Genomic DNA, 132,372 nt, shown 5'->3' with positions numbered 1-132,372 from the left:
TTTTATTGAAAGACTGATATGGATATATGCGAAACATCCCGAGGAAAATTGGAGTGTCGAGTGAAGTTCTTTTATTGCAAGCTAATTAATTTTGCTTTTAAATAAAAATATAACTGTCCTACAATACATTGCATTGTAATGCTTGATGTACTGTCTAATTAAAACATACTTGGTCAATTTTTATTATTAGGCAAAACAGTGAAAAAAATATAAACTTTCCTGTTTGACTGATGAGTGAATATTTTGAGACTCAAACAAAGCGCCGATGACTTTATAGAACAATCAAAGACGCTTTTCAATACAGCTTAGCAGTACTTGTTTAGTGAGATAAGCTCACACTTAGTCCTTTACACGCGACGTTACCCGTAACGGTTATTTACTCTGACTTTAACACATGGTCATTTGTGAATGTCTCTCTAACGTCTTATATATAGTATACAAGCCTGTTACTTGTTAGCGTTGCTTAAACATTTACATAATATAAAGCAGAAATCAATGATCGTTTTGTCTACGCTGTTCAAAGGGACATAATTTGAGTTATCGAACTTTGAAACAAAACTTACATTATGCAAATTTCCAAATAAACATTCAATCATAAGGAAAAATTGTATATAAAAGCTGTTTTTGGAGGGTGGATGGTGGGGAATATTTCTAATACATTGACTAGTAATGTAATTGTGCTTGTTTAAATACAAGTAGAATTGCACCATCCTGCACTCTGCTGCAATACAATACAAGTAGAATTGCACCATCCTGCACTCTGCTGCAATACAATGCGATACATTGTGATGCCTGCCAAATTGTCCAATCAAAATTAACTTAGTCAATTTTTTTTCTTAGTTGAATTTAAAAACTGATTGAATACACACACTTTTTCATTTTATGCTCTTTTTTGTCGATTTTTTTTTTTAATCGAATGACTAGTTTGAGTATGCGCAAAAGATCCAACAGAAATGAACACTTCTTTTTGACTGAGGAGTCGATTTTTCTGTTTGCAAGAGAATTTATACTGTTTACCATAATAAGAATTTAACTGCACATTATTGCACTGCACTACAATGCAATGTCAATCAATAAAATGAAGGTCATTTTTGTTTTACCTAATGGTAATGAAAATAAGGTGTAAATTAACATATTTTCTAATATATTTTTATTTTTAAAAAAGTTTTGAAAAATAGACTGGATGGAGTATTTTCATTCACATTTTCTTATATGATTGTTCTCTTTCATACGAATCTAAATTAACAATGCAGTAATAATGTCGGATTATTTTTCGACAATTTTCTCATTGCTGTTTATTATCTTATGCAACGCCTAGTTTGGGTATATGAAAGATTGAAAAAGAGAGAAATCTCGTGTTTGACTGATGAGTGTAAATTTTGAAAATGATGCAGATAAGCACCAGGAAGGATAAACAGAATATATTCTGATAACAGTACTTAGAGCTAAGTTCTCATCAAAGAACAGTTACTTTTGCTGTTTTTTTTTTTTATTATTGAAAGACTGATAAGGATATATGCGAAACATCCCGAGGAAAATTGGAGTGTCGAGTGAAGTTCTTTTATTGCAAGCTAATTAATTTTGCTTTTAAATAAAAATATAACTGTCCTACAATACAATGCATTGTAATGCTTGATGTACTGTCTAATTAAAACATACTTGGTCAATTTTTATTATTAGGCAAAACAGTGAAAAAAATATAAACTTTCCTGTTTGACTGATGAGTGAATATTTTGAGATTCAAACAAAGCGCCGATGACTTTATAGAACAATCAAAGACGTTTTTCAATACAGCTTAGCAGTACTTGTTTAGTGAGATAAGCTCACACTAAGTCCTTTACACGCGACGTTACCCGTAACGGTTATTTACTCTGACTTTAACACATGGTCATTTGTGAATGTCTCTCTAACGTCTTATATATAGTATTCAAGCCTGTTACTCGTTAGCATTGCTTAAACATTTACATAATATAAAGCAGAAATCAATGATCGTTTTGTCTATGCTATTCAAAGGGACATAATTTGAGTTATCGAACTTTGAAACAAAACTTACATTATGCAAATTTCCAAATAAACATTCAATCATAAGGACAAAATGTATATTAAAGCTGCTTTTGGAAGGTGGATGGTGGGGAATATTTCTAATACATTTATTAGTGAAATAATTGTGCTTGTTTAAAAATAGGTAGAATTGCACCATCCTGCACTCTGCTGCGATACATTGTGATGCCTGCCAAATTGTCCAATCAAAATTAACTTAAGTCAATTTTTTTTCTTAGTTAAATTTAAAAACTGATTGAATACACACACTTTTTTTTCATTTTATGCTTTGAAATAAAGGTTTCAAAAACAGACTAGAGAGCATTTCTCTTATTCCCATATTCTTAAACATTTGTTTTCTTTGATATGAATCAGAATTAACAATCAGTAATTAAGCCGAAGGACTTTTGCAAAGTTACGTGTAAATGGTCTCTCTTTTTTTTTTTATCGAATGACTAGTTTGAGTATGCGCAAAAGATCCAAAAGAAATGAACACTTCTTTTTGACTGATTAGTTGATTTTTCTGTTTACAAGAGAATTTATACTGTTTACCATAATAAGAATTTAACTGCACATTATTGCACTGCACTACAATGCAATGTCAATCAATAAAATGAAGTCCATTTTTGTTTTACAGTATGGTATTGAAAATAAGGTGTAAATTGACATATTTTCTAATATATTTTTATTTTTAAAAAAGTTTTGAAAAATAGACTGGATGGAGTATTTTCATTCACATTTTCTTATATGATTGTTCTCTTTCATACGAATCTAAATTAACAATGCAGTAATAATGTCGGATTATTTTTCGACAATTTTCTCATTGCTGTTTATTATCTTATGCAACGCCTAGTTTGGGTATATGAAAGATTGAAAAAGAGAGAAATCTCGTGTTTGAAACAGAATATATTCTGATAACAGTACTTAGAGCTAAGTTCTCATCAAAGAACAGTTACTTTTGCTGTTTTTTTTTTATTGAAAGACTGATATGGATATATGCGAAACATCCCGAGGAAAATTGGAGTGTCGAGTGAAGTTCTTTTATTGCAAGCTAATTAATTTTGCTTTTAAATAAAAATATAACTGTCCTACAATACATTGCATTGTAATGCTTGATGTACTGTCTAATTAAAACATACTTGGTCAATTTTTATTATTAGGCAAAACAGTGAAAAAAATATAAACTTTCCTGTTTGACTGATGAGTGAATATTTTGAGACTCAAACAAAGCGCCGATGACTTTATAGAACAATCAAAGACGTTTTTCAATACAGCTTAGCAGTACTTGTTTAGTGAGATAAGCTCACACTTAGTCCTTTACACGCGACGTTACCCGTAACGGTTATTTACTCTGACTTTAACACATGGTCATTTGTGAATGTCTCTCTAACGTCTTATATATAGTATACAAGCCTGTTACTTGTTAGCGTTGCTTAAACATTTACATAATATAAAGCAGAAATCAATGATCGTTTTGTCTACGCTGTTCAAAGGGACATAATTTGAGTTATCGAACTTTGAAACAAAACTTACATTATGCAAATTTCCAAATAAACATTCAATCATAGGGAAAAATTGTATATAAAAGCTGTTTTTGGAGGGTGGATGGTGGGGAATATTTCTAATACATTGACTAGTAATGTAATTGTGCTTGTTTAAATACAAGTAGAATTGCACCATCCTGCACTCTGCTGCAATACAATGCGATACATTGTGATGCCTGCCAAATTGTCCAATCAAAATTAACTTAGTCAATTTTTTTTCTTGGTTGAATTTAAAAACTGATTGAATACACACACTTTTTCATTTTATGCTCTTTTTTGTGGATTTTTTTTTTTTTAATCGAATGACTAGTTTGAGTATGCGCAAAAGATCCAACAGAAATGAACACTTCTTTTTGACTGAGGAGTCGATTTTTCTGTTTGCAAGAGAATTTATACTGTTTACCATAATAAGAATTTAACTGCACATTATTGCACTGCACTACAATGCAATGTCAATCAATAAAATGAAGTCCATTTTTGTTTTACAGTATGGTATTGAAAATAAGGTGTAAATTAACATATTTTCTAATATATTTTTATTTTTAAAAAAGTTTTGAAAAATAGACTGGATGGAGTATTTTCATTCACATTTTCTTATATGATTGTTCTCTTTCATACGAATCTAAATTAACAATGCAGTAATAATGTCGGATTATTTTTCGACAATTTTCTCATTGCTGTTTATTATCTTATGCAACGCCTAGTTTGGGTATATGAAAGATTGAAAAAGAGAGAAATCTCGTGTTTGACTGATGAGTGTAAATTTTGAAAATGATGCAGATAAGCACCAGGAAGGATAAACAGAATATATTCTGATAACAGTACTTAGAGCTAAGTTCTCATCAAAGAACAGTTACTTTTGCTGTTTTTTTTTTATTGAAAGACTGATATGGATATATGCGAAACATCCCGAGGAAAATTGGAGTGTCGAGTGAAGTTCTTTTATTGCAAGCTAATTAATTTTGCTTTTAAATAAAAATATAACTGTCCTACAATACAATGCATTGTAATGCTTGATGTACTGTCTAATTAAAACATACTTGGTCAATTTTTATTATTAGGCAAAACAGTGAAAAAAATATAAACTTTCCTGTTTGACTGATGAGTGAATATTTTGAGATTCAAACAAAGCGCCGATGACTTTATAGAACAATCAAAGACGCTTTTCAATACAGCTTAGCAGTACTTGTTTAGTGAGATAAGCTCACACTAAGTCCTTTACACGCGACGTTACCCGTAACGGTTATTTACTCTGACTTTAACACATGGTCATTTGTGAATGTCTCTCTAACGTCTTATATATAGTATACAAGCCTGTTACTCGTTAGCGTTGCTTAAACATTTACATAATATAAAGCAGAAATCAATGATCGTTTTGTCTATGCTATTCAAAGGGACATAATTTGAGTTATCGAACTTTGAAACAAAACTTACATTATGCAAATTTCCAAATAAACATTCAATCATAAGGACAAATTGTATATTAAAGCTGCTTTTGGAGGGTGGATGGTGGGGAATATTTCTAATACATTTATTAGTGAAATAATTGTGCTTGTTTAAATATAGGTAGAATTGCACCATCCTGCACTCTGCTGCAATACATTGTGATGCCTGCCAAATTGTCCAATCAAAATTAACTTAGTCAATTTTTTTCTTAGTTAAATTTAAAAACTGATTGAATACACACACTTTTTTTTTCATTTTATGCTTTGAAATAAAGGTTTCAAAAACAGACTAGAGAGCATTTCTCTTATTCCCATATTCTTAAACATTTGTTTTCTTTGATATGAATCAGAATTAACAATCAGTAATTAACCCGAAGGACTTTTGCAAAGTTACGTGTAAATGGTCTCTCTTTTTTTTTTATCGAATGACTAGTTTGAGTATGCGCAAAAGATCCAAAAGAAATGAACACTTCTTTTTGACTGAGGAGTCGATTTTTCTGTTTGCAAGAGAATTTATACTGTTTACCATAATAAGAATTTAACTGCACATTATTTTTTTTTTTTTTTTTTTTTTTTTTTTTTTAATCAGTATTTTATTATGTAAAGTCAGTTTACATAATTGGATTGGACATCAGGCATGGCCTATATAAGTCCTCTCCAAGAAGGTCAAGGTTACAAATGTTAAGAATTGACAATAATTTACAATCATGATGAAATAAGTCATAATAAGTTACATTAATTTCTTCTTTTTTTTTTTTTTTTTACCAGAAATGGGAAAAAGAGAGAGATAGATTAATAAATTCACAAGAGTTATTACTTAGCATGTATACTCACTATACAATATAATGAAAAAATAAAAGAGTGCAAAGAATAAGTAAACAAATGAAGTGCAAAAGACAAATATACAACTGCACATTATTGCACTGCACTACAATGCAATGTCAATCAATAAAATGAAGTCCATTTTTGTTTTACAGTATGGTATTGAAAATAAGGTGTAAATTAACATATTTTCTAATATATTTTTATTTTTAAAAAAGTTTTGAAAAATAGACTGGATGGAGTATTTTCATTCACATTTTCTTATATGATTGTTCTCTTTCATACGAATCTAAATTAACAATGCAGTAATAATGTCGGATTATTTTTCGACAATTTTCTCATTGCTGTTTATTATCTTATGCAACGCCTAGTTTGGGTATATGAAAGATTGAAAAAAGAGAGAAATCTCGTGTTTGAAACAGAATATATTCTGATAACAGTACTTAGAGCTAAGTTCTCATCAAAGAACAGTTACTTTTGCTGTTTTTTTTTTTTTTTTTATTGAAAGACTGATATGGATATATGCGAAACATCCCGAGGAAAATTGGAGTGTCGAGTGAAGTTCTTTAATTGCGAGCTAATTAATTTTGCTTTTAAATAAAAATATAACTGTCCTACAATACAATGCATTGTAATGCTTGATGTACTGTCTAATTAAAACATACTTGGTCAATTTTTATTATTAGGCAAAACAGTGAAAAAAATATAAACTTTCCTGTTTGACTGATGAGTGAATATTTTGAGATTCAAACAAAGCGCCGATGACTTTATAGAACAATCAAAGACGCTTTTCAATACTGCTTAGCAGTACTTGTTTAGTGAGATAAGCTCACACTAAGTCCTTTACACGCGACGTTACCCGTAACGGTTATTTACTCTGACTTTAACACATGGTCATTTGTGAATGTCTCTCTAACGTCTTATATATAGTATACAAGCCTGTTACTCGTTAGCGTTGCTTAAACATTTACATAATATAAAGCAGAAATCAATGATCGTTTTGTCTATGCTATTCAAAGGGACATAATTTGAGTTATCGAACTTTGAAACAAAACTTACATTATGCAAATTTCCAAATAAACATTCAATCATAAGGACAAATTGTATATTAAAGCTGCTTTTGGAGGGTGGATGGTGGGGAATATTTCTAATACATTTATTAGTGAAATAATTGTGCTTGTTTAAATATAGGTAGAATTGCACCATCCTGCACTCTGCTGCAATACATTGTGATGCCTGCCAAATTGTCCAATCAAAATTAACTTAGTCAATTTTTTTCTTAGTTAAATTTAAAAACTGATTGAATACACACACTTTTTTTTCATTTTATGCTTTGAAATAAAGGTTTCAAAAACAGACTAGAGAGCATTTCTCTTATTCCCATATTCTTAAACATTTGTTTTCTTTGATATGAATCAGAATTAACAATCAGTAATTAAGCCGAAGGACTTTTGCAAAGTTACGTGTAAATGGTCTCTCTTTTTTTTTTATCGAATGACTAGTTTGAGTATGCGCAAAAGATCCAAAAGAAATGAACACTTCTTTTTGACTGAGGAGTCGATTTTTCTGTTTGCAAGAGAATTTATACTGTTTACCATAATAAGAATTTAACTGCACATTATTGCACTGCACTACAATGCAATGTCAATCAATAAAATGAAGTCCATTTTTGTTTTACAGTATGGTATTGAAAATAAGGTGTAAATTAACATATTTTCTAATATATTTTTATTTTTAAAAAAGTTTTGAAAAATAGACTGGATGGAGTATTTTCATTCACATTTTCTTATATGATTGTTCTCTTTCATACGAATCTAAATTAACAATGCAGTAATAATGTCGGATTATTTTTCGACAATTTTCTCATTGCTGTTTATTATCTTATGCAACGCCTAGTTTGGGTATATGAAAGATTGAAAAAGAGAGAAATCTCGTGTTTGAAACAGAATATATTCTGATAACAGTACTTAGAGCTAAGTTCTCATCAAAGAACAGTTACTTTTGCTGTTTTTTTTTTTTTATTGAAAGACTGATATGGATATATGCGAAACATCCCGAGGAAAATTGGAGTGTCGAGTGAAGTTCTTTAATTGCAAGCTAATTAATTTTGCTTTTAAATAAAAATATAACTGTCCTACAATACAATGCATTGTAATGCTTGATGTACTGTCTAATTAAAACATACTTGGTCAATTTTTATTATTAGGCAAAACAGTGAAAAAAATATAAACTTTCCTGTTTGACTGATGAGTGAATATTTTGAGATTCAAACAAAGCGCCGATGACTTTATAGAACAATCAAAGACGCTTTTCAATACTGCTTAGCAGTACTTGTTTAGTGAGATAAGCTCACACTAAGTCTTTACACGCGACATTACCCGTAACAGTTATTTACTCTGACTTTAACACATGGTCATTTGTGAATGTCTCTCTAACGTCTTATATATAGTATACAAGCCTGTTACTCGTTAGCATTGATTAAACATTTACATAATATAAAGCAGAAGTCAATGATCGTTTTGTCTACGCTGTTCAAAGGGATATAATTTGAGTTATCGAACTTTGAAACAAAACTTACATTATGCAAATTTCCAAATAAACATTCAATCACAAGGACAAATTGTATATAAAAGCTGTTTTTGGAGGGTGGATGGTGGGGAATATTTCTAATACATTGACTAGTAATGTAATTGTGCTTGTTTAAATACAAGTAGAATTGCACCATCCTGCACTCTGCTGCAATACAATGCGATACATTGTGATGCCTGCAAAATTGTCCAATCAAAATTAATTGAGTCATTTTTTTTTCTTAGTTGAATTTAAAAACTTTAGATCCGTTCTAAGATGTTATCAATTGTGCTTTTAAAGAAGGACATTTGTCCGAATCTCAAAAACTATCTTATATCACTTTAATTTGTAATGTCCAGGAACATTCCGAAAATGTTAAAAATTATAGACCTATTTCATTGTTAAATTACGATTATAAATTACTATCTAAAGTTATTACAAACAGAGTTAAAAAAGTATTAGAGTATATTATACATCCTGATCAGACCTGCGCCGTGCGTGGGCGCACCATTTTTGATAATTTACATTTAATGAGGAACATTATTGACTATTGTGAGCAAAAACAAGCCCCGGTGGCTTTTATTTCTTTAGATCAAGAGAAGGCCTTTGATCGCGTCAATTATGATTTTCTGTTTCAAGCTCTTTCGGCCTATAATTTTGGGCCTTCTCTCATTTGGTGGATTAAATCTTTATATACTGATGTATGTTCCTCAGTTATTGTTAATAATCACATTTCGGAACCCGTTTCTTTACATAGGGGGGTGCGCCAAGGGTGCAGCCTGAGCCCATTGTTATATGTTTTAGTTTTAGAACCATTCGCCATTAAAATTCGGGAAGACGAACAAATTTCAGGCATTAAACTACCAGGTACTTCTAAATCCAGTTACTGTATTGGTGCTCGCTGTATGGGCGCGCCTCGGGTGCAAAACTTAACCTACAAAAGACAAAAGGCATTTGGCTTGGTCAATGGAAAAATAGATCAGATCATCCCTTTGGCATATCTTGGGTTGAAAATTGTGAACTTTTAGGGGTTAAATTTGGTAATAATCTTACTTCTGATGACATTTGGCAACCTGTTCTTACGAAATTTATTAAAACTTTAAATTTATGGAAACAAAGATATTTGTCTTTTGTAGAAAAATCCATTGTCGTAAAGGTTCTAGCATGTTCTAAATTATGGTATGTAGGATCTGTCTGTGTTTTACCTAAACATTATTTAAAACAATTTGAAAAAAGCTATTTTTAAATTTTTGTGGCCTAGTACAACTGAACCACTCAAAAGAACTGTTTGATATAATTACGAGAAAAATGGAGGTTTAGATATTGTTAATATTTATGTTAAATTACAGTCTTTGAGACTGAAACATTTACAAAATATTATATATAAGGACTCTTCAAAATACTCTTTTTTATCTGTGTATTGGGTCGGTTTAAGTCTCAGATATTTTGAGCCTGAGTTTGCTAATAATAACAGGCCACATTCAGAATTTATTCCTATTTTTATCAAGAATGTTTAAAAGATCTAAAGGTTTTTCTAAATATAGGGAACAATACATATAAAAATTCCTTTGGTAGTACGACTACAAAACAACTGTATACTATTTTGTTAGAAGAAATTATTACTACACCAAGAGTTTTTAACATTTTTCCAAGCATAGATTTCAAACAAGTTTTTCATCGATTGCATAATCATTTCATAGACAAAAATGTTCGAGATATTATGAATAGAATTATCCATGATATATTACCTGTATCTTATTACATGCATCATATTGGTGTTTATAAAAGTAACAAATGTGCATTATGTCAAACCCATATTGAAACTATATGTCATTTGTTTTATGAACGTAGCTTTGTTAAACCTTTAGTTCATTTAGTCAAAAACTGGTTAAATGTAATTTCTCACGACCAATTTTTACCTTTCAATATTTCACATATTCGTTTCCACACTTTTCCGTTTACCATATTAAGCATGGAAGTTGAATCTTTGTGTCTATATTTAATTTCTTTAATGTGCTCTGTTATTTGGCAAGTTCGATGTATTGTTAAATTTGAAAAGAAAAATATAAACTCCAATAGAATGATTTTAATGTATATAAACAAATTAGTTCAAAGAATACAGGTTGATTTTTATCGATTCAATGTATATAAATTTCACAAATACTGGGCCTCCACTCACCTGTTTTGCTCTATTGATAACGGTGACCTTCGTCTACATGTTGGCATTTAAATTCCTTTCATTGTTCATTTCATTCATGTTTGTTTCATTCACGTAAAACTAGTTTTTTGTTACTACGTTGTTTATATAGGTCACCCGGTGTTATACAGTTGTTTTTACAGATTTTTACCTTTTTATTCTACTTTGTTACAAAGTAATATTGTTACGCTTCTGTTTGTTATAATATTTACATAACTTGTAATTATGTATTTGACTGAATAAATATTTTATTCCAAAAAAAAAAATAAATAAATAAATAAATAAAAAAATAAAAATAATTGTGCTTGTTTAAATACAAGTAGAATTGCACCATCCTGCACTCTGCTGCAATACAATGCGATACATTGTGATGCCTGCCAAATTGTCCAATCAAAATTAACTTAGTCAATTTTTTTTCTTAGTTGAATTTAAAAACTGATTGAATACACAGACTTTTTTTCATTTTATGCTTTGAAAAAAAGTTTCAAAAACAGACTAGATAGCATTTTTTTTATTCTCTTATTCTTAAATATTTGTTTTCTTTGATATGAATCAAAATTTACAATCAGTAATGAAAGAAAAAGTGAGCAAGCTTACCCCCCAAAACTCGACAATGCAACACGTAATGAATGGCACAGTGCATTTTAAATACACAGTATAATTCAAAAATGGGCATTACTTGCAAAAAAGTCATTATATCAAAACTTCTTGCATATAAGGACATTCATATCTTTGTATGTTACAAATTTAATTGGGCTGAAGTTTCTAGATAAATAATGGAATCAAAATTTCATGGTAATATACAAATCTACACATTATGTCTGAAATACCTACAAAGTTTCAGGAAATTCAATGCAGGAGTTATGCTGACAAACTGTTATTTAAATTTTTCAGTGATTTCAATTTGTTAATGAGTGTAAGTCCATATCCAACACATGACAATTTACACATTTTAATAATTGATGGAAACAAAATTATGACGTATTCATATGGATTTGTTTATATACTGTACTTATAAAATTAAGGCAAAGCACCAATTTGAAGGGGGGGGGGGTTGAGAACTATCCAAGATTTTGTGTGTGTGAGAGAGAGGGTGTGTGTGTGTGTGTTAAATCATTAATATTTTGATCTCAAAATCAATAGGGGTCTTTTAAGGTCATAACATATTTCGCATAAAATTTCATTACAAAAGCTGATTCCAGTGGATTTCCTTATTACCAAGCTGGAAAGTTTCTTCAATAATAGGCAAAACTCTTAGGGCAAAATAATGGAATCGGAATTTCTGGTAATATGCTAATCTACACATTGTTGCCTAAATATCTGCAAAGTTTGACGAAATTCTGTGCAGCAGTTTAAGAGGAGTTGCGCTGACAAAAAAAAAAAAAAAAAAAAAAAAGGACTGACGGACTGACTGACGGACGGGTCAAAAACATTATACCCCCCGCAACTTGTTGCGTGGGGTATAATTAAGTCGAAAGACTTTCGTAAAGTTACGTGTTGCTGGTTTTTTTTTTTATCGAATGACTAGTTTGGGTATGCGCAAAGGATCCAAAAGAAATGAACACTCCTTTTTGACTGATGAGTGGATTTTTTTTTGTTTGCAAGAGAATTAAATTTATACTGTTTATCATAATAAGACTTTAACTGCATTTTATTGCACTGCACTACAATGCAATGTTAATCAATAAAATACTCACTTGAGTTATGGCCCTTCTTGATCTTCATCACGAATTCTTTTTCCTATATATTCGCAAGCAAAACTTGATCACCTTTGTAGCCCAACCCTATCCTCTGGGGTGGGGTCATGATTTGAATAAACTTGAATCTACAATACCTGTAAGAATGCTTTTTTTTTTTTTTTTTTTTTTTTTTTTTTTTTTAAATATGATCATGGCTTTTGTGTTCCTGGGAAAAAGATTTTTAGAATTGTTCCAAGTATTTCTATGTAAAACTTTGATCTCCCACTAGGCTTCACCCCACTCCAAAGGGTCATGATTTGAACAAATTATAATCTTCACTATCTGAAAATGCTTCTATATAAATATGACTGATCATGACTTTGTTGTTTTTGAGATTTTTCTAGTAATACCCCTGTAAAACTTTGACTGCCCATAGTGGCTCAACCTACACCTGGGGGTCATAATTTAAACAATTTGAATCTACACTACCTATGGATGCTTTTATACAGGAGACCTAAGGGCTTTAATGGTAACCTGAGTAAAATACATTAATTTAGAGGATCCATAGAGTATAAAATAAACTGAAAGATGAAGCTTTGTTGCCCAAAAGCAAGAGAAATGGGATGATCAATGAAATAATAAATCTAGTATTCAGTAACAACTCATAAATTAAGTTCTATTCCATCCCCCATTTATCACTAATCACCATGCAGACTTAATTTTAACAAACTATTGGTGCTTCTGTACTATTTTTAACCCTGCATCACAACCTCTCACATTGGGCTCTCTTGGTCTTTGAAGATACTAGTAAGTTATTTTATACCATTTTTATTCATCTATTATTTACAAGTCTACCTGATCATTAAAATGTAAATCTACACTATGACAGGAAGCTTTCTTTTCTGGCCAAGTGGTTATCGAGAAGGTTTTTAAATGACCCCATCCAATTTTCACTTTTTTAAAATTACATGTATCCCTGTTTAGAAGAGGGTGTGGCCCATCATTTGAACAAACTTGAATATCCTTTACCCAAGAATACTCTATGCCAAGTTTGGTTGAAATTGGCCTTGTAGTTCTGAAGAAGATGAAAATTTGAAACGTTTACTACGGCGACAGACAATGGACAAATTTCGATCAGAGAAGCTCACTTGAGCCTCCGGCTCAGGTGAGCTAAAAAGTACCGGTAAAAGAATAAATTTGATTATGACAAAATTTTCTTTCATATTTCATTTATCATTAACATACACTTTATGTTAAATCTCCACAATTTGCAACAATCTCACAAAGATTTAAATTATTTGTCTGTGAAATGCATACACACTCCAGAGGTAAAAAGTGATCATTTATTTATACTTTTTCCAAATGAGTAAGTCTTTGCTCCATTTTTATGCTCCCGTATCGAAGATTCGGGGGTATATAGTTTTTGCCCTGTCCGTCCATCTGTCTGTCTGTAAATCTGTTTGTCCACAAAAGCTTTGACCTTGCCCATAACTTTTGATTGGTTGGAGCTATGACTTTCATATTTGACGTGTAGTCCTTGTGACAAGACTTTTTTTGGTACCATCATATTTGATCTTTTGACCTTGACCTTAAGGTTTGACCCACTTTTGCAATTTTTTATGAGACTTTAACCTTGGCCATAAGTTTTGAACAGTTGGTGCTTGGGGTTACAAACTTCACATGTGTATTCCTTGTGACAATACCTTCATTTGGATACCAGCCACTTTGACCTTGACCTAGGAGTTTAACCTACTTTTGAAAAACTTTAACTTTGGCCATAATTTTTGAATGGTTGGTGCTACGGCTTTCATACTTCACATATGTAATCCTTGTGACAAGACCTTCCTTTGGATACCAACCACTTTGACCCTTTGAACTTGACCTAGAACTTTGACCTACTTTCAAAAAAACTTTAACCTTGGCCATAACTTTTTAATGGTTGGTGCTAGGGCTTTCATACTTCACATGTGTAATCCTTGTGACAAGACTTTCCTTTGGATACCAACAACTTTGACCCTTTGACCTTGGAGTTTGACCTACTTTTGAAAATCTTTAATCTTTGCCATACCCTTTAAACATTTGGTGCTACGGCTTTCATACTTCACATGTGCATTCCTTGGGACAAGACTTTCTTTTGGATACCAACAATTTTGGCATTGACCTTGACCTTGGAGTTTGACCTACTTTTAAAAAATTTTAACCTTGGCCATAACATGTGAACGTTCGGTTCTAGGGCTTTCACATTTCACGAACATGTGTATCACTTTTGACAAGACCTTCCCTTGGGGCCTCATTTGACCTTTTATTTTCTTTTAAAAAACTTTAACCTTCACCATAACTTTTGAACAGTTTTTGAACAGACCTTTCTTTTGATACCAACAATTTTGATCTTTTGACCTGGAATTAGACATGCATTTGAGAAACTTTAACCTTTGCCATAAGCTGCCATACGGGGGCATCAGTGTTTCACAAACACATCTTGTTTTTTTAAAATTATACTCAAAGCATAAAAATGTTCTATTTTGGGGTAACAAAAACATGGAGCATAGAACCAATTTATCCTAAAAACACACCTTTTTTTAACACAATTAACATTTGTATCGTTCTCAGGATTTTATTGCTTGGGTTTGAACCCCACAAATAATACTTTTTTTTTTTATCTTCAAATTAGAAAAATTTTCTCCAAAATAATTTTCAGCTGAAAAGTTCTTAATAAGAACTTCACTCAAAATACTGAATTCACAAGTTGAATATAACTTTCATGCATTTGAAGTTATAGGCATTTTGCATGCCTTGTTCGCCCATCTCCTTTAAAGAGTATCACATCCTTTCCGTTTCCTACTCGCTACAGAGGTGATGTGACTCAAGGAAGTAGCTTCTTGATTCCAGAATCAACACAGGAAAGTTAATGACAACAATACATATAGTTGTCTACTCAATTATGGACACAATTTCATATATAGAATATCAATGACTTTTCAGTTTCATACTTCCTACACTGTGGTACCCTGGGGGAAAACACTATAAATACCAGGGTTAAATCATCAAAGGCTAAGGACGGTGAATGTTATTCATCAATTATGTCGGAAGCTGTTTACTGAATGGAATATTGGTGTCTGAGGATGTTCCATTTGCTCTCTCTTCCCCCATTGTACTCAAAAAAACAATAAAGATTTATGGTTGTTTTATTAGAAAAGAATAGAAAATACAATTTTATATGAACTTTTAACATGGCAGCAACAATATACATAGATAGTATCTTTACCCTGCAGTATATATAACTTTTTCTGAGTATGCATGATGTAACAAAAATATAATCTATAATGAAAGGTAAAGAAATCTGATGAATTGATATGTACAAAATTGTTAAAGCTAAGTTTCAATTTGCATCAACAAGTATTAAGTAAAAAAAAAGAAAAGAAAATATGTTGTAAAATTAACTCATGAAACACTGATTTCAATGCAAGTAAATTGATTATACATGAACAAAAGAACTAAAACGGATATGTTAGATATATTTATCACAGTGGAGTAGCAGAGGCACCCTCATTTTCAAAAGCAGCATTATCTTGGAATTTTCCAAATGTACTAAGGGGTGGATCTTTAGTAGGTGGATCCTCTACTATAGGACCAGCATTATATACATTCTGTTTGGTGTAGGGTGTAAAACCTACATTATCAAAGTCTTTTGGGTCTTCAATACTACTAGATCCTGAAGATTTTCCATTACTACTCTTTGAAGACCTGCAAGTAGAGAAAGTCCCTTGACAATCTGAGCAATTCAAGACAAGTTCCTGATAAAAGTTTGATCTGAATTTGCTCTTAGCACCTTAATTTATTTACTGGATGGTATTCTTTTCTTTTTTACATTCTAAATGTTCAGCCAAATTCAATTATTGTACTGTAATACTGTTAGTTGGGAAGTCAAAAGGCATCAAGTTCCTTGTAAAGAAGTTTTCAGAGCTGCCAACATCATGAAGTGGAAAATCATAAGGTTGGGGTCCAGAGGCTGCCTAGGCCCCCTGGACACTGATTTTGATTTTTCCACCCATTTTGTCTACTTTCAAATGATTTAGATTGCAAGTTACCACAGAAACAGACAATGACAATACAATCAAGGGAAAGGACTAGGACTTTTTAAATTTTAAAACAGTGAAAACTGAGGGTGGACAACTATGAAAATTCTGATATCTCACATTTTTGATGAAGAAAAATGGAAATTGGAAGCAAAAAACTGAGAAATTGTGAGGCATACTTTAGACACTGAAAATGTAAGCCTTATGCCAAAATTGTAAGGTTTGGCAGCTCTGAGTTTTTCACCTTAAATTTATGACTTAAAATTTTATGAAATGAGATGCAAATTTTAATAAATACAATACAAACAAAAAGTGATATCACCACATATATTTGTAATACCGAGGAATCATCATTGGTCATGAATAAGCAATGTTCTTGGACTTAGTGGGTTACCCTTGACAAAAAATTTACATTCCCATGAAAGATTTGTCAACTATAAGTTTGTTGAATCTTCTGTATATACATGTACAAGATACCCCTTAACTACATGTATTCCCAACAAACAAGATTTTGAACTCCACAAACATTGACCCCCATGATTTAAAATGATTCCACAGTACATATTTTTTAATAAAAATAGCATGTATATCTTACTTCATATATTTACAAAACCCAAGTCCACAATTTCTATGTTATGTGCATGACTACACAGAGTTATCCATTTTACCATAATAAGTGTGACTAAAGTATTACTTTCTATATGTTAGTGTTCTTCTTTAATTTTCAACTCCTTCTACATCAGGATATAGACTGGTTGGGTCGCTTCCTTTAGCTTTGGGTTCAGTTTTAGTAGCAACAGCTCCATAAACAAAGGAACTCTTTGGGTCAACAACCACTTCCTTAATATTGTCATTGTATGTTTCATTGACAAAAGCCGAGGTATTTTTCTCTTCTATGGAGGATGCTGAATTTGAACTCAGCTTGGACTCTTTGTCATCTGACATGAGAGATTTGTGTTTTGTTCCCCTGCAAGGTCAGTATTCAGTATAATACATAACACACAACTACCCAAATTGTTAAGAGAATATTTCTAAAGGAAAAAATAGAGTATTTATACAACTTATTTTGTGATCATAATTTCTGGAATTTTATTTATTTATTTTTTTTTTAATTCATTTTCATTTTTTTGCATTTATATTAACATGACTGATCCAAAATGAAAATTCCATCAAAGACAGCTACTGAGAATAAGGAAAAAGAGCTAGTGGAAGTGCACAGAATAGAAACACACTCTTTTTAAGTGCTATATCTTTCTACTGAACTTGAATTTTACATAAAAAACAAAAAAAAATTAGCAGCAGAAACTAAGGGAAAGTTAAGTGAGCAGAGGAAGCTATTAACAATTGGGTAGTGTTCTCTCATCCCCAAATTTCCTTCAGATTTCCAGCAAACTAAAGCACACAGATCCTTGAAAGTTCAAAGAAGCCTAAAGTTTAAGAAATTCTTTCATCTTCTTTGTATTTCAGTCAGACTTCCACACATTAAATAGGAAGATTTTTACAATTCCAGATGTGTTTTTTAAGAAAATTTATCATCTCATCTGAGTTTTCTTAAGACTCCCAGCACATTAAAGCATGAAGATTCTCAAGAAAGTCTAACTATCATTCATCTGATTTCCTTCAGATTTCCATTACAAAGAAGCACAAAATCTTGAAAGTCCAGATAAGTGTTTAAGAAAATCTCTCATCTCTGAATTTCTTTTTGAATACCAGCACACTAGAGTGCAGATTCTTGGAGTCTAGATTACAAGCATAGGATTTAAGAAAACCTATCTAGAGATCTACAAGGTCAAATTAAAACAGATAGATAGTATTCCATTTCCTTTGTCAGGTGGCATGATCTACTAGGGAAGATGTATGTATTCTTGTGTCCATCTGGAATCATTGATGTCTTCATCCTTATCGAAAAACCTTTCCTGTAATCCATACACATTATTCCATTTTCATCTCATAGTCACTTCTTCCATCAAAACCACTGTACAACTTTAGAGGATCCAATCATTTGTCTTGGATGGGAAATGCCATGTTTCAAATTTTCTTCAATTGTGGAGCTGAGGTAGGCATGGTCAAGAGAAAATGGGTTTCAATCCAAAAAGAAAGAAATGTACATGTAGGCACCTGTTATTCTGTAAAGTGCATTTTACAAGCAGTGCTTTGGAAACTTGGTAAAAATATGCAGTGTAATAAATAAACATGTTCATTATACTTGGAAAAAAAAGCTATTAAGGAGTTACTTGGTTAAAAAACTGGTGTTAGTAATGCAATTACTACTTATCACAGGTTACTAGATCTTACATGCAATCTTACAGTCATCTACTGTTGTTATTGAGAAATTAATCACAGAGAGTTTAATGATATATTTCTTGTTAATGATTCTTAAACATGTTTTCATAATTCAAACTGTTTTTTATATGGACACTACAGTATAGTCAATGATACACTTCTCGCCAAAATTCCATTTTGTGTGGACTAGAATTATTTACTACTTTTATTTAACTAATGAAATATTCTATACAAAATCATTTTTGAAAAAAAGTCTTGCAAGTACCATTTTCTTTGGAGTTAAGAACTCAAATGGCCGTAACTGTAATCTCTCAGTGATTAAAAAATACTACATTAGAATTCACTGCAGCAAGCTAGTTCTACTGATAAAATGTGTGCTTACCCTGATGTGCGACAAGCCTTACAACCCATGACCACAGTAGTGAGGAAGAAGAGGGCAGCAAAGGCACCAAGAATGATGGCTAATGTCTTATCCTGCTCTACCACTGGGGCCGGGGTGGAACACTCCTTGTTCTGTCCCTGACCACCTGCACCATTAGGGTTACTAGGAGTGGTAGCCTTTGTGGTGGTAGAGGTAGGGTTAGAATCTGATCCAGGGCATCCAGGCACTACAAATTATATGAACCAATATGGAAATCATTGATTCATTGAATAAGTAAAGAAAAGCTAGTAAGAAGTACACAAAAATGCATGGTGTATAAATTGAAAAACTTAATTTTTGCCACTTCTATTTTTTGTTGGTCTAGATAGGTTTGCAGAAGAATTCTGCCTCCTGTGCAGGAGACTGGTTTTTGCTTTTGTTTTTTTTTTGGAGGAGGGGGGAAGGATAAGACTATTTTGCAGGAGTGATCTCCAGGAAGGTGGGACAGGGTGAAAAGGTATGCATTTAAGAAAGGAATATATGACTTTTGAGTTTACATGTACTTTAACAGTAGTGAAAATATCAGTGTTCCTGTTCTGAATTGTAAGTTGTTTAAAATATATTAACTTTATTTCTTTCACTAATTATACCTACCAATTTTTTTGGTCCATTCTGTAGTTACTGTGACAGGATCACAGAAGTCACAAACACTGCTGGGATTGACTTCATTGGCAATGTAGCATTTACCACCAATAACACATCCTGTTGTCTACACAAGAAACATTGAAAAGTTCAAAACTGTGAATTTGCTGCAGCCAAATGACTATTCGATAGAGTTCTGCAATTTTTACTGATGCAATGTGAAGCAAGACATGTACATGTAGTTACAGAAATAAATACAGTCACTTAATAACATTATAACTTACTGTACTGTTACAACGACCACTGCTTTCACACACATAACACATTGGGTGGTAAGCAATGAAGAGTCTGGGTTGGCTGACGGCCTGCCCATTGTTACTGACAGACAGACTGACAGCTGAGACAGCAGTGCCAGTGGCTGGTGACATGGAGTCTGGGAGGGTACACACCAGCAGGGTGGAGGTCATAAACTGTGCAGGTGAGTGGATGACACTGCCTGTTGCTGAGAAACCATTAGCGGTCATCTATAAAAGAAGGATTAATATCAGAGTATGAATTCAAAGTTATTTCTTAAACAAAAGAATATTTCAAACACCAAAATATTGATGTTTGTGAAATATTGAAATTTGGCTTAAATTTGATTTTACAACACACTGCACAAGGACACTGCAAATAAATGTTGCATTAATTCATATAAATTATAAGTATTTTCTTCTTAGTAAAAAAAACAAATGAATGTTTGTAGTGCTGGTGTTGATATTAAACCTTTAATCATAAAAAAAGCAGTCCAAACTGTTTATGTTGTTTATCAGCGCTTTCTGTACAATCTGATCAACAGGTCATGCTGAGAGCCTACCTGAGTAGCCTGGTAGTGACATTTTGGAGACAGATCCTCAGAGAATGGTCCACCAGATACCAGCACTGTCCTACAGCCTCCATTCTGTAGAGAACACAGACCATCTGCTTCCAGGCTTGTGATAGAGGGTGCTGCTGACTCCTGAATAGAGCAGTCAGCTCCAATGTAGTCACGATAACATTTACATTGACCTGGAATAAAACAAGTCCTAAATTGTAGGGAGAACATAGAAATTACACATTTGTGAAAATTAATTTTGAGTATAGAAAGAAAATCAAATTTGTACAAAATTCAATTCAACTGAAGCTAAGTTAACCATGTTAACTGGTCTTTTAAACAAAAAAAACCTGATTGGAAAAATACAATTCAAGCGTTCTTGAGTTCTGCTTTACATGACCCAAAAAATTTTGACTGTAGGTTTATATATTAAGTAACAGTATATGTGTTCCCCTTTCTTAGAAACTTAACAAATATTACTGTACTTTATCTCTTATTACCTTAATTCTTTCCATCGTTATAATATCAATCTTTATTTGCAAATAAATGCTTTACCTTTGTTTTCTAAAAAATGCATAAAATCCAGGTAACAAGTAGTACTTTTACTAACCAATACTCAAATCTTTGGTTAACTGTTACTGGTTGACAACAGTAGATGATACATGCTACTTTCACTTTATTCTTACCTCCTTCACACTGCCCATTGCTGCTACAGTCATTAGGACAAACCAGATTCATGATTTCTGCTGACAGAGTTTGGAAGCTTGTGTCCGTACTCATGGCGGGAGCCATCTTGGTCAGCTGGGCTTCACACTGTACCTTAACAATGCTGTCTATAGATACACCACTGGTTCCATCGTTTGTCTGTAATATGCAGGTAATTTGTTTTCAGAAACATCAAATCATGAGATATAAATGTACTTGTGATATTTAGTTGAAATCGGAACAATCTATGAAGTCATCTTAATAAAATGTATGTTTGCAAACACTACATCTTTACTTCCCTTGCCAATATTTTACTCCCCTGCCATTACCACATGTAAATTGTTATCTATCAAAGATAACTTAAAACCTATTAAAATTAATATTTATGAAAGGTGTTGATAGACCTAAAAGTAGATATGATGAGGCGTTTATTGTTGATAGACCTAAAAGTAGATATGATGAGGCGTTTATGTACAACAGTCAATAGACAAGAAGAGCTTTTTGTGAATATCTTAACAAATGTCTAATGTCTCAAAAAAAAGTATCAATGCTCTTAGCTTTAAACATCAAAATATTAACTGCAATTCTCTCGAAGAAATCCAACATTATACAGCCAACATACTAACCAGTATGGTTTGGACACAGATGTCTTTGATGGCCTCTGTAAAACTAGAGCCCACCAGTGTCTGACATTTGTTCATCAGTGTACTGCTTCCCATCATGTTGTCACAGTATTGACCAGCTGTTGTCAGAGTCCAGTTACCTGAAGCAGACCTCGTCAGTTCTGTGTCCTATTTAAATTGCAGGCATATATGTTAAACACAATTTCACTTAAATCTGTATATACTGTATGTGTACTTTAAAAAGCGGGCTTCATATTTTAGCGGCTTTGGCGCAGACAACGATGCACTAATTCATAAATATCCGCTAAGAAATCATTTATATATAATATATGGAATGGACATGTGAAGCGCTAATTCATGATTACGCCAACAACTCCATACCCAGTGATTGTGCTAATTAAATTTTGAATATGCCAATTTATGTACATGTACAGTATGAATACAGTTGAACTTTGATATCTCCAACACTGACAAAGTAAGTTGGGAGTCTATCGCACATTTTCTTTGCTTTTATCTCAAATCCTCGGATAACTGGACATTTTTTATTTTTGGTCCCATCGAGTTCATTAAAACAAGGTTTGACTGTATATCTACAGTGTAAGTTATTTTTAATTCTGAAGAAATTTTTCCAACTTCACAATGGGAAGAATAAATATTTGAAAAAAAAATCTTTCTAAGCACACTTTATCTAGAAACATATTTTTGATTTTTATTTAAAAATTAAGGCCTCCCAACTTTTCTTTTCTTTATGCAATTGAAGAGAGTAAGAGAAAATACCATGCTGACATTTTTAATTAGCATCATTTCATCATTTGTTTTAAATACATACTAGCAATATTTACTACAGCACATTACATCTTGTATTTACCTGAGGATCATAGTTTGCATCAATACCAGACAGTCCTGCCCAAGGACTCTCAACAGCTCTCTTGTTTCTCCGGTTACCAACAGAATTAGACAGCTCTACCATACCTGCAGTCACATCCTTGCCTTAAAAACAAAGGTAATTGGTCAAAAATACGGTTGAAATTGTCAAAAAGTTACCCGTTTTAAGAACAGCCAAACAATTTTTCAGTGAACTCTGTCAAATATTTATCAGATTTCCTTTTGCAGGAGGCAATCAAAGTTAAAGCCTCTTATATTTATTTAAAAAAAAAAATAAACATACCTGATGTAGTGAGTGGACATGTCTTTGATATGAGCATTGGTTCACATCGGTTCTGAACCAGACTGTTATCACCAGTACAGGTACAGTAAACCGGAGGTTGGTATGTTGGATCTGCAGGTGCTCCAATGTACAGACTGTCCCCAGCCTTATTCCTATGAAAGAACACATGGAAATGATGGAATCAACATCAGTATATTACAAGATAATTTTTTCATGTAAGAAGGATGAGAAAATATTAAATATAATCATATCTATGGCATTTTTGCACTTACCTCCATCCTTTGATGAAGTGAGCTTTGTTGGTAGTCAGACTACCAGTTACAGGCATGGCCATATCGTTGTTCTTGTTGGCATCATACACACCACACAATCCTAATGGAAGAAGAACACATTTCTTGACAGTTAAAAATTCATTCATTTCATAAATCTAAAACATGATTACAAGGAAGACATGTAAGTATCATTCATAAGAGATCTGCCCTAACAATGTACATGTAGGCAAACTAAAATCAAGGAACAAACCTTCAGATCTGAGCCAGTCCAAAGATGAAGGCACCACAAATACACCCAGTTTATTGCTCGACTCTCTTTGAATCACCACCAGAGCAGCAGTGGGTAACTCAACCTTAAAACAAAATGGACTTTCTGATACAAAAACAGTACTAGATATTTTTTTAATCATTTAAAAACATAAAAAAATTAAAAACATGGAATGTTATTCTTTATACATCTCAGTTGGATAAAAAAACACTCAATAAAAATGTAGAAAGTACTCCTATGACCCCAGTCTTACCATGATAAGATTTCCATCATTGTCCTGGTAGATCTTGGTACCTTGAGCAAGGTCTCCATTCTTGTATAACTTGACTGGTGATTCTAATGGAGAGCCTTGGGCCTTAGTACACACATCAACCACTAGAACATCATCCTGTGACTTCACCATAGCTGCACAAGTACAGGTTCGAGATCGCGAAGTGCAAGCCTGATTCAGAATGTGTACCTAAAACAAAAGAAAACATGATCTTATGGGATGCTTTGACAATTTGGATTTATCTTTATAGGATTTATAGAGAATTATGATTAGAATAAGTTTATTTTTTACCTCATATGGCATGGTAGCATGCTTGTACAATGTAAATTCTCCTCTGTATCTGTTCTTGACTGTCCTGAGAATAGATAATATGTAAAACGTAAAATATATGAAAATAATATAGCACAACATGTATTTGAGTGCTTCATATAAATCTGATAAGCAAATAGATGCTTACATTCCATCAAAAGTAACAATATAAGAGTCGGAAGATGAACAGAAAGCTGGCTGATCAGTGTCGGTTGCAACAAGCTACAAAACAAACAGAAAACATTTAGGTACATGCTAATTAATCTTTACCTATTGTGATAGTTAAAGAGTCAAAACTGCTTCGTTGGTGCATCACGTCTTGCACAAATTGTTCCTGCATACTTCCTTTCATAATCATAAAATAATGAAATACCTTCATGTCTGGCAACTGTCTGGTAAGAACCAGCTGATTGTCTGTGTATTTCTCCATCACCATACTTAAGTTGACATCCTGAACTCTGTCGTACAACATATCACTACTGGCCACCAAGGGGATCTGTGTGCCTCTCTCCCAGTTGTCAGAAGTGAAAGTGAAAGTACAAGGATCTGCAACACCATTTGCTTTATGCACAACTACTTGTGGTATTCTTTCTTGATTTCCAGTGCACCTTCAAGAACCAATAGATAAATGTCAAGAGTAGTAAACTGAAATTTTGAAGGTGGTCAGTGACAACAAACACAGTAGCTGGCACATTTATGAATAAATTAAAATCCTCTCTGGAATAAAGACATAATCATACACCTACATACATTACTAATCATATGATTTTTATCTAATGTTTTAATTATGCAATATTTAACATTTATTTAGACCACTTACATAGGTGTGGAGACAGGATTGTTGCTAAGCTGGAGTTTGACCTTGACCTGGCATGTTTTTCCAGACTCACACTTGTCACTGGGGGACTCTGAAAGCTTCAGACCAAGTTTCTCTTCTGTCCCTCCCTCTACCAGCCGCAGGGTGGACTTGGCATTGATACTTGTCTACAAATATCAAAATTACACAAGCCATGTTATATAAGCCAAGTACAAGACAAATCAATATGTTCAATAAAGCAATACAGTTTAAATATGTAACAATATGCTTCATAATTGAGTAAAATTTTATGTCAAGTGACTGCCATTCTCTTTAATTAAGAATAACAATTGCAGAATACAAGTGTCTAAATGTAAAGAATGTGCATACTACAAGATTTGGCAGTGGAATACAGGTAGCTGCAATCTTGTCATACAATGTTTGTAGTTCTAATTCTGTACGTCGGACTGTATCTCCATCACAAGACTTAAGATTGGCTGTCACACACTGCAGGGTACTTTCATAAGCACTGAAAATAGGGAAAAACATATAAATCTATTAAATCAAGTATTTTACAGTATAATTCTCAATAATCACTTACAAAATAAATACACAGGCAAGCAATGTTTACTGTCACTGAATTCAACTTAAAATCTACCTGATTAATTTTGAAAAGCTGTTATCTAGATAAACATCTAAATATCCATCATCTAAAGGCTATTTCCCTTTGTAATTTATAATGTAAAATTGTATTAACAACACATTCAATTCAGTGATATCAAAAATCTAGATTACTGACCTGCAGCTGGGGTTGGTCTGGAAGGCACTGATACATTTCTTGGCTGCATCCAGTTGACAGTCTGTCTGTGACCTACAAATAGTGTCCTTCGCTGCCTTCATCTCGGACAATGCACCCTGGAAGTGATAGCTTACCTCATCATCCTTACAACTCTGGATTAATGCTGTGACATTCTGAATGGTGTGAGGCAGCATACTTGTAAGAGAAAGCAGAAAAATATGTATTCAATAAATTTCGAGTCAGGACCTTTAATATGTACTAAATAAATGATTTGTAAAAAAAAAAAAGGTATCTCTTTATCACATGATATACATGTACCTAAGTATATTAAGGCCGGAATCATTCATAAAATTCAGTATACCAATTTAAGTCGAGTAATAACTTACTCGCAGAAAGCTTTCATGTCCTTGATTGATCCAACCTGGTTCATGGCAAGTGTGGCCGCTGGGAGAATCTGGCATGTGTCTGGCTCTAAAAAAAAGAACTTTTTTTTTCTCACAATTTTCTTTTCTACTCCAATCTAAGCAATATTCAGTAAGAAAACTTGCTCATCATGAGTCATTCAAGATATTCCCAAATACAAAGGAATAAATCATGCAAACTGAAAAATTCACATCTCTGTTATTAAATCTCACCCTCCATTAAATCACAGGACCTCTCCTTAGCACACATGTCATTAATGACCACATAAAGCTCTGATCCGACGCCCGCGATGAAGCCAGCTACATCACTACGAAGACCAGATGATGAGCTACGGAGGTTATTTACAATACAATTAAAAGCCTGGGTTGCCCCCATGCACTGCATGGCTTTGACCTTTAAGTACATGTCTTGGTGACTCTTCAGTCCTCGTGTCATAAGATCCAAGACGTGCAGGTTAAATGCTGCCATCTTCCCTTCACTGCTCTTGTCTTCCTTCATCATTTTTGCCATGGACTTTTCCATTTCCTTTGACATCATGTCGATGACAGATGATGAGATGTTGTCCATTGACATCTTCCACTGACTCATCTTCATCATGGGGTCATTACCCATAATCATGTCCCATGTCATCTGAAATGTACAGAAACATTCAATGATGGATACAAATATATAAATGTAAGATGGAATGTTAAAAAACTCTGAACAGTGACTGTACTTAAAGTCAATAAATGGATACATCTGTAGAATTTCTTAAGCTTAAAATATCTACTAGGCATTAAGCCAACAGTAAATCTTAACAACAACAAACATCTACACTGCAATTTATAAAAGAACACAAAATTGATATCTTTTACCCATAGTACAAACCTTGGTTAATCTGTCCGATTTTAACAATATCTTAGTCTAATATCTTTAACACTACTTGTATTTAAGTAATACTGACACTTCTCCATTAACTGTACATGTTTACCTGAGAGGTAACTTGATTGCGGATCTTGGACACATTGGTCATCATCATTTCTCCCTGAAGTACTCCAAGAGAAGAGTAATAGAACTTATTCATGCAGAGGTCCAGGGTATTAGAGCAGTCCATTTTCTTTGCTTTGGCTGCCTTGTCCTTGACTGCACTCAAGGCCATATCTAGGGCTCCCTTACTAAACATGGAGCAGCGACTAGTCTTGTCCATTACACAGGCATGTGCCATATCAATGGCCCTATTTAATTAAATAATATTTATTATAATTATGCATGGTACATGTACATATATCTTTAATGTCTCATTATTGTCCATTTGGAATTTGAAAGAAAGCATTTAGCACATTAAAAGCTTTAATACTAATTTAACTGAGCAAGGTTAAAACACAGTAAGTTTCCACATAAAAACAGACACCTACATGCACATGTGAGCATTCTCCATGTTATTATTTTCAGACAACAAACGATCGAGACTTTCCACACAGTACATGGCCTGGTCTGCCTCACAACTCATTGGTTCCTGGCAGGAGTGTCCGGGAATCATTGGACAAACATTGTACACGGCTTTGTGTATCATACCCAGCATGTGGTTAGCTACCATCATCTGTCCTGATGAGCAGTTTCCTATGTTCTCCATGTAGCACTGCATTGCAGTTGTGTATGTCCTAAAGAAAGCATTTAATGCAACATATAATCATGTAAACATGCACTTTAATATTTACCAATTTATTCTTAAAAACACAATTTTAACAATTATTTCTATAAAGATGAAACTTCTTATCCAAATTTAAACATAGATATTTATATTTTTCATCTTCCACTTCAACCCCCTTGCATCTCACTTACTCGTGCATTGTGCTGCAATCCACAAATGGACTTTCCAATTCCCAGTACAGGTATTTAAGACAGGCAAAGGCTGCTGTCGTGTTACAAGTGGCAGTCATAGGTCCCTTTTTCATACATTTTGGCAACTCCATTTTGGGCTCTTCCATTTTGTCACAGGACTTGAGAAGGTCACTGGCAATGCAATATGCCTCTTCTGCTCCTCTTACAACCTCCATTTTGATTTCTTTGGAGCAGCCAAATGAGTTTGATCTTAAACAATTCATGGTTGCCCCAAAATGACTGGAAAAAAATATTGTACATTAAGAACATGTATAGTTCACATTGCAATGGCAATTTAATCTTTTTTCTTACTCTATTTGAGAATTATCAAAATAATACAAGAGGCCCAAGGGCCTTAACGGTCACCTGAGTACAATACAACAATTTAGAGGATCCATAAACTGATAAATGAAGCTTTGTTGCCCAACAGCAAGAAAATAGTATGATTAGCATCAACAAAATAATTGGTCTAGTATCTATCTGCCCCCCCCCCCCCCCCATTTATCACTATTCCCATGCAGACTATTAACAAAATGTCTATTATTCAAGCCCATATTATTCCTTCTCACAATGGCCTCTCTTGGCCGTTGAAGAACATTTAAAAAGATAGGTTATTTTTGTCTCATTTTTATTCATCTATTATTTCCAAGTCATTAAAACTATGAAAGTACTTTTTTTATTATACAATAAATTTTCTTGCATAATTCTCTTATTCTATTAAGCTTTCAAATACATTAGGTAAATTGATTAATTATCAAAGGTGAATGAAGGGGAATAACTTTGCTCAGTAGAATACAAGTTAATAGAGCCCTGGCCAGGACCAGAAAACTTGACTAAATGGTCCAGGTGTTCAAAATTCTGGTAAAAATACCCTTGCATATTAAAACTTTTACTCTGTTTGTCTTGAACATCCAAAGAAGCATAGACAATTTTCAAAGAAATGCATTTTCACCATATTATTAAATAAATAAAGCCCCATCCTTACACCAGAACATCTGACCCATTGGCCACGAACTCACAATTCTGGAAGAAGCACCCTTTCTCATCATAACTATACACTTGTTTCTTTAGTTTATAACCAGGAGTAGATAAAAATTTTTGACAGAAATTAAGCATTTTCACTATATAAATGTAATCAATAGAGCTCCCCCCCCCCCCCCGAACCCCTGACCCAGGGGCCATGAATTTCACAATTTTGGAAGAGGCATTCTTCCTTATCATAACCATGCACTTCCTTTGTTTGAAAAATACCCAGGAGCAGAGAAGATTTTGAAAGAATTCATGCCCTTTCCCTATATAATCAATAGAGCCCCCCCCCTCTAACACCAGAACCCCTGACCCTGGGGCCATGAAATTCACAATTTTGGAAGAGGCACTCTTGCTCATCATAACTATGTACTTAGTTATTTTATTTAATACCCAGGAGCAGAAAAGATTTTCTAAGAATTAATGCATTTTCACTATATAATCAATAGAGCCCCCCCCCCCCCTAACACCAGAACCCCTGACCCTGGGGCCATGAATTTCACAATTTTGGAAGAAGTACTCTTGCTCTTCATAACTATGTACTTAGTTACTTTATTTAATAACCAGGAGCACAGAAAAGGATTTTCATAGAATTACTGCAATTCTACTATACAATCAATAGAGCCCCCCCCCCCCCCCAACACCAGAACCCCTGACCCTGGGGCCATGAAATTCACAATTTTGGAAGAGGCACTCTTGCTCATCATAACTATGTACTTAGTTACTTTATTTAATACCCAGGAGCACAGAAAAGGATTTTCATAGAATTACTGCATTTTCACTATATAATCAGTAGAGCCCCGCCCTAACACCAGAACCCCTGACCCTGAGGCCATGAAATTCACAATTTCGGAAGAGGCACTCTTGCTCATCATAACTATGTACTAAGTTACTTTATTTAATACCCAGGAGCAGAGAAGAAGATTTTCAAAGAATTCATGCATTTTCACTACATAATCAATAGAGCCCCGCCCTAACACCAGAACCCCTGACCCTGGGGCCATGAAATTCACAATTTTGGGAGAAGTACTCTTGCTCTTCATAACTATGTACTTAGTTACTTTATTTAATAACCAGGAGCACAGAAAAGGATTTTCATAGAATTACTGCAATTCTACTATACAATCAATAGAGCCCCCCCCCCCCCCAACACCAGAACTCCTGACCCTGGGGCCATGAAATTCACAATTTTGGAAGAGGCACTCTTGCTCATCATAACTATGTACTTAGTTACTTTATTTAATACCCAGGAGCACAGAAAAGGATTTTCATAGAATTACTGCATTTTCACTATATAATCAATAGAGCCCCGCCCTAACACCAGAACCCCTGACCCTGAGGCCATGAAATTCACAATTTCGGAAGAGGCACTCTTGCTCATCATAACTATGTACTTAGTTACTTTATTTAATACCCAGGAGCAGAGAAGAAGATTTTCAAAGAATTCATGCATTTTCACTACATAATCAATAGAGCCCCGCCCTAACACCAGAACCCCTGACCCTGGGGCCATGAAATTCACAATTTTGGATGAGGCACTCTTGCTCTTCATAACTATGTACTTATTTAGTTTATTTAATACCCAGGAGCAGAGAAGAAGATTTTCAAAGAAATAATGCACTTTCACTATATGTTCTATATAGCCCCACCCTAGCACCAGAACCCCTGACCCTGGGGCCATGAATTTCACAATTTTGGTAGAGGGCTCAATGCTTATTACTATGATGCCAACAGTTTGACTGCTTGATGTCCTGGAGTAAAGAAGAAGATTTTTAAAGATTGCATTATTTTCAGTGGTTTTAGCCCCACCCCTCAGGTCCCAGGGGGGCAGGGACCATGAAATTCACCATTTTTGTTCCCCTTCACCCATAGATGCTATATGCCAAATTTGGTTGAAATTGGTTAAGCGGTTTCAGAGAAGAAGCTAAAAATGTTCAAATGTTAACACACGACGCACACCGCACGACGCACGCCGACGGACGAGAACAGATAGCAATAGGTCACCTGAGTGACTCAGGTGACCTAAAAAAGGAAGATTTTAAATTAAGACATTTCCACAAGGGGAAAAATAATGAAAATCACTACTTAATTTTGTGTTGATAAATCCCTATTTATTACATCAATTTCTCTTTTTAACAAACTAACAATGCAGAATTTTTAAAGAAGAAAAAATTACACATAATACCTGCAGTAAGGATTATCATCTTTGTTGTTTGTCATGTTCCTCTCTACAGCCATCTTCTTCATCATCTCAGTGGTTTCCATGCCGCAGGTCATCAGATCATTTGGTGAACAGGTAGCAAAATGTTCATCACACACCCCAGAGAAGTCTCTGATGGTGACCAGGAAAGTGTGGTAGCTTCCTAACTGTTCTACTTCTGCAGGGCTACATTGACTCATGGATGACTTTACAAGAGTGAGACACGACTGGAAGGCTCCATCACTACAATGATGGTACATTTAGTAGATTTGGATAATTTAAAAAGGAATTCCTCATCTAAACAAACCTTCCATCATGTGTTGACAAAATTTAGATATAAAGCTTTATTTTCTTAAAACTTTCAGCAATCAAACTGTGGTTGTTAGAAAGTCCTCACTACTTACCTACAGAAAGCTTTCTTGTCTCCTCTGTTTAGATTGGCTGAGAATACCACAGGGAAAGTATAGGCAGCCAAACACTGAGCTGCCATTTTAGTGTCGCATGATCCAGCTGACTGGTCATCTAGTCAAAGGAGAAAATTTATTTTAATTTACAGTGAAATAATTTTCAAGATTCACAATTGAATTAAACAAATTAGTCCATTTACAATGATTAAGAATGACTAACTGATGTAGAAGCTCATGATTCTATCAAGGAAAATTTCTGTTATGGCTTAACTTTATTTTCCTCTAATCTTACTTGTTTTTGCTTCCATGGAGGTTTCTCCTGTATTCACTTGTGCACAGACCTGCTCCGTCAGCTCTGCCGTCAAGGCGAAGGAATTCCCATACATAGCTGTCAGGAACTTCCTGGCGTCCTCAGACTGGTTGTACATCAAACACTCATACATCATTTGCATGCTCCTGCAGATCCTCTCTAGAGAACTGCTGCTGGTTTGAAGAGCGGCAGTGATGTTCCCAATAAACATATTTCCACACTGTTTGAGGCCCTGTGCTTCTGCTGATAGTGTCGATGGGATGAGGGAGCTGTCTATTGAAAAAGCATTACAGGACCCCATGTTCTGTCTGCCGAACCACAGCTGGGAGTCAAAGATCTGCAGCTGAATCATGTTACAGCCTCGCAAGTGTCTGGCAGCACAGTTCTTTATGGAAAAGGCTTCTTGCTCACTGCAAATACAGCACAAAGGCTATGAATAAATCTATCAGTCTGAGAAAAGTAGGCATTATAACAAATTGAATACAAGTAAACTATATACACTTAAACAAACTGCGAATACCTATCAGTCATGTAATTAGGTCTTTCCACCTTTCTGTGGAAAGACCTCTTGAAATGCTTATGTTTATTATTATTATTATTATTATTCTTTTTCTTCCCGGACTTTTGAAACCGCAAGACTTATCGAAAAACTTTATAGTTCATGATACTGGACATTAAAAGTTATTTCGAAAAACGACCCCCCGTGTTTGACCCATGACCTCTTACGAAGTTATTGCCCCTTTCGCAAGAATAGCCTGTTATTGCTACTCCTTCGAAACCATAAACCGTAGAGATACAGAACCTTCACCAATGTTTTCGACTACTCGAGAGGACTTTTCAATCTTTTCATTGCGAAACGATTTGTCGAGCCCTTTAATAAATTACTGCCCCTGAGAGTTTTTGATGTTTACGAATAATGACAAAATTCTCTAAACGATAAGTCGTAAAGACATGGGACCAACTGCATTAGATTTTGTGACCTCTGACCTTGAAATTTTTGTGAAGGTCAAAGGTCAAGGTCATTCAAAATATGAGAAAATTAGCTTTTTTAATATCTCTTTTGTTTTTCAACATATACTGAATATCTTTGCATCTATAGTATGTCCTTCTAAAACTATTTCAAAGATTTCATTCTTGTCCCCCGAGCTTGACCCATTCAAAAGTTGTCACCCCTTTTGCAACAAAACCTTGTTATCGCTACTCCTCCGAAACCGTGAACCGTAGAGATTCCAAACCTTCATCAGTGTCTTCGACTCATTTAGTACTCTCTTCATTCTATCATTGCGAAAGCATTCTTTGGTCCCTCGTATGAGTTACTGCCCCTGAAAGTTTGCGCTACTTACATTTAATGAACTTATTTTTAAAACGGTGTATCCTAGAGACATGGGACCAACTGCATCGGCATATTTGACCTTTGACCTTGAAATATAGGTCAAGGTCAAAGGTCAAGGTCATTTAAAAACATAAGAAATCCCTTATATATGTGTAAAATATAGCAATTCACCAAATGACCTTGAATTCTGACCTTGACCTTTGACCTTGACATTGGGTCAAATGGAAAAGTTAGGACATGCATCCAGCTCCAGTATCAGGTAAGAACACAGAAAGTAAAAATTTCTTGTTTTTTTTTTTTGTTTTTTTTTTGTAATGACCTTGACCTTTGACCTTGACTCAAAGGTCACAATAAGACTTGAGGATGTGGAAGTAGTTACAATTCGTAGTTTAAAAGAGGCATAAAATAAATAATTCACCCCCCCCCCCCCTTCTTAAAAAAAAAAAAAAAAAAAAAAAAAAAAATCACATCAACAACAACGTAGAATATTACTCTAGAATTCAAACCAGACCTCGGATCGACACCAAATTTGGTACAAATGTAGTATAGACCTCAGAGAAACTTTCTGGAGAGTTTTACGGTGAGTCTTATAAGTTTATAGAAGTCATGAAGTTTCACGGCAAAAACTACAAGTTCTGTTGTGTTTGAAATTTAAGTGCAGGTGAACGAAGAAATGATCAAAACCTTTTATCGGCTATTTCTTCAGATGTCGTTAGTAGCATTCAATTCTCCTGATATGATACGACATTTTAATACCAAGCATTCTCTCTTTCTTTTACATTTGGAATTTATTTGATTTTTATTTAGAATTAATCAGTTTCCAGAAATAGCGATTTTCGGTATATTAAAAACAATTCTCGCTTTCATTGTCATGTTTCCCTTCTAAAAATGCATGTTGGGAGTTTAATTTGGGCTACACATATTTAATTAAACCCAAAGAAATGCTTATTTAAATGTTTCATAGTTATTTCAGGATATTCAGTCAGAAATGTTAAAATCCGAACCCGATCTTTTAAGCTTACAACAAAGCTATTTACAAAAAATTCAGCATGCTCACAATATCGATGAATCGGGCTACAGTCCATTAATACATTTTCATTAGGGAACAGTGTTAATGTTTTCTTATGCAGCCCGTCCCTTATTATTTAATATACTGCTTGCAAATTCAGGAACTATTTCCTTTTACGGAACTTCTTTCTTCCCCTACCGATTCTAAAAATACGCTTGCATTTCTTCTATAGTCTTAAACAATTAACTTAGGAATGATATCAGAATGCGTGGCCGAATGGTTAGCGCACCTGCCTTTCAATCCAAGGGTTTTGGGTTCGATCCCTGCTGGAGGAGCAAAATTTCCCCCCCCCCCCCCCCCATTTTTTGCATTTTTCTACTTTTTCCTCAACCCAAATGACACGGAAACACTTAAAAAGGTGGAAAGGCCTCTAATTGTTCTCTGAACAATTAGTCTCCTAGTTTCTTATTTGCAATGCTTCATATGAATCCCATTCAAATTAAAATCAGAAAAATTCCAATTAATGCACTCTTCAACAGAATGTATATGGAAATGAGAAAGAAATACAGAGTCTACATACGTGCAAGATGTCTTGCTTAGCAGGGGAGCATAACAATTTCCTGCCTCCTCTAGGGAGCAAGTGGGTGGGGGTTGACAGCTGCGATACAATGTGGCTGACATGTCCTGACTATAACAGTATGGGAGGACTTTGTATGCTGGCATCAGAACCTCCAAGTAGGAGGACACATCATGTATATCGGAGCCAGAGCACCCAGCAGTCTGAGTACTGTAGCACTCCAACATCTGCGGAAGTTTACTGAAAAAATGGAAACAAACAAAATGTATTTATAATAATAACATTTCTTCTACTGCAAAGTTTTCCCTCTTTGCCTTGTCTTTCCCTTTTCACTAAGTTTAAAAAGAAGGGGTTCTCCATGGGATATTTACATGAAATTTACCTTGCGTTTACAAAAGAATGATAAGATGATTTTAATGCGACAAGAAGTACCCCTACCAAGACTCATACTTTAGGAAATTACCTGACGTGTGTCTTATTATCCATTTATTTATGATGCCCAACAGAATATCATTTCCCTTCTACATGTTATCAGCTTACCTGCAGGTTTCTTTTGTGACTCCTTTGCTGTAGTCCCCTAGTACAGAAATACATTCCTTGGCCTTCTTGACATTACAGATGTAGTTACTGCTGCTGGTGCTGTAACATTGTCTAAGTGCCTGGACAAATGGACAGGTGTCCCCGATCACACTCTGTACATAATCCTGTATATAGGACAGTCCTATCTTCTGATCCGTTGTACAGGACACAGTATGCTTCTCTACACAGGCTACAGCATAATGGTATGCCCTAAAATATAACATAAAATTTTCTTAATATGCAATACATTTTTCAATAGTTTTTGCTTAACTAATTTCCATACTGCATGTACATGTATATCATACCTGAATTTTAAGATTTGACATCATTTTCAATTTTAATATAGCTAAATGAAAGACTGTGCACACAGACTTACCATTTGTGTAAAATGTTCATTCAAATCACTGGTGACACAATGAACTGAAATCAAAACCAAAAGCAAAGTACATATGAAAAGCACACCTGCAGAGTTTGTCCTGAGGAGCTGCCCTGCTGCTGAGATAGGGGAAAACTGCCATGTAACAACCGTAAGCTTCATCCACTTTACACAGAGGTGGGGGTGCCACTCTGTTATTGGCTGGCTGATCACAGATTGGTTTTGTTTGATTAACAATAGTTCCCATCACAGCCATGTACAACAACTGGTGAGCTGGTGAACACTTCGCTATCAGTGGACGTAATTCCGGTATTACAGAGTTGTTCAAAATACTGTAAAACATGAAAGCTATATGTAAATATATATTTCTCTGAACTTTCCTTTCAAGATTCTACAATTCACTATATGCAAAACCAAAACATCTTGAGGATAAGAATGAAAACTTTCAATTAACTCCTCTTGAAACTGTGCCAAAAAAAATGTGGCACATAAACTATATGTACATCTTATGCAACTCTTAACATTTTTCACACTATTCACTTCCAAACATGTACATGTTCAAAATCAGTAGATCAAGGAAGTAAATACCCAATCATTTTCTGTAACTTACTCGCACAGAACTGGATGCTGTGATACAGGAACAAAAGGTCCCACTAGTTGTGCTGAGAATCCAGAGATGATTGCGGAAATCTTGTATACATCACATGTCTCATTTCCTGAAAAACACATAATTATGTTGAACTTCTTATTCTAGTTATTAAACCTCTATAGCTGTCTGTGGTGTCCAAGACACAAGGAGGAAATTCATTGTATTGGTGAATGCAGGGAAGCATGTATTTTTCTTCCATAACTTGCATACAATTGTTTATAAATTCTCTGAAACCAGAAAAAATTCCTTTCCATTTCCCTTCATATAACACCCTAAAACTGGAAATATAAAAAAATTACAAGAAAATATCTCCATTACCTTGAAGCATATGGTCAACCACAGATCCTATGCTGGCATCAAGCATGCCTGCCACCTCCTTAGCTGTCAGGTTCATTTTGTCCTGAGTGCCATTCGCCATGTGTTTGGACAGCTCCTCAAGTCTAGCGTAAGCTGGCATCTTGGCCATTCCCTGGGTCAGGTTCCACAACATCCAGCCCTTCCACATGACTTGCTCGGAATAACCCTTACAAGCCTCAGTTGTGTATCCAGCCATTTCATTCATCATGTACATGACACTGCTCTGGGCCACTGGTGAGAGATTCTGGCGGCTCAGACAGGATGTTAACTCAGCGAGAGCTTCACAGAATACAGGGCCAAACCAGTCTGGGTTCATCAGGGCTCTCCTGAAGCTAGCTATGTAGTCAAGGTTACAGACTGCTACACCCTTGGTCTCATCTCCAAATAAGGCCATCCTACAATATCAACATCATGATTGTAAATTTAAGATTTAATTCATCATATCATTTTATCCAAAAATTCTTTTGTTTAATACCATCATAAATTCTAGTCGTTCTTCCAACCACTCGTGTCATTTTAAGACAGACTTACTGTGCAGCGTTTTCCATTTCCGTGGTCACGTTACGTAGGAGTGGTGACAAACTAGCAAACACAACCTCGGCAGTCATGTTCTGGGTCTTCTGTGCATACTTGGCCATCAACATAGAGTTGAGAATGCCTGACATTGGCTTGTTATCTCTTTCATTATCCGTCTTCATCATTATGTTGTACTCCATAATCATCTTTGCAACCATTTCCTCTGTCATTTTGTACATATTCTACAAATGTAGGAAAAGGTATTTTAATTCATCAAGTCTTGAAAATTATTATGAAAATTTTCAAACATCGGTCACCGTAACTTTCAGTAGAATAGTTATTATCTCAATAATATTTCATAATAAGCTTTAAAAAAATCTTCCTGAAGTCTGTTCCTTACATGTAAATATTCATGTACTGTATCTCATTTTATAAAGCATGTTAAAGATGGCATCTAGTCACAGTTTATATTAGAACTTAAAATAAAACAGTGACTGTCTTACTTTCTCATATATTAGCTAAGGAATAAAATGTATTATGCTTTACCTGGTTATCTTGGAAAACTCTGTTGAGCGCACCACATTTCATGGTTACTCTGGCCATGACATCAAATACCATGTTAAATACAGGAACACCTTGGGCTACTGCACATCCAGAGGTGTGGTTGGCAATGCAACCCAAAGTGGTCATAAGGTCTGACCTATCCACACTTTTGTAAAAAAGATTGAAAAAAAAAAGATACATGCATCCATTGTCTGCTCTTGCCTAGCCACTAGCAAAAGGATATATAAAATCAAATTGTTAGGGCTAAAGAATCCAACACTTGTCAACGATAACAGTACATTATCATATCAAGTAGACTTCATATTATAGATAGAAATTACAATGTATCAAGCTTAATGCTATATTTTGAACAAAATTTTAGGTTACAAAATAACTGCTGAAACACTTTAATTATAAGAAGAATGTCACTTACCTGCACATTTCACTTTCAGAGATAAACCTGCCAAAGCATGCATCTTTAACAAAAGGAATATTGCACACTTGCTCAGGCATGGGTAGAGGACTACACATCTCATGCATCATGTTGGAGATTGGACAGTGTCTGATGAAAAATCCCATCTTGTTTGTCACATTTCTCATTACTTGATGTTGAATGGTTTGACTGCAACTGTTAATCTTAGAACTTATACAGCGAGATGCCAAAAATAGCTCCCTGAAAAGGAGGGAATTACCTTATTACTACTAAAAAAATTATAAATAGTTTCTGATGAATACTACAGAGGTGTACATAAAATAATAATTCAACATATTGCACAGTGTTCTCCCTTTATTTCAAAGTAAAGGGTTAGAGATCAATTGTAACAGGCTTTGGGTTGAGGTATATGACAAATCTCTGTTGACCTTACAACAATTAAATTTTGATTTTTTAAATTACAAAGTGGCATTTTTATCTATTAAAGCAGTCAATTTGGCTGGTAGCCAGTTCTTTAGGGAACATACTGATTGCAACTGAATCATTATTTAAAGTCTGACATCAAAGTAATACCACATGTTAAATGACAGATTACAAAAAAAGTTTTCCACACACGACCTACATGCACACTTGATCGTAATCCCTTGGCCGAGCATTCTTTGTGGCTTTCATTTTCTCCATGTCCGACATCATGACTAGAGAGTGTAGCAGTTTGTGTTCCTCCACACACTGGGAAATTTCTTCCACTTCACACTTGGAATCTTTGTTGTCCCCTAACATCATCCTAGTCATCATCTCACAGGAAGCATTATCTCGAGCCATCATGCCTGGACAATAGTCATGACCCAAAATCTGCATGATGGTTTTTATTCCCTCGTAAACAGCTATAGAATCATACTCGGAGCATTTATTGTGAGCCTGTGCTGTTCTGATCATGGTCAAAGTGTTATTTAGTTCACTGTAAATAAGAAAAAATGCAGAGGGCTTTGATTAATTAAAGACTTAATTTATGTAATAAACTGGTACCTTAATAAGATAAACACATTTAATAAGAAGAATGAATAGCTGCCCATTACTTAAATGAAACACAAAGTATTGTTTTACCAAAAAAAAAAAAATATGAAGAGATCCATTTTATTACACAGAGTTCTGAAGTACAAGTAAAAAAAAATATTTCTGCTATGCTCCAAAGATGCAATCACTCACTAGCAAATAGCTGCCCTGGAGATGGCTGGTTTGTTGATGGCTGTAGCCAGTCCAATGACACTGCGAAGTCCACACTCGTACTGAGCCGGGTCCCCAGCACAAGCGCCCTCTAGTGCTGTACGCTTGATCATGAATCCTAGCTGACTGGCAGCCTGGTGGCCACGATGCACACAACGAGAGGTGTGGTAATCCATACACCACGATGCCTTGTATATATCCCTGACAAGTCAAAATAGATAAAATATCAAAATAAATGTGTTCTCAATTCAGCTGTCCTGGTACTGAAATTTCATGGATGTAAGTAACACTCCAAGTTATTCCAAAACACTGTCAGTATGCATACACTTACAGCAAAGAGATTTTCATTCTCTGCAGTTTTAAAATATATTATGAGCTTAATGAATGTAGAGAATTCTTGTTTGTTTATATCGCGTTTTACTGTATTACATAAATTAACCTCTAGATGAGCATATTATAGATTACCTCATGTTGGGTGTTCTGTTCAGGACAAGGCTAGGCACAAGGTCCATTCCACATTGTATGGCCATGTATGGCTGACACATTGGGTCTTTTTCTTCAAAAATAAAACAGTGATTTATCAAAGAAAAAAAAATAATCAATTTCCATCAAATACTACCAAAAACTTTACTTCTCATCAAAATTCAACATTTGAAGATAATAACTGAGGAATGTATAACTTTTATGCTGATTCTACCTTTGTGTGTAGTCATCAGTGGTTTGTTGCACCAGCTCTCCATGCAAGTCATAAAGTTCATTCTGTCATCTTTATAGTCATCAGTAGGATAAGCACATCCCTTGTAGATCTTTCCATCAGCAACTGTGGTGGTACAACCTTGACCTGGGTCACAGGTCATGAACCCTTGTAGGTTACATTGCTCATTATTTGTCATTCCATTACACTGGAAGCACTTGGTAGCTGCAAATAAATTTTTGCATTAAAATACAGTAAGTAATTTGCAAGGACATGGTTTCATTGTTTTTTTATTCAGATTTACCAACTTTCGACAGAATAAAAACAACAAAAAATATAAAACAGAAGCAAGAAGAAATCAAAATTCAGCAATATTATAGGAATGATGCTTACGTTCACAAACTGCTCCTGCAACTGTAAAGAGTGCATGCATGGTGACATTCAAAGTGGCTCGAGACTCAGCTGGGATCAGATGAGTATACCTCTCCAGACATCTTGCTGCCTCTGCAAGCTCTGAACATGAAGACCATTTCTTCATCTTCATAACCTCCATTGATTTTGACAAGTATTCAATAGTGTAGTCTGGTGACCTCATCATCCTTGTCATATTGGGCATCATCTCACGGACTTTGTTAGCGAGCTCAGCAACCATCCATCTCTGCATCTCCATCTCCATTTCTTCCTCTTCCATCTCATCCATCTTCATTTTCATACCCATCTTCTCCATGGTCTTCATAATCATGCTCTTAGCCATCTTGGCATAAAAGAATTGCAACATTTTGGTACTATCCCCCATCTGTACAATTTCTTTGACAGCAGTTCTTATCAGATAGGAGTGGTTCAGATGCATATCGTGTTCCACGAGTGTTCTATTAATAGCACTTATGGCCATAGACAACACACTGTCTTTATCATCCATACTGATCATCATTTCTACATGTTCAACAAAGTCCATCTCTGGATGAACCAATCCACTTTCCATCATGGTCAGTTTGATCAGTCCAGACACACTTGTCAGCACACCTTCCATTCCATGCATGTTATCTTCCTTCTCCATGCACTCCGGAGCTTTACCAGTCAGCCTACCCAGCCATCCAGCATACATAGTCATAGCCTCACTTCTAGATCCATTCAATCTATCTCCCATCTCTTTCCACATCTTCTCCTGAAGTGCATCAGGCATGCTCATGTTCTGTTCTCGGAAGAACTTCATGGTTTGAACAGCTGAGCCTACCTTGGCTAAATCAGAAGTGAGGAGAACAGAAGATGCTGACTTCCAGAGGAAGGAGGTGACACAGCCCAGGGCTGGCATGGTTTCACAGATGTAGTCCAGAGTCTGTATAGCAGGTCGCAATGCGTCGTGGAATCCATATTTAGTTTTGGTGTCACAGTGAGCAAGTTTTTCCATCAAACACTGCTTTGTCTTTGTGGCAACCCTGAAACAGTTTAAAATGAAATTAAATTTGAACTTGCAATTTCCCTAAACATTTGGAAATTTAAGAATACACAATTTTGCCTATTGTGACATGACTTTTACCAATTTTTTGTTTTTTTTCTTAAAGCTGAACATGATACACCACATTAGTTTTCCTATCCCTGATATTAGCACTAGGGTGTAGGGTGCACCTGATAGGACACTCATGGATGATGTGTAGCATTTCTTAGTACAGTGGCGCCGCGGTAATCCGGACGCCAATAATCCGGACGCTTCACCTTCCGGACGATATTTTCTGGGAACCGATTTTTTCCACGTTATTCTGTCTCATTTATCCGGAAATTCGCGTTCCGGATCCGGACGGTCAATTTCTACTACAAAACGTAAAATTTCATTGAAAAATGACTCGTTTATGCGGACGGTAATTTTTCGAGGAACGACTTTTCACACCTTTCTTGCAGTAGTGATAATTATTGTAAAAACATTGTCCGTGGAGTCAGTTTGAAGGCGGTTACCTGTGACCTCTAAACAATAGCGTCTATAATTAGCGTGTGTTTACCTCAGATAAAACACACGTCTTTTATATCATAAAGCCCGAAGAATTTAGCTTATACTGTGCATTAATTAAATATAAATCCGTTCAGAATACAATAAATTGCTAACGGTTTATAAATTTATGAGAATTTTGGAGAGTTGTAAATAAATTTTTTTTACTGAATAATAAATCACGAGATTTCGTTGTAGTATTGAGTTGCGTAAGTTCATCAAAAAACGATTTTCCAATTCTCAAAACGTACATCATTTGAAACGGTTTTTTTTTTTCATAAGACTATTTATTATGATACATAATTCAAGAAAATATATTTCTATTTAATGCGCTAAGAAATACGTAACTGGCATTAGTTATAAATGCCGATCACGTTTTTTCAAGGTATATAACTTAGAGTTTTTAGAAAAAGTATTGATAACCCTGAATATGGCTTATGTTTACGTTGAATATTTGCAATACGTACACTGATTACATTGTTTAGTTACTTATTTCCCTATGTAGTGAATATACGCGGTTAGTCATTTGAACATTCTCAATGGTGATAATGAATAGTTCTACTTAATATGAGCATGAATAAATAAAAAAAAAATGTGCCGAAATAAAGCAGTAGCAGAGCAAAATTTGGTCAGCCCATGTAACTACACGTCAAATAGAAGGCGAGTAAAGTTTCTTGTGTTAGAAAAGGAAGTTTTTTTTAAATATTGATTATTGCTTTTAAAACTATAAAAATAAAATCAATAAGCCAAGGTAAAATAAAGGTGTTTTCCTTCACATTTGATACCACTGTTCATATGTACATGTTTTGAGAGGGTACGTCTTTTAAGAAGTGATTCACTTATCCGGACGATTCATTTATCCGGACGATTTCGTTGGGGACGGAGGCGTCCGGATTAACGAGGCGCCACTGTATTTACATTCTATTTCATTGATTTATGTACTTTTGCGATTGTTTGTTTGTAATACGACTATGCAATTGATGTTACTTTTATTCCTGATATGGTATAGTTGCATATATTGAATAATTCTAGCAACTATCAATGGCAATGTAAGATACGTCCACACAAGTGAGATCTATACAGCAAAATACTTTGAACCGTGAAGGAGACAGGCTTCATATAGGGGCTCCAGAAATAAAGCAAATGAAGTGAAATATGGCAGACAAGTATAAATCTCTTCCTTTTATGAGCTGAGTTCAGCTTCAATTCAATACAATTTTGTTCATCTGTTGTTTTCATGACTTACTTTGCCTCTCTTCTAAAAGATTCAATAAAAAAATATGAACAATTTAAAACATGTAGGACATACATGCACATTTGGGTAGCAGATCCTGGTAAGAAGTCTTTAGCAGCCAGCACGACTTTGTGAAGTCCTTCCAGACATTCTTCTGCCTCCTCCATCTCACACTGTCTGTCTTCCTCCTGTTTACATGGGGAGGCCCACTTTGTCTCACACTTGTCTCCCGTTTTGTACATCATAAGTGACATTGACACACCCAGCATGGTGCTTGTCATGTGATCACAGCCCACTGTCATAGCTGCATAGCAACGCATGGCGATATTCTGCTTCCTGCAAAAGAGGAAATCTACTGAAAGGACAACACTGATAACACTGATATGGAATTAATATTGTACTTTTACTACAAACATCATTGGTGTTTTGATTAGTTGGTCTGACTGAGGATAATCAGTTTAAAAAATTTCCTTGCCAATGGATGCTTCTAACCAAATCATATTCCTAAGCACAAAAATAATTGTAATACTTCTTCTGATATGTGGTATATATAGTGATCTTGAAACAATGTAAAAATACCTTAAATTCACAAGTATTTGCTTTTCTTATTCATTTGTTTCCATTTTCTTCTAAATTTTGTTCAATGTAAAAAAAATAATGGATTTTGGAAATGATAAATATGCACTTATATAGGTCAATTGATTACCAGATAATCAGGCTGAACCTTGATATTTTGCAATCAATTGCCATCCCATTTTCTTATATAAGTCATAATCGTGACAAGTAGGTTTTCCAAAAGTGATTAAAAAAAAAAGAAAAAGTACTATAAAGCAGTAGAACTTGCCAAAAAATTTTGTAATAAATGAGACATTTCAATTTACTTACAAACACAGCCTAGATCTAGTTGACATAGGGTTAAGAAGTTCCCTATCCACACTCAACAGACACTCCATAGCCACAGCAGGGTCACATCTACCAAACTCTTTGTACTTGGCTGGATCCACACACATTCCATCCTCAGGGGCCACACTAAGGAGCTTCATTATTGCCTGCAAGTTATCTCCAATCTCCCCACCTTCGGCCATAAAGGACATCACCCTTTCTCGAACCTCAGTCACTGGATCCATGTTACTGAACATCCTCTCCAATCTGGCCTTCATCCTTTTCCCATCCATCATCTCTCTTTCCATGTCATCCATTTCTTCCTCCTCCATTCTGTTCATCGAGTCTTCTGAGTCCTCTGACATTGACATGCCCGAGTTACCCATCATTTCTCTCATCTCCTCTCTCATGGATTCAGACATGTTCTGTGACATCATCATTCTTCCCATTTCCTCTCTCTCCGACATAGACATATTTCCTGACCTCATCATTTTGTACATGGCTGCTTTACACATGCTCATTCCATAATGGGTCACCTTTTTGATAGTGTCAACAGCAACATATTGAGTGACCTCGTCACATTCCTTGACATTGTTCCACACACATGGCATGGCTTTTTCCAGTTCCCTGTAAATTTACATGATTATACATTACAGATGGGTTTATATCAACTGCTTTATCTGTCTTATTCGGAAAAGATTTTACTCTTGAATTGCTAATTAAGCAAAAACAGAACTGAATGAGTTGGAACTGTATTTTTTTTTTTAAACATCTACTAACCTGCAATGACCCATGACATTTGACCTGTTGACCTTGATAACAATATTGGAGAAATACATCATACATCTGGATGCCATTCTGGTATTACATCCCTTCATCATTTTACCCATAGTCTTCATATCAGATTTATCTCCCATCCTAAATAGAAAACGGACTGGATTATTCAAAGGAAAATGACTAATTCATTAAACAATAGTTGAATCCCTTTTGTCTTTCACCTAAAATATCTAACAAATATCAATTTAAAAAAAAAAAAAAACAACTGTATACCTAGTTTTTATTAAAAAATTTTTTTTAACAATTATACCGTACATGTATCAGTACTCTTGACACCAAAATTTGTCTTAAACCTGCTCTTTTCAATAATTATTGCAATATACACATAAGTGCACTATTTCTATTAATTTGATTATCTTATATATTCATTTATCTTCTTCCTTACTCCTCTTTGTCCATTTCATCATCGTCTTCCATCTTGTCATCTTTTTCCATATCCTCCTTGCCACCCTTATCCATTTCTTCCTTCATGTCATCCTTATCCATTCCTTCCTTATCATCCTCGTCATCTTCTCCCATCTCTCCCTCCTCATCATCTTTCTGTTTATATTGCATCCTGTCCATCATCATTCTTGTGACAAGTTTAATTGTGATGTCATTCCTGGCAGGTCCGTAAACCATTTCCATATATGCCTCCTCCTGCATTCGTTTGGCCTGCATCATGACATCATCCGGACACTGACCAGACCCCATCAGGACTGAATCAGCCAATGACAGCATTGTCTGGAGTTGGGTAGTGAATCCATTTGAACATCCGGCTGTGACATTCTTCATACAGTGGTAATAATCAATTCTGGACCTACAGAACAATGAAAGAACATGTACAATTTCTTTATTTTGAGCATATTCTTGATTTTTTTTTTTTTTGGACATCCAAGCACGGTAAAAGAAAATTGTCTGTTTTTCCCTGCCTTGCAATATTGGAGTAACACTCTATTTACCTTTCACAGAGCTGTTACAGACGCACATTTCTCCTGTCAGAAAAAGTTCCTGTAACACTTTGGGCATTGATTAAATTGACATATTTAAAAATAAATTAGTCAACAAACCTGCACAACTGCTCGGTGTCTCCAGGTCTTAACTGACCTGTGAGCATTGCCTGCTGGGAGAAGGACAATACACATCCCACAGCAAGGCTTTTAGCACAGGTTCTTGGTTCTGAAAAAAAAAAAAAATTATTTTCAGTTTTCCATATTATTGAATTTTGCCTTACCTTACATGAACATATAGTTACTTATATCTACAAAAACTATTTTCATTACAAGTTATCTAAAGCAGATAAATAAATAATGTAATTAAAAATAACTCACCAGCAGCTGGTGACACGGGCCTAAGTTGGGTCATATCTGTAAGAATAAAGGATACGTGATACATGATACACTTAAATTACATGGAATTTTTTTTTACTTCACTGCAAAGCCCAGAATGTTTTGAATTTTTTTCCTAAAGATTGACTAAAGCCGGTAACTTACTCAGTTTGGCACATGTTCCGTTGACAAAACTCTCAATATCCATGTATGATTTCTTCATTGTCATCCTGATGAACTTCTCCCTGGTGCTCTTGGCCTTACTGAAGAGCGTCTTCAGACATCCATGGTACTTCTGAGCCGAGTCACAGATATCCCATACTCCATAACGTGGATTGGCTAGAGCATTTCCTAAATTCTCTCCCATTTCATCTGCACATTTGGCAAGTTCAGAGTTATCAAAGACAACTCCCGGTACCTGCCTGATTCCAAGGGTTTGTTTATTACAACCATATGCTTCATTTAGATAACCACTGAACTGGAGGAGTGCCTTGTTGATAATGGACGTCTCCACTGGGAAACATGTCTGTTGTAACAACTCATTTTGCACAGAAAAGAAGAGGCTACAAAGAATTAAAGTAAAGTACAATATACAATGTATTTCTGAATTCATCTCTGACAAATTTTAAAGTTACTTCTTTTAAATATTGAAGTATAAAGCAGTCCCCTTAGGGTTTTTTTCTGAGGAATAAAACAATAAATGACCCTTACTTGCACTGATTAACTCCTTGAATCTGAGACTGGGCAACAGCCTCTGTAATTTTCCCCATGGCATAAGCAATGGAGCAGTTTCCAACAATTGGACATGAGGTGTAGGATAGATAAGTCTGAGTGAGGATGGAACAGTTCACGTTAGCCTTAAGGATCCCAGGAATGATGAGTTCCTTCATCTCGTTAACAGTCTCTGGATGGCAGTTACTGGAATTCCTCATTACACAGTCTGTGGTCTGGGACAATATTCTGAAATACAATTTTTTCAATTTCAGTATGAAACATTTCTGTCCTTGTTAATATTCTTTTCTTTTTTTTTATTTTAGGTGGCCACAATTTAGAGTTTGTTTTTTTTTTAAGGGGGGGGGGGGGGTTAAATATGTCCACATCAACTTTTTTTAGGGGGAAATTACTTACGAGCAATACTGCTGATCACTCAGTTTAAGATCTTCATGTGTCTGCTCATAAAATCTGTTTATACACATCCTCATGTTGTTAACTTGACACACAGCTCCTGGGGTGCTTCCTTCCATCTTACTCAGGGGACATATTTGAGCATCCAAGTGTGGACAGTAAAAGTGGGTCACATTGCCCATTATTTCCACCCCCTCCCTAATGTTCACTATGTCCTGTCGAGAGCAGTTGGATGCATGGTGTTCAATACACTTGGCAATCTCTGATGCCCCCCTGTAAAGTAGTTTCAAAATAATAAATAAGTGGCATGCAGCTGTACATGAGTGAACATTGTCTAATTATGTCTACCAGCATATCTGTCTTCCAACTGGAAAGTGATAAAACCATATGTGCTTTTAAATTTTGGAATCTGTATTAATTTTTCAGAAATGCATTCCATCTATTGTTTGCATCTTTATTTGCCGATTGACTTGACTTAATGACAATATCAAACCAAAGAATTGCAAACACAAATGCACTAACACCAGTTTTCATCAAGTTATGCTTTATTAGTTTACACAGAGTGACATACCAGCAAAATCCATCAAGGTCCTCATAAGATTCTTTCTCTGTCAGATAATAAAGACCCATAGCTACACACTCCTGAGCCTTGGAGCAGTTGGCATTTTCGAAGGTAGTGACGACAGAGCAGCCAGGGTTAGTGATGTTCTTGAACCATTCCACAGCATTCAGGAACTCCTCTTTCCTATTATAGGTACAGCTGGCTGTCCTAGAGACGACGCACTGTTCCATGTACATTCTCTCCCTATAACAGTGTAAGTGTATATTTGAGTTGTGAAATGTTACTATAATACTACAGGGAATTACTGTAAAATTGCTTATTTTAGTGGAGTTGAATTTCTGTTGTTTTTGTGGTATGAAGAAACCCACAAGTTTGTGTGTAAAGGATTAGTTACGACGGTTTTCCATAATAAATCAAAGGAAATACCATTCACAATATTGTATTATACTCCATAATCTATAATGCCTAATGTACCTAAATTTGGGCAATAAATCTCAACACGCAAATAATTTACAGAAATTCAATATTTACTAATGAATGTAGACCTATCATAACACTAAATAGCTTTCATGTTCTACAGAATTAAAAAATTCTTTCCTACTTGGACTTTACTAAAGACTCACCAGCAGACATCAGCCTGTTCACTGACAGGGACAAAAGCTGAAGTAAGGATCCTCATCAGATAATTACCCAAACAGCCTGCTGCATATACTGCCTCACAAGTACTGGGCTCTGTAAAAAGTCAAAGACAGGTATCAAGTTACTCTGACATGTATGGGATGAACATAACACTGTATGATCAGATCAGACTTTTTAAAAAAAAATGCAAATGCACAAAGAGTCAGAAGTCAAATTCTTAGAATCTAAAATGAACATTAGTTAACCAATTAACTTTAAAGTTACAACTTCCAATCTAAAATGCATTCTATCAAAATTTAAAGAATTAGGTGTTGGGCCACTACAAAAGAACACAGTATCATTTTACAAAACATTAAAAAAAAACCTTGTGGAGGAGGGTCCTGTTTTTCCACAGGTTTGGACATGTTCTTCATTACCACGCAAACCACATCATCTTTCTTACAAGCCACTCCTGTCCAATCTACAACATCAACTGATGCTTAACCATTGTATTATGCAGCTTTAGCTATTAAAGGGATCATTCTAACATTCATAGTACTATAGTTTTGCTCCTTTACATTACATTTTTTGTTGAATAATACAAGTGAGTACCGTACTTTCAAAAACCTGCTTTGTTTTGCATTCAAACGTGTTCCCAATATATGTTATGTCTTGAAATTAGTTGACAAGAATAGATTCATGCCTTTAATTTTGAAGACAACAAGATTTCTTTCACATACTTGAATAGAAATAAGCCAAAAAACTTTTTGTCAAGTTTACATTACTTACTCATAGGTACTGCACCGCAGGACAAGTCCACCAGTTCTTTTGTCAACATGGCCATACTACCCACCATGACCTTGGCGGTAGAGCTGACCTCTGTATGGTACACACATCTGTCCAGCATAATGGCCGCAGCACACATGTCAACTATGGAAGTTTGAGCCACTGATGTAGCATATGCCCTCTGTACAGTCATCGTGTAATTTGCAGCACAAGCAGCTAGCTGATAATATGGACTTTTGGCGACTTCTGGGGCTGGTGTGCTGGGGATTCCACACTGCCTGGGGTCCTGGTACAGAATATTGCCAAAGAGGTAGCTGACAGGTGCCCTCTGCATTGGGTTACAGTCCTTGGTCATCATTTCAATGCACTCATGTGTTTTATTTGCAGCCCTGAAATATAAAAAATATATTAAAGAATTTGAAAAGTAAATATTGTAGAAATCTCACTTACATGTAAGTACCATCTTTTCCCAAATCAAAGTTATTTTAATTTAGAAGTATTTCAAAGTACTAAAGTTACAAGAAGTTCTTACCCACAGAATTCCGATGGTGATACATTCTCCACATAGGAGAAGCAGTTGTGCAGAGCCACTGAGGGTTTACAGATGTGCTGCCTCTCCATAACATCAACAGTCTTCTGTAACGCCTTCATATTGTCAAGAACTTCTACAAAACAGAGTCAGAAAATTATCATATATTAATCAATTCGAAGGTTCAAATCCCTTTAATAAATAAGCTTCTTCTTCTTTTTTTTTTTTTAATTTTAGTCCAGAGATGAAAATAAAAAAGTTTCAAAGAAACTGATCATGTAAAACATGACTAAACTGTAGCATATTTTTTTTTTTTATTAAGAAAATAGTGTTGAGAAATGCTAAGGATAGCAAAAATATTTTTAAGTTTCAAAGATTTTTCTTCAATACAGAAGGTATTGCTCTAAATATTACTTTTATATTATATGCAACAGATTCATAAAGAGAGATTTATAGCAAGAGATACTGTGTCACATTGAAGATTTTTGATAAATCTGTGTCACTCTGAAGATTTTTGATACATTGAGAATTTACCTCTTCCTTTCAGCGAGTCCTCTTTAAATGCCTGCATTAACACTGCTCTAATCTGTTCAACACTAAGTTGGGTAGTGCTCTGAACTGATTTAACAGCCTTCTCAAATGGAGAGAAGTCACACAGGTGCTTCAGAGACCCAATCATGGAGGACATTGCAGCCATAGCCACAGTAAGTTCAGTCTGTGTCAACACACATTTCTCAGTGTGGAGATGGGAGCAGTAAAACATTCTCCTCACCATCCTACAAATTACATGTAAAAGGATTTCAGTTCATTATATTGGTATCAAAGATACTGGGGAAAAATTATGCAAAAAAATTTCTTATCGCCATTTTTAGGATAAAACCACACATAAATTTCCACACGACAGTACTCTATAACTAAATACATGTATAAAATTAATGTACATAAAAATCAGTGTCTGTGAACTTAGTTTTTAACTTACCCACAAACTCTGGTGTCATTTTTCTTGGCATATTCCTCCCATGGTGTGGACTCTTGGCACATGGCTGCAGCTTCTCTACTACATGTCATGTTGTACTTAGGCTTACCAAGTACAGCTACAGAAAACAACAAAACACAACTGACTTCTCTTTGATACAGAAACCCCTATTTCCATTTACTTTTTTCAGTTAACTCAGTTTGCATCAAAATGATATTTTCAGGTTTAGAAATCATATTGCATGTTTAAGCTTATCTAACTTTGAACAAAAACTTGCTGAAATTCAGTGTGCATAGCACCAAACTGAAAACTATTCCCACACTTAGAATTCAAATACAGACTTCTTTTCTGACACAAAAAAACCACTGCCTTTACCTCCAATAAATGGAGGATTACACATATCTCCCAACATGGACATCCCTAGTTCTGTGGCCTCATACAAATTCTTCATGTCCTCCATGGTACAATCCTGGGTCATTACAGATTTCATGATGGTAGACTGAGCCTCAGCTGCAGCCCTGAAACCAAGACAGAGGGAGCTTAATGGGGGGAAAACTCCTTAAAATACATACTAAAACGACAAATGGAACATTAAGCAAAAGTATTAAATGTTTTTTTTCTGTTTTTTTTAAATATAAATATAGAAAGATCATTCATTCTAAGAAACAATTTTTATTCTATGTCAAAATCATCAAAATTCACATTTATATAGAATGATACCAACATAATACAATTCGACTGATTTCATTTCAATATACTAAAGAAAGGGAATTTAATGGAAACTATCTGAACATGTCTTTATGGAAAATATTCTAACAATTTTATAAAGAAGCAATGTTCTCTTTACAGGAAGAGTTAAATTCAAGTTAAACTGTTACTGTGAATTAAATCTTAATCGTGTTCATATGCAAATTTTAAAGTGAATTGATTACTACGTTAATTTAATACACTGCACATCAAATTACTTTGCATTAACTCTGTGTGCACACTAAGCTTATTCGATTTAAATTTTGATACATCAATAATAATAAAATTAAGTCAAATGCCACATGTAGTTGTCAGATATACACTGTAGGTCCTTTTGCTAGTTTTTATTATTAAAAATAGGAAAAATGTTATCCACTTAAAACGTGTACACAAACATTATGACACTATGCCAAAGGTATTAACTGCTCTGCACAAGGTGATGTAATTTGCAAATAATGTCATAATTGCGGAATTATCTGAATGAAAGTTTAATGTGCATTAGTTCGCTTTGCATTAACTGTCAAGTAAACACTACCTAATTCAATTTGCATTATTTTACTTCACATTTATTTACTGCAAAGGAAAAATTGAATGCCCTTTCATGTGAACAGAGCTTAAAATATTGAGCAGTATGAAGTATTTAATTGAATCTTACATGCAGACTTGTTCTCTAGACATTAGAGGGTTCTGGGCCAGATTGGTGAATATCAATGCAGTACAACGCCCACACTGGCACATCTCTGGCTCTGCATAGCACCGGACTAGCCCCGGAGTAGATGCCAACTGTAAGGCATGCATGTGCATGTGCTGGTCACTGCTGGACATACACTTCGCAGTGTGATGATACATACACTGCATATACTCCTGAACCTTCCTGTAAGAAAATTGCTTAAAAATTGATTGTGAAGACAGATACCCCTGCAAAAGTGTACAGTAGAACTTCAGTATATCTGGATAAAATTCGTCTTCTGGACAAAATTTTTGGGGAAAAGACTTATAAACTGGTCTCTTCAATAATCTGGAAGATTTGCTTGGGAACACAAGAAACAATGCAAACCATAAATATGTATATAGTATTTAACATAGGACTTTGAGGTCTAGCAACCAAGTAAATTTTATATTAAAGTGCATAACTGGATAAACAAAGTCAAGACTGACTCACCCACAATCTGTTCTCTCCATAGACAACAGATCACTCACTAGATGCATTCCACAAATAGCTGCCATCTTAGGGTCACAAGACATGTCATCTGTAAACATTTAAAGAATTCGCTCACTCAATTTTTTTTTATTTCAAATTATCTTTATCAATAGAGGGGACCTTATGAGCCCCATCAAAGGAGAAAAAACAAGATGCATTTCTCAATACACTAATTGCAAAACAGCATTATCTATGATAAAGATGAAAATGAACATATTAACTACATGTATGCTAAAAGGCCTCCCTCCTCCAATAAATGAAAGTTAATAAGGGCAAGTTATATTGTACCTCAGCAATAACTACACTTTCATGCTTCAAACATTTTCAATCAACAGATCTTTAAAAAATGTAAAATTTTAGAACAGAAAAAGATACTACAAGTTTAAGCATTTTTTTTTTGCATCATGAAGCTTACCCCTGATGGCAGAGTGAGTCATGTAGTTACAGTCAGATTTATAACAGGCATATTCACACTTTCCTTCACCCATACATTGTGTGTCTTGTTGAAGAAGTGGAATTCTTCTTGTACACCCCTTGCTGATCCACCCATGCATTTCCTTCATGTCCTCTCGATCATCAGCTTCTCTTTTGGGTCTGTCTTTTGTGGTGTTTTGTGTTTTTTCATCTGTTGCTGTATCATTCACAGATTTAGGAAGTGTCGTTACTGTGTAGCACATCTGCAGAGAAAACCAGGATTTCAAAGTTAAAATAACAAATAAATGTAGATACATGTAATATTTTTGAACATCTTTGCAATGTTTCATAAGAACAGAGCAGAACTGTATGATAGTGTTCTTCCTTAAACTTACCTGATTGTGTCCTTTGCAGGTTTCCATGGGCTGTGTATTACATTCCTCATTTGATTTAGCATTTTTACAACTAAAGCACTTCAAAGGCTTTTCTGTGAAGGAAAACATAAGGAAAAAAAATTAAAAGAAAATCTTATGAAATCTGTATTGACCCAGATACATTTTTTACAATTCATTTTCTGCTATTTATTTACATGCAGTAATGCTATCAATATGTACATGTACACATGTATGTCAAGGAAAACCATGAAACCAATATACATGTATGATCTATCATTCTGTGCTTCAAATTACACATTATACCAACCCTTCAGCCCTTTAGATATATTTCTTTGATGCCACTGAGAACTTAAAGTACTGTTTACATTGTTCGGTTTTCTAGTAAGATTTTCTTACCATCACACTTGTCCTTTAACAGTTGACCAATAAGATGCAGTGAGGCATTGACCATAGGAACTTTGTCCATTGGAAGCTGCTGCATGTGTGTTTCCATACAATGCCAGGCTGATGTAGCTTCCTTACACTGTGTTGGGCGATCTTCAGGGAGTCCCCATGGCCAGCCGTCAGACTCGGGGGGACAGGACTGGGATTTCTCCATACTGCCTACAATCTTTACCAGTCTCCTCACGGCCCTCAGTTGTTCCTCATATGTAGGGGGTTTAGGCATGTTCTTCATATATTCCTCCATAATTTTCTGCACCTCTGCCAACACAGCTGTAAACAATAAAATCATTGTTCACGTAAATCATTCTACGTGTTTCAGCATATATCATTTCTATATGTCAATCATAAAAACATACAGCATTTTTTTTTTCAATTCAAAACAACATTATCTTCCAGCCTTTAAATTCCATTAAAATGTGAGATACAATATTTTTGTCAGTCTTAATGAGTCCACACCTTTTGGCATCATATCCTCTGATACCCCAATGATCTTTTGAGCCATGACGGCGAAGTGGAGAGCACACTCGCTGAACTTAAGTTTGGCCTGACATGTGGTGGGGATCATGGGAGCCATTCTCCTCTCTAAAGTGTCCCTGACGTGATGGGTCTCCTCCTGGCTGCAGGTCGCCAGATTCATCTCCATGCACTGACGGGTCTTCCAGACATCACTGTTAAAATGTGTTTAATAAATGTTTAAACCCAGAAAATGGGTTCTCAAAGTCATGATGAACTTTCATCTCAATTTCTATACATGTAAAATTCTTTCAGTTCAAATCCATTTGTCAATATAAAACAAGTGCATGCATTAGTTTTTTAATGATTTTTAACATAACAATAGAAAATTAATTTTTTCTAGTACATGTATTTGTTCTAGATACTCTATATAACATATCAAGTTCTTTCTACTTACACACATGACATCTGTTTTTCTTTCATCATCGTCATATCATGCTGATCATCCATTTCCTTGTTTTTCATCATCATGGTCATGTTGAGCTGATCTGCACACCAGCGAGCTCCACAAGGATTACACATGGCACTCGGACAGAGCTTCGAGAGTCGACGGAAGACGTCCTGCATGGTGTGATATACGCTGTCCTGCTGGCACCTCTCACAACCTCCTACATACTTCCAGACACAGGTCCTCAGCTCAGGCAACACACTAAAACAAGCAAAAACAATGTGGAGCTCTTTAAATTACCATAAATCTCTTTGAAGATATATGTTATCCTTCTTTAAATCACAAATTAAACTTTTATTTTGTAATGAAAACATTTTTCATGTATATCTAAGAATTAGAATGTTTCAGCATTCCTATATGTTGATAATGAAAACATTTGGCAAGTTTACCATCATTCAAACAGCAATCATCTTTTGCCAATAAATTCCAATAAAAATTTACTTATGAACTCTCATGACAAATGCATGTCATAGTTATTTTTTATTTATTTGTTTAAAAATATAGGAGTGCTAAAATCTTTGTTAACACCTGTACAAAATCTCAAATCTATAAAAATGTCAAAAAACACACTTTCAATTTATTTTCAAGAGACCTTAAAAGGAAGTTTTCAAATACCTGCAGACAGACTCCTTGCGCTCAGCCATCTTGAGTATCTTGGCATGTACAGAATTCATACAATACATGGCCTCTGGAATACTGCACACAGTGCTTTGTTTCATTGGCATATCTGACAGGCAGTGGTCATTGTTGGTCACCTCTGTCTTTGGGCGAGATTTACAAAGATTCTTGGCAATGGTTTTCAGATCCATGTAGGTTGCTTCAATGCTCTTGCGAACATGAGGCATGCATTTCAGGGTATTCTTAGCAATGCAGACCTCGACAGGTAGTAGGTGTCTTTAATATGAAAATATGAAAAATACACATTTAATATGAAAATATGAAATTAACAAGAAGTTAATAAAAGGGAATGAATATTTGTTTAAAATGAAGTGCACAATGAGAAATTTAAAATTTCTTCAAAATTAACTACCAGAGACCCCCTCCCCCTTTCACAGTGTACTTTTCGTGCATAGTTTCAGTTCAATAACAAAATATAAGGAAGTCTTACGAGCAAACAGCACTTCTGGTTTCCATGTAATACTGCTGCTGAATGGACAGACTGAGCATGCCCAGACACTGCATAGCCTCCTTTTCATTACACTCCATTTTCATGACCTCTGCCCTGAAGGAGTCCTTAGCAACCTCCTTAGCATCCAGACAGAAGCCCTTTGATTGGACAAGATTGTTGAGGGTCTTTGCTGTATTTAAGAACTTCATACGGAGTTTTGCTGAACACTGCATGGTGGAATGAAGAACACATTTTTGCCAAATAGCAATGTCTCTAAAAAAACAATCAAGTGAAACACTAATGAGTTTTGATATTTACTTCCTTTCTATATGCACTGTATATTACTGTAACATTTACTTCTGTTACAATGATAATGATGAACTTTCACTCAGTTGTGTAAAATCAAGTCTGACAATTAATTTAATGCAAGCCTCCATACAGGTTCATGCATTTGTACCATGTGACAAAACCTGCCGATCATAATTTACAATATTTTGATAGCTAGATTTCAAACCTGCAAGAAGCTGCTCTGTCTATCATGGGTGTTCTTCCCCCAAACACAGCTATATTTCCAATATACTGTATACAATTAGTAGCCATTTCCATATCACACTGAGAGGACTCTGTAAATACAAGAAACATCTCAATTATTGCAGAGAGTAATACACATTTCATGAATATACTATGGAAGGCAATCGAATACAGATCAAATAGCTTATCAGTTAACCGCAAGACGTTCCAACTGATTAACCAGTTAATCGCAACAAACTACATATTTTTTTTTAGTGAACTCTATACGTATGTACAGGAAAACAAAAAAAACCATTAGTAATATTCTCTATATGTTTCATCAGTAAACTTTATGCATTTTATTCCAATTTCAAAAGAAAAAATAATAAATAAGAAAACCATAAAATATACACTGTACATGAGATTTTAAAGACATTGATGATTTTTCATATCAGATGTTATGCAAGGTCAATTTGGATTATAACTTATCAACATTCAGAGGGTTTTTTAATCTTGTAAATTGAATTCTAAGGAAGTTAATACATATCGACTAACTGATTACAGATTTTCTATCCGATTACAATTGTTCCCAGAAACCAGTTAAAACCAGTATTTCAGTAATATTAAGAAAAAAATTCTATCTTTTCCTGAAGTGATGCCAAGACTTCCTCAAAATGACTGAAAGCACGCATTTCCATTGCTCTGGCTGGAATTTCTTAAAACAAAGGTGAAGAATAGATATAGATGCAAAATAATATACACTACATCACGCCTCAATCATGCTCATACGCATCATTAGCATGTCACTGAATGACCGTCCGTGGACCAGAAGTCCATGGGTTACTATACTGCTAAAGGTTCGAGAAAATTTGAACTCAGCATCTGAAAAAAAGGCACTAGATCAAGAGATTGATAAACCTAATGCATCGTAAAAATCGATCTGCAATTATTGTGCATGGAGGACTTGCACACTGTAATTAAATGGCCGGAAATGGGGTGTTTTTAACAGTTATGCGATTCTTTCTAAAATTAGAAGATACATGTACCATTCAACGTTTCAATGAAATCACTGATGTTTTTAAATCAGGGTTTATCTTACTGTATTCATTTTTGAAAATCATTAGATAAAAATATTCTGATATTTGTAGGTTACAGCTTGTTGCGTTTCTTTTGCGTGTCAGTATATATTGATATTGATTTAAATGGTACATCAATAAAATAATTATAAAATTTTTTCTTTAAAAATTTAAATAAGGCCAACTTTAAAACAATGTTTTTTTGCCCTCTTCCAACTCAGGATGAAAAAAATAGGGTCAGTAGGTAGGTGAAAAAAATTTTTCCCCAAGAAAATTTCAACATCAATGCAGAATTTTCAAAATCTATTTTCTGAAATTCATAAAAAAATAATTGCTTCCTAGAGGTTAAAAAAAATTTTGGAGTCAGGTCATTTTTAGCGGGTCGGTCGGGAGAGGGCAATCAAACAATTTTTTAAATATGGCCTAATATACACTATAATATTGATGCATTATATACCCTAGCGGCAAATTCCTGTATGCTAATTTTCATACATGTAAATGTTTATTTTCAAATATTTTGGTAAACCTCTGAGAGGAATCCAAACTGGGAATATATATTATTGAACATACAAATACCTTTATTTTCATTATGAATAAAAACCAGAAGTCTCTGATGAGACTGTAGCTCTACCGGTCTGTTTGTATAACAAAAGAAAAGTAGCACTTGGATTTGAAACATTGCAACATGCAACAATGAATAGAATTATGTAAACTGTAGGAGGTGTAGCGTTTTGATAGTATTTCACGGAAATTTCTATTTTTAGTAACCATGACAACACCATTCACCCAAATAAAAAAAACAGAAGTACATATTATGTATCGTAGTGTATTCTAACTGCGTGCCAAATTAGATTGAAATCAGACCAAAATTGTAGGAGGAGTAACGTTTAATGGGAATTTCACAAAAATTTCTATTTTAAGTAACCATGGCAACACTGTTCATCGAATTCAAAAACCAATGCAATAAATTATGTATCTTAGTATAGTCTTCTTGTATGCCTAATTATATTAGAAGCAGACTAAAACTGTAGCAGGAGTAGTGTTTTAAAGGAATTTCACAGAAATTTCTATTTTTAGTAACCATGGCAACACCGTCCATCAAAATCAAAAACCGATGCACTAAATTATGTATCTTAGTGTAGTCTACTTGTGTGCCAAGTTATATTGAAATTGGACCAAAACTGTAGGAGGAGTAGCGTTTTAAAGGAATTTCACAGAAATTTCTATTTTTAGTAACCATGGCAACACCGTCCATCAAAATCAAAAACCGATGCACTAAATTATGTATCTTAGTGTAGTCTACTTGTGTGCCAAGTTATATTGAAATCAGACCAAAACTGTAGGAGGAGTAGCGTTTATAAAAATTGTTTACAGACAGACGGACAGACAGACAGACAGACGGACGGACGGACGACGGACACCTTACTATCGCATAAGCTCTTCTGGTCTCTGACCAGTAGAGCTAAAAATGAAATCGCATTTATTTAAAAGTTATGTGTGGTTTTACATCTTAATTATAAACCAGAAGTCTCTGATGAGACTGTAGCTCTACTGGTCTGTTTGTATAACAAAAGAAAAGTAGCACTTGGATTTGAAACATTGCAACATGCAACAATAAATAGAATTATGTATCTTAATGTAGTCTACTTTTGTGACAAGTTATATTGAAATCAAATGAAAACTAGGAGTAGTAGCGTTTTGAAAGTATTTCACGGAAATTTCTATTTTTAGTAACCATGACAACACCATTCACCCAAATAAAAAAAAAACAGAAATACATATTATGTATCGTAGTGTATTCTAACTGTGTGCCTAATTAGATTGAAATCAGACCAAAATTGTAGGAGGAGTAACGTTTTAAAGGAATTTCAAAGAAATTTCTATTTTTAGTAACCATGGCAACACCGTCCATCGAAATCAAAAACCGATGCACTAAATTATGTACCTTAGTGTAGTCTACTTGTGTGCCAAGTTATATTGAAATCGGACCAAAACTGTAGGAGGAGTAGCGTTTTAAAGGAATTTCACAGAAATTTCTATTTTTAGTAACCATGGCAACACCGTCCATCGAAATCAAAAACCGATGCACTAAATTATGTATCTTAGTGTAGTCTACTTGTGTGCCAAGTTATATTGAAATCGGACCAACCCTATAGGAGGAGTAGCGTTTTAAAGGAATTTCACAGAAATTTCTATTTTTAGTAACCATGGCAACACCGTCCATCGAAATCAAAAACCGATGCACTAAATTATGTATCTTAGTGTAGTCTACTTGTGTGCCAAGTTATATTGAAATTGGACCAAAACTGTAGGAGGAGTAGCGTTTTAAAGGAATTTCACAGAAATTTCTATTTTTAGTAACCATGGCAACACCGTCCATCAAAATCAAAAACCGATGCACTAAATTATGTATCTTAGTGTAGTCTACTTGTGTGCCAAGTTATATTGAAATTGGACCAAAACTGTAGGAGGAGTAGCGTTTTAAAGGAATTTCACAGAAATTTCTATTTTTAGTAACCATGGCAACACCGTCCATCAAAATCAAAAACCGATGCACTAAATTATGTATCTTAGTGTAGTCTACTTGTGTGCCAAGTTATATTGAAATCAGACCAAAACTGTAGGAGGAGTAGCGTTTATAAAAATTGTTTACAGACAGACGGACAGACAGACAGACAGACGGACGGACGGACGACGGACACCTTACTATCGCATAAGCTCTTCTGGTCTCTGACCAGTAGAGCTAAAAATGAAATCGCATTTATTTAAAAGTTATGTGTGGTTTTACATCTTAATTATAAACCAGAAGTCTCTGATGAGACTGTAGCTCTACTGGTCTGTTTGTATAACAAAAGAAAAGTAGCACTTGGATTTGAAACATTGCAACATGCAACAATAAATAGAATTATGTATCTTAATGTAGTCTACTTTTGTGACAAGTTATATTGAAATCAAATGAAAACTAGGAGTAGTAGCGTTTTGAAAGTATTTCACGGAAATTTCTATTTTTAGTAACCATGACAACACCATTCACCCAAATAAAAAAAAAACAGAAATACATATTATGTATCGTAGTGTATTCTAACTGTGTGCCTAATTAGATTGAAATCAGACCAAAATTGTAGGAGGAGTAACGTTTTAAAGGAATTTCAAAGAAATTTCTATTTTTAGTAACCATGGCAACACCGTCCATCGAAATCAAAAACCGATGCACTAAATTATGTACCTTAGTGTAGTCTACTTGTGTGCCAAGTTATATTGAAATCGGACCAAAACTGTAGGAGGAGTAGCGTTTTAAAGGAATTTCACAGAAATTTCTATTTTTAGTAACCATGGCAACACCGTCCATCGAAATCAAAAACCGATGCACTAAATTATGTATCTTAGTGTAGTCTACTTGTGTGCCAAGTTATATTGAAATCGGACCAAAACTGTAGGAGGAGTAGCGTTTTAAAGGAATTTCACAGAAATTTCTATTTTTAGTAACCATGGCAACACTGTCCATCGAAATCAAAAACCGATGCACTAAATTATGTATCTTAGTGTAGTCTACTTGTGTGCCAAGTTATATTGAAATCGGACCAAAACTGTAGGAGGAGTAGCGTTTTGAAAAATTGTTTACAGACAGACGGACAGACAGACAGACAGACAGACAGACAGACGGACGGACGACGGACACCTTACTATCGCATAAGCTCTTCTGGACTCTGACCAGTAGAGCTAAAAATTAACCTTTTTGCACTTAGCTAGACTCATTTCTTTGGAAAGAATGTCTTTTCTAAGTATGAAAATATAAAAAAAAAATTACCATCTCTTTTAAAATAATGAATTTTGAATACATTTTCTATATTTTTCACAAGAATCATGTCTTTAGCTTCACAAGCCATAAAGCACTTTTACACAGATCCAACGTCAGTCGTCATTATCAGGTACATGTACATGTATCTCAACAGAATTCTAAAACACTGAGCCAGTTTTTCACAAATACTCTAAAAGCAACCTTTTTCAATAATTTTGGGAAGAATATTACATTGAAATCTTTTAAAAACAAATTGGAAAATATATCTAATTTTGGGGAAAAATATAAAATGTGCATGAGTAGCAACTCGGGTTAACAATATGATGTCAAACAAGTATGGCTTCACCTTTTAAAGATACATGTACTTCTTTATCAAATTTTAATATGAAAACAAATGGTTATGTAGTCAAGGTGTACAAGATCTACCAATCATTCAGAGAGAAATCTTTGCTACTTCAAAAGTGTAAATGATGTGGCTGAACATTAATTGAACAGGGTGCAAAATCATCTTTTTTTGTTACTTTAAAAATATCTACCTTTCATGGTCCTGTTGTACAGGTCAGTCATGTTCCAGTTCTCCATTTCCATCATCTTCCTGTCTTCTCTAGACATATTCATTTTCATCATTTCCTCTGCTGCAAAAAATTAATTCAACTTAAAACCTTTCCTTCATTACATTATTGCTACAACCTATCAACTTTATCTTTATGAACAATTAGTATAATTTTTCAATAAAATCATTGTAATAGCCTAATTAATTTTTTTTAAATATCTATCACGTCTCCATACCATATCCAGCAAAGCACTTGTTGAGATCAACCTGGTGGGCTGCTGACTTCCACATCCCTCGTATTAGGGGTTCCTGGAATGTGCCTTGCATCTCAATACAGCGCTGTGTCTGACTGAGAATGGGGCAAACATCCCAGAAAGATGTGGAAGCATTCTTCATGACGGCGGTGATGTTAGCAGAAAACTGTAGGTAGCATGCCTTGTTGAACATGTAGGGAACTAATGGATTGGTTCTCTCCATCACAACTTCTGAGAAATTGCACTTGCCGCCCCTGTAGTATTTTTGTATTTCTTGTGCAAATATTCGGACATCCTGAGCTACTAACAATTGTGCTCCATTGCTGCAGCCAACAGCCTTTTCCAACATACATTTGGCAATTTTTTCTCCATTGCTGTAAATAAACACGGTCTTGAGGTAAAACTACATTATGATAAATCTGGCTTTCTAAATATCATTTTTTCTCTTAAATCCACATTATTCTATTGTTGTAGTAAATTAACTCTCCTTAAAATGTACATTTACTTTGCATCACAGGAAAAAGATTACGTAATACATCACACATTCAATTTACAATCAAACTGATTTCTTACTCGCAGACAACGGTAACATTCATGTCTGGGGCACAGTCCAGCCATCTTGTTGTACACACAGGTCTGGGCTTACAAGTCTGGAGAGCAGCAAGCAGGGGTAATGACATTTCCTGCATCCCAGAATTCCCTGTCCTTGAATCCTTGGCAGCAATCTTCATGCATTCATACCCCAGTGTTGCCATGATGACATGTACAGTGGTATTGATCTCCTTGACATCTTCAGGTTTGCAGGTTATGGTGTTTTGTAAAACACACTCTAATGTTTTTGCATATTCCCTGTAATAAATGTTGAAAAGCTTATGCAATGTCTTAATATTCTGAAAGTCCATATATCAGTGGACTTCAAATGATGATCCATAAAATTCTCTCATAAATTAAGAGATAAACTTAGTCTCTTACATGCACATTCCATCCATTTTGGTCATATTGGCTCTAGCATATTCGTCAAGTTTCATCAAACACTGATTTGCCTTGGGTAGTTCACATCTTGAGTTTTGCAGTGTAGATTCCCACATATCCGTGTTACACATGACGGTAGACAAGAGAGGACAGGAATCCCCCAGTATATTACGGATATGGTCCAGAGTGGGGGCGAAAGATCCTTTGACACTGTCAGAGCAGTTCTTAGTGAATTGATGGACACATTCAAGTGTCTCATGGAATTTACTATAAAAACATGAAAAGATGGGGTTTTTTTTAATTCTTAAAATCATATTTCAATTATTAGTGCATTCAACCTCAAACCTCTTTATTCAAGACTATTCCCTCTGAAATATAATTATATCATATACCACATATTTTCAAAATATTAACATTTGAAATACTGAGGTTCAACCAGAGTGATTTGTTGAATTTAAGAATTAAAAGAATGTTTATATTAATACCATTTTTTACTAATACAAAATATTATATGCAAAACAAATATAAAACATGTTTTAACATTACAAACTGCTATTTACCTATGACCTACATACCAAGGGCTGGGTATCGCCTGGGAATTTCGTATTGCGATATATTGTTCTATTTTTAACAGTATTGTGATATGAATTGCAATATTTTCAATAACAGTTGAAATGCTCTTCTTATTTCATTAACCTCCATTTATAAGCAGAGTTTATATACATGTAACTATTATAAATATGTTGTAGCAAAAAAGTTCTTGTTGGTTCACTACAGTTTTGCAACAAAATGCAACCATACAACAGTGAGTCATAGTTGCCAACTCGCCCGATTTCGTCGGGTTACACCCGATTTTTCGACCCTTAACCCGATTATTTTTTATGACACGGCGGGTCATGCTCTTCTCCTGATTTTTGCCGAACAAGCCGAAAATCTCCTGATTTGGTTCATAAATTAGGTTGCACTTTTAACTTCCAGTTGCAACCCAAGCTTGGATCCGTAAACAATGCCAAGGCTATGTTCAGTAGGCCGTGTATATTCAGTAAATTATCAGCGCAGGTGTAAACAATTACCTGGGAGTTGTTTTGACAAATCAAAGTTTGAAGTCAATTTAAAATGGCTTCCAATAGAACTATGGCCAGCAGGAACAAACTGAACCAAGAAAAAGAGAAACGATATTTATTTACATATCAAGGACTCTTGGAAAACAACTTTCATTAGATAAAATAAAGTGATCGAAGATAGAGTAGGCCTAACTATACATTTAATACATATTGCACTTGTTAATTAATTCGGGAGAGGAAAAATAACTTCAAAACCAAAATTGGAATACTTTCAAATTTAGCACAAACATGTGCTTCAAAATAGCAATGCAGATTCTGAAAAGACTTTCTTTTAAGAAAAACGCACACTTAATCCAGGTCAATACTGAATAATGAGACCTTCAATGCTCTTTTTTAACATGTAAATTTAATCAATATATATATTAATTTTTTGTCATTGTAAATTAAAGCCTCTGTTTAATAAAAGAATTCTCAATACACAAATACTTATAGAATATACATATATATAATTTAATCATGTTAGATATGTTGTGAATGTCGTTACGCGTTATGACCAGATTTTTTACTTTCCAAATCTGGTCATGACCAGATTTTTTACATGTTGGAGGTTGGCAAGTATGACAGTAACCTTACTGTAAAGCGTTTGGATTGAAAACATTTCTGACATCTTAAATTTCATATTTTACTTTAGAAATCCCAAGCCCAAGCATTTTCCCAGTATATTGGTACTGGAAAAATGTACCGCAATAAGATAATTTTTGTTAACAAATCGCAATAGACAAGAACACTGATATTATTGTGCAGCCCTATACATACCTGCAAGCCTCCCTCTTTTTGCCTGGGGTGATCTCAGTGAGGTACATGCCATAGTGCTCTAAGCACATGGAAGCCATTTCTGGGGAACACACATCATCCATTTGCTTGACAGTAGGCAGAATAGATGACGGACAGGCTTCCATGTGTTCATAGACCAGGGAGATCAGACCATCCCTAAATACATCTTGTCGCTGCTTAGAACAGGTCTGTACACTGTTATTGACACACTTCTGCACATCAAGAATCTTTCTAATAATTAAAAAAAATATCTCTAAGTTAACCTGCTATTCAACTATCTTTTTGATTTTCATTTTTCCTTATTTGCCCACTGGCACTTGACATTTGTATATTTTTCTTATCACATTCACAAGATGATTTATTCCATGGGTAGGGGATATGTTTTTTTTTTTGTGATAGGAAAAAAACTGAACATCAAGTGTAAGTGAATTTACAATAGTCTAAAAAGCTACAGTTCCTTCTCAACTCTGTAAATAATCAACTGACCAAAATCTGAGCTGTGAAATACATGAAGACTGCATTTCTTACCCACACATGGGGAGTCTCTCTGCCATTGGGGTCAGTCTCCATCTTATCAAAGTCTGTGAATAAGATACTACACACATTGCAGCCACATCCATCATACAACTTGATGGTTCTGTAAATAAAAAAATATAACATTCAGATTTCTTGAAGAAAGTGCATGCACCTCATTTTACTGTAAAGATCATCCTTAATTCTGTGTCTTCTGATCAATGATTTCTCCCTGTATTTTAAAAACAAAATCTTACCGCTAGGCATTGGCTTGTTTTCAAATGTCTGATTGCACATCTTTTTGAATTCCTGATACGCGTCCATAGTTTCAGCAAAATTGAACTGTATCGGCAGAGGAATGTACTTAGCTTGTTGGATACACTTCTCTTCCTCTCTCTTGGCTGAACATAAAGAACCTATGAAGCTGGACTTAGTGGTCAAACCCTTGTAATAACTGTTCATGAGCACCATGCTACAGTTGGCCACATCTGAGGTTTCATCCTTCACCATGACCTGTGTATCCACACTGCTGAGGTCACAGGCAGACTGCCTCCACTCCTTGTATTTGTGCAAGATAAACTCCAGAGGTGCATTCTGGGCAGCTGCACAACCCTCTGTGTGTTCTTTGACACATTTAACAACATCTGACAGTTTGCTGCAAAATTTAGGATGATAACTGTATTAATAACTAACAATGATCAGCTTTATAGAGCATTAAAATCATGGGAAACCTCAGCATCCAATATCAGGAAAAGAAAATTCTCAATATACTCCAACCTCTATGAATTGACCACAGATAACAGAGTAATTACATGCTAATTCATAACAAAACATGAGCCTTGACGGTTATTAAGTCAGTATCAAGGGTATTTCAAAATTTTCTCTAAACTGCTCTGCTCAGCTAAAATTTTACGATCCAATCAAGAATTTCCCTAATTCCCTTCATCAACACATACTTTTAAAGTCTCTTCCTAATTTGTAACCTTGGGAAAAAAAATCCTATTAATTTTTCACTGACCTTGACCTTGAACTGTTTTAATGACCTTGGATCCTGTGATTCTTTTAAAAATTTACTATAGACACGAGACACTAACAAAAAGCAGTGACTCGGGTGACCTAAAAACAGATGACATAAATACTAAAACTAACCTGCAAATCTGCTGTTTGTCCGATTCTGATCTAATGTTTAGTAGGCATTTACTTTTGGCATTAGTGATCTCGCACTTCTTTGGGACTGGCATTGGACATGACTTCATGAGTCTGATTGAGATATCTCGAGGAGAACATTTATCTCCTACGGCAGTATAGATCTCACGATAGAGAGACCTGAGATCCAGGAGTGACTTATGGTCGGTACAATCACTGGTAGCACTCTCTATACAACAAGTCATCTTCTCCATGGACCTGTATTTAAATAAAACATAAAAGAATAAAACAATTCGAGTTTCTGTCTATAAAATTAATGAAACCAGAGGCCACTGGGCCACAATGCTCACCTTTGAAAAAACTTAGTCGAGCTGTTCTTCTGAAGATTTTTTTTTTTAAATCCCCTTTTTATTCCACCTACAAACCTTTTGACCCAATATTATGACCCCACTATAGCCATATTTAACTAAACTTGAATCCACACAACATGGGGATGTTTCAATATCAATATGTCTATATAGTGAACTTGTTGTTCTGGAATTTTTTTCTGTATACATGCATTACGTAAAATTTAATGCCCAATATAATTTTAGCCTAACCCTAAACCCAGGGCCCATGATTTAAAAAAAAAACTGGAATCCAAAAAAAATGGAAATGTTGGCATATAATTTAGTGAAGGAATAATTGCCAGGCTGTTCTAGAGAAGAAGATTTGAAAAGATTTTTTCCAATACATACATGTACTTGTATAATCCTATGTAAAACTTTGATCTTCATATTGTGGCAACACACTACCCCAAAGCAGCCATGATTTGAACAAACTAGAGTTTATACTTCATGTATGTAAGGAAGCTTTAGCAGAAGATTCAATTTTTTTGACCCAGTGGTTCTTGAGAATAAGATTTTTAAATGACCCCACCCTATTTTCGCCTTTTCTTGTATCTCCCCTTGAAAGGAGGCATTGCTCCTCTTCTGAATTTTTTGAATTCTTTTCACCCAAGATTTTTTGTGTGCCAAGTTGGGTTGAAAATGGCTCAGTGGTTCTTGTGAAGAAGAGGAACATGTGAAAATTAGCAGAAAGACAGACTAACAGATGACAGAAAAACTGGGATCAGAAAAGCTCCCTTTAAGGACTTGTTGCATGCTCTTCATATATTATATAATTTTATGCAAAATAATATCTACAACATTGTTTATTAAGATACTGAATACAATTACCAGTAATTTTTATGTAACCATATTTTAAGCGAAATTTGAGTTGAAATTCAAATACAGCGATATACATATTTCAATTGGATTTCCGCGCCATACCACTGTTACTTCATATGCAACAATTCAGTGATAGAAAAATGAGAAACTGCATACTTTTAACGAACTTTGTCAACGACGAATGCGGAATAATTTGAAAAATCCTGAAAAAATTCTTACATGCTTTCCAATTACTATAGATGTATGAACTTCTTCTAACTAAAGTATAAACATTTATTAAAAGATGAAGTTATAAATACATGTATTATTGACAGACTACAGTGTGGGTGTACATGGTGTAATCATGTTAGTAAGAATAAAATAAAAATTGTAAAACAAAAAGAAACTTGCTGATTTATAGCGGAGCTTGTACAATCTTAATCACAGTTTATGATTATAAAAGAAAGGGTTATTAGTAAAGATCACAGTTTATGATTATAGAAGAAAGGGTTATTAGTAAAGATCCTGCCACCTTTTTCAACTACAGGTATGATTCTATAATTACCCCTGCCCCATTCCCCTTCTCATGATTTCCGCGATGATTCAGTCGCTTATTTATGTTATGATTCAAGATTATTGATTAAAATAAATTATTCAAGTTCTGTAATTTTAAATTTGTGAATAAAATAGATTAATACATGTGACAAGATGAAATAAAGTGCCCCGCCACAGCATGATACGCCCGTCAAATATTGTTCAATTATCAAAAACAGTTTAGAGTGCAAGAAAATCATGTCAACCTTGATACCGGTAGAAGGATTTCCATGATTTTTCCATTCTTATAATATTTGTTTATACACCTCCTGTGGTGTATGCATTAATTTTAACAAATATTACATTATAGATCCTCAACTGGCTGTGTTAGAGCTTGACAAATGCCCATCTGCAGCCCCCCCCCCCCCCCCATCTTTCATATTTGTGAGACATGATGCTCTAGTTGATATTTTCAAAAAATATAAAAATATCATATTGAGCAATATCAATTTAGTCTTAACAACTTAATCTATAACAAATTAAATTTGAAAATAAAAAGGCTGGCCATCAAATGACATATGTTATAAACTGACCAGCAGTTCTTCTGCCTAATTCCCAAAGGATACAGATAAGAGCTGCTTGATCAGAGATGCTCTAACAGAAATGACTGAGACAGCTAGCCTTTCTACATTGAACTCATTAATTAATCTTAAACTCGATGCATGTCCACTCATTACTCCCAAGGTATGAATGGATCTGCACTATTTGCTTTGTAGTGCAATAAAAATGCATATTTATGTCATCCTGAAGTTAAATTTGAAAACAAAGATTTTTTTTTAAAATTTGTTACAAAAATTTCTAAAAAGAAAAAATAAAATTTTGTCATCTTGAAGCAACATTATTAATAAGGTTCCTGCATGACTCTTAGATTTGTAGTGGCTATCTACCATAATTAAAACATTTTTTTTAAATACTTGATTTTTTTTAGATTTAATGTCACACTAGCTGGTTTTAAGCTGCAATCATACGGACAATGGACATGCTGATTTCAACATTACTCCCCCCCCCCCCCCCCAGTATAATTAGTTTTAATTAATTAGTTTATTATAAAATATCAACAAATTTTATTATCATGCAGTATCAAATTAGTTTTAATTACTTTTCACCAAATTCATTTTAAAAGTTAGGCTAGCTTGTGAACAAGAACTACAAATACAAATACAAATGTATTTAATGTATTATTACATGTATTTAATTTAATCCAACATTTGCACAGTCCCAAGAGATATAGATAACACCTGCTTGATCAGAGATGCTCTACCAGTTAGCTTCTCACACTAAAACTCATTAATTTCTCTCTAATTTGACATGCAATTTTCTGTTATCAAAATTCTACTTGACCAGTGCTTGATAATTAAACCCATGGGAGAGGTGGAATTTCTCTTATTACATTTGTTATAGATTGCTGTAAAGGATATAATGAAAAAAATAAGTATTTTCTTGATTTAACATTTTCTTAATATGGATACTGCAACACTCTTACATTTTTTGAGATTGTGTAATTTAATAGTACAAAGACATTTTTTTTTTTAAATTTCACTTAAATTAAAGGTCAAAGTGACCTTGAAATAGGTCGTGACACACCTTCTACCTAAGATGCATAAATTGGCCAAGTTTGATGATTCTAAGTCTAATAGTTTTCTAGTTATGAGCCTGACAGGATTTTTCCATATTTGGCCATAACATCTTAATTAAAGGTCAGAGCGACCTACGTTTAATGCGCGACACACCTTCTACCCAAGATGCATCAGCTGACAAAGTTTGATAACTCTAGGCCTAATAGTATTAAAGTTATGAGCAGGACACGAAAAAGCTAACAGACAGATGGACGGACGGACATGAACGCTATAACATAATACGTCCCGTCTTAAGACGGCGTATAAAAATTAACTCTGTGTGGGCCAGTTTCTTCGTCTCCCTTGTGTCCATTATTGCTAACAGGTTAATTTCCATGCAATGTTTACAGATTTTTGGGATTTTTTCTTCCTGACAGTTCAAACATACAAGGTAGAATATTGAACCTCATTTAGATAAAATTGGTAATTTGTTTGTTCCTAACACAGAAAAACCAGTTCGTATTGCGTACATTTTAGTAAGATTAATGTATCAACTGATCAGCCATTGTCACTTATGACGTACCATTGTCCCATGATCGCTATCTAATTAACTTAGATTTTTAATATAGGGGTTTTTATTTGAATCAATAATGTCTGCAGTATATCTCAATTGAATCAATAATTACTGTAGTATATCTGCAGTAAAAACACAAAATTTACAAACTGTGATCATGAGGAACATGATACGCTTTTAAATTCAAGTAATTGAGAAAGAGCAACAAGTCCTTTAAGCCTTCAGCTCAGATGACCTAATAAAACTGTGCAGCACTCAAGTGTTTTGACTTATGAGTACATGTAGAACAAAAAATTTTCATCAGCACTTTTATTATTTTCTTCAAAAACTTACTGGCAAACTGGTTTCCAGCCATAGAATACACTACTGGTGATCTTAGAATGTATTCCAGCTTCCTGTGCACATCGATAGGCAGCCTTCACATCACACGTGGCTTTCTTGTCAGACATGGTCCAGCCCTCAGACCCATCGTAACATATGTGCCCCACTGTCTTCAAGGGGAGTCGATACACCTGTATCATCTGGGCATAAACTTCAGGGCTCAGAACAAAAGAAGCTTCATAAACAGACATCATCATGTTCCTGTAATGTCTGAAAATAATTTGAAAGGTTCATAAATCCCCATTTTAAAATTACAAGTAATATTTTTAAAAAGTTATTTTAAAAATCTAAGTCAAAATATGAAGTACAATCATATCATGATATCAAAGTATGTGTGATAAATGAAAAATGAAAAATGTTCAAATCTTTAAACTGCTAAATTTTTTTTTTAACATATAAAACAGAAATACACCACTTAAAAAACTGAAGTTACTTACGGACAAATAGTCTCTTTGGTAGAGTATCGATTACCCAGTAAGGACACCAGAGAGAAGAGTCCCTCCAGCTGGAAGGCTGGCGCTAGACCCAGAACTGGATTAGGGGTGGGTTCTTCACGACACAGTACCCCTACCATCCACTTACTGGAGTTGTACCAGGCTGCTGATAGTGGCATCTTGCTCATATCACAGGATTTTCCATGCATCTCAACACAACTTAAGGCATGTTTTACAAATCTGTGTTAAAAATATGTATAACTTTATAATCATATTGTAGCTACAATGTAACACATGTATCTCCTCCACATCCATTTGTGTATGCATGTACCACATTTATATTAGGAATGACTCTAATTCTTGGCCAAATCATTCAAGTATAACCTGGTTTGGGTCAGTTTACGCTTTATAATCCGCGAGGGAGGTTATTTAACAGCATAAACTGAGGCCAAGATAAATAAATATTGTGTTTCCTATTACCCGAGAAAAAATAGGGTAGGTAGGTAGGGAAAACATTTGATTTTATTTTAACATTTTATTAGTTAAAATTTAACTTTGACAAGAAAAAAATGAGAAAAACAAAGAGTTCATTTCTTTTTCCCAAAACGGCGGCTTACTAATGGCATTTATGTTTAATGGGATATGCATTTTCTCCAACTCCGAAGTGTTCGAGATTAGGATTTCTAACAGTGAAAATAGAATTGTTTACTTCCGGAAAGACATCGGCGGATGAATTTTTCAGGGTCAGCTCATATATTTTAGGATCGGTTGGGGAACCGGAAACACACTATTTATTTATATAGGCCTGACCCAAAACTAGGTTATTCTCGAATAATTTGGCCAAGAATTAGAGTCATTCCTTATAATTTAATTTTAAAATGATTATCATTAAATTAGCTATGGGTGTAAAATTTCGTTGCTTTTTATTAGTTCAAATTTGCCGCTCAATAATACAACCATAGTAACGAAAGTAACGGAAGTGATGGGAAGTGAGGGGAGGTAAAAACTGATACATAGGCCTTGCAGCCTTGTTTGTTTACATTGGTAAGATCGAATTATTGTTTGAAGTTAAAGGTACATTTATTAAATCTGAAATTTTCTATGAATCCCGAGGACTGGAAATGAGAGGATTGTATGGATACAGATGATTCAGCTGGTTGTCAGGGGGGTGTCCCCGAACCAAACCAGGTGATACAGAAATAATTTGTGTTCCTTTCTGGATAATTACCAATCAGAGGCTAGAATACAAACAAAATTAAACAAGAAGTCTGTGAGCAAATGCTCACTAATAATACCCCCGCTCTGATGTGAATACACAAGGTCAGTTATGAACAAACACAGTGATAATCAGGAAATTAACATCAGATTTGTAAAAAATGAATCCCAACATATGGCATGCCTAAACAAAGATTGTGCTAAAATTTCAAGCGTCTGCGATGAGTAGTTGCTGAGAAACTATAACCAAAATTTGTTATGTATGGTACAGACAGATGCACGGATAAACAGGAAGTTGACATCGGATTTGTACCAAAAATGAATCCCATTATATGGCATGCCTAAACAAAGATTGTGCTAAAATTTCAAGCATCTGCGACGAGTAGTTGCTGAGAAAACTACAACCAAAATTTGTTATGTATGATAAGGACAGATGCAAGGATAAACAGGAAGTTGACATTGAATTCGTACAAAAATGAATCCCACAATATGGCATGCCTAAACAAAGAGTGTGTTAAAATTTCAAGCACCTGCGATAAGTAGTTGCCGAGAAAACTACGACCAAAATATGTTATGTATGGTACTGACAGACACACGGATAAACAGGAAGTTGACATCGGATTAGTACAAAAATAAATCCCACCATATGGCATGCCTAAACAAAGAGTGTGTTAAAATTTCAAGCACCTGTGAAAAGTAGTTGCTGAGAAAACTGCGACCAAAGTTTGTTATCTGTGGTACGGACAGACGCACGGATAAACAGGAAGTTGATATTGAATTCGTACAAAAATGAATCCCACCATATGGCATGCCTAAACAAAGAATGTGTTAAAATTTCAAGCATCTGCAATGAGTAGTTGCTAAAGGCCGGTTTACACGGTAAAGCAAGCTGTATAAACCTTGTCATATACATCAAAATGCTCCCGTGTGTACGGGGCTATTACACGGAATTTAAACCTTCCCGGAGTCATATATTCCACGCGTTCGAATAGAGCATGTCTCTATTCTGTACAGCAAGTCGTATGAGACTCTCTATCTTTGGCCAATCAGTGGTCTGGGATTTGGGTGATCTATTTATGCTTTACTGACCAATTCAATATTTTAAAAGAATACTTCAACATTTTTATACGTTATGGCTTGTTCAAATTTAAAATGTAATTTTTTTTAAAACATTTTCGCTGAATAAATTTGAAACAAATCGTATCAAATAATTAAGAGCGAATATCAATCTTTCAATGCTAAAATCTTAGTTTAAAATGGATGTTTTGAAGATCCATCAAATAAAGTTTGGTGTAGCATTCCTTCTTAAATATATTTCAAATAGACGATTAATTTTATATTTGACCGGTGGTCAAAAAATTTACGCAGTGTAAGAGTAAATCGTTCTGCTGCTGAAATTGAATTTCTCATTAATGTGTCCCGCTTCTTTATAAATGGCCGGGGATACTACGTCCAGAAGATCATCAAAATCTGCCATATATCCATTCGGAGAAAATTTCTAGAATTTAAGAAGTGGTTCTGATATGCACCATAGTGATCACTCCCCTCCCAGTCCATTGTCTGACCCATGGCCTTCCTCTAGATCTTCTATGCTGGCACAACAGTGAGTGGAAATGAAATTATCAAAATGCACATTAAGATAACTGTCTTCCTCTTCCTGTTCTTCCATGTTAACAAAATAAAAAAAAAACTGTACTTCTTCAAAGGGGCGTTTTGTTTGTTTAAATAACAAAAGAGTGGAATGTAAACCTGTTTTACCGTGTAGACATATAAGGAATATATTACAAAAGTTGTAAACGACAAGTTGTATACGACAGGTATTACCGTGTAAACCGGCCTTAAGAAAACTGCGACCAAAATTTGTTACGGACAGACAGACACACACACAGCTAGACAGACAGACAGACACACAAGGGTAAAACAGTATACCCCCCTCTCCTTCGGAGCGGGGGTATAATTATATACATGTAAGTACATTTATTTAAATGATCCTCAATACAAAGAAAATTCAGATAATGTTATAGTAAATGTAATGCTATGGTAATCTGAACTCATGATTTCTAATTTACATGTATTTAGAATAGCAATGCTAGGAACCAGATTTCAATCCAATACAAATGATGACAGACAATATCAGCCTATTTCCTTACTTACCCACACCACAGAGGACTCTCAGTAAATGTCTGGGGTGGCATCTTCAGCAGAGCTCCCGCTTCCATCATGCACATGGATGCTAGCTCCATGTTACATTTCTCAGATTTACACACCATTCCGGAGGTCTCCCCAATCTGGTCTATTGCCATACCCACTAAACTCTGAAACTTCTTGTTACAGCCAGTCATTGCACTGGACAGACATTTCATGGTAGGGGGCACCTGTCTGTATAAAATGTACATATTTTGTCATTAACATCTCAAATACAGTACAGTGGATCAACATTTCTTTCAAATCTTTCATATGAATTTCTCACAAATGAGTCTTCTCTGCAATATGCAATGACTGCAAGTGAAAAACAGTCCAGAGTACTGTACTTGTAAAATAAACAGATATTTTTCAAACATTAAAAAATTTGGTTTGTTGTTTCTCATTGTTTATAAGTTTAACAAGAATTCCTACACAACATACCTGCAGTAGTCTGAGAGAGAATCCATTGTGGAAATCTGAATATAGTCCCTCAGGCACCTCACTGCTGTCATCTTACACATGTTGGACTCTAAAACACAGAATGGAACTCTCTAAAATATCTTCCTTTGATTCAGTTATTTTTACTTTGATAACATCACAGCTGACCTTGATTATGAACATAAGTATCAATTAATCAATTCAACTTACCATGAGATTCCTGTTCATCTGAAATTAAAAAAAAAACTTCATTTTATGTTTATGAACAACATTGACAACTTACAAATGCACACCATCTCTAAATATTACAGTCTAAATAGCTCACCTTCTTCCTCTGAGCATGTTCCCATGAGAAGTCCCATGACCAGTGGAGCATGGGCAGCCATTTTCTTTTTGTCTTCTTCATCACAGTTCATGCTGCTCTTCTTGACACACTCTGCCATCATGTGTAGTTCACTGAATGTTATAAAACAGATATTGTTATAACATGTTATGAAAAGTAAAGACATCAATAATTAATTTCCTTCTAAAGGTATAAAACTGATGTTAGAGAAATCTAAAGCATGTTTGTTGTCAACCAAAGTCAAAATTTAGACAATGAACATGAAATCCTCTATTTACATGCACATGCAAGTTCCAGCTATGCTTAAAAACTTTAAAATTCCAATTATGCTAACATTCTTTGACATTACTGACTAACTCTTACTTTGAAATCTTTAACCAATGTACAAATGTAACATATATTTCTCAAGTCATAGATTATAACAAATTTACAAACACTTTTAACTTCATCATAGTATAAAAAAAGGTAATACTAACCCACAAAGTTTCTTTTTGTCCACTTCTTCCATTGAAACTGTTGTCATAGCAACCTTGTCAAACATTCCAGTTAAGCACATCTTTGCTTTCCTCATGTCACACATTTCCGCTGAAATTTACAAAGTTTAAATACCACCTCAAGTACAAAGATTTGCTTCAATAATTTATTTTTTCCTCAGAATCTTTCACTAAATACAACAAAAGAAATAACCTACATGAATCTCTCATTCAAAGAGAGACTCACCACTAAATTTTCTCTGCATGACCTGCATGGGTTTAGTGTTGTCCATCTGGCAGGTTTTGACCGCGACACCGGACACGTCTCTGTAGGCATCCTCCACAGTGGCGCGTTCTCCCGCCTCACAACCAGCGGTGTTCTCCAGCACACACAACTCGGTAGAAACGATTCCACTGTATTGAAAAAAAAATATAAGAAACTTTATGACTCAGAGGCTTTTGTTTTTTTGTTGAAATAATATATTAATATTTAAAACATATACATCATAGCTTTTCAAAATGTTTAATTTTATACTGCAGTATACTGAAGACAAAATAGAGCAAGTTCACTATTAGAACCACATTTTTCTTATCATTTATTTTATTTATTCATATCTGAATATATGACATAATTACTTACATTGAAAAGAAAACATAGAGAAAATTTATAAATTGTTTTGAATTTATTTTTTTCCTTTGACTTACGAGCAGACAGCAGGTGCTTGTTCTGTCATTCCGTACATCATGATTCCTTCACTGAGCATGCTCACACATTTCATGGCCTCCTTGGGCTGACATTTTCTTGGTGGCTCCTCATTACAAATTCCTATACTCTTCCCAATACTATTAAACCAATCCAAGACCCGTATTGTCTTCATTTTGACTGCAGCAGGACAACCCATTAAATTTTTATGAATGCACATAACATCAGAACTTCGTTTTCTGAAAAAAAAAAAAATACAGATATCAATATACATGTATATTACATGTATCTCAGAATTCAGAAACACAAGATCTGGGCTAACAAAGTTAAGTAGTTTTTCATGCTCATTACTTCCTTGAGTCCCTCCCCCCTTTCCTTAAAACCCAAAATTTAATCATTACAGTTTATATAAAAGGGTAATTCTTTCTACTTCTACCATTTCTTCAATTTACATATAACACAATGTACATGTAGTTCCCTACAAAGGATTCTATCAGCCACAAATTACAAAAAATATACATTTACCTGCATGTCTGTTCTCTTTCTCTGATGGGATAAAATGCTGGGAAAAGGTTGGAGGCAGCATAATTGTACATACAAATCGAGGCAGTCATGACATCACAGGAAGAATCTAATATGAGAAAATTTTTCCTATTAATAATATCTCATCAATACATTATTACAAATACTACTAGATGAACATTTTCATTTTGAATTTTTAATACACAATGTTTATGTGTATTTAAATCTTCAAGCTCAGTCCTATGAACATTTGTGTTTCTCAATGAACATATCAATCAATTGTAGATTCAGAAAAAGAACTCTGTATTGAGTAAAACCATTTTAATAACAATTGTGCATTCTCTATTAAAACACATACTTTGTGGAATTTCAAAATCTGATGAATTCCTTCCATCATCTTTATACACCATATTCATGTTATCTGAAAAAAAGAAACAAAAATTTTATAGTACATTTGTAAATCAAAGGAAAATGATCTTACTCAATCATGTATTCAAACAAAAACCTAGTTTAGCAACATTTTTTTTTTTTAAAAAGTGCACATCCAATTGTTGCAATAAAAGGATTTGTCTAAAGATCAAAAATTCCACAAAATTAAAATTCCATTTTTTTTTTACCTAGTAAACTACCTGAATCTTTCTTACCTACAACAGTACACCTGAAATACACTTGTTTTCTGACTGTGTGACTGATAGACTCTAAGGCTTCTCTCCAAGGTACGGAAACAGCCGAGGCATTGGCTACCATACACTTGGACATATTTGTGAAAATCTCACAAAGATTTCCCTCAGTAGCTGAATCGTTGAACAGATAATTTGCAAACACATCATTGCCTGCTATACATTTCATATCCTGGGAGAAGTTGCTCGGCATTGTGGGAAGGGTGTCTGGGACAAGTTTACAGGATCCTTTAATGGCTTCCTCCAGGCTGTCTTGATTCATTTTGATTGAGGAGGAATAGGAATACACCATGTATTTGTCACAACCCTTCATCATCAGACTAATGCAGGCCTTAATGGAGGTCTGGTTTCTACAATGAATGTGAGTAAAACTGCACCATTTCTTATTATAAATTGTTTGGGAAGAATACTCAATATCAAGTACCTTCAACAATGAAATGTGCCATATATAAACTTTGTATACAAGGTTGTACATGTACAATTAGATCCCAAAATATGATGTACACTGAAATCAAATGAGACCTCACCTCTTAGTAAACACAGTAAATCAAGAATCTCATTTACGTGCAAGAGTGCAAGTTAATACATCTAATGCAAAGAACTGAAACATATGAAAATGGATACATACCCACAAATTTCGGCTGGATTTAAACTGTTAAAGCACATTTCTACATCCCCAACACAGGGCACCATTGCTGGTTTTATCTCACACATCTTTGTACTGTTGTCCCTATCTCTTGTCTCCATTTCAGAAAACATGGCCCTGCACATCATTTGTAGGTCATTTTTAAGGGCCTCCATTGGAGTTGTTACTAGTGTATTTGTGGTTCCTGCATCACAACTTCTAGAACTGGCTTGGGCACACATCACTGCCTGTTGTCCCATACTAAATGAAAGGAGGATGCATTCTTTTTTATAAATCTAGAATATTGCTTATTAAATTTGTTTCAAACTACACATCATTTCTCAAGCCCAAATTTTAATATTCTCTATTATACTTTTTGATATTCTTTGGTGTACCTGCAGAGAGCCTTTGTGTTATTGGTTAAAATGTAGTAATCCTTTGCATTGTTGTACCAGTCCCAGCAATTTTGTATAGCTGTCTGATCACATGTCTCTGGCAGAAATCGTCCAATCAAAGCCCTGGTTACATTACATCCCTCCTCGGTTTTTACTTCACATGCTGATCCTGCTAGGCTAAGAATGGGATCCATGGCTTCTTTTACAAGTGCCTTCTCAGATGGTGTGCAGTTCATAGTGTTGTTGTATACACAATGCATAGCCATACTTACAGCACTGAAATGTTCATTTACATTTAGTAAACTGTATTTATGTACAACTTATTTTATTTTATTTTTTTTGAGGGGGGGGGGGTTACATCTGATGGAAGAATGGGGTATTCAAAATAACTGGTTAATACTTCTAAATCATAGTAACAAAATTACAAGTATATTAAAACCATAAAATTTTTAGGAGAAAAAAATGACACAATGAACAAAACTTACTTAGTCTAGTAAAATAATGTTACTTAAACAATATTACTAAAAATTAACATTATCAAAAGATAGAAATTTAAGCCCTTTTTGAAAATGTTACTGTTCATTTTCCCCTGGTATACATACTATGATGACTTGCTATATATTTCTATACTTACCCACAGTGAGTTTCTGTATGGAAGGCAGAAGCTGAGGACAAATATTTCCCCATCATACCCAGACACCACACACTGGCATTGACATTACAGGTAGTATTGTCCATCTTTGGCATCTCCATCATCTCCATGGGACAGACCTGCTGGTGTAGCATCATCACTACTTTCATTGCCTCCATAGCTGTCTGCTTTCTGGCTTCTGTTGCATTGGCAAAGTGGTCATGCACACACTTTTTGGTATATTCAACATCACTAGAAAAATGAGGGAAAAGTCTAATTGTTTCCAATAACTTTGAAAACCAAAGGTCATTATGACCCTTTGAAATAAATTCTGTGAGTCAAAAAGAATTTTAGAGGGTCAAAATGAATTCTGGTTTTGCTTTTAATATAGTTATACTAGCCATGCTTCATTACATCAAAATTTGAAGAAAAAAAATTAAAAAAATAGTTGTGTTTGTTGTTCTTTTATTTACACATTTTACCGATTCCACCATTTGGGTTTGTCGTTGAATACGTCACTCAAGAGGCGACCTCTGAAAGTTGTTTCAATGATTTGCAAAAACGTTCACTTATGATTTGAGCATCCCTGATCTTATTATTATGATCTGCAGCCTTTTTGACTACGCCAAACAGAAGTAAATATGCTAACATTTGTTTACAATTGGATAGATCGTTCGAAAATTTTAATAGACGGTCAATGTTGATATGTTGGTCTCTGTCCTTAATTCCAATTGCTGCCAATAGGAAATTAACAGATTAACATGATTAAAGCAATTATTTATTTCTATAAACTTCAAATGTAGCTTTATAGAATGATTCCATCTGGGCAACAACACTGAACCTAACTTTTAAAATATGTTTTGTTTTTTTTTTAACTGCTTCATGATAACCCTCTGGGTGGTGTTTTAGAGGTTAAAAAGTATTTTTTATGCATAAATTATACAGAGATTTGCATTAATGGAAACACTGTCTATTGATTCAAATTTACATGACGATGTATATTAACTACAGTATATACTTGTACATATCATTTACAAGTTAGAACTGAATTGTACCTGCATAGGGTTTTCCTTTGAGGAATGGGTAAAGTGAAAAACTCTAAAAGCCGAAGCATGTAAGTGGTCAAACAAGACCCGGCCATTTCATAATTCATCATCTCCATTTCTGAAATATTGAGCACATTTACATTAGATTTCCTGGTATTGTAAGCATATAGATCTTTTAAAACCTTCCTATGGAAGAAATGTTGTACCTGACACATTTCTGGATTCCATGGATAGCTCCTCTACTCTCATCTTTATCATCGTCTCATTCATCACCTTACCAAAACCCTCTACAAGAAACAATTTATTACATCTAAAATATTCTAACTGTTATTTTTAAATTTGTTTCTTTAAATTATCATTTCTAAATATTAGTACTCATATAGGGCAGAGTTTAATGAAATGGGAGAGTTCAAGATTCTAGTTCAAAGTTACTTGCCATAAACCTCATTTTAAAAGGACCGTTTTACAAAAAGACAACATTTTAAAACTCTGATGCACTTACTTTTCTGACACATCCATGAAATCATAGCAGCCCGAGAATAGAGCTTGGCTTTGCTGTATGTAGGGAAGGCTGGTAAATCTTCCATATCATCACACTGATCAGCCATGTGCATGTGGAAGCCACAGAAGTCTTGTATAAAATTCGTGGAGTGGGTCAGGACAAAATTGAACCCATCCAGGTACTTGACACTGCATTCTGGCAGACTTTTTAGCATCTGGTCAGCCACAATGTCCATGCAGTAAGGTTTGAGCCAGTCTAGGTATCTCTTTAGTGCGTAAGCCACAGGCTGGGCAGATTCCAACATTCCACATCCATTAATGTTCCCTGTTATGCAGCTAAGTGTTTTGTTGATGAAACTGAAATGGATTTAATATAAATTTAAAAGTCAAATAAAATCCAGAACTGACAACCAGTCATCTGAACATATATACCGTCCCTATCAATACCCTAATATTTAGCTCTCACTTTCACACAAAAATGTATACAGTCACATATAGCATTCTAAAGAATTGCTCTAAATGCACAAAATACTATGACTTAATATTAAACAGTCAAGTCTGCAAAAACTTTTTACTTGTACTGATTTCTGAATTTGACATAACCATGCATATACAGTCTAAAGTATATCTTTAATATAAATGATGACCGATATCCTCTTCCCCCAACCCCTCCCCACCACTACCATTTTAGCTGACATACAAACCTGCAAGTCTGGCCAGAAGCAATATCACGTTCAGTTGGAACGCTGAAGCAGCTGAGGGCATGGTGAATGTTACATTTCCTGGGGTAACATGCCCCTCGCATCTCCAATAAGGTTTTGACTGGGCAGTGATCAGCAGCGGCAGAGAAAATCTCCCTCACTTTTGGACTGATTCTTTCTATGGTCACTTCTGAGGAATTTTTGCATCCATTTGTCATATACTGTACACATCTTGTCATCTTCTCAATGCCACTGTATAAATAAAAGATTGAACTTCATTCAATAACAAAATCAAAGCCATGTTATTAAGGCAATTGATATCTCAGCAATAGTGTTTTAGAATTCCAAATGATATGCCTGGGAAATTCAACACATTGTTTTTTTTTATCTAAGATCCACATGCACAAATTTTGTAGATGTTCTGGCAGTAAATTAAATACTATTTAAGTACGGATGTCAATGAATATTCAAGTACTAGACTTGCTTGGTTCTACCAACTATCGACTAATTTTTTTTTACTTGGGTACTTGTTAAAAATATGCTACTTAATAGTTATTATAAAGTCAAGTTGATAAATTGATTTTTTTTTCTTCAGCTTGTCTATTGGTGTCAAAGATTAGACCCTCCTCTTGTCCGATTCAAATTTATCCTTTTTGAACAGGAATGATTAGACACAGATGTATTTAAGCAAGCATTATTCTCTTCTTTTGAAAAACTATTTCATATTAATTAAGATGTTTTTGTTTATTGATCAACAATGTTTAACATACCTGCATACAGGCTCCCATCCAAACATTTCCACATCACCGAGCAGCATATCCAGCTGAGACTGGGCAACGCACACTCTAGCACGATCTATGTCACACATGGTCGATTCTGTAAACATGCATGGTCGATTGGGATCATTCATTAGAGTGCGGTTCATCAGATCTGCCCACATTTTCTCATCGGCACATAATTCTCCCATCATTCTCATGCTAGTGTCCATCAAATTCATTACAGAGTCTGGCTTGACGTCGTCTGACTTCATCGTCATCAGCTTCTTCATGGCTATCTCAAATAACCTAATGATAAGAGATAAGATATGTTTATTTGCAGTTTATTTCCACTGCCCATTGTACAATTAGGCATTTATTAAATATATACAAGAATGCATGGGCAAAAAGTGCAGGAAAAATAAGGAAAGAATATATGCATGCATGTTACAACACTGGCATTAAGTATATTACACAAAAACTAGTGACACTTCTGTATAACCTAAAATCATGATACAAAATAAACATTTCTAATAACATATCATATTTTACTTGGTTCAAATTCATTATGGAATAATAGAACATGAGAAAAGTATTCTATAAAGGCTCATGGGCTACAAATATTTCCCATTCTGCATGCTTTATTGTGAATTTACAGATCTTGATCTACAATTCTTTCTTCTAATGAAATCCGGACTCAATGATTCTGTACTTACGGACAAACATTTTCTTTTGTTGCAAATGGACTGTTAACGATAGCTCCAAGTGCAGTCACCTCATCCAGCATTGGGACGGGAGGCATGGCAATATAAGGATACTTCCCCTTAATACAGACAGCTTCTCTGGCCTTGTACATTACATGAATTCCTCCACTGACCATTGAGTACACCTCTTGTGGACAGTCCTTTAGGTCAGCCATGGTCATTGTTAATGTCACATCCATAATACTGAAAGAAATTTCAAGTTTTTCATCTTAAAAAAAAAAATTGAGGGGGAAACAAATGGGTATATGAAGCCAATAATTACTTTCAATTCATCTGTACATAGTATGTGTAACAATTTGTTGCACTTCTTTTTTTGTAAGAAGTTATAAACCATTATACAAGTAATCCTTCAACATGCAGATTGAAAATACACATAATAAATAAAATGAATTTAGAGTGAACCTTACAATGCTGCCTCTACATGTAGCTGTCTTGGAGCACTAACCTGCAAGACAAAGGGGATCCCTGCATCTGGACAAGAGGAGAATCCACAGCATTCTGGAATGCCATCATATTTTCCATTGCTCTCTCAAAGTTACAGCCTTTAGATTTCTTACATGCTGCCTCTTGAGTGATTTGAAGCTCAGCTGCCATCATGCTAACAAAGTTTCTTATCTTCTTATGACGACACTTTGGCATTGTGGACGCAAGACAAGATAAACTTGTCCCTGTTTGCCTAACAAATAAAAGATTCATCAACATCATTTTTGATGAGATTTATTATAGAGAAAGCAAAAAAAAAAAAAAAAAAGAAAATTTAAAAAATATATGTACACTGTATAAAATATCTAAATTTTCAATTTCTAAAAATTACAAACATAATGAAGTATGAGATTGCTATTCATGCATACAAATAAGTACATTCAAACCTTGCTATCGCGAAAACAATGAGACTTATGAAAATTTTAAGATATCTGAGGATTTGAGATATAGAGGGTAAAATCCTTAAAGAAAGAGCTTGGGACTTTCAAATCACTTTGATATTTCCATGGTATTCCAGATATGGGTGTTCGAGATACCAAAATTCAGCTGTATATCAAACATTACAGTTTTCATTTAAAACCATTAATTCTTACCAGCACAGTCCATCAGTGAATGAAAATGGTGATGTTTTACGTGAAGCACCAACAGCTGTATAAAAGAAACCAGAGATGCACATTCCCACCAAGTTGAGATCACAACCCTTTTTCTCCTCCATAGACATTGACCAGGAATCTTGTGTATCTCTCTCTTCGCCCTGTCCATTGCCTTCATTGGGTTCTATAAAAGTTTTTTTTTTTCATTTGTTAATCTTCAAACTATTAGTGTTAAAGCAAAAATTTTGTTACCCTTTTTTCTTCACTCTCTCTCTCTCTCTCTCTTTCAGCCTTTTTCTTACTCTTAGCAATAATCCTCAATTAAAAGATGGAACATTTCAACATAAAGTTGTATCATTGTTTATATTTTATTATTACCATGATTACATTTCTGAACAAGGTCCTATCTTGCAAATACAAATCAAAGTGCTAAACATGTTCATATTTATAACATTTGAAATACATTTTACAAATTACAAACTACTCATTATATGTAGTGTCTTGATATGAAACTTCAGAGCAAACATCAAATCAACTTTGGAAAAGCTTTATATAAATGCTGTATTTTTCTACATTGCTGCTGCATTCAACTGTTTTGAAAGGCTTGAAAGCAGTCTGAAAGGTATTTAAATGTCTGAATGAAAAAACTTCGCTTACTAGAATAAAACTAATATTTACATAAAAGAAAAGTTTAGATGATTTACATGGTCAAAATCCAGAACATTAAGTAGTACTTTAGATTTTCACTTATGCAGAACATTCCAGAGGAAAAGCTTTTATTGGAAGTGACAGATCCATATATTTTAGTGTATAAATATTTTATATCTTATGAATATGTACTAATTATTAACAAGCACCTTCAAAATCTTGTTTGTAATTATACCAATACATTAGTATGTACACACAAATACAAGTACAAATACATTAAGGTGCCCTTACACTTATAAATAAGTGTAATTTCAAGCTACCAAAGAAAATTTTTAAAATATATGTAAACTTCAATCAATTTCTCAACTAAAAGAAAAACAATAATTGTCTGTACAGTTGAGAAAATGTGGCTGAGAAAATTAATTAGATACAAGATTTTTACATCTTGAATTAATGTTATCTAAACCCCAAAATAAGAGCTAATTACAACTTTTTCTGTTCTATTTCTTGAGAAACATTTAATAATGTTCAACTATTTATGAGTATGATGAATTATACCAATAATGAATTTTGCAAGGTGGGGTGTGGGGGAATCAATGCTTTTAAATTTGGAGTCTGACCCCTGTCTCATATTCTCTTCTAGCTATCACAAAATTCTGGATCTCCTTATATAAAGAGACAATCCCAGTGATTCCTCATAATTCAGGAAAACCCCCTCATTTAATTGATAACAAATTCAAACTTGGCAACCCAGGACAATTTAACTTCTGATTTCACATTCAAGAAGCTGTACTACTTTTGAATTTACATGGCAAATAAAATTGTACATAGACCTGTCCCACACTGCCAGAACTGCCTTTATATCCTGACCTAATTTATAAATTCTAAATATATACCTGGTAATATCTTAGCAATATTATTTACATTAAGCCTTAGGTATTTTGATTATATTTTTCCTCTAAAAATCAATACATGTACTTCAACACACTTTTTTCTGTGCATATGTGAACATTTTACCTCATATACATGGGAAATTAAGTTCAACGTACATCTAGGATACTGACTTGTTCTGTACTTTAAAATTAAACAACCTCGGTCAAAACTTGTGAAAATGTTACAAAAAAAATTTCAATAAAATCGTGACTGATGGTTGTCACTACTTATTGTGTGCTGCTATAATTGGGCCACTTCTGTATAAAAGGGTCAAATCAGACATTTACTCTGCATTGTACTGTGTATAGGACTGTATTCATGGTAATACAATCTGGCCTATGACACAGACAAAAATTATGGCAATTTATGGGATGCACTCTCAGCATTACCTTGAGAGGAACCTTGATATTAACCCCAGTAAAAGCTAATACCTGGGAAGATTGAATAGCTATCTCCTTCAGTTGATGCTTTTATAAAACATCAATATGTTTCTTTTAATGTTAGTCTTAAATTAGCAGCACATCTCAAATTTAAATACATCAAATGACAGAGAGAAAAAAAACACCCATCCAGTTTTAATACCTCCGACTTTTTCACTTATAAATGTACCATCTGACCTATGTAGTCACAAACCTGACCATCCGAAAATCAAAATCCAATAATACATTCCTTTGCAAAATGTCAGAATCTGTCTTCAATTGATTCTTTTGTAATTTTTTTTTCCAAATTACATTACCAGGTATAAAAAAATTTTCAATGTAAATCAATCATATATTTAGAAATATAACAACTATGTTGAATAAGAATTTACATACATTATCCTAATGTCAAGTAACAAACTGTCAAAAGTACTTTATACTTATACATAATCATATCTCATAAAATTATTATCCATTGAAAATTGGCATTTTAATTTTTAGATCCAAAGCACTTTCTACAGACCATGTTTAAATAACTTATGCCCCCAAAAATATGTGCAAGAGGATAGAATGCATTTACCTCTTCTTTTAAATTGGCTTATAATTACACAACACTGAATTCAAAAGTGAGATAAAATTTCAAATTTCATATACTGACATGGAGGAAACCACAGCTATTATAACAATCAAGTACTATAAAGAAACCAGTGGAATACAGGGCTCGACATTAACGCATGTCCGGTACCAGTGAGAAAAAATTACGGACAAGTGAATATTGCTGGGCACTTGTCCGATTGGACAAGTGCATTTTAATGTAAAGGAGTCTCTAAATAATAAAAAACGACTGTTGAAAGATAATCGGTAGTTTCAAGACGGAAGCTGTACATAAAAACCAGACTTCGATTCACATTCGATTGGGATCGAAGTTCACTAATTGCATACTACTGAAAAGGCATGGAACTTACGAACTTAACAAAGTTTGGATTTTGTTTGATGTTGACAGGTTCACTTGTGGACATATATGTTGTTGTCTGATAAAATTTCGTTTTATGTGTTTGTTGTTTATTAATAACATCACAAATAAATCAAGCACATGTTATGTGTAATGGACTTTATTTTAGTTTTCAAGTTGACAGTATTAGATCTTTATTGAAAAATTTTCGGACAAGTGAAGTTGAAGTTCGGACAAGTAAATGTCTTGGTCACTTGTCCGAATGGACAAGTAGGAAAAAAGTTAATGTCGAGCCCTGGAATATAGAAGTGGAAAAAATAGATACATTTTTAACCTAAATTATTTTTGTAAATCTATTATATTATCAAATGACATATTTATTAAAATAACATAGTATACCCCACTCTGTATTGAATTTAGTTTGGTCACTTGTTCCGACAGTCGTGTGATAAATGCATACTGCATGGAGGTCATGAACAAATTTCAATATTGCAATGACATACCCTAATTCAAATTAAAAGTTAAAGTGATCATCGAAAGTGCTGTGCTTTAAATACAATTTGCATTTTTTAAATTTAAATTTCCATGTAATTATCAGGTCTGCGGGCCTCCGTTTTTGGAGGATAGCTAAATTCAATATGGCGGTCAAAATTTTTACCATATATGGAAACCCCGTTGCATTGTGGGATAGTTTATCCTCCGATTTCAGAGGATAACACAGGTAATTTTCAAACACCTCGTGCCTACCTTTAATCAACACCAGAGTACATGCAAATAAAAGTTCAAACATTGAACTATCGATTGTATGTGGCGATTTGAGATTCTATGTCTAGATATTTTGCAATTTATTTTCAAAGTTAGCACTTTTTGCGCTCCATTATTACTGAATATTTCTTGTTATTTTGTTTTATTTTTTATGATTTTTCTCTATTTATACAAATAAAAGAGGACTTTAATATTTCTTTTATATTTTCTTTTAATTCAAAAAAAGGAAACACAAAATGAAACGCATTTTAAGCGTATTTAAAACGCAAAATATACTCTGCCTTATAATTTAAGCAAATAAAAGTATAAATGGATTGAATGAATAATTATAAAAATAAAAAAATAATTTGAATAGCATAAGTAAATAAAATAAATAATTTGACATGTTTACTAAGAAATTAACATATATTCATACAGCCATGTGTATACAAAAACAAATAAAATATTAAAAGTGATGTGCTAAAGAATTATTAAATGAAAGAAATAATACATGATTAAACTTAATTTTTCAATAAAAATTGTTCATCCAAATTTCTTAACTGCTTATCACATAATTATGGTACTGGAAAATCAGCGTGGTTATAATTTATAACCCCAGTCGCAGGCAGGTAAAAGCAATATTTGTTTTCCAAGCTGTATACCAAATAACTGATTGACGGCAATTACAAAAATATAGATAAATTGATTTAATATCTGGAATTATCCATCATCATAGGAAATTGTACCTTTTATTTGTTCTGATTTCGAAATCGGCATACGGTTCATAAATGCAAGAGTTGCTGTTATTTGTTTGCCTAAGAGTTAACTGCCCTTAGTTTTGAAAATTCCAGTAGGTGGCAAGACTGCTATCCTCTGTTTTCAGAGGATAAAATCTATCCTCCAAAAACAGAGGCCGCCTAGACCTGATTATAGATTCATTAAGTTGAAATATGTGTGACCTATACTAGCTTTACTAATTATTTTATGTATTTACTCAAGAAATAAATTTAATTTTTGAAGATTCACGAGGACATGAACTACGTCGCTTCACGCCAGCATATTTCATGAAGCGCGTTAGCGATTATTGGAAATATTTAGCGATTTCACAAAAACAGCAGGACATTTCAAAGAAAGAAAGATAGATAGATAGATAGAGAGATAGATAGATAACCATTCCAAGAATTTCTCATTTATCAGTCAGTGTTTACATTGTTTACATTCATAAACATGATATGATGATAAAGTAATGATCTCTAACGATAACATCAATCTTATCAAACAGAATAGTACATGTGACCTGACGAACTCTTATATGAAGAGTTTGGAGTGGAGTAAAATTTGATGATTTTTGCACACGGTACCAGGAAGAGCCTTGACCCGTACGTTTTCGAAAATAGATAAAAATGTCTGTTTTACAACGTGTTTACAATTTGCTTCTACAAAATTATTTCACAAAAAAAAAATCTCAGCACATTTTAAATTAAATTAACATATATATCATGTCTTTGAAAGCATTACCACGACGACCGCTAACTGATGAGCCTGATCGTTCTGATGAAAAAACTCCCGGGCACCTTTCATACCCCGTCACGTGACTTGTGAGCCTATACTGTTTATTACTTCGTACTGAAATGTTTCGAATCAAAGGGACATTTTTGCCTTTGATTTAAATTCTTTAAAACTTTATGTTAACTTGCAATTCCGATCTTAAAAGCAATGTAACGAGCTTAACACACAAGCTAATGTTAATATGAGATGACAAACAGCAAAATAATATATAGAGGATTTACCATCTTCATCCGTGTCATCTTCCATTCCTTCATTGCAAACTGTTTCTGCAATGGAAGTCAGAAGAGGGACGTACGGATCTAAGATTTTATCCATCCCATGACGCTCAGGACAGGAAATCATGACTCCTTCAATGCACATCTTGGTTCTCCACACCATTCTGAAAAATTGAAAAAGAAATATTGGGATCGATGTTTGTTTGTTTTTAAATTTGGATGAGACCAGAGACATAATAGTTATTTTATGCCTCTTATTAGACTTAAAAACCTGATTCAGTTTCAGTCAGTAAAATTATGAACAAAGTTTCATTATTATGGCATGTGAATTATTATCTTTATTTGTAAGAAATTGTATTTATTTATATTTTATTTATAACGTGGTTAGATAGATATATGTTCATTAAACCTGTATATTTAACCCTTGAATTTTTTTTTTCAACAAAAAATGCTTTTTGATATCTGTATCATAAAAAGAATTGACAAATAAGATATCCGTAGGATTAATGTTATTTGAGCCTTACTCGCAAGCTCGTTTTTTCTCCTCTGGGTCACTAGAAATCATAGCTGTCAGTGTACCATTGGACAAACCTAAAAGACACATCTTGGCAAGTTCCATATTGCACCCCTCCCCTGAAAAAAAAAATCAAGAATTGAATAGAATTTATAATATTACCTATAATGATTGTAATGAAAGCATTAAGTACATAAAACAGTTCATACAAATTTTCATGACAACAGAATAAAAGGCATTAGTAACAGGCCCGTAGGAAGAAATTTCAGTTGGGGGGGGGGGGGGGCACAGTTGAGGGGGCACTATCAACTACCAAAAATTCCTTGACAAGCAAAAAAAAAAAAAAAAAAAAAAATAAAGAACAACAAATACAAAAACAAACAAAGGTCACCAGACGTTTTTTTACTGAGGGGGCACAAGCATATAGTATCTATATTTTCTATAGTACTCAATATATCGGCAAAATTATTGGGGAGCACCCCCCCCCCCGTGCCCCCCGGTTCCCACGACCATAAGTTACATTGAGATAGTTTAGTTCCAGTAGTTGATGAAATAGAATAAATATGTAAGGAAAGTTACACTTTCTCATAGAGAGAGAGAGAGAGAGAGAGAGAATTTCTCTTTTTAATAGGGACGATGTCCATGCAATTCCAACACTGTGAATCGACCGAGAGAAGACACATTAAAGAATGTCATATGGGGAAACGTGGATCTGAAATTAATTATACAACGAAGTCTGCTATGTTATAATTACTTTTTTTTTTAATTAATTGCTATTTCAAAGAAGTTGAATATTAGATCACGTTTTCGCCAATGCAGATTATGACTTATGCAACGACAGTTATCCTTTTTGACCCACTATACATATTTGGACTTGAACTTCATACTTCTTTCACGAGTTTCACTTCAAATAAATATCTAAACAAACAGTGTCCTAATGAATATATTTGCTTCCAAGAGGGTAATGCTGGACCGAATTCGCACCCTCGAGGAAAGTCAATATGTTTTGGACCTAGTGTCATTGAAGTCGAATGTGTATCTTGAAGATTAATTCAAGACCTTGTCAAATTTAAATTTGGTTATGTTTTTAAAGGTTCTATATAGGACCTCTGTGCATTTTAAAACGAAGGTTTCTGAACTCAATTAAAATTATTCTTAAAGCTTACGATTAAATATTGTAAATAGAAATCCTGATATACACCTGTAAGCTTCTCCAGGTTAAAAATTGACAACCTCTCTCTCTCTCTCTCTGCATTTTTTGGGGGGGGGGGGTATCGAAAGTACTAAATATGGATTTTAAATGCTTAATGAAGCCTAAATAGTACCAACAAGAGTAATAATTAAATGGGTGTGTTACTTAAGACATGTTTTATTCAAAATCTTGGGGTACTTCTCGTCCAATGTGAAATTCTTAAACTTTATCAGTTGTGGTCGATCAGAACTAACGCCCACAATTTTGCTTTTCTTTTCGTTACAGTTTGAAATAAATGCCATTGACAAAGTATTTGGTTCAGTAAATTACCTAGATTTCAAATTACTTTGAAATTCTCACTATCTTCCTAAAGACTTAAATGGGGAAAAGTACCCACAAATTACATTTTATCTTCTTTTTTTTAAGCTTGCATTGATTAGAACAAAAATCACCATGTCTTCAACTCTAAGCTAGGAAGAAAAGAAAAATCATTGGCGGATCCAACAGGGAGGGGATCCAAGGGGAGTGGAGAGGTGTGGGCCCCCAAAGATTTTTAGCACTATTTCCTATATGTTGTAAATTGACTTTGGGACCCCTAAGTAAGTTGCAGGAATAGGTCAATGTGAAAGAGAGGAGTTGGTTCATGCGAGTGTCGACACTCTTCACCCTCCCCTTTTCCTTATTAAATGAATTATACTGCCGAAAATGACTATATAACCATTCTTATCAAATGTCCCCCTTCCCATCTTCGAGAATTACAGACGTGCACGAAATAAAATTACATGTATATAGTTTGTCATGATGGTCAACCATTTTGTATAATTCAGAAAACGTGTATAAATTTAACTAAGTCAGGAGATTATAAGTGATCAATAACTATTCATTATGCAATGTAATTAGTTCAAACATTTCAATTCTGAAAGATGCAGATAAATTTTCAAAGGAAAGTTTAAAAATAGATCATGATGTCTGTGTTATAAAGCTCAGTCTGACAGTGTCCAGCTTGATAAGTGAGCGCGATAAATGAAATAATGATACAGGAAAAATTTTCTACCACGTGCAAATTTCGTTCTCAGTTTGATCTCAAACAAATTGACACTCATTCGACCATAAAAATGCATTAGAATGTATCAAACAACTTTCCCAGGATTCTAGTGAATTCAGTCATCCGTTATCCTTTATAATCAATTTAGCATTTACCTTTTGCCCCAAGGACACAATTCTTTAATGTCAATAAAATTTTCAATAGAGTCCGCCGTTTGGTTTGAAATGTAAATAATTCACAAAAAGGAAAGAAAGAAAATAAACTCATGATTTTGGTGCAGAGGTTGAAAAAAATAATCATTCCTGATTTTTTATTTCTTTTTTAAAAATAAGATGAGCATCAAAGCCTCATAGTAAGAGCCGGTTTTAAAGTTTGTCCTGTTGCATACGCTCAGATATTATAAGATTTGCATTGTAGGGTCCTGTTGCTTTGGTTCAGCAGTTATACTGTGTAACTTTTCACAATATTGCAGGAGGGGAGAAAACACAAAATACAAGCAATCATCTGTTTTTGCTAGATTAATTAAATACTGAGGTGCATAAAATACATTTTAATTTAAAACTTCAAGCAGCTAATTTCACGGAAACCACGCCATGTATTTCACATCCCATACATTTCCTGCACACATGTATACCAAATTTGCATCTTCTGTTTTGTATATAAAGAAATTTACAAAAAAAAAATGCAGTCAATTAGAATATACCAATTCATTTTGTAAATATATTTTACTTAATTTAAGAATAACACTGAAATCAGGAAATCAGAGACCATACGGCAATTAAGTCATATAGATCTATAGTCATGATCAATACAAAGTTCTAACATTAGATATACCATCAACAATGGATAATCAATATATACTCAATGCAAAAGAATATAAGCAAATAATGCCCTTGTTAATATGAGGGCACTAATATATAGCAAATAATGAAGTATGTATAAAGTTTAATTGCAAAATAGTCACAAAGATTACACAAGTTTAATTCCCTTTTTCAGAATCCTCCAAAAAGTTAACATTAACTTCTTTTATTGAGAATTTGAATTTTTGTGTTAGTTTCATTTAATGAATTACCTGAATGATTGGATTCTTTAATATAAAATTCGAAATAATCCTTGAATTTGTCCTCATTTTCGGGTGACCTAGCTTCTTTATCTTCATCTGCTCCTGCTGAAGCCCAGGACACAAGGAGAACACAGCACAGAGCCCCCACGAGGGGGGACACCGACATTTTGAACATTGAGTCCCTCCTCGAAACACGCTACACTGTCACCCACAGTAGCGCTGTTTAGTACACCCTCCTCAACGCGTTCAGTCGGGGGAATGATGTAGGAGATCTAAAGCAGCTCACTATATAAGGACTTGTCCAAATTTAAAAGGAAATTAAAAGTACCGGTATATATTTATATTTGAACAAGCCAACGCCTTTTAAATGCCTTTTTTTCATGGTTCTTCAAGACTGGTTAGTATATTTTGAATTTTGAAATCCATGATTGCTAGCTGAGAGTAGGTCATTTGTTTAGAGCGATATGGCTCATTGAGACTGCACTGTAAATATTGACTGTACAATGAATTCTAACCGAGGCGTGTTTAAAAACTTCACAAAGTCATGGTTAAATAGATCTTTGCCGGAATTGCGTCGACACTTTATTTTAATTTTTTGATGAATCTAAAAGAAAAAAAAATAAAATGTTTTTAATTGTGAACAAAAAAACTTAAAAAATTGTCATTTTCTCTCTCCTCTAAATAAGGTACATGTAACACGGATGCACGGAGTAAAAATAAAGTTTGGTTTGCGCGATATTTAGACAGAATTATTGTTGTTGATTGGTACTAAATTGCTTTTTTAACAATAATAAACATGCATGTTTAAAAATACTTATATAAATAAATATAAATAAATAAATTGTATAAACAGTAAAATTATATTTCACAAAAATTAATCGGGTCAAAGTTTACATCGCTTGAAGTCCGAATTCCATAAAATGTGGATGTTGACGGCAGGAGAATTTTATTTTTTAAACATCTTTTTTTCCCACTTTTTTATCCTTTGAGTACGTCAATATGTCAGAGTGTAAATATAAATATGTGAGGAGAAGATTAAAAAATTATTGAACACATGCATTTTGCATTATATGAAATTGAAATACAAGTGCTTGAAAACTAAAAACTTATTCAAAAGCATTTTATCTTATTTCATTTATTTTTTTTTTTTTTTATATACATTGGTAACAAAAAGAATGCACCTTTCGTTCGAAATCTTAAATTTCTTTCGAATTTCGGATTTTTAGTACTTTGTAGTCAAACTTGTATAGATTTTGACCCTTTAAACCTAAAAATAAACATTACATGGTAAATCGTGAGTAAAATGTTGATGCAGAGCTATTTTTAAAGGTTTAAAAAGCAGTGATTCAAAACCTTGAGATAACCTTTAAATTTTAGAGTCCTTTAAAAAAATGTTTTATCATTAATGGATAACACATTTTGCAGTTGGGCCGTTGCCGTGCTCGAAGATGCTTTAGTGGAAGTTATATCATGTGTTTAAATTGTAAATATTTTTGGTACAAGTTATTAATCAACTTTAATTTCTCAAGAATGTTCATGTTAAAATCGAAACTCATATCAATATGAAAGTTTGAAATATATCATGACATATATTTCAAACTTTAAATTCAAACCTTTCGAATCTATTGTTAAACATGTCCAAATTTGAATATAATATGACATTAAGTATAAAAAGTTATGACAGAAGTTTCCGAACAGCCTTCTTACAGTTGCAAATTTTGAGTGGGGTGAGGGCGAGGGGTGAGGGATTGGCGCGCACTCCTCTGAAATTGAAATGTCTTGATAAACTTGTCTTATTAAACTCATTGATGTTTAAACCACAAGTATCGAGAGGGTCCTTTTTCATTTAACTTTTTCCCGTTCGCTCACTCCCACCCATCTCCACCACCAGCTGGAAATTCAGGATCCGCTTTTTTTCAACAACATATGATGCATTATATATGTGCATGTGGTGAACAAGATTAAATTAATATGTAATTCATTGCCATATGTACACGATTCCGACGAATAAGCAAAACTTGCTGGACGAACACGCTTAATTATGTGTCGATTAAGATTTTTTTTTTATCCTATTGATATTCAAATATATTTCTGCCAACAATGCTCCATTAAATGTCGAAGGTTGTAAATTTCACTTATACCATGTAATTTCAAAAGTACAAATGTATTTAGGTACAGTTCTTTGTAAAAATCATGCAAAAATAGGCATGTAGGTGATATATGAGGGTTCTCAGAATTTGATGATTTTCGACACTTAATTTTCTTTTGCCCTATGAACCATGTATGCAAAAGAAAAAATATTTTGGAAACATGGGTAAAGAAATTTCCCTAGCAACCAGCCAATTTTCAGCTTCGATATACTAAAAAATCTCTTATCTTTCACGCTCAAATTAAATGTAAATACTAAACAGGAACCATGACGAAGAACGACAGACAAAACAGATGGCAATAGGTCACCCAAGTGACTCAGATGACCTAAAAATGAGCGACGCAACATTTGAAGACGTATACATGTACGTGAAATATACATGTAGTACGGAAATAATGTATATACTAGTGCAGATATTGATAGCATGAAGACTCTCTGTATCACTGTTATCACTGCAATAAAAACCAAACAAAATATTAATTCAGGATAAATTCAGAATTTGAAGCTTCTCTCTTCTCTTCTGAATTTTTGGTGTCATATCGAATAATTATTTCTTAATCCTTGAGGAGGGGGGCAAACACATATAGAATTGTATTTACTTATAGTAATTTTTATATCGTATTGGAGCTTAATTACTTTCCGGGGGTTGTAGTTACAAAGTTATATTCAGTATAAGCCTTCTTTGCTATATGCAATTTTAGGGGGGGGGGGACCCCCTCCCTGCAACAGATGGATCTGCTCATCTCTTTTTTTTTTTTTATAAAAGAAATCTTTAACATCAATTATTATATGGATTATATCAATTAAACACACTGAAATTAACTAAATCTGCAACTACATCGATGGTTCATCTCGAGCCTGTCTGATCTCAAATTCATAATCAACCAAATTTACTTGCTACTGGTTCTTTGACATTTTGGAGACTTCATGACCAAAACTGAGTTATGAACAGAGAAATCATTAAACAATGATCATTCATTGTCTTTGGACCAGTCTGACTCATTGACATAAGATCAGTCTTTAGACCATTTTTTTTTTATTGCTTCATCATAAAAACTGGTACACAAAACCCTTTATGCATACTAAAGGAAAAGATGGGGAGAGGTGATTTTACATGCACACAGAGGTGGGGGTGAAGAGACGTACGTAATCCACGTGATCCGTATCAAGGAGGAATCTGCTAAGAGAGGTAACTCGTATTTGATAATTCTGTATTTTCTTCTTCAGTTCTCCACCGCCTGAATAAAAAAATGCATGAATTTACTTTCATCTCGATTTCTTTAAGATAACCCCCCAGGCATGTTTAACAAAACTTATGATGATCACATAGTTACAGAGAACTGTCCATGTGTATTTGTGAAATTGTCAAAAGGCTTGCCCTTTGTCAAAAAGACCCCCTCTCCCCACCACGATATGTTATTGGAGTTTGGTCTTTTTTTTTTGGTTTGTTTGTTTAAAACCTTTTTTTTTCTGTTTTGCTCGTTAAAGTTTTTCAGGTACATTTTTTGTTTCCCTTCCCCCTCCCCACGAATTTGAAAAACGGTCATAGCAGAACTTACTCATTCAACTGTTTATCAGCTTATTGAGACATACAATTACATAGCTAAGGCTATAGATGAAGGAAAACACTGTTGTATGGTTTTTTGTGATTGTCTAAGGCATTTGATCGGGTATGGCATAAAGGTCTTCTATTTAAGTTACAAACTTATGGTGTTAGCGATAAATTATTGCTATGGTTTCAAAGTTATTTAGATTTAAGGACACAAAGGGTATTGCATAGGAATACTATGTCTAATTTTAAACCTTTACATGCTGGAGTCCCTCAGGGGTCTGTATTGGGACCACTTTTATTTTTGATATATGTCAATGATGTTGCTGAAAATATGTCGAGTTTAAGCAGGTTGTATGCTGATGATAATTCTTTACAGAACTGTTCTGAATATATACATGATATTCAAGTAGGCTTGAATTATGATTTAAATCAACTTGAACAGTGGTCTAAACAGTGGCCATTGAAATTTAATCCTTCGAAAACCAAAGCTATCTTTTTTAGTACTAAGAAAAATGTTGAACTACCAAGGCTTAAGTTTCAAGACTGTTATTTAGATTTTGTATCATCACACAACCACTTAGGTATTCTCTTTTCACATGACTTTACATGGTCAGCGTACATTGATTCTATCGTTGCCAATGCATATAAAAAATTAGGTCTACTTAAAAAATTGCAGTTCAGGGTAAGTGCTAAAACTTTAGCTCTTTTATATACTACTTTTGTAAGACCTCAGTTAGAATACGCAACTGAAGTTTGGTGTGGGTGTTCTAGTCAAGATTCCGAAAAACTAGAAAAATTACAGTTAGCAGCAGCAAGAATAGTCACTGGATTAACTTCTTTAGCATCGCGAGATTCTCTCTATTTTGAAACTGGATGGGAACCACTTGCTATTAGAAGAATGTCGAAAGTAAGAACAACTATGTACAAAATTTTTCATAATATGGTACCCGAGTATCTGAAAGAAATATTTCCAAACATTCGATCACATGAATCAAATTACGTAACAAGACAATCACAAAATTATTGCATCCCTAAGTGTAGATTAAATATTTATAAATCATCTTTTGTCCCAATGGCAATAAGGGAATGGAACTCTTTACCTCTTGAAACAAGACAATCCACTACTATAGGTTCTTTCAAAAATTGTATAAACTCTCAAAAAACACCTACTCCTGCCTTTTTTTCTTTTGGTGATCGTTACTGGAATGTAATTCATACTAGATTAAGACACAATTGCGTTCTGAATAAAGATTTTTTTAGGTGCAACATCATTGACAGTCCATTATGCACTTGTGGAAAAATAGAAGACGCATATCATTACTTTTTTTTCTTGTACGAAATACACTGTCCCAAGAAACGATTTGTTTAATGCTATTTTTAGAATGATTAATTTACGTATATTGTAGACACTCACGTACTGTTATGGGGAGATGATTCGATTAGCATTTCTGAAAATGAAAGTTTATTCTTAAATGTGCAATTGTTTATTAAGAGATCTGGTCGTTTTTGAATTTATATATTTAATTCATTTGTACATACTACATCAAGTCAATTTTGTACATGCAAAACCTATGTAAGATAATCGTATTGACCTTCGGTTCCAGTGTAGTTTAATTTTTAACATTATTTTGTGTAATTAATTGTTATAAAGGAGAGGACGTTCTAAGTTTTAAGAACTTGTGTCCGATCCTTTTGTTGTAATATCTAAACAATAAAATATGTTCAAACCAGCAGAACTTACAGATTTTTTTAAAGATCCAAAGAATTATATAAACCAGTCCAGAAAACGCAACTCACAAGCAATTTGAACAGGAAACCTAGATCGTAGATTTTCGAAATGCCAAGCTGATATCGCCTCCTTTCTCTTTGATTCACACTTTGCACAACTTATTCGGGTGTCCCCAAATATTGTTATGATGTAAACTTGAGAGCATGCTTAGGCCAAAATAAAAAATACCTTTGTTTCCCCTAACGCGACCGACCCAATTAAAACGCACCGACTGGAAAGTTTTTCTCACAAGTTTATTCCAATATTTTTTTTTATGCTTATCAACTTTTATAAAATAGAATTCCATCAAAATCAGTTTTTATCAGAAAGACTGATTTTGTTCTGTGATTTTCAAGCCTTTGTTGGAAACAAAATGGCGCCCACAACATGTCTCGGTCACGGAGGGTTAGTTCATGTTTTAAAAGTAAGACGACGTATCAACCTTATGCCTCTCCTCATGATACCCCTCATGAGCAGACAAGGGACCCTTCTTGTGAACAAACCAATCAATTTCACTGCAGTTTATTTAATTTGAGTTTTGATCTTATAAACAGTTCAACAATATTTCTATGTTTAATACATGTATATGGGACCATAAGAGTTGTAAATGTCTGCATATTTCATCCTAATGAATAGAATTCAAACGTCCTTTCTTCATGCCTTTTATTCATGGGTTAAACTTCATGACTTTGACATTGTGTATGACATTTTATCATTTTTAGATATGGTTATCTCAATTAAATATGGTCAACACACTTTTTTCAAATAGATTTGAAATTATGAAACAAGCTTCCTGAGACGTCCGTGTATTTTTCTTTAATAAGGCCCTTGAATTCAAGATTGGTTGTTTCTTTGATTTAAATTCCTTTGGGACAACAACATTTATTTAAACATTTGTTTGGTGAAGGGCTCCAACTAGACTTGTATGCGGCATTTTAGGCCATTGAGCAGTGAGGGATCTTTTCTGTGCTAGTATCTACTGCGACACTAGCTGGACCTAAGTTTTTGTGGTCTCTTTCGAAGAACCGGTCTCAACGTCCCGCATTGGGATTTGAACCTGCAACTTAGAAAATAGCTCCTTACTCCGAGACTCCAAAACGAAATGCTTTAGAACCACTGCACAGTTCGAAGCCCTTGAAAAAGGGAAGCTGATAGTAAGTATGAAAAAATACTCATACCCAATAATCTTTTAAACAGATGTATTCAATTTCAACAAATTTACTTTGGTATGAGACATTTCACAAGTCGATTAAATAATAGTTGTGAATTAATATACCTTAAATGTTAGTCTAAACGGCATTTGTATGGTATTCTAGCTGTTTACAAATGGCTTTCTTTTGTACTTAACTTATTTATAAGGGTATCATTTAATTTAATATTAAGAATGTATTTTCAAAGCTGCTGTCAAAAAAAAAAATATTTGCCTACCTACCTACCCAACTTGAGATTTTTGGGTCGGGTTAGGGGAAACAAAGATATTTTTAATGATGGCCTTACTATTCTTTTAAGTTTGATAAATGATAGCCAGAATGACTGGGTTTAGGGAATTTAAATATGTTGTACCCCACCTTAAACCTTGTCAGAGAATACTGTTATGTACAAATAGATTACGCGGCTGCCGTACTTACTTTCGACCTATGCAGATTTAAAAAAATGAACTATTACTCAGAGTTAACTCATTTTTAAAAATGTCAAAGTTGAAATTTCAGAACACCAATAAACTTCATTCATCGGGAACAAACCAGGATATTTTCAGGTGCATGCAAAGCTTTTTAAAATTAATTACAAATCTAGACATTAAAGCATTAGACTCTTGTATGTTTTGTAGTGATCATTATGAAAAAAAAGAACCAAAAAAAAAAAAAAGCAAACAAACAAACAAAAAAAAAAAAACTCAAACAAACGAAATAAACACAGAAAACCTACTTAAATCATCGATATTAAAAAAATTATCGGTATGAAATGCATAAAATCAATCATGATTCTTTTATTTAAATCTCTAGTAAGCCCATGCATGCACTCATTTGAAGTTTTGTGCTGTATATTGAACCTTACACTACGACAGTACACGTGATTCGGAGGAAGATCGCAAGAAATGGGGCGTACAGGTGAAGGCTGCGATTAAGAATATTATCATTTTAATAGTAATATTAATTCAGAAAATGAGTTAATTAAATGGGAAAAGAATGGGAAAACAAAAATATACAGTTCATAGAAAAATAGATTGCGGGTTTTTCCCTCGCGGTCTTTAAATATGTAACCCTATCAGAACTCAAGAATCACATTTGTAAAATCGTTCTCTATTTTCACCCGGGCAACTGTATGTGTCATGCACTGACTAATGTTTGATAATGTAAGATCTAATTTAAAAAAAACTTACTAATTATCAAAATATTTAAACGATTTAAAAGCTCATAATTTACACATTTTATTGTTCATTACGCGATATTAGTATAAAAAAAACCCATACGCATAGACATAGTTGCCCAGAGAGAAATGGTTTCCTGGGAAAATAAATCTTCCAATCTCCGGCACAGGCACTTGGGGTATGGACCCCCCCCCCTTTCCTTTTTTTTCTTTTTAATATATTCGATCAGTGCATATTATCTATTCAAGATATATTACTAAAGTCAGGTACTCTTCACACAATTTCTCCGAAGAAAATAGTTCCATTCATGATCAGTAGATAAAACATTACAACAAATATTAAGAATAATCATGTATATTTAATACGTTAAAGAAAACAAAATTAACGTTAAAAGATTTTAAGAAAAACACTTTTCCCAGAAAAGCAAATAAAAAGTTTTCATATTCCTACGCTCGCTGCCTCCTCAGTCTTTTTCACGAAAATATATAGGTCACACTTCGATTGATAATGATAAATCTTTTCACCAATTATATTACTGTCATGATTGCCGTATATTTTCTTTTGAGTTTGAATGTTAATCATTAACTGTGTGTTATTTCTCTCTTTTTTTAAATAACGGAATGGTTATTATGGTTAAACACTTCTCGGCAAAGCAACGTGATTTTCCGAGCTCGGAAAGATCTTCGCACGTGTGTAGACCTATTTGGTCTTGCAAGAACAGGTGTGTGCACCGTTCCCTAGTGACGCTTAGATCAGTAGACTGGGTATCAGTACTTGCTACGGACATAAAGAAGTTTAGAACTATACACCAGTTTCATAACAAGTACAGGTTTTTTACTCAAGGTGAAGCCGTAGACTGGGCTAGAGGGGCTGAGTTATGGTCATCGATCTAACACGAAAATGTACTATTTTTGTAAATAAAAACATTTCTAGAAACAAAATTAAAATGAAGTTTATCTTCAAAACGTCTGTATATTCAAAATCAGTATATATATAGCCGCAACCGATCTCGCGCTTTCCTTTGCGTTTAACAACGGCCGTCAATGCATCACTGGACGAGTTCATTGATTACTCTAAAAGGTGACAGGTTAGACCATCTTTAACATCTGCCTATACTTTGAGTGATAGTACTTTTTAATAGCACAAAATTAAAAAGTAAATTAAAATCTATCCTTGATAGATCTAAAGTTTTGCTATTTATGAAAATGGGCTATCTTTGATAATCCATAACGGCTTGGACTTGTTTTGATTTTTTTTTTTTACAGAAGATCCTATCATTGGAAAGTTAGATGGTACACATGTAGCACAGGCCCATAGTACGCGGGATTTTTTGGGAGCCCCCCCCCCCCCTTTCACTTTGAAAACGTTGCTATAGGCCTGTAACATGCTATTTGGATTAAATATTCCTGAAAATGAGTGAGGCGCTAAATACATTTTTAAAATTATACGATTAACTAGATGCGATCTCGTTGCGAGCAACGAGTGGGTCTTCCGTCCGATTTTTGATAAGATGTGAAAAGAATTTGACTGAGACTTTCGTTCAAATATAATGATATAAATAAATTGTTAAGACGACCAATTTTGCTTCAGTAATCTATAACAAAATATTGATCATTAAAGATCATAGATTAAAGGCTTTCGGCCCGTCTTGGCCCCTACTACACTTTTTGTTCAACAACTATTCAGAAATTCTTTTTCGTTTCCGAGATATCTTCAAAAGAAAAAATAGGGGCCGGCCCTTCAACTCCTTAACGGGAACGTTTAGCAAAAATTTAAAGGTAACATATTGTTCAGAACATTATTGTGAACATCTTTCATTCAATATTGCTTATCAAAATATTTCCCACTTTCGAGATATAAAGCGTCAAAAATTTAGCATTCTGGCCCCTAATGTCCCCATATAACATAACATATGATGCTAACAACATGTTATATAGTTAAGGAGTGTGAAGATGATCTATTTTGCCTTAGTAATGTATTACAAAATATTGATCGTTTAAGAGTTATTGATGAGAGACGTTTGGCCCCTATCGGCCCTTATTTTGAGGGGCCAGTCCCTTTTTCTTGATATCACCTTAAAGCTCTTATGATTTTGAACACTTTTTGTTCAACAACTATTCAGAAATTCGTTTTCGTTTCCGAGATATATGCAAAAGAATATTTAGGGGCCGGCCCTTCAACTCCTTAATGGAGACGTTTAGCAAAAGTTGAAGGTTACATATTGTTCAGAAAATAATTGTGAACATCTTTCATTCAATATTGCTTATCAAAATATTTCCCACTTTCGAGATATAAAGCGTCAAAGATTTAGCATTCTGGCCCCTAATGTCCCCTTATAACGTAACATATGATGCCAACAACATGTTGTATAGTTAAGGAAAGTGAAGATGATCTATTTTGCCTCAGTAATGTATTACAAAATATTGATCGTTTAAGAGTTATTGATGAAAGACTTTCGGTCCCTATCAGCCCTTATTTTGAAGGGCCAGCCCCTTTTTCTTGATATCACCTTAAAGCTCTTATGATTTTGAACACTTTTTGTTCAACAACTATTCAGAAATACTTTTTTCTTTCCGAGATGTATGCAAAAGAAATATTTAGGGGCTGGCCCTTCAACTCCTTAATGGAGACGTTTAGCAAATATTGAAAGGTTACATATTGTTCAGAACATTATTGTGAATATCTTTTATTCAATATTGCTTAACAAAATATTTCCCACTTTCGAGATATAAAGCGTCAAAGATTTAGTATTTCGGCCCCTCACGACCCCTAATTATGTAACATATGATGTAAATAACATAATATATGGTTGTAGTTTGCTCAGATAAACATTTTTGCTGCAGTAATAGTTCGCAAAATATTGATCGTTAAAGAGTTATTGATGAAAGACTTTCGGCCCCTACCGGCCCCGATTTTGAGGGGCCAGCCCCTTTTTCTTGATATTACATTAAAGCTCTTATGATTTTGAACACATTTTGTTTAATAACTATTCAGAATTTTTTTTTTCGTTTCCGAGATAAATGCAAAAGAAATATTTAGGGGCTGGCCCTTTAATTCCTTAATGGGGACGTAAAGAGAGAAATGAAACGTTGCATATTGTTAGAACCTTATTTTGAACATCTTTTGTTCAATATTGCTTATCAAAATATTTCCCACTTTCGAGATATAAAGCGTCAAAGATTTAGCATTCTGGCCCCTTATGACCCCTAATTATGTAACATATGAGATTTTTATCATAATATATAGTTGTAGATTGTTCAGATAAACATTTTTGCTTAGTAATGTATATCAAAATATCGATCGATTAAGATTTATGGATTTAAGACTTTTGGCCCCTCTTGGCCCCTAATGTGATGAGTCAGCCCTTTTTTCTTGATATCATAAAAAAGATCTTATTATTCTACACAATTTCTGTTCAATATGTTTTAAGAAAATATTTATAGTTTTGAAGATATGATAAAAAATGTCTCGAAAATTCACTCCTGATTCATGTCCTAAATTTTGACCCCTACCGAGCTTCCATACTAGGCACTTCCAGGAAATTTGAAAACTGAGGTGCACAACTAGAACATGTCCTCTATTATCACTGAAAATTTCAGCGCTCTAGCTTTTGTCATTTTTGAGTTTTTGTGTAGACAAAATGGTCACTAAAAATTCGATTAAAGGGCGATAACTTCCGACCGGAAGTGAATTTCCAAAAATTAAAGAAAATGTATTAGGTTTACATCATGATACATCATCTCTGAAAATTTCAAGTGAATCCAACCAACCATCTCTGAGAAATCGTCTGCACAAAATTTGGACAGAAAAAAATAATAATAATAATAGTGAAAAAGAAACAATAGAATAATAGAAGGGTCTTCCGTTGGAGACGGAAGACCCTAATTATATTTAGTTTATGTTCTATGTGAAATTAAAACTATTTTTATGCATGTGCAACTTTGTGAAGTCACTACATGCATGTAACGTTATATATGTACAATCATGCAGTTTGTTTCCTACTATATGCATATTTTATTCAACAAAAGATGTTGAAACTCAGTAGCCTAAATATTATGTCATTTTAGGATATTTATGTAAATGGCACTTTTATAGTTGACTTTCTACAGCTTGAGTATCTCTGACGTTTTGTCAGTAAATACTTGTTTTTTTTTTTTTATTAGAAATCATCTGAACACAATGAAAATTCGAATAAATTAAAAGTCGAATATCTTGGATATGGGGTAACCCATATCTATTCTTGTTAAATCTGGAGTAGTCACTTTTTCCCTATTTTTGCATTCTAATATGCATTATATGTTATCAATAATGTAACTCTTTTGTCTCTATATGCTGTTTTTAAAAATACCTTTTTCGACTGATACATAAAAAGAGAGAAGGCTTGCAACTCTTTTCTTGTAGTCTGCCTCATCTCGCTTAAACTTCGCTTGATTATTTATCTAAAGCATAAGAACACATGGAATATGCATATGTCAATAAATTTGTTACACATTCTTCTTCCTTTTCATATTGCCATTTAATTTTTATGTGCCCCCGATTTGTAAATATTTCGATTAAATCACCCGCATCTAGGGTAAATTTTGTTGGTGTGCAACCAGCTGGGACGGAAGTGCCCGGTATTTTCGGGTGTCATTATTAAGTGTAATGTCATTCGGAACATTAAATGCGAGCACTCGGCACACCTCGGCCGATTCGTACCTCATCAAACCTCGGCTATATCATGTAAACCTCCATTGAACCGGAGCTACTTTATACATAGTTAGAATAATCTAACTGTGTCTCGGGACAAGCCCTCACCACAGTAAGAATACGTTCCATATACTTGCAATGTAGCAAATCGGAGTGGATCCACTCCGAAATGATTTTGAAGAATACAAAAGGAATTGCACTGAAAATAACTACCAAATTAATCATAACAAACCTTTTTGAGATAATCTATGTCTTTTAACCTAAAAAATAAGCCATATAAATACGAAAATTCAACTAATTTTCTCAACGTTTTTTCCTCGCTTCAAATTTAACGCCATGTTGACATTCGAAACTCTCTGGATTGTTCATAGACAAGAATAGATATGGGTTACCCCATATCCAAGATATTCGACTTTTAATTTATTCGAATTTTCATTGTGTTCAGATGATTTCTAATAAAAAAAAAAACAAGTATTTACTGACAAAACGTCAGAGATACTCAAGCTGTAGAAAGTCAACTATAAAAGTGCCATTTACATAAATATCCTAAAATGACATAATATTTAGGCTACTGAGTTTCAACATCTTTTGTTGAATAAAATATGCATATAGTAGGAAACAAACTGCATGTACATACTATAACGTTACATGCATGTAGTGACTTCACAAAGTTGCACATGCATAAAAATAGTTTTAATTTCACATAGAACATAAACTAAATATGATTAATCGTATAATTTTAAAAATGTATTTAACGCCTCACTCATTTTCAGGAATATTTAATCCAAATAGCATGTTACAGGCCTATAGCAACGTTTTCAAAGTGAAAGGGGGGGGGGGGTCCCAAAAAATCCCGCGTACTATGGGCCTGTGCTACATGTGTACCATCTAACTTTCCAATGATAGGATCTTCTGTAAAAAAAAAAAAATCAAAACAAGTCCAAGCCGTTATGGATTATCAAAGATAGCCCATTTTCATAAATAGCAAAACTTTAGATCTATCAAGGATAGATTTTAATTTACTTTTTAATTTTGTGCTATTAAAAAGTACTATCACTCAAAGTATAGGCAGATGTTAAAGATGGTCTAACCTGTCACCTTTTAGAGTAATCAATGAACTCGTCCAGTGATGCATTGACGGCCGTTGTTAAACGCAAAGGAAAGCGCGAGATCGGTTGCGGCTATGGAGCATCACTGAATATTCCTCCACCATATACTGATTTTGAATATACAGACGTTTTGAAGATAAACTTCATTTTAATTTTGTTTCTAGAAATGTTTTTATTTACAAAAATAGTACATTTTCGTGTTAGATCGATGACCATAACTCAGCCCCTCTAGCCCAGTCTACGGCTTCACCTTGAGTAAAAAACCTGCACTTGTTATGAAACTGGTGTATAGTTCTAAACTTCTTTATGTCCGTAGCAAGTACTGATACCCAGTCTACTGATCTAAGCGTCACTAGGGAACGGTGCACACACCTGTTCTTGCAAGACCAAATAGCCTAGGTCTACACACGTGCGAAGATCTTTCCGAGCTCGGAAAATCACGTTGCTTTGCCGAGAAGTGTTTAACCATAATAACCATTCCGTTATTTAAAAAAAGAGAGAAATAACACACAGTTAATGATTAACATTCAAACTCAAAAGAAAATATACGGCAATTAACGAACAATAATCATGACAGTAATATAATTGGTGAAAAGATTTATCATTATCAATCGAAGTGTGACCTATATATTTTCGTGAAAAAGACTGAGTAGGCAGCGAGCGTAGGAATATGAAAACTTTTTATTTGCTTTTCTGGGGAAAAAGTGTTTTTCGTAAAATCTTTTAACGTTAATTTTGTTTTCTTTAACGTATTAAATATACATGATTATTCTTAATATTTGTTGTAATGTTTTATCTACTGATCATGAATGGAACTATTTTCTTCGGAGCAATTGTGTGAAGAGTACCTGTCTTGAATAGATAATATGCACTGATCGAATATATTAAAAATGAACAGAGTACGAGTTATCGCCCGTGTTTATTTTGCAACATTGCCAATACACGGAACGAATTCTATCGTTAAACCGGGTCCGTAGGACAATATCATTTTAACGATAGAACGTTCCATCTACTTTATACACATGTTATTGCTAGCGCTCTCGAGCGCTAGCAACTACGTTAGTGGTTACAGACTACTAATTTTACCCCTATTTCATTGACCACGCAAGTAGTGCCAGTTTAAAAATAGAGGTTTTTTCTTAAAAATTCTTTGGGATGTATATGGGGTGGAATGGGGTTATTTTGGGGCATAGATGGAAAGGAGAGGGTCTGAAAAAAAATTATAAAATTGATAATAATGGGAAATTTTGCTTTTAAGCGCGTAGTAGGAAGGGTGTAAAGAGGCCCATGTTTACCCTTTCCTCGAAGGAAAAGTGAAATAAGCAGGGTAGGGGTTATTTGCGATGCCATAGCAGGACTTGCAGGCTATGAATTTTCCCGAGAGCCTGAAAAATTTTTGGACTTGAATTGTTGTTACTCTATGCCAAGTTTCAGGTAAGTTGAGCCGGTGTGATTTTTTAAATTAATTTTTACATTATAAAGGAATGTATAGCAAAATAATTGGTAGTCTGTGTCCTAGTCTATATTTCTGGAATACGCATGCTCGGCTTCACGGTCGGGCATTCTGGGAAAACTACTGAAGATAGACTGTACGATGATAATTTCGTTTTATCATAAAAAATTGATATGGTCCGAATTCTGAATTTCTTAATTTATTGTCTAACCTATGATTAAAAGTACAAGAAAATTTGGGTCATATAATGCCAAGATTGTAGAGATCAACTGGTAAAACCTAGCTTTCCTTAAAGCTAACCATGCATACTACCTTCCTAGATAATTCCGGCAAGCTCAGAAACAAACCCAGGAAATCTTTCAGAGTATGTCGGAAAGACACGAGAAGCGATTGATACAATGCAGTAGCACTGATATAATTATAATTCTTTAATTTCTCATTTTTCCTTTTTTGACGGAAAAGCCCGAGTAATGATCCGATTGTTATTGCTGGCGCTCTCGAGCTAGCAATAACTCGAGATGTGTGCTCGACTTCATGGTAGGGCATTCTGGGAATACTACTTGTAGATAAATTGTCAATTTCGTTTTTTAATCTCAAAATACATATGATCTGAAGTTTCGCGTTTTGTTGTCTAATCTTAAATAAACGTTCAAAAGGTAACAGTAAATGCCAAAATTGTACAGATCAATTATAATTTCTAAAATTATAATTAAAAAAAATAGCTATTTTTAACAATCTTCCTGGATCTTTCCGGCAAGCTCGGAATAACAGCCTCGGATATGTTTTCCGAGCTTGCCGGGAAAGGCCCGAAAGGATGCGATTGCTACAAAACAGTACCACGCTGGACTGTTTTTAAACTAGCTGTTCATTGGTTCTACTTATCTCTTATTTTTCACTTCAAAATTGAAATTACAGTAAACTACAGAATGCTTAAAGCACAGTATCCCGAATTTAATCCAACAATAGCCTTTTTTATAAATAGTCTGATGAATATTCTGTATTAAACACTGAATAGCTGATACATTCACCATTCTGAATTAAGACACATCCCCCCAACACTACCTCCAGTGTACCACTGTGTTTTCCTATTAATAATTAGGGACGACCCTTTGATTCTGAAGGGGGGGGGGCTGAAAGATTTTGGAAATAAATAATCTGTCCTCAAAAAAGTTGGAAATAAATAACTGTCTTTCCACGACCGGCAAGAAAATAAATAATCTGTCATTGACTATTACTACTTAACCCCCCCCCCTCCCTCTTTTTTGTCAAACTTTTTCGATTAAGAAGCAAATAAATAATATGTCCTTGATCATCTTGAAAATAAATAATCTGTCCTTGACTGGCATGAAAATAAATAATCTGACTCGAAAGATTTTGCCAGACCCCCCCCTCCTCAGAATCAAATGATCGTCCCCTTAATCGATTCAGCATATAAATCCAATAATTCAGATATCTAATTCTGTGGTTTATAATAGCTACAGCGCTAGCTCACCTATCTTTTTAAAAGATAAGCTTGTACGCAATATGGCTGCGCCCTTTAATTACACGTGCACAGTGTGCTGAATTCGATCCGTTAACAAACATGTGATTATGTAAAGATACTAACAGGGACCTATATACTAAGTATATAGGTCCCTGATACTAAGTGTATTTTTCTTTTTAAGTGTTATTCTTAGTGTTACCTAAATGCTTTTGAAATTTTTTATCGTATATCACACGTTTTCAAAGCGTTACGTTTTCCCTAAGCGGTAAACAGGCAGCCTTATCACAAATGTTAAGCGGAGACGCATATCTAGTCTTGTCCCATGATCCCTTGCACTTCGTTATTGGGGACCCCAATAACGAAGTGCAAGGGATCATGGGACAAGACTAGTGCACACCAACAAAATTTACCCTAGATGCGGGTGATTTAATCGAAATATTTGCAAATCGGGGGCACGTGAAAATTAAATGGAAATATGAAAAGGAAGAAGAATGTGTAACAAATTTATTGACATATGCATATTCCATGTGTTCTTATGCTTTAGATAAATAATCAAGCGAAGTTTAAGCGAGGTGAGGCAGACGACGAGAAAAGAGTTGCAAGCCTTCTCTCTTTTTATGTATCAGTCGAAAAAGGTATTTTTAAAAACAGCATATAGAGACAAAAGAGTTACATTATTGATAATATATAGTGCATATTAGAATACAAAAATAGGGAAAAGGTGAGTTTACTCCAGATTTAAAAAGAAAAAAAATGGAAAGGGGGGGGGGGGTCCATACCCCAAGTGCCTGTGGATACAATATATTTAGTATATAGACAAAAATAAGCATTTCTTTCATGTTTTTAATAATAAAAAAAAAATTGTGTATCGGTTTGAGAGTTAACAAATTTATTGCACACGCACGTAGAAAAACGTACACCATGTTAGTTATATATATTACTTAATAGACTGTATTAAAGTTTGCACTTCAACGTATATGCAATGAAAAAAGAGAAGCATTTTAGTACATTAGTGTCGAAAAAACTTATAGGAAGCTTCCTATCCATGTAATGCGCACAGACGGTTACGTATGCGGTGCCTATTTAAAAATAAATAGCGATCGGACGCATTTCATGTAAAAATTAATAACTGAAAAATTTTGAATTTTTCCTTAAAGGAAATGATAAATATGAAATCATTCTACAGTATTCAGTATTGAGTATCATGTAATTGATCATAAACATAGTTTGGGAGGAATGCTACTACTACTATTGAAGATTATCCTAAGAAGTGAGAAACATCACGGACATTTATCAGTTTTGGTGTGAACAATTTTTTTTTTAGAATAAAAGAATGTATTAATGTAATTAAATAAAAGTTAGGATTCGGGAACGAGTTTGACAACTTATATCAACCCGTTTCCCTTTAATAATTAACAATGAATATATTTATAAAGATAGTTCCCTTGCTTGACAGAGTTCACATCATTTAACATTTTATAAATCTAAAACACCATAACTCTCAAACACATTTGTTCCATAAGAAATTCTCTAAAATATTTCTTAAGAGTGTAAAAAATCATATACAAGAAGAAATTTAAAAGCATTTTCTGGACGCAGTTTGGAACTCTTTTGAGTGCCGGGTATAAACTGCTTTTATTAAGCAACCTTTGTGTTAGTGTCTAAAATTTCACATTTACAAAGCTATGGTGTGAGCATGGCTGTACAAATTTTACGGCTGTGACCTTAAACATGTCCAAGTACATATGTATCTTTGGGTCAAGAATGCTTCACACGACATCCATAACATCTATCCTTTCCTTTCAGTAAACTGGAATTGATGAAAGAATTAATTAATGTACATGGACAATATGTGGTGGTTCCAGCTGACAAAGTTTATAACAACATTATAGTCTTTTTTGTTAAGCTCATTATAAAAACTGCATTTTAGAACTTGTCTTTAAATCCACATATGGAAATCCAACTTACACTAACAGTTGTACTCAAAAGGATCAAATTCTTCTAAATCACGTTTCAGTTTTAAAGTATTTTAACATCCCCGTCAATGGAAGTGAATTTGAGTTTTAGTGTACCTCTACACATAATTCAAAAACTTCATAAAACCCTTACATTGCAGGGCCCAGTATATATTCTACCCGAGCCCATTTACAAAAATAATGTCTGCTATAAAGGAGAAACTTCAGACGCACAGTACTACAAATGTGGATATTAAAACTCTGAGGAACTTTTAGATCATTTAATTAAAATCACATTCCCCCCCCCCCCCCAAAAAAAAAAAAAATCAATGGCATTGAAAAGTTTGACTTTTCAGCGCTCTATACAACTATTCTTCAAAATGAATTTAAGACCAGACAGATCAAGAACAAAAATACGAATAAAAAGAAATAAACGTAATTTGTATTAAAATTTTGGTATAGATGATGGACAATAATGAGTGTACTTTTTGCAATGAAACTTACATAAATCAGAAGCTTTTAGAGATGTAATTTACTTCACATACGAGATTCTTATTTATGACAACAATCCAGATTAATTTTACATATTCAATATTTTATTCTTTTTTTTGAATTCAGATTTGTTTCTAAAAATAACTTCTTGTGTTCTTTTACTTTTTATTCTTCACTTTACAACTTGTCTAATAAAGTTTTTTTTTCTCTATTGAAACCTAAGATTCGCCCATTCAGTGTGGTAGAGACACGGATTTAATGAAGAAATTGACCTTGGTACAGCAAACTATCATTTTGCAATGTTTTTTTCTCCTGAAGACTAAATCTTGAAGACTAAAAATTTAAAATATTGGTAAAAGTTTGGATTGTTTGATAAACACTTGATCTGCAAGGCTTACAATGTAGAAGATATTGTTAAAGAATGATGGATTTCACGTTTTCTGGACATTTAAATAGATTTTGTTTTGTTCGTATGTCATGTACAGGTGAACTTATTCCATATCCACATTACACGCTCGCAGGAGGTGATTTTGTTATCATCCCATTTTATTTGATCTGAAAAGACTTTAATTGTCGGATCATGTACAGATTCTTGAGTAAAGAATCATCTCTTGTTCGGTGATCATGTCTTCTTATGTAAGAGCAGTACTTAAAAAAAGGGTCATACGGGAAGAATTTGTAAGGAGCAACTTCATGAGAATGTTTGTAATAGCAATTTTTTTTAAGGAAAAGCATACATATTAAATGCTTATTCACTATGAAATAAAAGAAACAAATATGTTCGACAGATAGTTTAAAAGAAGATTCATTTAAATATGAAATATTTACAACTTCAAATGTCTTTGTCAGAGAAAGGAAAAAGCTTTATATCTTCATAAAACCATTTGCTCACCACTTGACCTTTTTAAAATATTAAGTATCAGGTAAAATGTAAATATAAAGAATAACTGTCTGGTTTTATGATGATGATCAGCCATTTTTCTCTAGTGATAATTGATCATACCAGTATGTATAAATTATACAGTTAGACAGTTTATCCTCTATTCTAAAGATATTTTAAAACATGAATGCGATCTTAGTTTAAGAAAATATTTCGGGGTGGGGGTGTTGGTGCTGGATTTAACTACATGTATTTACATTGAAAAGGAAATTAGCTTAATCAAGTTAAAAAAAAAGAGAAAAAAGACATGATCAGCTTAAAGTATAAACAATTGAATATACATCGCTTTTTATGAAGCGAAGTGAGGACTTTAATCGAGCTGAGGCTAGCCCCATAAATTAGAATGAGCAATGAACGGGTAAACAGAGAAATCTGTAGATAATTCAGTACGAAAATATTGGCTTAACAATTTGTATGAAAATAGTCAGTCAACATTCGTCCTAACGACAGATTGTATTTGCAAACAAGGTCATTGGGTTGAACATAGAATTTACTAAGTATTGACATTAAACAAGATTGTTGATACCCTTGTATCATCAACTTATTTATCAGTAGCCTCTCCGATTTAATAAATTGTTTGTACGTAGAACATTAACGTTACCATAAATCCACTAAAGAAAACGAATTGTGAACAGGGCAAAAGACACAGACCCCTGGAAACACCCGAGGTCGGATCAGGTGCCTAGGAGGAGTAGTATCCACTGTCGACCAGTCACACATCCGCCGTGAGTCCTATGTATTGATGAGGTAGACGGCATATTCCTTAGTCAAATTAAGTATAAAAACAAAGGCCTATCAAATAGTACGAATCATGTCAAACAAAAAAACAAACAAACAAAAACAAAAAACAAAACAAAACAAAAACAAAAACAACAAGATGTGTTTGTGAAACACTGATGCCCCCGTATGGGAGCTTATGGCAAAGGTTCAAGTTTCTCAAATGCAAGTCAAAATCCAGGCCAAAAGATACAAAATGTTGGTACCCAAAGAAAGGTCTTGTCTCGAGGAATATATCTGTGAAATTTGAAAGCCCTAGCTGCAACTGTTCAAAAGTTATGCGAAGGTTAAAGTTTTTTAAAAGTAAGTAAAACGTCAAGGTCAAGGTCAAAGTTGTTGGTATTCAAAGATAGGTCTTGTCACAAGGATTACATATGTGAAGTATGAAAGCCCTAGTAACAACCATTCAAAAGTTATGACCAAGTTTAAAGTTTTTCAAAAGTAGGTCAAACTCCTATGTCAAGGTCAAAGGGTCAAAGTTGTTGGTATCCAAAGAAAGGCCTTGTCACAAAGAATACACATGTGAAATTTGAAAACCCAAGCACCAACTGTTCAGAAGTTATGGTCAAGGTTAAAGTCTCATAAAATTTCGCAAAAGTGGGTCAAACTCCAAGGTCAAGGTCAAAAGGTCAAATATGATGGTACCCAAAGAAAGGTTTTGTCACAAGGAATACACATCTGAAATATGAAAGTCATAGCTCCAACCAATCAAAAGTTATGGGCAAAGTTAAAGTTGACAACAGACAGACAAACGGACAAACAGACAGACAGACAGACAGGACAAAAACAATATACCCCCGGGATCTTTCGATCCGGGGGCATAAAAAAACGACCCAACGATAGATTATATTTACAAACATGGTCATAATAATGACCGTAAAATGTGCGAAAAGCTGACTTTATACGGAATTGTTGAAATCGTTGTAACATCTTATTTGTCAGTAACTAGCCCTTGTTTAATCAAAGTACTGAAAGTACTGGGAAGCGCTAAGCAATGTTTGCAATTTGACATTCATCAGAATTATTTTGAATTTAAATTGCCTATTGTATTGGAATAAGTAATATGTTGACAGTGCAAACGCTAGGGGCGAGCACAGTTGTTTGACACACATTTACTTAAATCGCACGGATATATTTGAAGATTCGAGACTGTGACATCCCATGACGTCGTATATACGTTGCTATTTAAAGTATGTCACTCGTTAGCTTTTAAGAAAAGTTCAGTAATAACCTCTCACTTCAAAACTGTTTATTACGATTTCATTTTCTATAACATATTTGAATTATACAAATTATAAAACATTCAATTTAAAAACTGGCCATAAAATCATAAAGAACAAGATTTATGGGGGACTGTTTCTTGTGGTGGAAAGATATTTAATAGAAAGTTCTACAAATGTACACAATCTAATATCTTGGAATGTTAGCCCTACATATTTTTACTCGGCGTATTTTCCCCGTTATCATACGCTAGGAAATTGAAATGCGGGTGTCAATACGTTTGATTTCCATTAGTGAACTCTTCAAAATTAGAGGCGCGTTTGGTTGTCTGACTGGGACAGCATGGCGTTGCGGATAATACAAAACATGCCAACCTCAATCCAATTTTAAATGTTAAATGTATTTTTCATTCCAATTAAAGAATAGACGAACTAAAAGACATATGTAAGAGAGCGAGAACCCTAAATTTATCACCCATTAATTAAAAATACGCATTTCCGAGGCATGTGTATTGTATTTAAATGTACCATTCGATAAATAGATACATACGATCAACAATAGATATAAATTGATATCATTGTCATTTCTACTCTTAATGTATATAAAGTCCACAACAATAAAATTTTTCATCTACATTTTGTTAGGATTTGTTCATCGACATTCAACATATTGTTTACATGTTTATGTTACGTTTGTCCCAGAAATCCCGCGAGATTTGTACATTTTCCGACTTTTTCACAAAAGAGCGCACTAAGAAGTATAACTCTTCAATAGTGGAAATAGAACGTATTAATATTTTTGGAACAAATTTTACATGTTCACTCAACAGAATTTGCCAAAAAATGAATATATATTTAAAAAGTCAAGATAAAATTCACACAGTTTTTTGCCTGAGCGTCAAATTTACTATCTCTCAGCAAATTCGATTAAAGCAACTCGGTTAATTTTTTTTTGTTTTTGAAGTTTAATTTATTTATGGCAAGAAAGAGCAATACCACAGTTATGGAAAAACTGTCTATTTGTGCAAAATTGCAATTATACAAAATGGAGTGTGTAAGATATTTACACAATCGCCGGTATTAATTAATGATAAATAAGACTTAGACTATTACATTTTGTTTTGAATATGCTACAGCTGTGCATTACACATTTTCAACACTTCACATTCATCGCGCTGTGCAACATATCGGCATCAACAAGTGACAAAATCTAGGAAATTAGCACCTGAAGAGTTTTCGTAGTTTTGTCAGAGATAATAGGTATATATACAATTTGAGTATAAGTATATTATATTTGTCTTCTTCGTTTGATGAAAAAACATTCAGTGCTATTCTTTAATCTTTGACTTTCATATACATGATTTATTATGTATTTGCGTCGAAAATTAGTCTTTTCTGTTGATCTCGCAATATGTGTAGCTGATTTGTAAATATCACATTTTTAAATAAAAATTTTATACTTTTTTCTTCGGAATAAAAATATGTCATTAAAAACTCGAGTATTTTTTTTTAACTCTTTCTTGTTAAAATACTTTAAAATGAATCGGAAATTTTTTTTACGGACATTGATGCTTTAGCTTAATCTTAACTTGTTTAGGTATGATATCAACTACCACTCAAAACATGCTGATAGGAATAAAATAAAATATCCACAGCACTGGTGTGTTCCTTGAAAAGAAATCCTGAAAATAATTGACCAGTAATTTTTGTGCTAGTTCCATGATAAATAATTCAACAACCCAAAAAAGAAAAGATAGTATATTAATCTCAAGTATGAACAAATATGAAACCCTATTTTCTGATTTTCATGAAGATATACAACATTGTTTCATTCTGTTTTTATTTAGTGCTCATAAAGTTGCTAAGCATGCAGACAAATCGGCAACTCAAACATACCTGTCCCGTTACTGAGAACGTTTAAGTAAGGTTTTACATTTTTCGACATATCTTGCGCACAGCACACACAAAGCGCCATATTTGTCATCAATATTTCCGAGAAATTAGTTTTTCCTCTCTAAGTGGATTCAGCCACTACGTGTCCTACATGTACGTGCAGCCGTAAACTGCCTTTCCTTGCGAAACAAGGCTGGACTAAACGAATATAGACAGTTCATGAATGCATTTACGTCTGTTAATAATTGATACTGAGACGCGAAAATCAACATCATTGATAGCTCTCTGCATGGTGCAAGGGTGATAATAGAAAGACTTGTTTTTAGTTACATTGTCTGAAATAAGGGTCTAGGAGAAAAAAAGTTAGTTAATATGGATATAAATTATAAAGATCATAAGAACATTGTATATCAATTTTATGCGAAATTTTTTATTAAATAACTTATTTCTAGTTTGAGTTTTAAATACTTATTAAAATCCCATATGAGTTTTAAACAATCACTATATACATGACATATAATAAACCGTTTTTAAGGTATTTGCATCATTAATGGCTTTTTTAATACTTCTTCGATACATGTATTATCACTGCAGTTAGCTACATGTTATACACAGTGCCGACATGATTTTTTAATAAACTACAGTGTATAGAGATAAGAACCGCCTTTATCCACTAACAGCAGATTTTCGTACAATGTATACTATCTACCTCACTAATTGACACCTATTATTAGACCTGTGCGTAACACAGTATTATTCTAAAATAGCCGAAAGCGAGTTGGGGATTTCCAGTTGCATATTTTTAGAAGACTCGGTGGAGTTATCTTACTTGCTAAGTGGCGCTGGATCGCGAACGGAAGTAGTATTAAGATGACAGTAAGCGCTTTGCGCTGCGCTTAGCGCTTAAAAATTAATCGTATTGTGTATCGAATTAGCTGGGAGAATAAAAACACTATGCAGATGATGTTGGAATATTGCTAAATAAATAAGGGAAGTTGACGATGGAAAATTTGAAATCATATAGTTTAGTTATTAGTTGGCCACTTTAGTCTATAGTTAGTATAAAGTATACATTAGCGTTAACTAGAATATCGGAAACAATGTTATTTTGATAATTAATTATTTTTTTAGCAATAGGCATTATCCCCGTGTTAATCGCCCATTTACTTTAATTCCTGAAGAATTCGAACTTTGAGTGTGTTTTTTTTCAACGTAGGAGTTAAGGCGTGTATAAACGATATTTCTTTTGCATTGAAAATGTAAAGATAGCGAACAGTGAACGATCTCAAAAAAAAAAAAAAATACAAACGATACAAATCTGCGAACAGGGCACAAAACATGTACCCTATAAATTCCAGAGGTAAGGATCAGGTGCCTAGGAGGAAAGCATTCCCTGTTGACCGGTTACTCCCGCCATGAGCCCTATGTATTGATCAGGTAGACAGAACATTAAATAGTCAAATTTAGTATAAAAACAAGGCTTAACATGAGCCAAAATACAACCCAATGATAGGATATATTTGATAACAAGGTCATTATAACGACCAAAGAATACTAAAACGAGTTTGTTGAAATCTCTGTAACATTAACTAAGCTGTTAGTAGCCTGCGTCGATTTAAAACTTGATCTGAAATGGTGTAACAATACATAATTTAAACGTTTATCTTTTATTTGTTTTAGTGACATTTATTAGAAAATGAAAAAAGTGAAGATAACGGACAGTGATCGATCTCACGTATGGACCCACTGAAATTTCAGAGGGGGGGGGGGGTCATGTGCCCAGGAGGAGTAAGCATCACCTGTTGTCCCCCCCCCCCAGCATGTATTGACTAGGTAGATGGAACATTTCGTACTCAAATTTAGTATAAAAACAAGGTTTAACAATTGGCATGAACATCACCTAAAATAAGACCCAATGATAGGTTATATTTTCAAACAAGGTCATAATATCGCCCAAAGAATTTACGATATGCTGACTTAAAAAAAAAGGTTGTTTAAATCCCGATAACATCAACTTAGCTGTTAGTAGTCTGCCTCGACTTAAAAATTGATCGTACTCAGAGCATTCTCGGAAGTATCGAATAAGTTGGGATACATAAACAGCATATGCTGGTGATAGCGGAATATTACTTCATAAATAAGGAAAGTTGAGGATTTGACGATGGAAAAGCTGAAGTCATCTCGTTTGTCATAAAATTTTGTTATTAGTTGGTTCTTTTTCGGTTATAGTTAGTAAAACATCCAAACATGAAATAGAGGTGGCAGACTCTGTGGTGTCTTTTATTTCAAGTTCACTTGGATACATCGAGTCGACATATGAATGGAAAGAATATTGTTAATTGATAAAATGCCATCGATATATCCGAATGTCGAGTTGAAGGCCACAGCAAGTGTTTCCTTCTTCTCATTTAGAAGGTTTTGAACAAATTCTGCTTCATAGGAAATTATAAACAGATCAGCTGCGTATGAAGTGCCTAAGCAGATGAGACATGCAAACAGATAAAAAAAATATGATCATGTGAAAATTTCCGAGTTTTAATCGAGAGTGATATAAATATACATGTACATTTAATATTAGAAAAAAAGGACACTATATAGCTTTGCTAATACGCTATACAAATACAGCTTTTTGATGAGGTCAGTCCCTAGATACATACACTTGTTCATCCTCGAGAAAACAAGTCGATAAATTATGCTTTTTCTAAGGTCTATATATCAAATAATTGTGCCGAATCAAAAGGTTACACTTGTTCTCTTTATTTATTTATTTGTATCATTTAATACATGTATCTTAAAAATCCATGTTTTCGTATGTAGGCGTTTCTCATACAAGGGCAATGTTTGGAGGGTCATTCAAAAAATAGAAGACAATGTTGCTTCATCACATTAGTTTTACAATATTTAAGATCAAACCATCTTCATACGTAAAAAATATTTTGCCAATGTGCACTTGAAGTTTCATTCCATTTGATCTGGCGAAACTCATGTTTCTTAATTTTAAATACGACATATTTTGTAATAACGGAGCATTGTAACGTCAAAAACAAATTAATTCGTGAAAGTTTCTCAAAATCAAAATTTCTCTCTTCATTTCTTATAGGGCCTGTAGCGCATTACCGCATTCATTGAAAAAAATTCCCATAGCACCTGAAATTTATTTAGCTAACAATTGTTCAAGAAGCGTAAGTTAGTCAGTGTTTTTGAATTCTTTACCGCTCACAATAATATTATAAAGCAACACTGAAGAGCACATCAGTTTCCATGACATTACCATTTTGACCAGATTTTTACCTGTAATATGGTTTCTCCCAGACCGTCCATCATGTAATTCAATGTCACAATTACTCAAAACTGGCTTTGTCATCTTTATACTAATGCAATGCTCACTATATTAACTGATATCTGTAGCATTCTAAGAGTTTGTTTTAGAAGTTTCCCGATTGCAATACAAAATTAGATCTCTAATCACTGCTTCGTGCTATCCTGCAGTGTCATCTTTTTTTGCTTTTTTAGTGAGGACTATCTGTCTTCTGATTTCTTTTAAACGAAGATAAATATTACATATCACTTTGGCATGCCTCTCTGTACAATAAATTCCTTACAAACGAAAGAAAGTGTCTGTAAATGTCTTGTGTCATGGTCATTTGCATAGTCACTCCTTCAGCACCAAACTGCACGCGACATTACGTCATAGGCCTAGGTCCATCGGAAGTGAACAGGCCCGGTGTTCAAACAAAGCAGAAAGTACGAAGGAGATGGTTGCATTGAAAAATCAAGCAATGTTAAACGAGTGTGAAATTGTATTTGATGGATTAATTTAAGCAGTATGAGTATTTCAAAAACCATAACAAATACAGGCACAATACTGGAAACCTGGATCCGCCCGCACTTTGACCCGCTACATTACTGTTACTAGGGATACGCTTGCATGTCCCGAGGAAATCCGAGTCAAGTACTGTAGCCACAGGTATCAAAGTTATAGAATGTAGTGTGAAATAGTCCAGATACAATTATATACGAACATGTATCAGTTTGCATGTAACTCAAAGAACTCAGAAAACAGTTGCTATTAAGGGAATCGTCGAACTGCGCGTTTTCAATATTGTTAGATTTCACTTATCTGTTTTAATTTGAATACATGTATTTCAAGAAAGTCTGTGTATTTTTAAAATATTTGTTTAAATTAGTTAACTAATGAGTTTACATGTAATCCTCATGAAAATGGTTTTCACGTATGCATTTTCAGATCGAAAGGGGGGGGGGGTGAATTTTGTGAGGTCTCTCATTTTTCCTCTGGATAGGTTGTATATGCTTACAGAAATTGAAGAAAAAAAATTTCAAAAGTATTGAGTTCCTTTGGAAGTTATTGTACAGTACATTGGAAGTTATTGTACGGCTAAGCTCCGCCCCCTAGAAGTTATAGTACGTTGGAATTCAGCCAAAGGTTTTCTATCTGATTTAAAGTATGGCTAACATCAAAAGAAAAAGTACCGCACCATGACACAAGGACATATATGTCCTTTACGACGTCAAAACTTGATCGCGTTTGTTGTATTTCCATTACGAGGGTGTTGTAAAAAAAAGAATAACTTTAATTATATTTTGACGGGTGTTTTGTTTGCTATTAAGTACACTATTTTTTTTAAAAGTGTTTGCTCATGCAAGTCTGCCGTCGTAATGGTGTCTTACACTATACATCGTGGAATAGAACTCAGTGGTATTTTCACTATCAAAATTTCTTTTGAAAGATAAATTTATAAATTACTTTTCTTTTATTTTCTTTTAAAAGATGCAGACATAATCTGAACTTTGTAAAATGAAAAATCCAACATAACAATTTTTAAATTATATTACAATTTTCTGTGTAAGAACATAATTAAATGAGAAAGTATTAACAAATAAATTAAGTTTTAATGAGTTGTGATGAAATAATCGTAAACAATCACAAAAATGAATAAATTTTCATAATAATAAATTTTTAATCAATCATAAAAAAATAAATAGTTTGAATAAATTTGAAAAATTATTTTGCATCAAATATTGTTATAATTATATACTACGATACTCGGGACATACAAGTTCCCGTAAAAACTGGCCAAAATTACGTCATCGCCATTCTTACGTCATTTTTGGATTTGGACATTATGGATTCCGCTTCAGACAATGAGTCTGATTATGATTATATTTCCGAAGATTCAGACGTACAAAGTGATGCAGATATAAACATTCCAGAAATCAATAGACTGTGGACAAACGTACGGTATGTGGAAAATTTTGAATATCCGCACAATATTTGTCCATTCTCACGCCATATGGGCCCAGTTGTCCCACCTGACATAGAGCCCCATCCAATAGAATACTTCAAAAAACTTTCCGCCCCGGATCCAGAAGACAGAAAAAGTCTCATCGACATCCTCGTCGATGAAACTAATTTGTATGCAGAACAACAGATCCACCTTATGATCCTAAACCAAATGCTAGAACACATGAGTGGTATTTAACGGATGCAAAGGAAATGTCTGCATATTTAGGTTTGTTTCTCTCGATGGGTGTAGTTAAAAAACCCAGCATAGAGGCCTACTGGCAGCAGTCCGAGAATTCTTGGCTATTCCGGACACCTGGATTTTCGGAAGTCATGACAAGAGACAGATTCCAACTTCTCTCAAAATTTCTTCATTGTAATGATAATATGACCCGTGTTCCACGTGACCATCCCGGCTATGATCCTGCACACAAATTCCGTCCAGTATTAGACCTTGTTAATTACACTTTCCCAAAGGCATATGACTTAGCAAAGGATATTACTGTAGATGAAAGCATGGTTGGGTTCAAGGTAATTGTCATTAAAAAACAAAATCTTCAGTTTCACTTTAAAAATCTTTCATTCGAAAAATATCTTCAAATTCGCTCGAATTTCATTTGAACATATAAAAAAAAATTTAAACGCATTTCTTTTTTTTTTTTTTTTTTTTTTTTTGCATCTTCCGTAATAGGGAAGGGGGATCCGGGTAGAGTTGCTTTTTTAAATTAAAAAATGATACTAGTATACTTGTTTGCAGTAAATTTGAAAAGTTAATATTTAACCCCCCCCCTTTCTAACATTTGACCTATAAATTAGATAAGGGGAATATACGAATTATAATCTTTTGATTTTAGTCAGTTTTAACCATATAAGTAATTACAATGGTATTAATTATAAATCATATATTTTTTTGTAAATTCGAGAGTTCTTTTACACATACGCCCCCCTTCCCCCCTCCCCGCTTAAACAATACGTATATTTGATTTCCAAATATTTGTTTTGAAATTTCGAAAAATAAGTTTGATGTCTTTTTTCCAAAGGGGAGAAACGAAATCGTGCAGTATGTACCTGCAAAAAAATCACATCAGTGGGGAGCTAAACTATTTGTCTTAGCTGAGTCTGACACGGGATACAATGCAGCGATTCAGTTATATTCAGGTCTGCTATGCTATATCATTTAATATCTCAAAAAAAATCTTCCACTGCTGAAATAAATATATGATTCATAAAAAAAATGAAATCTCTTAATATTAGTGCTTAATAAAAATCTTGATTGATAGGAAGACAACAGGATACATCCCGTAGCGCTCACGGTTTGGGTTATGATGTAATTATGCAGCTTGTTGAACCATACCTACATAGATATCATCACCTCGTGTGTGACAATTACTTTTCAAGTCCCGCTCTTTGTGATGCTCTGTTCACGTCAAAAACTTATATGACAGGCACGGCTAGAGTTTGTAGGAAAGGGATGCCTCGGTCATTGAAAGGATTGAAATTGCCCAAAGGAGAGGCTCTTATAAAACAGAGTGGACCGATCATGGCATTGTGCTATGGAGACAGAAAAACTGTCACGTTTTTATCCACGCTTTCTATGCCAAAGTAATTCATTTATCTAACTTCTATTGAATAAATGTGATTTATAATGATTTATAAATGTGATTTGCCATTACAACCAAAGTAGTCAATTTTTTTTCTAAAAAGGTATGTAATATCAAGATCTCAAAATTAAAAGTAAATTTATTTACACGGTGAGTGATATAAAAAAAAATATAAAGTGGTTCGAAGAAGTAATTTTATTCTATTTTGATAATACTTATACCATAACTTGCATTTAATCTACTTACAGTATTGTGACTACTGAAAATGCACGAGGCGTAAACGTTGAAGTGCCCCATGTTAATCTTGTATATAACAAGAAAATGGGAGGAGTCGACCTCTCAGACAAATCTCTAGAGCTGTATGACCCATGCATTAGATCAAAAAAGATGTGGAGGAAAATACTCATCAATATCTTGCTTAGAATTATGTGTAGGTACATTTACATAGGTTTTCTGCATATATATTTTCTGTGACATATATATATATATATATATATATATATATATATATATATATATATATATATATATATATATATATATATATATATATATATATATATATATATTTGTAGCTCACTGGTTTGATTAAAATATGAATTGGCATGGACGCTCGTAGAGCTACAGTTCCGTGCATTCAACATTTCTTTATATATTTTTTTTAGCACAAAGATCTGCGCAAAGTTATAGAGTTTTATCTTGGTATTATTCAATGTATCAATAATTAAAAAAATAGATATCATATAGTTAATAAAAAAATTGTTTTGAATTGTCATAAACCTATCTTCTGTCATCAACATTGTCCGTACTGTTTCAATCGCTGTATTGTTTTGAATTATACTCATTAGCAACAAGACTTAAATTGTTTTTCCCTAGCGAATGCCTACATTATTTACCGGCAAAACAGAGGATTGCGTGTCAAGATGAGCAGAACAGAATTTCATATGAGCATTTGTACAGGTTTGATAGGTGATTTCCGCCAACCAAGGCGTCAAGCAGGTGCACAAAACCTGTGTACTACGTATACAGCCAGGTTAACAGAGAGACATTATATTGAATGTCTTGAAGGTGAATCTCAATATATAGTGTCTCTTTCAAAGTAGAGTAATGATATTGCAATAGTCCTTTTTATTTGGATATTGGTTAACCTGTTTATCCTAATCACGAATTCATCGCAGAATAAATAAAATTTCGGGTGAAAAAATATAACTTCTGAAAGAAAGATCCAACAATTATAGTAAATATGTCTATTTCTCAGGAAGCAAAAGAAAACTCTGCTGTCGGTGCAAAAGCAAAGTGAGAACATGGTGTGCCCCTTGTCATGTTGGACTTTGCGTGAAATGTTTCAAGCCATACCACACAGATAGAAATATTACAGAAGAATAAAGTGATGTTTTTATTCCTAAACTGTTATTGTTTCAGCCATATCACACAGTTAGAAATATTACAGAAGAATAAAGTGATGTTTTTATTCCTGAACTGTTATTGTTTTCAATTTCTTTCGAAATATTTGAAGAAACTGCTATTTATTAGAAAGCACTATATTAGTGATTCAGGATGGACTGATTGTGCTTTCAAATAAGAATCATTATTCCAAATAATAAGTCTATTGAATTATCTTTAGATAATTATTAATAAAAAAATAAATAACATTTTCAATGTAACAGACACAACTTTTAAAACTACATGTATCAACTAATGGGTATTTAAAATGACAAGAAAAATTATTTATGAACCTTCAAGTCGTTCAATAAATATTTGCTGTTTTTAGTATCGGTGGTAGGACATCACTTGAAAAATCATTCACGATAAAAAAAGTAATAATTTTCTCAGACGTAGTATAATATATTTTTTTTTAAATATACGTATGTGTATATCCTGGATCACTATCTCGATGTATTGTGTTGTTGAACATCAAACCAGTGTCGTTATTTTTATTAGCATAAAGCACCTTGCTTATATGCGCGTTATGCAAGGCAAGCGTCATGACGTCAACTATTGTCGCAGTGACGCAACGTTGTTTGTTCACAGCTGTCGCAGCCAGAGAGTTTTAAATAAAAAAAAAGTTATGTCAAAAGTCTACATATTTCTATAAATGATCTTCGTACTTCATTCTTATTATGATGTCAATTTCAAGTAGCAGCTGAAGTATATGCTTTTAGAAACATCCAGTTTATAGTGATTATTGAGGCATCATTACTATTGTTGTTTTCACAGAAGATTGTTTCCAGTTTTAGAAACACTAGGTCTATAATCTTTTAGTAGCTCCCTGTTCATGTAATGTTTTATACTTGGTCATGTGATCTAGTTTGAGCCAACCAGTTAGTTGGGAACGATAGAGAAAAATGATAAAAAGATTTATTTGGTATTAAGCAGAAATATCCTTGTCGATTTTTAAAATCAATAAATATTTATGACAAGTCAAATAACATATGTTGAGAAAGAAAAACATTCGAATAAGCAACAGTACTCATAATCGACACATTTACGATCAGCTTTGAGTCCTTCTGTCAATATATTAGTTCTAAACTCAATCTGCTGCAACATGTTCAAATCTAAAAGGAAAGATACTATCTATTAGTCAGCTTTAACAAACAAACCACTTCTGCAGTATCATGGCGAGAAAAATCAGTAAGTGAACCCTTCTTTAAAAACGTTTTTAATTTTATATATGTAGGGAAGAAGTTAAGGTATTACGATCCTCACGTTCTGAAAATCAGGAGTTAAGTAATTGGAAATTCTCACAAACATGTCTTTGAATTCTCAAAGTGATTTGTATTTTTGTTCTTCTATTTACTGCAATTATTATATAATACATAGTGCACAAAGCTTGTGCTATCATTGCAAGACATCACAGATCACTTCTAATTTCATACCATGCCAAAAACATTGGTAACTAAAGATTAAAGGAAATCTGATTTCTCTAAAAATGTTTTATTTTTGTACTTTTGTGGGGTACAAATGTTAATTTTTTACAAGACCGTTTCTAAGACTTCAAAGAACCTTGAATCATATTGAAATGAAGAAAGTGAAAACTGTTTAAGAAAAAGATTTCAACTTCAATCTTATTTTTGAGACTTTTTAATTTAAACAATTTTAAGATTCATTGGTCGTGGCTGAGGAGCGAATATTCTTAAATATGTATTTTCTTCAATTCATAGCACGTTATATATATTTTGTTTTCGATTCACAGTGCACGTAAAAGTACGGTGGCTGCTATAGGACATGGTATGAGAATTTTTTTTATTAATTCGTGGCCACGAAATAAAAATTCGTGGCCACGAAATAAAATTTGTGGGAACGAAATAAAATTCGTGGCCACGAAATAAAAATTCGTGGCCACGAAATAAAATTCGTGGGAACGATTTTTTATTTCGTGGCCACGAATTTTTATTTCACAATTATATGTACATATAGTGTTAAAATGATAATTTGCTATGGACCTAGTGAGAGTCTGTCCCATGACACACAGACACAGTTAGATTATTGTAACTGGCCCGCACTGATAAACATCATTATAAATACCCATATATTTAATTTGCATATATATTAGAAGCAGCTGAGAATTGGTACATGCATTATGAACATAGTCTAGATGTAAAAAATAATAATAATAATAAACTATCTCTTTTGCTCTGTGCCCAAAATTAAAACAAGACATTCAAGCCGATTCAATTGACTGTTCTTGAGTTTAAGGCAGTTCAATGATACTGCATCCAAAATGACATCCTAACCAAATGATAAAACAAAATGAAAGTGTTCTCTTCAGCTTGTCATCATGCTACATGACACAGAATGAAGTCACGATTTTATAGATGATATGATACACAGGGACAATTTTATATTAGCCAAGTTATGTATTTTTCTTAACTATAATAACTCTGGCAAGTTTTGTTCCTGATATTAGTCAAGGCAACCCGAACATTAATGACTTTAAGGGCTTATTTGCTGTTTTCTCACATTTTCTATTGAATTGTGTCACATAGTTGTAATGAAATAAAGACACAAAATCTTAGCATGTTAGGAGTATAACTTCTCATGTGAAACATGTTCTACGTAACAGCATCGAATCTCATTGCTCATTACACATATATATCCCGTTGGCTCATTCCAATTAAATGATAATTATATATAAGTTCGTTCATCTTGAATGACATAAAACAGAAGAAGCTAAAAATGGCATTATGTAGCACAAATTTATTTCGTGGCCACGAATTTTATTTCGTGGCCACGAATTTTTATTTCGTGGCCACGAATTTTTATTTCGTGGCCACGAATTTTATTTCGTGGCCACGAATTTTTATTTCGTGGCCACGAATTTTATTTCGTTCCCACGAATTTTATTTCGTGGCCACGAATTAATAAAAAAAATTCTCATACCATGTCCTATACCAGCCACCGTATAAAAGTAACGCTTGTGTGAGCAATATTTTTGCATTTGTTATTAATCTTTAAGGCATACGTATCATCTTCATCATCAAAGTTTATGTTTCTTATAATCAGAAATGATTTATGTATTGTTAGTTTTTATTTACAAGTATTTTTTCTATTAAAGTAATGAACATAGAAGTCTTAATGTGGACGCTTTTCTGCTCAGCAACATTGATGGAAGGAAAAACAAGATTGTCACCCCGTCCCAGTCTAGAAGACTTCCGGAAAGACTATGCTAGTGTTGCCCACACCTGTCAGGAGGTGGGGTTTATTAATGGAAAATACAATATGGGTAATTCTCCCTCTCTCTCTCTACATATTTATCTGTTTTAGTTAAATAATTTAATCAAAAGTTATGTTTATCTAGATAAAAAAAGAATGTTTTGAACTATAATATGCATGAATATTTTTATTAGGTGACCCTGTTGCTTTTAATGTGAAACTAAAGAAACATTTCCAGAACGTGGTTAAAGGATCCAAACTAATCTATGAATCGGTTGAAAAAAATATGGGCGAAGGATACGATTCCAGAACAGGAATTTTCACAGCTCCACGATCCGGAAAGTACGTGTTTGACTGGGCAGTGATGTCATTTCCAAATAAAGTGTCCAAAACCGCATTAATGGTTAACGGTGTCCAAAAAGACTTGAACTACTGCCACGATGTAAAAGCATGACCCCACTGCAGCAAAATGACTATAGTGAGCATTGCTGCTGGAGATCTTGTCTGGGTAGCAGTTGCCTCCGAGAAACCTGATGGCTACACAACATTCTCTGGATTTAAGTTATAAAAATGTTTCCATGTTTCAACTAAACCATATACATGTATAGTCAGGAAGAAAATTTCTCATAAAAATGTATAAAGGTCAATCTTGCCCACATAAAATTTGTCCAATTTGTTTGTTATCTTAGTATTTGCAATTGCAAATAGTCAACAAGTACAAGACAAATTATGCTGTACTTAAAACCACATAGCGACCTGAAAAAACTGTTTATTACATTAATTTCTTATACACAAACTAAAAGTATCGAAAAAAGGTTTCCTTCTAATAATACTGAAAATAATCATGTAAAGCTCATAAAGGTAATAAACTTTAAAATACATATACTGTAATACTTTAAAAAAACAATAGCTTCTAATTTAATTAGAAAAGATAAAAGCATGGCGACATCTTCACACAGTCCAAATCATCAATAAGTTGCTCCCGCCTTTGGGTCTTTCTGAACACTTTGAACAATACCCGACAAATGATGGCTCTGTTCTACTGGCTGCCAAACACCACCAGAATTATAGTTTATTTTCGCCATTGAGTTTTGCTGATTCTGCAGACCAGGTTGATTTTCTAATTGATTGTCGTGTGCTTCTATTTCATTTGCTGATAGTTGTGCACTTTGGTTTATGATTTTCCAATCTTGCGGATTATGAACATTTGGCATTTGTGAATTTAACATTTGTGCATTTGGCATTTGTACATTTTGCATTTGGTGCATTTGTGCATTTGGCATTTGTGCATTTGGGTCACTTCGCACGACAGGAACATTTTGTAAATGGTCATTTTGAGAATTTTGATTAGTAGGGACATTTAGAAGCTGTGTGTTTTGAATTACCTTTGGGTTATTTGAGTTAATAGGGACATTCTGTATTCCTTTATGAGTTTCTGAATTAAGCTGAGAAGGAATATTCGATAGCTTTCCATTTTCATTAGTAAGTAGATTGTGTAAATTGAGATCTGTTTGTTGTTGTTCAGGAATTATCACAGCTTCAGAAAGCATTGAATTAGGCTGTACAGTTTTCTCAACATCTCCATCGAAATACACAACAGAAGATCCTGGTCCATAATCAGCAATTTGACCGGATTTTAAATTGTAACTTATTCTGGAAAGTTCTTTTTCAAACATTTTTCTAGCCGGTGATTCCGGTGGTAATTTTTCTAGGTGGAATTCCTGTGCTGATATTTTTACTGGTATATTTAATGAGACGGAATTCTTTTCATCATTTGTTCGATTACGTCGAAAAAATTTTATAATGTGATTATCAGGTTGTGATACGTTGTATAATACTATAATGGCTAGCGTCAATGTTCCCGCTCCAATAAATAATGGTATCGTCTTAACCATGGTATTAACTAGAAATTCAAATAACTAAAATTAATCAAAACAATAAACTACACCATATATAAACTCTTAAAATTAAAATAATTATTAGTAATATATTTTTTATTCAAAGCAAACAAAATAATTTTGTACATCAATCAAGGCACTTGCAACCTTGAAAACGTTACGCATGTATAACATAATAAAAAGAAAATAGTTACAGTAGTAAAATATAACAGTACTTTAAATAAAAAGATGAAACGACTTAACCACATTTCGTTACTGTGATGGAATATTACAACCATTATATCGTGTAGGTCATGGAGAAAGATATATTTAGAAACAGTTTTAAACATCTGTTTAGCGCAAATTACGAGCCAACGTTGTTGGCAGTTATTTTGAAAATTTGTAATTTATCTTAAACTTGAAATATATGCATTACTTTTGTTTAGAGATACAAAAAAAATCCCACAAACCTGTTGTCAAAAGATGCAGTTTGTCCTTTCCACGTTAACAATACATATTTAAATGAGCTTGTCATTCATTATTCGCCACGACATTAAATGTTTCCCGAGGCAGTAATCTGTCAGTAACACGCACGTGCATTTCATTCAATGTATGCTCTTTTTTCATCATGATGAAATTTACACCTCAAGGCCGTTGTTATTTCCTTTCTTTTCTTTATTTTGTTTTTTGTCTGAGGGAAAAATAAAATTTTAAAATATATTCAGGTAAATTTTTGATTAGAAAACGTTGATGTCTTCTTTGAATGATTTTTTAAATCAAAAGGAAGAATGGACTGGTCTCATGTTGTCTTTTTATTTCAAATAATCAGTTTAAAAGTCTTACCTGATCCCGTGTCAGGAAACTTCAACAAGTTTATCTATATGTTTCAAAGTGGAAAACCTAGTTCTTACATAAATTTCCAATATCCGATGAATTAATCTAGGGACTTGTATA

General features: G+C 34.0%; 2 protein-coding genes across 2 annotated transcripts; both read right to left on the bottom strand.

Moving 5' to 3' along the window:
* Positions 1-15,949: 15,949 nt before the first annotated feature.
* On the bottom strand, positions 15,950-94,326 carry LOC133203073 (uncharacterized). Its single transcript, XM_061338939.1, has 101 exons — positions 94,147-94,326; positions 90,848-90,956; positions 90,330-90,487; positions 84,844-85,027; positions 84,213-84,443; positions 83,720-83,950; positions 83,019-83,312; positions 82,252-82,500; positions 81,549-81,904; positions 81,253-81,333; positions 81,056-81,164; positions 80,004-80,252; positions 79,370-79,645; positions 78,978-79,235; positions 78,314-78,699; positions 78,028-78,090; positions 77,673-77,778; positions 77,150-77,386; positions 76,695-76,858; positions 76,448-76,556; positions 75,954-76,084; positions 75,839-75,856; positions 75,632-75,719; positions 75,161-75,385; positions 71,795-72,031; positions 71,310-71,567; positions 67,069-67,323; positions 66,177-66,574; positions 65,935-66,043; positions 65,389-65,637; positions 63,509-63,775; positions 63,110-63,385; positions 62,519-62,910; positions 62,266-62,364; positions 56,859-56,967; positions 56,345-56,617; positions 55,852-56,130; positions 55,186-55,437; positions 54,732-54,943; positions 54,228-54,545; positions 53,832-53,923; positions 53,438-53,699; positions 52,984-53,071; positions 52,477-52,695; positions 51,450-51,592; positions 51,078-51,192; positions 50,633-50,874; positions 50,102-50,234; positions 49,573-49,958; positions 49,169-49,264; positions 48,789-48,897; positions 48,175-48,408; positions 47,607-47,876; positions 47,190-47,438; positions 46,644-47,041; positions 46,482-46,517; positions 46,221-46,329; positions 45,557-45,970; positions 45,115-45,252; positions 44,338-44,961; positions 43,528-43,788; positions 40,631-41,673; positions 40,241-40,462; positions 40,009-40,099; positions 39,526-39,744; positions 38,942-39,277; positions 38,320-38,559; positions 37,890-38,052; positions 37,359-37,585; positions 36,791-37,222; positions 36,432-36,542; positions 35,908-36,153; positions 35,407-35,655; positions 34,870-35,106; positions 31,930-32,357; positions 31,635-31,740; positions 31,216-31,473; positions 27,966-28,244; positions 27,539-27,784; positions 27,115-27,358; positions 26,357-26,774; positions 26,108-26,192; positions 25,722-25,916; positions 25,313-25,451; positions 24,947-25,110; positions 24,500-24,734; positions 24,275-24,348; positions 24,109-24,172; positions 23,800-24,006; positions 23,529-23,631; positions 23,279-23,378; positions 23,007-23,158; positions 22,707-22,828; positions 21,842-22,006; positions 21,197-21,374; positions 20,514-20,704; positions 19,942-20,181; positions 19,670-19,784; positions 19,037-19,262; positions 17,066-17,338; positions 15,950-16,039 (listed from the first exon to the last, which is right to left on the bottom strand). Exons 1-100 carry the CDS (start codon positions 94,310-94,312, stop codon positions 17,089-17,091), a joined length of 21,879 nt encoding a protein of 7,292 aa, XP_061194923.1. The 5' UTR covers positions 94,313-94,326; the 3' UTR covers positions 15,950-16,039; positions 17,066-17,088.
* Positions 94,327-130,294: 35,968 nt separating this feature from the next.
* Positions 130,295-131,971, bottom strand: LOC133202394 (uncharacterized). Its single transcript, XM_061338210.1, has 2 exons — positions 131,889-131,971; positions 130,295-131,444 (listed from the first exon to the last, which is right to left on the bottom strand). The coding sequence occupies exon 2, from the start codon at positions 131,434-131,436 to the stop codon at positions 130,510-130,512; it is 927 nt and encodes a 308-aa protein (XP_061194194.1). The 5' UTR covers positions 131,437-131,444; positions 131,889-131,971; the 3' UTR covers positions 130,295-130,509.
* Between the last annotated feature and the right edge of the window lie 401 nt (positions 131,972-132,372).

This window comes from Saccostrea echinata, unplaced genomic scaffold (assembly GCF_033153115.1).
Source record: "Saccostrea echinata isolate AGI-Se365-2 ecotype Australia unplaced genomic scaffold, CSIRO_AGI_Sech_v1 ptg000047l, whole genome shotgun sequence".
NCBI classification, from domain to species: domain Eukaryota; kingdom Metazoa; phylum Mollusca; class Bivalvia; order Ostreida; family Ostreidae; genus Saccostrea; species Saccostrea echinata.
Note: the sequence above shows the minus strand (reverse complement) of the source record. Positions and strands in the feature narration are given on the sequence as shown.

Coding starts and splice junctions, on each gene's coding strand:
- LOC133203073 (XM_061338939.1), bottom strand. CDS start 94,312: ATGTTCAAAATGTCGGTGTCCCCCCTCGTGGGGGCTCTGTGCTGTGTT. Junction 53,072..53,437: donor GACTCACTCTGCCATCAGGG/GTAAGCTTCATG, acceptor AAATGTTTACAG/ATGACATGTCTTGTGACCCT. Junction 28,245..31,215: donor GATGATAATCCTTACTGCAG/GTATTATGTGTA, acceptor ATTTTTTTCCAG/TCATTTTGGGGCAACCATGA.
- LOC133202394 (XM_061338210.1), bottom strand. CDS start 131,436: ATGGTTAAGACGATACCATTATTTATTGGAGCGGGAACATTGACGCTA.